The sequence below is a fragment of the Somniosus microcephalus genome, chromosome 4 (assembly GCF_052327205.1).
Source record: "Somniosus microcephalus isolate GS21.2 chromosome 4, FLI_Smic_1.0, whole genome shotgun sequence".
Classification (NCBI taxonomy): domain Eukaryota; kingdom Metazoa; phylum Chordata; class Chondrichthyes; order Squaliformes; family Somniosidae; genus Somniosus; species Somniosus microcephalus.
In genome coordinates this window covers 316,838,281-316,982,459 of record NC_140990.1, presented here as the reverse complement: position 1 = coordinate 316,982,459, position 144,179 = coordinate 316,838,281, and positions in this window count along the sequence as shown.

The following is a 144,179-nucleotide window of genomic DNA, read 5'->3' as shown; positions in this document are numbered from 1 at the left end:
CTCCCCTTTGTGTGAAGAAGTGCTTCGTGACATCACCCCTGAACGGCCTGGCTCGAATTTTAAGGTTATGCCCCCTTGTTCTGGACTCGCCCCCACCAGAGGAAATAGTTTCTCTCTATCCACCTTATTAAATCCTTTAATCAACTTAAACACCTCAATTAGATCACCCCTTAATCTTCTATACTTGAGAGAATACAAGCCTAGTCAATGCAACCTGTTCTTATAATTTAACCCTTTTCGCCCCGGTGTCATTCTGGGAATCTGCGCTGCTCCCCCGCCAAGGCCGATATATCCTTCCTGAGGAGCGGTGCCCAGGACCAATCGCAGTTACTCCACATGAGGTCTAACCAGTGCTCTGTACCGGTGTAACATAAAAAAAATACATTAAAAGATTCAAACAGTTTGAAGCTGGTGTGTTTCAGCCCAGGACAGCTCAGTTGTGAGCCCATTGGTTTCTAAGTTTGAAAGTTGTGGGTTCGAGCCTTCGAGCCTAACTCAAGGATTAGAGCATATAAAGTGAGCTGACACTCCAGTGGACCATTCGGCAAATGCTGCACTGTCGGAGGTGCCGTCTTTCGAATGAGACGTTAAACCGAGGTCCCGTCTGCCCTCTCGGGTGGACGTAAAAGATCCGATGGCACTATTCGAAGAAGAGCAGGGGAGTTCTCCCCGGTGTCCTGGCCAATATTGATCCCTCAACCTACATCACTAAAACAGATGATCTGGTCATTATCACATTGCTGTTTGTGGGAGCTTGCTGTGCGCAAATTGGCTGCACATTTCCTATATTACAACAGTGACTACACTTGAAAAAGTACTTCATTGGCTGTAAAACACTTTGAGCCGTCCGGTGGTCGTGAAAAGCGCTATAGAAATGCAAGTCTTTCTTTTTTTTCTTTATTACTAACACTTACTTCCTTACACAAGCACTTTACATATCAGAAGGCAAGCCGTGCTTTCTCCTTACAGCACTTCAAAGTCATCCTGTTTATATTGGAAAGCCTGTTGCTTCAAGACACTGACTGTTAACCCTTAACTCCCTGAGATATCCAACAGGATGTCTCTCCAGGATGTCCAACACACACATACACACAGGTAACATTCGCGCCACAGAAGTGCCAGGCAATGACTATCTCCAACAAGCGAGAGTCTAACCTCCGCCCCTTGACATTCAATGGCATTACCATCGCTGAATGCCCCACCATCAACATCCTGGGGGTCACCATTGACCAGAAACTTAACTGGACCAGCCACATAAATACTGTGGCAACAAGAGCAGGTCAGAGGCTGGGTATTCTGCGGCGAGTGTCTCACTTCCTCACTCCCCAAAGCCTTTCCACCATCTACAAGGCACAAGTCAGGAGTGTGATGGAATACTCTCCACTTGCCTGGATGAGTGCAGCTCCAACAACACTCAAGAAGCTCGACACCATCCAGGACAAAGCAGCCCGCTTGATTGGCACCCCACCCACCACCTTAAACATTCACTCCCTCCACCACCGGCGTACCGTGGCTGCAGTGTGTACCATCTACAAGATGCACTGCAGCAACTCGCCAAGGCTTCTTCGGCAGCACCTCCCAAACCCGCGACCTCTTCCACCTAGAAGGACAAGGGCAGCGGGTGCATGGGAACACCACTGCCTCCAAGTTCCCCTCCAAGTCACACACCATCCTGACTTGGAAGTATATCGACCGATCCTTCATCGTCGCTGGGTCAAAATCCTGGAACTCCCTCCCTAACAGCACTGTGGGAGTACCTTCACCACATGGACTGCAGCGGTTCGAGAAGGCGGCTCACCACCACCTTCTCAAGGGTGAACTAGGGATGGGCAATAAATGCTGGCCTTGCCTCATGCCCCACGCCCCATGAACGAATTAAAAAAAAATACAACCTTTCTATTAGTAGGGGATTTCAACCCTCAAGGAGGAAGAGATTACAAGGGGGAACATTTTTGCAGACAGATAGTTTTGAGCAAAAAATCCACCTGCCATTTTGTGTCATGTTATCAAAAACAAGGACTCAATAAATTTCACCAAATGATCAATACTTCTAACAGTTGAAAAATAAGACACCACAAACATAAATACGGGTGAAGGCAGCCATTGGGGCCATCATTATAAACCTGCGACCCCCCCCCCCCGTCCCTCGGTCGCCTCATCATCGAATCTAACTAACCCTTGAGTTTTTAGAATCATTCAAGATCTATTCCCTTCTCCCTCATATACTTGTCCAGCCGCCCCATTAAACGCCTCTATACTATTCGCTTCAACCACTCCCTGTGGTAGTGAGTTCCACATTCTCACCACTCTTTGGGTAAAGATGTTTCTTCTGAATTCCCTATTGGATTTCTTGGTGACTATCTTATATTGATGGCCTCTAGTTTTGCTCTTCCCCACAAGTGGAAACATTCTCTCTGTATCCACTCTATCAAAATTTTTCATAATTTTAAAGACCTCAAAATTCGCTGAAGAATAGTTAGATGACAAAACTCAAAAGCTTTATTCAGGTCCAGTTGATTTTGAGTGTTTTTTTAAAAGTAAGGAGGCTGTCTGTGTGTGCGTGTGTGTGTGAGAGAGAGAGAGCGAGAGAGCAAAAAACATGCCAGACCATGCTCATTATACACCTGTTGTACAAACTTCAGAAAGCATATTGAGCTAAAGGAGACAGACACAGGGAAACAATGAGTTGAAATTTAAAAGCAAACAGAAAAGTTCTAATTATCACCTGTAACTCACTCCCGGGTATTCATTATTCTACATATCAACCACCCGAACCCCTCAATTAGATTCCAGCCTGCAAACTCGCTCACTCTAATCGTTGGATTCAGGTGGTTTATATATAGAATAACAGATACCCGGGAGTGAGTTACAGGCTGGAATCTAATCGAGGGGTTCGGGTGGTTTATATATAGAATAATGGATACCCGGGAGTGAGTTACAGGCTGGAATCTAATCAAGGGGTTCAGGTGGTTTATATATAGAATAACAGATACCCGGGAGTGAGTTACAGGCTGGAACCTAATCGAGGGTTCGGGGTGTTTATATATAGAATAATGGATACCTGGGAGTGAGTTACAGACTGGAATCTAATCGAGGGGTTCAGGTGGTTTATATATAGAATAATGGATACCCGGGAGTGAGTTACAGGCTGGAACCTTTGATCTCACAAAGGCCTTCGACACTGTCAACCGTGAGGGATTATGGAGTGTCCTCCTCAAATTCGGCTGCCCTCAAAAGTTTGTCACTATCCTCCGCCTGCTTCACGACGACATGAAAGCCGTGATCCTGACCAACGGTCCCACCACAGACCCAATTCACGTACGAACCGGGGTCAAGCAAGGCTGTGTCATCGCACCAACGCCCTTCTCAATCTTCCTTGTTGCAATGCTCCATCTCACCCTCAGTAAGCTCCCCACTGGAGTGGAGCTAATTTACAGAACAAACGGGAAACTGTTCAACCTCCGTCGCCTCCAGTCCAGATCCAAGGTCGTCCCATCCTCTGTCATCGAATTACAGTATGCAGACGATGCTTGCGTCTGCGCTCACTCGGAGGTCGAACTCCAAACCATCGTAAACTCCTTCACCGAAGCATACGAGAGCATGGGCCTTACACTAAACATCCGTAAGACAAAGGTTCTCTACCAACCTGCCCCCGCCACACAGTGCTGCCCCCCGATTATCAAAATCCATGACAAGGCCTTGGACAACGTGGACCACTTTCCATACCTCGGGAGCCTACTGTCAACAAGGGCAGACGTCGACGACGAAGTCCAACACCGCCTTCAGTGTGCCAGTGCAGCCTTCGGTCGCCTGAGGAAGAGAGTGTTTGAAGACCAGGACCTCAAACCCGGCACTAAGCTCATGGTCTACAGGGCTGCAGTGATACCTGCCCTGCTGTATGCCTCAGAGACATGGACCATGTACAGCAGGCACCTCAAAGCACTGGAGAGGTACCACCAACGCTGCCTCTGCAAGATCCTGCAAATCCATTGGCAGGATAGGCGCAACAACGTCAGTGTTCTTGCTAAGACCAACATCCCCAGCATCGAAGCTCTGACCACGCTCAATCAGCTCCGATGGACGGGTCACATTGTCCACATGCCCGATACGAGACTCCCAAAACAAGCGCTCTACTCGGAGCTCCGGCATGGCAAGAGAGCCCCAGGTGGGCAGAGGAAACGCTTCAAGGACACCCTCAAAGCCTCCTTGAAAAAGTCCAACATCCCCACCGACACCTGGGAATCCCTGGCCCAAGACCGCAGAAAGTGAAGGAGAAGCATCCGGGAAGGCGCCGAACACCTCGAGTCTCTTCGCCGGGAGCAAGCGGAAGCCAAGCGCAGGCAGCGCAAAGAGCGCACGTCAACCCAAGCACCCCACCCACCCGCCCCTTCAACCACTGTCTGCCCCAGCTGTGACAGACTGTAGGTCCCGCATTGGACTCATCAGTCACCTGCGAACTCATTCTTAATGTGGAAGCAAGTCATCCTCGGTTCCGAGAGACTGCCTAAGAAGGGAAGAAGGAATCTAATCGAGGGGATCAGGTGGTTTATATATAGAATAATGGATACCCGGGAGTGAGTTACAGGCTGGAATCTAATCGAGGGGTTCGGTGGTTTATATATAGCATAATAATGGATACCAGGGAGTGAGTTACTGGCTGGACTCATCAAGGGATTCGGGGGGTTTAATTGAGGGGTTTGGGGGTTTTAATTGAGGGGTTCTGGGGGGTTTAATCACGGGGTTCGGGGGGGTTAATTGAGGGGTTCGGGGGTTTAATCGAGGGGTTTAAGGGGTTTAATCGAGGGGTTCGGGGAGTTTAATCGAGGGATTCGAGGGGTTTAATCGAGGGGTTCGGGGAGTTTAATCGAGGGGTTCGGGGGGTTTAATCGAGGAGTTCGGGTGGTTTAATCGAGGGGTTCAGGGGGTTTAATCGCGGGGTTTGGGGAGTTTAATCGAGGGGTTCGGGGGGTTTAATCGAGGGGTTCATAGGGTTTAATTGAGGGGTTCGGGGGGTTTAATTGAGGGGTTCGGGGGGTTTAATCGAGGGGTTCGGGGAGTTTAATCGAGGGGTTCGGGGAGTTTAATCGAGGAGTTCGGGTGGTTTAATCGATGGGTTCGGGGAGTTTAATCGAGGAGTTCGGGGAGTTTAATCGAGGGGTTTGGGGGTTAATCGAGGGGTTCGGAGGGTTTAATCGAGGGGTTCGGGGGTTTAATCGAGGGGTTCGGGGGGGTTTAATCGATGGGTTCGGGGGGTTTAATCGAGGGGTTCGGGGGGTTTAATTGAGGGGTTCGGGGGGTTTAATTGAGGAGTTTGGGTGGTTTAATCGAGGGGTTCGGGGGGTTTAATCGAGGGGTTCGGGGGGTTTAATCGAGGGGTTCGGGGGGTTTAATTGAGGTGTTCGGGGGGTTTAATCGAGGGGTTCGGGGAGTTTAATCGAGGGATTCGGGGGGTTTAATCGAGGGGTTCGGGGGGTTTAATCGAGGGGTTCGGGGGGTTTAATTGAGGGGTTCAGGGGGTTTAATCGAGGGGTTCGGGGAGTTTAATCGAGGGGTTCGGGGAGTTTAATCGAGGAGTTCGGGTGGTTTAATCGAGGGGTTCTGGGAGTTTAATCGAGGGGTTCGGGGGGTTTAATCGAGGGGTTCGGGGGGTTTAATCGAGGGGTTCGGGGAGTTTAATCGAGGGGTTCGGGGGGTTTAATCGAGGGTTTCAGGGGGTTTAATCGGGGGGTTCGGGGGTTTTAATTGAGGGGTTTGGGGGGTTTAATCGCAGGATTCGGGGGGTTTAATCGAGGGGTTCGGGGAGTTTAATCGAGGAGTTCGGGTGGTTTAATCGAGGGGTTCGGGGGGTTTAATCGAGGGGTTCGGGGGGTTTAATTGAGGGGTTCGGGGGGTTTAATCGAGGGGTTCGGGGAGTTTAATCGAGGGATTCGGGGGGTTTAATCGAGGGGTTCGGGGGGTTTAATCGAGGGGTTCGGGGGGTTTAATTGAGGGGTTCAGGGGGTTTAATCGAGGGGTTCGGGGAGTTTAATCGAGGGGTTCGGGGAGTTTAATCGAGGAGTTCGGGTGGTTTAATCGAGGGGTTCTGGGAGTTTAATCGAGGGGTTCGGGGGGTTTAATCGAGGGGTTCAGGGGGTTTAATCGAGGGGTTCGGGGAGTTTAATCGAGGGGTTCGGGGGGTTTAATCGAGGGTTTCAGGGGGTTTAATCGGGGGGTTCGGGGGTTTTAATTGAGGGGTTTGGGGGGTTTAATCGCAGGATTCGGGGGGTTTAATCGAGGGGTTCAATTGAGGGGTTCAGGGGGTTTAATCGGGGGGTTCGGGGGGTTTAATCGAGGGGTTCAGGGGGTTTAATTGTGGGGTTCGGGGAATTTAATCGAGGTGTTCGGGGGGTTTAATCGAGGGTTTCGGGGGGTTTAATTGAGGGGTTCGGGGGTTTAATCGAGGGGTTCGGTGGGTTTAATCGAGGGGTTCGGGTGGTTTAATCGAGGAGTTCGGGTGGTTTAATCGAGGGGTTCTGGGGGTTTAATCGAGGGGTTCGGGCGGTTTAATCGAGGGGTTCGGGGGGTTTAATCGAGGGGTTAGGGTGGTTTAATCGAGGGGTTCAGGGGGTTTAATCGAGGGGTTCAGGTGGGTTAATTGAGGGGTTCAGGGGGTTAATCGAGCGGTTTGGGGGTTTATTTATAGATTAGTGGATATCCTGTGGTGTTACTCATGGCCAGCTAGGAAAATGCTCCTTTTACCTCCGTCTGTCGTCTTTGCCTTGATGCCTCTCCTTGTCTGTTGTAATTTGCTGATCTGTTTCATTCCCTCCCTAAACCTCTCCACCTCTCCACCTTTCCTTCCTCCTTTAAGACGCTCCTTAAAACCTACTTGTTTGACCAAGCTTTTGGTCACCTGTCCTAATATCTCCTTATGTGGCTCGGTGTCAAGTTTTGTTTGGTAACGCTCCTGTAAAGTGCCTCGGGATGTTTTACTCTGTTGAAGGCGCTGTATAAATACAAGTTATTGTTTATGTCTGTTATCAAGTACTTCTATTGGCCACATATCATCTTCTGTTGTTCTGGGTGGTAGGTGGAGGGTGATGGATGGTGGGCGATGTTCCCTCTTTTGCCATGTGCGGTCTTTTTTAATTTGTTGCACAGCCTCCAATGTTCTCCCTAAGGTGCGCTGCTGTGCGGCCGCACTCCAATCGGGAGTTCCCGTGGGGGCCTCTCACCAGCTTCTGCCACTTGAAGATACCACGCATGCGCAGCAAATTTAAAGGGACCATGCGCAAAAAATTAAAGGGAACATTGGTGGCTGCGCATGCACGATATCTTCCAGCAGCAACAGCTTGTGAGCGGCCCGCGTGGGACCTCCCGATTGATGCGTGACCGCCCACCTTAGGGGCAACATTGATGGTGAGTTGTGGTTGAAGGGAGTTAAAGTGCTGAAAAACCTTCGAATGTATTAGGAATTCTTGCATCCGGTCCGCTACACACTATCTCGCCTGTCCAGCCCACGATCGCTGCTATTCCGTGCATACTTGAGCCCTACTCTCTTCTCCCAGTGTGCCAATTCACACTTACACCTTTGTCCTTTCAGTCCATGCTTTGGGACCACCACCACCCATATGGACGACTGTTGTCAACCCTATCTAACCGTTCCTTGTTCCGACTTTTTTTTGTTACACTGTTGTAACGTAGTAATCGCGGCTGCCAATTTGAGCACGGCAAGGTCCCACAAACGGCAATGAAATAAATGACCAGATCATCTGTTTTCTGTGTTAGTTGAGGGATAAATGTTGGCCAGAACTCCCCTGCTCTTCTTCAAATAGTGTCTTGCATCCACCTGAGAGGGCAGACGGGGGCCTCGGTTTAACGTCTCATCCGAAAGACAGCTCCTCCAACAGTTCAGCACTCCCTCAGCATTGCACCAGGAGCGTCAGCCTAGATTTTTGTGCTCAAGTCTCCGCAGTGCGACTTGAACCCACGACCTTTCTGACTCAGAGGCGACAGTGCTCCCCACTGAGCCACGGCTGACGTAGACGTAAACAAGATTTTGTGTGGGCTCACAGACTTCCCTAGAAGACTCCTTCTCCATTTGATAAGCAACCCTAGATTGAGTAGTTGATGTAATTACTTCCTGACTTGTGCGACTGTACAGTTTTAATCCTCGGAGTTGACTGTCCAGCTTAACATGCTGTGTTGAAGCATTTCTTCAACACAGCGTGAGCACAAACATCCAGGCTGACACGCCCAGTGCCAGTACTGAGGGAGTGCTGCACTGTCGGAGATGCCGTCTTTCAGATGAGATGTTAAGCCGAGGGCCCCGTCTGCCCTCTCAGGTGGACGTAAAAGATCCCACAGCCACTATTTCGAAGAAGAGCAGGGGGGTTCTCCCCGGTGTCCTGGGGCCAATTTATCCCACAATCAACATAGAAACATAGAAGATAGGAGCAGGAATAGGCCATTCAGCCCTTCGAGCCTGCTCCGCCATTCAATGAGATCATGGCTGATCATCCAAATTCAGTACCCTGTCCCTGCCTTCTCCCCATATCCCCTGATCCCTTTAGCCTTAAGAAATATATCCAACTCTTTCTTGAATATATTTAATGAACTGGCCTCCACCGCCCTCTGTGGCAGAGAATTCCACAGGTTCACCACTCTGGGTGAAGAAATTCCTCCTGATTTCAGTCCTAAATGTCCTACCCCTTATCCTTAGACTATGACCCCTGGTTCTGGACTCCCCGACCATCGGGAACATCCTTCCAGCATCTAGTCTGTCCAGTCCTGACAGAACTTTATAGGTTTCGATGAGATCCCCTCTCAATCTTCTAAACTCCAGTGAGTATAAGCCCAATCGACACAATCTCTCCTCATACGTCATTCCTGCCATCCCAGGTATCAGCCTGGTGAATCTTCGTTGCACTCCTTCCATGGCAAGAACGTCCTTCCTCAGATAAGGCGACCAAAACTGCACACAATACTCAAGGTGCGGTCTCACCAAGGCCCTGTACAACTGTAGCAAGACGTCCTTGTTCCTGTACTCGAATCCTCTTGCTACGAAGTCCAACATACCATTTGCCTTCTTAACCGCCTGCTGCACCTGCATGCTTACCTTCAGCGACTGGTGCACAAGAACACCCAGGTCTCTTTGCACTTCCCCTTCTCCCAATCTATTGCCGTTCAGATAATAATCTGCCTTCCTGTTTTTGCCACCAAAGTGGATAACCTCACATTTATCCACATTATCGTGCATTTGCCATGTTTCTGTCCAATCATCTAACCTGTCCAAATCGTACTGGAGTTTCATGACATCCTCACAGCATACCCTCCCACCCAGCTTTGTGTCGTCTGCAAATTTGGAGATATTACATCCAATTCCCTCGTCCAGATCATTAATATATATTGTGAACAGCTGGGGTCCTAGGACCAATCCTTGCGGTACCCCACTAGTCACTGCCTGCCACTCGGAAAACGACCCGTTTATTCCAACTCTTTGCTTTCTGTCCGCCAACCAGTTCTCTATCCAAGTCAATACCTTGCCCCCAATCCCATGTGCCTTAATTTTGCACGCTAATCTCTTATGCGGGACCTTATCGAAAGCCTTCTGAAAGTCCAAATACACCACATCCACTGGTTCTCCCTTATCTATTTTACCAGTTACATCCTCAAAAAATTCCAGTAGATTAGTCAAGCATGATTTACCTTTTGTAAATCCATGTTGACTTTGTCCGATCCTGTCACTGCTTTCCAAGTGCTCTGCTATTACATCTTTTATAATGGACTCTAGCATTTTCCCCACTACCGATGTCAGGCTTACCGGTCTATAATTCCCCGCTTTTTCTCTGCCACCTTTTTTTGAATAGTGGGGTAACATTAGCTACCCTCCAATCCATGGGTACTGTTCCAGAGTCTATTGAGTTCTGGAAGATGACCAGCAATGCATCTACTATTTCTAGGGCCACTTCCTTAAGTACCCTGGGATGTAGATTATCAGGCCCTGGGGATTTATCGACTTTCAGTCCCATCAATTTTCCTAACACCATTTCCCTACAAATACTGATTTCTTTCAGTTCCACCCTTTCATCAGACCCTATGTTCCCCGGTCATCACTAAAACAGATGGTCTGGTCATTGTCACATTGCAGTTTGTGGGAGCTTGCTGTGCGCAAATTGGCTGCCACGTTTCCTACATTACAGCAGGAGCCATTGTAGGTCAGCGAGTAGAGGGGGGGTGATGGGTGAACGAGACTTGGTGCGAGTTAGGATACGGGCAGCAGAGTTTTGGATGATCTGAAGTTCATGAAGTGTGGAGTGTGGAGGATGGAAGCCAGGAGTGTGTTGGAATAGTCAAGTCTTGAGGTAACAAAGGCTGGATTGAGGCTTTCAGTAGCGGATGAGCTGAGGCAGGGGCGGAGATGGGCAATTCCTATTTTCCTATCCTACCCGGTGGTGGTGCCTACGGTTAACAGGAATAATTTTCGGAGTGCTGGTGGGGAGCTGATGGGACGGATGCTGGTATCAGGAAATATCAGGCAACACGCCCGCAAAATTCCGATCAACACCGCCGGCGAGCTTGGAACTTGGGCCCCGTCACCTTTTTAGGCGCGCAGTTCTGCAGGTCGGTGCACCATGGAAAAAGGGTGACTAATTTTACATTAATTTTCATGATCTGCTTTGAGTCTTCTTGCAAGTGAAAGTGTAATTGATGAAACCTGACAGAAACAAGCTAGTTAATCAGAGCGAGGAGGCTGATTGAGCCGCTGGATTAGATTAAACTGGGGCTGAAAGTTCCACAGCAATGAGACGATTGCAGAGAGATGGAGAGGAAGGGGGTGAGTCGATGATATATGTCGGTTTGCAGATGAATCCCAAGTCCAGCCGGGTCGTTAATCAGCCGGGTGATGAGTTCAGGTGTCTCCGGGCTGATTAGCTTCATCCTCTTCTCGTGAGAAGGGATTGAAAACGAAAGGAGAAATCACCCTCCATTCTTCACGAGCTTTGACAGGCCAGGACTTCGGCTAACAGGAGGACTGGGGCACCGGAATATGGCAGGATCCAAGGAATCACTGCAGTGTAGTATCGCTGCATGGCACAATGGGGTAAGAATGAAAGACTTGCATTTATATAGCCCCTTTCATGAACATCGGAAGTCTCAAAGCACTTTACAGCCAATGAAGTACATTTTGGAGTGTAGTCACTGTTGTAATGTGGAAAACGCGGCAGCCAATTTGCGCACAGCAAGCTCCCACAAACAGCAATGTGATAATGACCAGATAATCTGTTTTTGTTATGTTGGTTGAGGGATAAATATTGGCCACAGGACACCGGGGATAACTCCCCTGCTCTTCTTCGAAATAGCAGCCATGGGATCTTTTACGTCCACCTGAGAGAGCAGACCGTGCCTCGGTTTAATATCTCATCCGAAAGACGGCACCTCCGACAGTGCAGCACTCCCTCAGCACTGCCCTAGAGTGTCAGCCTAGCTTTATGTGCTCAAGTCTCTGGAGTGGGACTTGAACCCACAACCTTCTGACTCAGAGGCGAGTGTGCTACCAACAGAGATGAATGGTCGCACTATTGCACAAATCCTGCCACGCATTAATGCTGCAACCCCCATTACAGCCGCGAACTTGGTTGCATTAGCGCAACATAATGGTTGTCTCATGTTTCTGACAGTGGGCTAACAGGTCAGTGGTCATGGGGGGGGAAACTGGTCTTCGCTAGTAGTGTGGAACGAGGCTTACGGCGAATCGGCAATCCGCTTTACACCGCGCCAGATTTTATTTTCCATTGAAATCAACGGGAGTAATTTTGACTCTGCGCGATGGCATGATAAAATGGCCGATGGCGAATCGGCAGCCCCTCCTAGATCTCTCCCGATTATTACAAGCTCTGATGCTCCCCCATTGTTGAATAGTCTGCTCGACACTCATTGTCTGGGATCACGCGTAAAGAATGGCCACTATGGGGTGAGTCGCGGCACCAGTGAGACTGTGTCCCAACTTGGGCCAGTGCCCTTAGGAGAGGAGCGGAGAATCTTGGGGCCTTGCTGTACAGATGAAGGGGAGCCTTTGCAGATTCTTCAGAGAGACGAAGCTCATAAGCATTAAAACACTTTTGACGTGCAACTCTTGTCATATCCCAATTATATCTGACAAAGATCGCCTAATTCCGCGTCCGCAACACCGCCTGACTCCGCCTGAGGATTTGTTATCTCCAGACTTGGCGATTCCAACTCTCTCCAGGCCGGCCACCCACATTCCACCCTCCATAAAATTAAGCTCATCCAAACCTCTGCCACCCGTATCCTAACTTCTCCAATTATGGCCTCTTACGCATCCCCGAATTTAATCGCTCCACCATTGGCGGCCGTGCCTTCAGCTGCCTGGGCCCCTAAGCTCTGGAATTCCCTCCCTAAACCTCTGCACCTCTCACTCTCCTCCTTAAAACCCACCTCTTTAACCAAGCTTTTTGGTCAGCTGCCCTAATATCTCCTTATGTGGCTCGGCGTCAAATTGTTTCTGGTAACGCTCCTGTGAAGCGCCTTGGGACGTTTTACTATGTTAAAGGCGCTATATAAATACAAGTTGTTGTTGTTGTTACAAGACTGGAATTTTTTGACGATGTAACTGGTAGAATAGATAAGGGAGAACCAGTGGATGTGGTGTATTTGGACTTTCAGAAGGCTTCCGATAAGGTCCCGCATAAGAGATTGGCGTGCAAAGTTAAAGCACATGGGATTGGGGGTAAGGTACTCACTTGGATAGAGAACTGGTTGGCAGACAGGAAGCAAAGAGTTGGAATAAATGGGTCTTTTTCCGAATGGCAGGCAGTGACTAGTGGGGTACCGCAGGGATCGGTGCTGGGACCCCAGCAATTCACAATATATATTAATGATCAAGATGAGGGAACTAGATGTAATATCTTCAAGTTTGCAGACGACGCAATGCTGGGTGGGCGTGTGTGCTGTGAGGAAGATGCCGAGAAACCCCAGTATAATTTGGACAGGTTGGGTGATAGGGTAGATGCATGGCAGATGCGGTATAATGTGGATAAATGCAAGGTTATCTACTTTCGTGGCAAAAACAGGAAGGCAGATTATTATCTGACCAGCAATAGATTGGGAGAAGGGGAAGTGCAATGAGGCCTGGGTGTCCTTGTGCACCAGTCGCTGAAGGTAAGCATGCAGGTGCAGCAGGCGGTTAAGAAGGCAAATGGTATGTTGGCCTTCATATCGAGAGGATTCGAGTACAGGAGCAAGGATGTCTTGCTGCAGTTGTACAGGGCCTTGGTGAGACCACACCTTGAGTATTGTGTGCAGTTTTGGTCGCCTTATCTGAGGAAGGATGTTCTTGCCATGGAGGGAGTGCAGCGAAGATTCACCAGACTGATACCTGGGATGGCAGGAATGATGTATGAGGAGAGATTGGGTCGATTGGGCTTATATTCGCTGGAGTTTAGAAGAATGAGAGGGGATCTCATTGAAACTTATAAAATTCTAACAGGACTAGACAGACTAGATGCAGGAAGGATGTTCCCGATGGCGGGGAGTCCAGAACAAGGGGTCACAGTCTAAGGATAAGGGGTAAGCCATTTAGGACAGAGATGAGGAGGAATCTCTTCACCCAGAGAGTGGTGAACCTGTGGAATTCTCTACCACAGAAGGCAGTTGAGGCCAATTCACTAAATATATTCAAGAAGGAGTTAGATATATTTCTTAAAGCTAAAGGGATCAAGTGATATGGGGAGAAGGCAGGGACAGGGTACTGAATTTGGATGGTCAGCCATGATTTCATTAAATGGCGCAGCAGGCTTGAGGGGCCGAATGGCCTACTCCTGCTCCTATCTTCTATGTAAGACAGTCAGCGCTTGCTCGGGAGGAAAGAGGTTACTTTGGACTGATGGTTCCCAAAGCTCTCCACCACTGGGGGTTTTCCTCACCTCATCTCTGGGTCTGCTGTAGACTAATCGATAGAGACCGATTGCTATGTTTCGTCAACAACTGCATTATTCAGATCTTTAACATTATGATGGGGTTTCATAGGGCAGTCGTTAAGAAGCTGTTTCCACGTGCAGGCGACGCCAGAACTAGGGGCCATAAATATAAGATAGTCACTAATAAATCCAATAGGGAATTCAGGAGTGGTGAGAATGTGCAATTGGCTACCACAGGGAGCAGTTGAGGTGAATAGCGTAGATGCATTCAAGGGGAAGCTAGATAAACACGTGAGTAATGTAGGAAATGTGGCAGCCAATTTGCGCACGGCAAGCTCTCACAAACAGCAATGTGATAAAGACCAGATAATATTGGCCCAGAAATTCGGGTCGGAGGCTTCCTGTGGGTGCAAGCCCCCGACCTGCACTTACCTAGCGCACCTGCCGTTGTGCTGTGGGCCCGCATGGGATTCTGATCCTGGGCCTCCTCCAACTGCCGGCGCGCAGTGCTTGCGTATCCCAGGGGCGCAGTTAGTTCGAAGTGTCCCCTGGGATCACGTGGGCCATGGAGAGCCAATGGTAGCAGGGAATGCTTCATTCATAAGTTTGACAGGAAGAGCTGTCAAACCTGTCATGTCCGAGGATCAATAATACTCAGACTGCAGGTGAACAATAAAACAGGTATTTACTGAGCAGAGAGTAATTCAAGACTGAAATACAGAAGCCTGCTATGGCTTTATATACAGGGGTGGTCACTGCCGGTACTGCAGTATAGAATCAGTTCTTCTCTTAAAGGCACATACACAACAACTCCTCCCCTTTTAGATAAACAGTACATAACATTCATTTAACAACTAAATAATAACTAATTACAATTACAATTTTCTCTGTACTATATATATCAACTGAAATAATCATTTATAAGTTCAGTCTTTGAGGAGGCTTCCTGATCCTGACTGGATAGCGCCTTTCTCGAGTATCCTGTTCTTGCGGTGGAGTTGATTCTGGCTCATTGTCATTGGTTGGTTCGTCAGCTTCCAATACCATTGCTTCTGAGGTAGACGCAATCTGTACTTCGGGTTGATTACCAGGTGCACCTGCTCGTGGTATGGGTTTGGCTTGTTCCTGTGACTCTAGAATCTGGTCAGCATGGCGTCTCACGATGCTCTCTCCAACGTCCACTGTGTACATTAGTGGTCCCTGCTGTGTGCATATGGTTCCTGGCTGCCATTTTTCTGTTCGGTAGTCGCGGGCCAAGGCTGGTTGCCCTATCTTGAAGCTCCTGGTTGGCTTCTCATTTATGTGCTGGAATTGCTTATCCTCAACATCTCGTCTTATGTTTGGTTTGAGCAAATCCAGGCGACATCTTAGCCTTCGGTTGAAGAACATTATGGCTGGAGCTTGGTTGGTGACTGCATGTGTCACATTCCGGTAAGCAAACAAGAAATTATCCACCTTGTGTTGTCGTGGTATGTCGTCATGCATTGCCTTTTTGGCCTTTTTAAAGGTCTGAACAAACCTCTCAGCCAATCCATTTGTGGCTGGATGATATGGGGCAGATGTGTAATGCTTCACCCCATTATTCCTCAGAAACCTCCAGAAATCCTCTAACACAAACTGTGGCCCATTGTCGGAGCAAATCTGTTCTGGCAAGCCATTCCTGGCGAAGATGGTCCGTAAGACTGCAATAGTTTTCTCCGTGGTGGTGGAGGACATTTTGATGACCTCTGGCCATTTCGAATGGGCGTCCACAGCGATTAGGAACATTGAGTCCATAAATGGACCAGCAAAATCAATGTGTACCCATTGCCATGGAGATGAGGGCCACTCCCATGGATGTAGCGGGGCCTGTGGTGGAGCGTTTTGGACCTTCTGGCATCCTGTGCATCTCTTGGTCATATCCTCGATTTCTTTATCGATTCCCGGCCACCACACAAAAGCCCTGGCTAGGCTCTTCATTTTTACCCCTCCCAGATGACCCTCATGAAGCTCATTGAGCACTCTATCTCTCAACTTGGGTGGAATTACCACTCGGGATCCACACATCAAGGTCCCCCAGCACACTGACAGCTGTTCTCTCCTTGGCGAGAATGCTGGCAACAGTGAGTCGCCATGTGGTGGCCATCCCTTCACCGTCAAATCATAGACCCGAGAGAGTGTCGGGTCATTTCGGGTTTCCATCTCTATACTTGAGTTTGTAACAGGTAGACATTCGACTATGGTCGCATGGAATATCTCAACAGGGTCCACTGCAGGTGCTTCCTCTACCATAGGCAACGGTAGGCGCGACAGCCCATCAGCGTTTCCATGCTGTTTCGTACCCTTGTACTCTATGTCGTACTGATGTGCCCCTAGAAAAAATGACCATCTTTGCAGCCGTTGCGCCGTCATCACCGGAATGCCCTTCTTTGGGTTAAAAATGGAGACCAGGGGCTGATGATCAGTCAGTAGGGTGAACTTCTGCCCGTGCAAATTGTGATTGAACTTCTTCACCCCCCACACCAGGCAGAGGACCTCCCTGTCAATCTGGGCGTAGTTACGCTCGGCTGAGGTTAACGAGTGCGACGCAAAGGCTATTGGCCTCTCTGAACCATCAGGGAATTTGTGTGACAGCACCGCTCCAATGCCGTAGGGAGACGCATCACATGCTAACCGAATCGGTAGTGTTGGATTGTAGTGGGCCAATACTTCTTTTGAAGTGATTAGGCATTTACATTTCTGAAAGGCACGCTTACACTCATCACTCCATTTCCATGTTACTCCAGTTTGCAGTAGGGCATTCAGTGGGTGCAGAATTGTAGATACATTCGGCAAGAACTTATGGTAGTAGTTCACCAACCCGAGGAACGACCTCAGTTGCGACACATTTTCCGGTGCTGGAGCCTTGACTACAGCCTCAATCTTGTCTGGCGACTTATACAACCCTTCCTCATCAATCATGTGGCCACAATACGAGATTTGTCTCCTGAAGAACTCGCATTTGGGGCGGTTGGCTTGTAGCCCATATTCCTGTAATCTCGTGAGCACCTGCTCCAGGTTGGCAAGGTGTTCACTATCATTTTCGCCCGTAACCAGGATGTCGTCCAAATAACACTGGGTCCCCGGGATCCATCGCCCTCTGCCAAATAGCCGGGGCTGATGCTACCCTGAATACCAGTCGATTGTACTGGTAAAGGCCTTTGTGAGTGTTTATCGTGAGCTATTTCTTAGACGCTTCTTCCACCTCCATTTGTAGATACGCTTGGGCCAGATCAATCTTTGTAAAGCGTTTCCCTCCAGATAGTGAGGCAAAAATATCTTCTATCCGTGGAAGTGGATATTGTACTGTGTGCAGGACTGGGTTCACAGTTACCTTGAAGTCCCCATGGATGGGAACCTTCTTCGGTTCCCCAGGCGTGCTGCTCAATGATTTCTTCATTACAGGAACGATGGGTGTGGCCCACTCACTCCAGTCCACCTTGGACAGCACACCCGAACGCTCCAGACTCTCCAGCTCTGCTTCAACGGCTGGGCGGATCGTGTAAGGTCTGGCCTTAAAAATTTTTGGGTTTGCGTTATCTTCGATTTTTATCGTTGCCGTTACTCCTTTTAGAGTCCCAAGTCCTTGTTGGAACACCTCTTTCGCGTCAGTTAGAATTTTTTGACAGTCATCCAGGTGTGTCGTCATCATCCTTTTTATCAGTCACAGTTAGCGCCTGAATGGAATGCCAATCCAATTGTATTTTTTGGATCCATTCACGTCCCAATAATGGTGGCCCTCCATCTGGTAGTATATATAGATACAGTTTCTGTGTTTCCTTGCCGTTGTATTCAACTGGCACCCTTATTTTTCCTCTGGGGTAGACTTTTTGCCCCATGTATGTCTTCAATACAATGGACGTGTCCTTCAAGGGTATGTGAGAGGATAGCCGCTCATAGTCTCGTCGATTCATGACAGGGCTGATCCTGTGTCCAATTCCATCTTTACTGGGGACCCTGCTATCATGAGGGTGACCCAAATGGTTCGGTGATCCTCCTTTGCGATCACGTTGTGTAACTTTAGACAACTTAGTCTCCTGCTCCCGGAGTCCTTATCACTCTCCTGATCTTCCGAACTACCGTCTGTCAATTTCTTTACTTTCTTGTACTTTTCCTTAGTAGTTCTTGTAGTGTTGGTTTTCTTTCCCGACCTGCAGACTCTTGCTATGTGTCCCATTTTCCCACATTGCCTGCATACTTTGTCCTTAACCCAGCAGTCCTTCTGATCATGGGTTGTTCTGCCGCAGCGATAGCACTTTTTGGCTCCATATGCCATTTCGTTAGCGCTGTATTTCTGTGGTTTCTGTTGTATTTCCGCAGCTCCCCATGCTGCTGCTTCGTAGGATACTGCCACGCTGAAAGCCTGTTCTAGCGTCAGGTCCTTTTCCGAAAGTAGTCGTTTCTGGGTTCCTTCACTCTGGAGCCCGCAGACAAACTTATCCCGTAAGGTGTCTGCCAGTCCTGCTCCGAACTGGCAGTGCTTCAATAACTTGCGTAGTTCTGTAAGATAGTCAGCATTGCTCTCATCTTTGTGCTGGTTTCTTTTATGGACCGTGAATCTTTCTGCTATCAGCAGCGGTGTAGGGTTTAGGTGTTCCTGTAAGATATTAACAATCTCCTCAAAACTTTTCTCCATTGGTTTAGCTGGGGTAATTAAATTCTGCAATAGGCCGTACGTTCTCGTGCCCATCAAATTTAATAATACCGACGTTTCTTCTTTCCATCGGCCACCTCATTTGCCTCGCAGTACACTTCAATTCTTTCCACATACGTGGTCCAGTCTTCTACCTCATTGTCGAAAGCAATGATACTGCCACTTTTCGGCATCTTGGGTTATTTAAAATGGCGCCTCCCGTGCTTTTTCTTCTTCCCCAATGTAATAAAATGGTGCCTCCCACGCTTTTCCTTCTTCCCCAATGGAATAAAATGGTGCCTCTCACCCTTTTCCTTCTTCCCCAATGGAATAAAATGGCGCCTCCCGCGCTTTTCCTTCTTTCCCTTGCTGCCACGCTGCTCCTAGTGTTCTACAGGGTAATGGCGGTGACCCGCGGCTTCGGCGCGTCTCACTTTTCCTTCCCCGCGTTCTATCCTCTCCACGCTGCCCTGTTCTTGAGCACCGACCGCGTCCTGTGCGCTCCACCCTCTCTCTCTCTCTCTCTTCCTCCCGATGACGCTGCACGGCCCCTTTGCAGAGCCGCTCGATCGAGCCCGAGCCCGCCGCAGTCCGGAAGGGTCAGCGCACTACCTGCTACCAGCACGACTTGCTGGAACACCTCGACTGGGGAGCCAGGCCCAGCTTTCCACAGCTTCCCCTGCAACTCTCGGATGGATCCCTGGGTGGTTGCCCACGGTCGACGCCCGCCGTTCTGACTTCGACCTCCAAGAAGCTTCTCTTCAGGGAAAAGATCCCCGTAAGGTGATGCAGCACTGCAGGTGAGTTCAAACCTGCCCGTCGCCAGTGTAATGTCTGAGGATCAATAATACTCAGACTGCAGGAGAACAATAAAACAGGTATTTACTGAGCAGAGAGTAATTCAAGACTGAAATACAGAAGCCTGCTATGGCTTTATATACAGGGGTGGTCACTGCCGGTACTGCAGTATAGAATCAGTTCTTCTCTTAAAGGCACATACACAACAAAACCTATAAATGCTATAAGCCCCAAAACATCACTAAAAGCTCAAATAATTTTTTTTTTAAATCACATTTTAAAAATAAACTTAAATTACATGATATAACTATTTTAAATAATAATTAAAATTTTTGAAAAAATTAATTACATTTTCTAACTGGGCTAAAAATAAACTTACCTTTCTTTAAAGTATTTAAAAATAATAAACCTGTGGAAAAAATGTTTGAATTTTAATTAATTCACCACTTAGCTTGTTAAAAGCAGGCCTTGCGCCTGCTTTTTAAAAGTGTAACTGTTGGAGACTTACCCTCCTGGAGAACCCTTCAAAAAAAACGTAAGTTCAATGCGCACGCGCTGCCTCTCCGGCGCACACGTTTGACCTCTGAACCCCTTCTTTTAGGGGAACGGAAGTGCCGGTTTCCCACGCATGCGCAGTGCATGCATGAAACCGGCACTTTCGTTAGGCCTACGCGTGAGTACACAGTGCGTACTCACCCGTGGGGACCTGAATTTCTGGGCCAATCTATTTTTGTGATGTTGATTGAGGGATAAAGGTTGGTGAGGGTGCTGCCCCTTGAGTCATGGCTGACACCAATGTGTTGACAAGAAGGGTGCCGAAGGCATGAAAATAAAGAGTGGGGGGAGGAAGAAGCAAGTCGACGGATCAAATCAGAGGCCACAGAGTTCCCGACTTGAGCTGAGCATCAAACCTTGACCATGTTGCAAGCTTCTTGCTGCAGAGTGGCCAACTCCAGCCCGCAAAGCCTGCATATCTTAAAGACGTGACTTTGTTGGGAAATGCATTATCACAAGTCAGGTGTAAATGGCCAGGTCATCCAGTCAAGGTTTTCAGCTGTGGTTAAGGGTTCAGAGGTCAACCAGAGCCTGGATTACGTGAGGGAGATAAGGCACATTGTATACATGTCCTGCACACACCTGGGGAGGGGGCGATGGGGAGGTGGTGTTTATCACTGTCAGCTGTGTGACTGCATAAGTGTTTTACACTTTACAATGAGTCGATTGTCAATTAATATTTGAGGTGGCCAGTGTCCTTTTATTGTGGGTCCTTATCGTACACGTGACGTTCGTTTTGTAAACCTACTATATATGTGGCATAAAGTGATCAAAAGTGGACTCTAAATTGAAACCAGGAACAACAACAACAACAACTTACATTTATCCTTCTTCTTCTTAGGTAGTCCCTCGGAACCGAGGATGACTTGCTTCCGCATTAAAAATGAGTTCTCAGGTGACTGATGAGTCTAATGCGGGACCTACAGTCTCTGTCACAGGTGGGGCAGACGGTGGTTGAAGGGGCGGGTGGGTGGGGTGCTTGGGTTGACGTGCGCTCCTTCCGTTGTTTGCGCTTGGCTTCTGCTTGCTCCCGGCATAGAGACTCGAGGTGTTCGGCGCCTTCCCGGATGCTTCTCCTCCACTTTGTGCGGTCTTGGGCCAGGGATTCCCAGGTGTCGGTGGGGATGTTACACTTTACATTTATATAGCGCCTTTAACATAGAAAAACGTCCCAAGGCGCGGCACAGGAGTGTTATAAGGCAAAAAATTTGACACCGAGCCACATTAGGAGAAATTAGGGCAGGTGACCAAAAGCTTGGTCAAAGAGGTAGGTTTTAAGGAGTGTCTTAAAGGAGGAAAGAGAGGTAGCAAGGAGGAGAGGTTTAGGGAGGGAATTCCAGAGCTTAGGGCCTTGGCAACAGAAGGCACGGCCGCCAATGGTGCAGCGATTATAATCAGGGATCCTCAAGAGGGCAGAATTAGAGGAGTGCAGATATCTCAGGGGGGGTTGTGGGGCTGAAGGAGATTACAGAGATAGGGAGGGGCGAGGCCACAGAGGGATTTGAAAACAAGGATGAGAATTTTGAAATCGAGGTGTTGCTTAACTGGTCAGCAAGCCCAGGGGTGATGGGTGAACGGGACATGGTACGAGTTAGGACACGGGTAGCAGAGAAGTTTAAACTCAAGTGTTGCCCTCTTCACTAAGTTCCCGGAGCATCACTTAATTTATTGAAGCAATATGCCGGCTGTATTTCAATACTGATTTGATGGTTATTCTGTTGCAGTTAAGGTGCTGAGTCTCATTTGTTCCTCGGCTTAATTCTTGTCAGAAAGGTAGTCCTGTACACTCACAGGATTGGTGATACCAGAACAATTCCATCCCTTACACATCTGCAACAGTGGCCCAACGCCAGTACCCCACAGCTGTCTGATTAAAATGAATGCTGCAAGCTTAGTGCCCGTCCTTCATTCTCAGAGACATTCAGCCTCTTGTCACTCCAGAGAGTGTCGGCCCATTCTACTCAATCTCTCCTCATAGGACAGCCCTCTCACCCCGGGCCTTCTAAAACACTGACAGAGGCCACTGTAAGGTGCAGGAACCTGAATCCTGTTGGGTTTCACTGTGCTGGTGGGAAAATGGGAAGGTTCAAGCAGCTGATTCCCAGAGTACAAGTCACAACAATCGACCTGCGGTCAGACGTTGAAAAATGACAGAAGACAAGCCAAGGACACAGGGAGTAGTTTAACGCAACAGTATCCATTGTCTACTGTGATGCAATAACATCAATAAATTACTTCCCCCGTGACAGAATCCAGCCATATATCTAAACGCAAATTCTCTTTCCTGGAAAAAAACAACCCTTTAAATGCACAACATATAGGCTTGTCAGGACAGAAAAAGTCAATTGGCTGTCATGATCTGGGTGGTGTATATCCCTTGATGCTACCCATACATATCAAAATGTCACACATACCATAAGTTCTGCTGTATATAGAAACATAGAAACATAGAAGATAGGAGCAGGAGTAGGCCATTCAGCCCCTCGAGCCTGCTCTGCCATTCAATGAGATCATGGCTGATCATCCAAATTCAGTACCCTGTCCCTGCTTTCTCCCCATATCCCTTGATCCCCTTAGCCTTAAGAAATCTATCTAACTCCTTCTTGAATATATTTAATGAATTGGCCTCAACTGCCTTCTGTGGTAGAGAATTCCACAGGTTCACCACTCTCTGGGTGAAGAAATTCCTCCTCATCTCAGTCCTAAATGGCTTACCCTTTATCCTTAGACTGTGACCCCTGGTTCTGGACTCCCTGGCCATCGGGAACATCCTTCCTGCATCTAGTCTGTCTAGTCCTGTTAGAATTTTATAAGTTTCAATGAGATCCCCTCTCATTCTTCAAAACTCTAGCAAATATAAGCCTAATCGACCCAATCTCTCTTCATATGTCATTCCTGCCATCCCAGGTATCAGTCTGGTGAATCTTCGCTGCACCCCCTCCATGGCAAGAACATCCTTCCTCAGATAAGGCGACCAAAACTGCACACAATACTCAAGGTATGGTCGCACCAAGGCCCTGTACAACTGCAGCAAGACATCCTTGCTCCTGTACTCGAATCCTCTCGCTATGAAGGCCAACATACCATTTGCCTTCTTAACCGCCTGCTGCACCTGCATGCTTACCTTCAGCGACTGGTGCACAAGGACACCTAGGTCTCGTTGCACTTCCCCTTTTCCCAATCTATTGCCGTTCAGATAATAATCTGCCTTCCTGTTTTTGCCACCAAATTGGATAACCTCGCATTTATCCACATTATACTGCATCTGCCATGCATCTGCCCAATCACCCAACCTGTCCAAATCATACTGGAGTTTCTCGGCATCCTCCTTACAGCAAACACGCCCACCCAGCTTTTTGTCGCACCCACGAATGTCGCACCCACGAAAAATTAGTCCCAAACTTTGGAACTACAGGGAACATAGAAACAACAGGAAGAGCTCATTCAGCCCCTTGAGCCTGAGCTGCCTTTCAATTAGATCATGGCTGATGTGCAGATCAACTCCATTTACCCGCCTTGGTTCCATATCCCTTAATACCCTTGCCCAACACAAATAATCTATCAATCTCAGTTCTGAATTTTCCAATTGACCTCCAGCATCCACAGCCTTTTTCGGGGGGAGAGAGTTCCAGATTTCCACTACCCTTTGTGTGAAGAAGTGCTTCCTGACATCACCTTTGAAGGTCCCAGCTCTAATTTTAAGGTTACGCCCCCTTGTTCTGGACTCCCTCCACCCCACCAGAGGAAATAATTTATCCGTATCTACCCTATCGACTCCTTTAATCATCTTAAACGCCTTGATTAGATCGCCCCTTAATCTTCTATGCTCAAGGTAATACAAGCCTAGTCTGTGCAACTAGTCTGTGCAACCTGTCCTCACGCTTTGACCCTTGAAGCCATCATTTTGTAATAATATAGTGCCTTTCATGACCTCAGGACATCACAAAGCATTTTGCAGCCAATGAGGTACTTTTGAAGTGTCGTCACTATTGTAATGTAAGGAGAAGGTTCCTTGGCATTGAGGGAGATCAGTTTTTGGATGCAGCCACAGCAGGATTTGGGGGGACGGGTTATGTGAACATGGGGCTTGGTGGTGGTCAGTGCTCTGTGCTCTGTCGCTGGGTGCCTTCTACAGACAGAGCGGGAGCCCCTGTGGGTTATAGGGATGCCTCCCTGTGCTGGGTCCCTGTGTACAACAACAACAACAACAACTTGCATTTATATAGCACCTTTAACATAAGGTCCCGCATAAGAGATTAGCGTGTAAAGTTAAGGCACATGGGATTGGGGGTAAGGTACTGACTTGGATAGAGAACTGGTTGGCAGAGAGGAAGCAAAGAGTTGGAATAAACGGGTCTTTTTCCGAGTGGCAGGCAGTGACTAGTGGGATCGGTGCTAGGACCCCAGTTATTCACAATATATATTAATGATCTAGACAAGGGAACTAGATGTATTATCTCCAAGTTTGCAGACGACACAAAGCTGGGTGGGCGTGTGTGCTGTGAGGAGGATGCCGAGGAACTCCAGTATGATTTGGACAGGTTGGGTGATTGGGCAGATGCATGGCAGATGCAGTATAATGTGGATAAATGCGAGGTTATCCACTTTGGTGGCAAAAACAGGAAGGCAGATTATTATCTGAATGGCACTAGATTGGGAGAAGGGGAAGTGCAACGAGACCTGGGTGTCCTTGTGCACCAGTCGCTGCAGGTAAGCATGCAGGTGCAGCAGGCGATTAAGAAGGCAAATGGTATGTTGGCCTTCAAAACATTCCAAGGTGCTTCACACGAGCGTTTATGAAGCAAAATTTGTGCCGAGCCACATAAGGAGATATTAGGACAGGTGCTTGGACACAGAGGTAGGTTTTAAGGAGCGTCTTAAAGGAGGAAAGAGAGGTAGAGAGGTGGAGAGGTTTAGGGAGGGAATTCCACAGCTTCGGGCCCAGGCAGCTGAAGGCACGGTCGCCGATGGTGGAGCGATTAAAATCGGGGATGCGCAAGAGGCCAGAATTGGAGGAGCGCAGAGATCTTGGAGGGTTGTAGGGCTGGGGTAGGTTACAGAGGTAGGGAGGGGGTTTTGATAACAAGGATGACCATTTTAAAATCGAAGCGTTGCCGGACTGGGAGTCACTGTAGGTCAGCGAGGAGAGGGGTGATAGCTGAATGGGACTTGGTGCGAGTTAGGAAACGGGCAGCAGAGTTTTGGATGAGCTCAAGTTTATGGAGGGTGGAAGATGGGACCAGGAGAGCGTTGGAATAGTCAAGCCTGTTGAGGAGGTTGCCCATTCACTCCTTATCCTGTCGTGCCTTACCCGCCCCCCACCCCCGTTCTGCGCTTGTCACCTGTTGCAATGTGCGTTACAGTGTAAACCTTCCCACACATTTTCTTTCACCAGCTCAGCCAGGAAGCCTATTGCGTCACTCACATTAAGTTCCCCCACACAGATCGGGTTATCACTTAATCCAGTACTAATAAAGTCTGCAGTGTTCTTTTAACTGAATCAGTTAGAAAACATAAAAAATGATTGCCCATTAAGGACATAATCGAGGCAGCGCTGATCTTGTTAATTAGATTTTTTCAATAATTAGTCATTTTTAAGCACTTTAACTTGTCACTAATCATTTTCAATGTCACTTGCTTATTTATTCTACCTCCTGCCTGCTGGACATTCCCAGGCTTTACAGATAAGGGCTCTGTGTATTAGTCAGCCGAATTACTTCTAGACCAAAGGATGTGAGATATTTTAACCCCTTAGGGACTGATGTTCGGTCAGCTCCCAGCATTCTGCAGTCATGTTGGATGTTTTTAAATGTTTTACTTAAGGAGTGACCGCTCATTCTCAGCGGGTAAGTGCAGGTCGGAGATAGGAAAGAAAGACTTGCATTTATATGACTTGAGCACAAAAATCTCGGCTGACACTCCCAGTGCAGTGCTGTGGGAGCGCTGCACTGTCGGAGGTGCCGTCTTTCGGATGAGAAGTTAACCTCAGGCCCCGTTTGCCCTCTCAGGTGGATATAAAAGATCCCAAGGCCCTGGGCCAATATTTATCCCTCAACCAACATCACTTAAAAACAGATTATCTGGTCATTATCTCATTGCTGTTTGTGGGAGCTTGCTGTGCGCAAATTGGCTGCCGCGTTTCCTACATTACATCAGTGACCACACTTCAAAAGTACTTCATTGGCTGTAAAGCGCTTTGGGACGTCTGGTGTTCGTAAAAGGTGCTATATAAATGCAAGTCTTTCTTTTATTTAGAGCCTTTCATGCACTCAGAACATCCCAAGAGGTTGACTTGTAGGTAGTACAAGAAAGCACTTGCCTTTATACAGCACCTTTCACGACCGCACAGCAAGCTCCCACAAATAGCAATGAGATAATGACCAGATCATCTGTTTTTTAGTGATGTTGGTTGAGGGATAAATATTGGCCAGGACACCGGGGTAGAACTCCCCCAACTCTTCTTTGAAATAATGCCTTGGGATCTTTTATGTCGACTTGAGGAGGCAGACAAGACCTCGGTTTAACATCTCATCCAAATGACGGCACTTCCGACAGTGCAGTGCTCCCTCAGCACTGCACTGGGAGTGTCAGCTTAGATTATGTGTTCAGGTCCTTGGTATGGGACTTGAACCCACAACCTTCTGACTCAGAGGCGGCAGTGCTACCCACTGAGCCACAGCGCGATCAGTGGAAGGAGAATTGGACAGTCTGGATAGTCATAGAGTCAGGAAAAATTCAGTATCGCCCCATTTGGGGCGCCATTACTGGCGGTGCGCAAAGTTTAGCGCCCGTCGCTAATTAGCGCCTCCGACAGCAAACTTGGCTTTTATTGCCCCTGGAAGTGATTGGAGCGCTAAATCAGGCGCTTCACATCTGTCTTAAGGCGCAAATGCCGAGGAGCAAGGCGCTACCTCAGAGCGCTGGTGAAGCAAGGAAGGGCAAATCAAAATGAACCTGCAAAGTGCTGCTCAGTACTCAAAACTTCTTCACACAGCGTTGAATCTCTCCAGAAGTCTCTCTCTCTCTCTCCGAATGCATGGTGCAAAAATGTCACCGACAAAAAAAGGCAGGAAGCGGTCGCCTTTAAATAGCGCTCCCCCAGTCCCTTTCTGACAGCATAATGCTCCCCTCAACCTGTCGTTGCTAGCGGCAGGCGGTAAGGCAGGGGGCGCCACTCAATATCCGGTCCGGGGCGCTAACGGGGCGTTGCGCACTCAACTGACGTCACAATCTGCCGGCGCAGGAGATCGTGGTGGTAGTGTTTAGCACCGCCGCAAAATGTCTAGTTAATTTTGCGAGCGACGCAAAAATCGCCGCGCCCGGGCGCTAGTTGATTTGCGCCCCAATTGGCACTCTCTTTGTAGTGTATGTACCTTTTAAGAGAGAACTACTTTTACAGCTCCTGTATACTGTAGTACCGGCAGTGACCACACCTGTATATAAGCCTTGAGCCATGCCTCTGTACCCCCAGTCTTGAGACTACCCTACTCCAGTAAACACCTGTTGATTGTTAAGTTACAGCATCTGTGTAGTTATTGAAAAACATCATACTCTCAGAATCACGGATCTAACAGTGGCGACGAGTGTCGATTCGAATCTACCTGCAACTCTGCAATTCCCTTCGAGGATTCGCTCCGGGAGGGCGGTGGAAGAAAGTCGAGGCCAGAAGCACGGGCGTCGACCACGAGCAACCGCCCAGTCGTCCGGCAGAGAGTGAACATCGCAGGGGAGGCTGTGGCGAGCCGGGCTTGGTTCCCCAGCCACGACAATCAGCAACAGACTGACGACAGGTACAACGCAGACCCTTCCCGGACAGCGGCGGCTGGAGCCGACCGACGGCAGAGAAAAAGCCAAGCAGCGTCGACGGGGTAAGATAGAGGGTGAAGCGCACAGGGCGCAGCCGGGGGTTGAAAACCGAGCGGCGTCAAGGAAAAACAAAATGGAGAGAGAGAGGGTAAAGCAGCAGCCGGGTTCAGGACCGAGCAGCGGAAACGGGAAAGGCGCACAGAAAAAAAAAATGCGCAGAGCACAGCCAGGGCTCAAGGGCTGAACAGTGTCCGTGGGGAGAAGAAGGGAGAGCGCAGGAGACGCCATTGAGCCGTGGAGAAGAAGGAAGAGCACGGGAGACGCCATTTTTAGAAGCCGCAGCGGAGAAGAAGGGTGAGCGCGGGAAGAAAGGAAAGCGCGGGAGACGCCATTTTGTGCCAGCGGAGAAGAAGGGAGAGAGCGGGAGACGCCATTTTTGACAGTTAAATCACACCCAGGGATGCCGAAGAGTGGCAGTATCTCTACGTTCGACAATGAAGTCGAAGATTGGGCGACATATGTGGAATGTATTGAGGTGTACTGCAGGGCAAATGAAGTGCCAGATGCTAGGAAAGCACTGGTTTTGTTAAATTCCATGGGTGCAAAAACTTATGGGTTACTGCGAAACCTACTAACCCCAGAGAAGCCCGTGAATAAGAATTTCGAAAGCATAGTAGAAATCCTACAGGACCACTTAAGCCCCACACCGCTGCTGATAGCAGAACGATTTAAGTTCCATAAAAGGAACCAACATAAAGACGAAAGCAATGCTGAGTACTTAACAGAACAGCACAAGATATCGAAACACTGCCAGTTTGGAGTGGGACTAGCAGATACGTTAAGGGACAAGTTTGTGTGTGGGCTTCAAAGTGAAAGAACCCAGAAATGGCTTCTATCAGAAAAGGATCTTACGCTGGACAAGGCTTTCAGTATGGCAGTATCACACGAAGCAGCCGCAAGGGGTGCTGCAGAGATACAACGGAGACCGCAAGAATATGGCACCAATGAAATGTCCTATGGAACAGGGAAGTGTTATTGCTGCGGCAGAACAACACACGACCAGAAGGATTGTTGGTTCAAGGACCAAGTGTGCAGACAGTGTGGAAAAGCAGGACACATAGCAAGAGTCTGCAGGTCTGGGAAGAAAACCAACAGCAAGAAATCGCCACAGGAGAAGTACAAAAAGGTACATAAGGTGATGGACAGTAGTTCAGACGAACAGAAAAGTGATACAGACTCCGGAAGCAAGGAGCTGGGTTGTCTGAAACTACATAAGGTAACCAAAATGGAGGATCACCAGACTATCTGGGTTACACTCAAGATAGACGGAGTCCAAGTGAAAATGGAATTGGACACAGGATCCGCCCTAACAGTCATAAACCAAAGGGACTACAAGCGGCTATTTTCACATATACCCTTGAAAGCTACAGAGATTGTCTTGAAGACGTACACGGGGCAAAAAGTCTACCCCAAAGGAAAAATAAGGGTGAAAGTGATATACAAAGGCCAGGAAATACCTAAAATGGACTTATATGTATTGCCAGATGGAGGACCACCACTGCTAGGACGTGAATGGATCCGGAAGATACAATTAGATTGGCATTCCATACAGGCAGTGAAGGTTGAGGCCAAAAAGGATGACGACGTCACACCTGGACGACTGTCAAAAATGCTAACTGACGCAAAAGAAGTGTTCCAGGAGGGACTCGGAACACTAAAAGGCACAACAGCAACGATTAAAATAGAGGAAAATGCAAGCCCAAAGTTTCTGAAGGCCAGACCAGTGCCTTATGCGATCAGACCAGCCGTCGAAGCAGAGCTGGAAGGGTTGGAACATTCAGGAGTACTGTCCAAAGTAGACTGGAGCAAGTGGGCTACACCCATCGTTCCTGTAATGAAGAGGTTGTTGAGTAATACACCTGGGGAACCAAAGAAGGTCCGCATCTGTGGGGATTTTAAGGTGACAGTGAACCCAGTCCTTCACACGGTACAATATCCGCTTCCACGAATTGAGGATATTTTCGCCTCGCTATCTGGAGGTAAACGCTTCACCAAAATTGATCTAGCCCAGGCGTACTTGCAAATGGAGGTAGAAGAAGCCTTGAAACAATACCTCACGATCAACACTCATAAAGGTCTCTACCAATACAACCGGCCGGTGTTCGGGGTAGCATCGGCTCCGGCTATTTGGCAAAGGGCGATGGATCAAGTCCTGCAAGGGATTCCAGGGACCCAGTGTTATTTGGACGACATCCTGGTCACGGGCGAAAATGAAAGGGATCACCTCGCCAACTTGGAGAAGGCGCTCATCAGATTAAAGGAATATAGGCTACGAGCTAATCACCACAAGTGCGAGTTTTTCCAGAAGCAGATCTCGTATTGTGGCCACGTCATCGGTGAAGAGGGGTTACATAAGTCCCCTGAAAAGATTGAGGCAGTAGTCAAGGCTCCAGCACCGGAAAATGTGTCACAACTGAGGTCGTTCCTCGGGCAGGTAAACTACTACCATAAGTTCTTACCAAATTTGTCTACGGTATTACACCCACTGAACACCCTACTGCAAACAGGGGTACCATGGAAGTGGAATGACGAACGTAAACGAGCTTTCCAGAAGTGCAAAGAATTGATCACATCAAAAGAGGTGTTAGCCCATTTCAACCCAGCACTACCAATTCGTTTGGCATGTGATGCATCACCCTATAGTATTGGAGCGTTGCTGTCGCACAAATTCCCAGACGGGTTGGAGAGGCCAGTAGCCTTTGCGTCTCGGTCACTAACCTCAGCCGAGCGCAACTACACCCAGATTGACAGGGAGGCCCTCAGCCTAGTATGGGGAGTAATAAAATTCAACCACTATCTGCATGGGCAGAAGTTCACCTTGCTGACTGACCACCAACCACTTGTCTCCATCTTTAATCCTAAGAAGGGCATTCCAGTGATGACTGCACAACGGTTACAAAGATGGTCCCTGTTTCTAGGGGCGAATCAATATGAAATAGAATATAAAGGCACGAAACAGCATGGAAACGCTGATGGGCTATCACGCCTGCCATTGCCTACTGTGGAGGAAGCACCAGCAGTGGACCTGTGGTAAACCACTTTTATCGTTCACTATCGTTACACTATAGTTATCACTGTTGTACTGTTCTCACTGTTCTCACTGTTGTATCACTATACGAGGTCGCCTCTTGTCGCGCTGTTATACCTGGGCTGACCACCTCCGACTCCGCCCATGGCTCCACCTACCTGCCCAGGTATAAAGGTAGTCGACTGGCTGGTATTCCTCCTTGTTGGACCCGATCACCCACGAGGGTGGGCTCTGTTATTTAGTCAATAAAAACCTTTAGTTACGTTCCTAACTCGTCGCTTTTTATTGGACGAATTGATAGGTATATCAATTTTATTGACTAAATTTTAAAGATGTCTACTACTGGCCAGCCAGGAGCCCTCCCAGAAGCACAGCCACAGCAGCTTCCAGACACCGGGCTACACCAGCCACACCAGCCGGCTTGGCTGCAAGCCCTCAAACCACCGTACCTGGATCTAAACCCACAGGCAGCAAACTCAGCCCTCAACTTCAAACACTGGCTGGACTGCTTCGAATCCTACCTGGAAGAATCCGGCGTCCCTCAGAGATCCAAACTAAGAGTTCTGACCGCCCAAGCGAGCCCGAGAGTATACGCACTCATCCAGGACACGACTACATACGAGGCCGCTATCAACCTACTGAAACAGCAGTACCGGAGCCCGGTAAATTACATGTACACCAGGCACCTCCTAAGATCCCGCCCACAACAGCCAGGAGAGTCTGTAGCTGAATTTTTACGGGCGCTAAGAGCACTCGGCAGGAACTGTGACTTTAAAGCGGTGACGGCTGTTGAAAATACGGAAGATAATATCCGCGATGCCTTTGTGAAAGGCCTACGGTCCGACTACTCACGGCAAAGACTGCTTGAAGCTAAAGACCTCGACCTGGACAAAGCTGAAGCCCTCGCTCTCTCCCTAGAGGTGGCCCATCAGGACCAGGAGGCGTTTTCCAGGTACTGCTCGCGACCCTGGGACTCGGGCCCGACCCCTACCGCAATACCCTTCGCAGCGCCGCCCCCGGGACCTACCTCAGCGTTGGCGTCCCGGACCCGACCGGGACCGCCACCCCCGGTACCGGCTCCGACATCGGGCACCCGCGATCGGGCCGCCGGCTGCTTCTTTTGCGGCCAGGAGAAGCACCCGAGGTCGCGCTGCCCAGACCGGAACTCTACCTGCTCAACCTGCAGGAAGAAAGGCCACTTCTCTAAGGCCTGCAGGAGCGGATCTTCAGAGGCCAGCAGTGCCTCATGCGAACTGTGGGGGCGGCCATCTTCTTTCAAGGCAACTGAGGCCAGCAACCCCACACGTGAGTCATGGGGGCGGCCATCTTTGATCAAGGCAACCGACCCCAATAGTGCCTCATGTGAGTTATGGGGGCAGCCATCTTCTCCGCCATTTTGTCCTACCTCGTGGGAGACGCCATTTTACCCACCACGCCCGACTGCCACCGGGCCCCCGGACCCGACGACCGCCTCGCCCGCAGACGACAACGACTCGCTTACCTACACACTAGCCTCCGTCACTCTGGATCAAGCCCGCCCACACCACCTGTCCAAGTCGATGATGGACATCAAAGTAAACGGCCACGCCACGACCTGCCTGTTCGACAGCGGAAGCACGGAGAGCTTCATCCACCCAGACACGGTGAGCCACTACTCCCTCCCTGTCCTGCCAACGCGCAACCAAATCTCGATGGCATCGAGGTCCCACGCCACGGACATTAGCGGCTACTGTGTTGTGACCTTGTCGGTTAAGGGTACGGAGTATAAAAATTTTAAACTCCTCGTCCTCCCCCAGCTCTGCGCTGCCGTCCTACTAGGGCTGGACTTCCAATCCCACCTCCAAAGTGTAACCCTAGCATACGGTGGACCCCTCCCCCCACTCACAGTCGACAACCAGCGAATGTTAAACCGCCCACCGCGTAACACCTGCAGCCTATCCACCCTCAAGGTGCCGCCACCTTCCCTGTTCGCTAACCTCACCCCCGACTGCAAACCCGTCGCTACCAAGAGCAGGCGGTACAGCGCTGGGGACAGAGCCTTCATTAGCTCTGAGGTGCGGCGCCTCCTGAAAGAGGGCATTATTGAGGGGAGCAACAGCCCCTGGCGTGCCCAGGTCGTGGTCGTTAAGACCGGCGATAAAAATCGCCTGGTCATCGACTACAGCCAGACCATAAACAGATACACCCAGCTGGACGCATACCCTCTTCCCCGCATATCTGACATGGTCAATCAGATTGCACAATACCGCGTATTCTCGACCATCGACCTTAAGTCGGCCTACCACCAACTCCCTATCCACCCCGAGGACCGCCAGTACACCGCCTTCGAGGCGAATGGGCGCCTATACCACTTCCTTAGGGTCCCCTTCGGTGTCACCAACGGGGTCTCGGTCTTCCAAAGGGAGATGGACCGGATGGTTGACCAGAACGGACTGCAGGCCACATTCCCCTATCTAGATAACGTCACCATCTGCGGCCGCGACCGGCAGGACCATGACGTGAATCTGGAGAAATTCCTCCGTACGGCCCAACGGCTGAACCTCACCTACAATAAGGAGAAATGTGTGTTTAACACCTCGCGCCTTGCCATCCTTGGCTGTGTAGTAGAGAACGGACTCATCGGCCCCGACCCCGAAAGAATGCGCCCCCTCATGGAGCTACCCCTCCCCCACTGCCCTAAGGCACTTAAGAGAACCCTGGGGCTCTTCGCCTACTATGCCCAATGGGTGCCCAATTATGCGGACAAAGCCAGACCCCTCATGAAGTCCACATCCTTCCCCCTCACGGAGGAAGTGTGCGCGGCCTTCTCCCTCATCAAGGGAGACATAGCCAAGGCCACAATGCACGCAGTGGATGAGTCCATCCCCTTCCAAGTGGAGAGCGATGCATCCGACTTCGCCCTAGCCGCTACCCTTAACCAGGAGGGGAGGCCGGTGGCCTTCTTCTCAAGGACCCTACAGGGCCCCGAGATCCGACACTCGTCGGTCGAGAAGGAAGCCCAGGCAATTGTGGAGGCGGTACGGCGCTGGAGGCATTACCTGGCAGGCAAACGATTTACCCTCCTCACCGACCAACGTTCGGTTGCTTTCATGTTTAATAACAAGCTGAGGGGCAAAATCAAGAATGACAAAATCTTGAGGTGGAGAATCGAGCTATCCACCTACGATTATGATATCTTGTACCGGCCAGGTAAGCTGAACGAACCCCCTGATGCTCTTTCACGAATTACATGCGCCAGCGCGCATATTGATAGACTTCAGACCCTCCACAACGACCTCTGCCACCCCGGGGTCACCAGACTTTACCATTTCGTTAAGGCCCGCAACCTGACCTACTCCATCGAGGAGGTCAGGACCATGACCAGGAACTGCCAGACCTGCGCCGAGTGCAAACCGCACTTCTATAGGCCGGACAGAGCAAGCCTGATCAAGGCCACCCGCCCCTTCGAGCGCCTGAGCATCGACTTTAAGGGGCCTCTACCGTCATCTGACCGCAATGTGTACTTCCTCAACATCGTTGATGAGTACTCCCGTTTCCCTTTTGCCTTCCCCTGCCCAGACATGACCAGTACCACGGTCATCAAGTGCCTGAACGACCTCTTCGCCTTCCCGAACTATATACATAGTGACCGGGGTTCCTCCTTCATGAGCGAGGAACTCCGTCAGTTCCTACTAGCGAGAGGTATTGCAGCAAGTAGGACCACCAGCTACAACCCCCGAGGGAACGGCCAGGTGGAAAGAGAGAATGCGACGGTATGGAAGGCCGTCCTCTTAGCCTTAAAGTCTAAGGGCCTCCCAACCTCCCGCTGGCAGGAAGTCCTCCCGACAGCGCTGCACTCCATCCGGTCACTACTCTGCACTGCCGTTAACGCCACCCCCCATGAACGAATGTTTGTTTTCCCCAGGAAGTCGACTACGGGAACCACTCTACCAACCTGGCTGACCTCTCCGGGGCCCGTCTTGCTGCGAAAGCACGTGAGGGCCCATAAAACGGACCCCCTGGTCGAGAGGGTGAACCTCCTGCACGCCAACCCCCAGTACGCCTACGTGGCTTACCCAGACGGGCGGGAGGACACTGTCTCCTTACGAGACCTCGCACCCTCGGGCACTCCGGAGACACCAACTTTACCCCCCCCCACCACCCCCCCAATTCCAGCCCAGGTAGGCGGCATGCCGGAACCCCACGAGCCTTCGCCGACCACGCAGGCACCAGCATTAACACCGGATAATGCAGCACCGCCGCTGCGACGATCGGAGAGGCTTACGAGGCCTCCGGACAGACTGACATACCAGAACTGGTAGTACACCTCACCCCGCCGGACTCAAATCTAAACAAGGGGTGAATGTGGTAAACCACTTTTATCGTTCACTATCGTTACACTATAGTTATCACTGTTGTACTGTTATCACTGTTCTCACTGTTGTATCACTATACGAGGTCGCCTCTTGTCGCGCTGTTATACCTGGGCTGACCACCTCCGACTCCGCCCATGGCTCCACCTACCTGCCCAGGTATAAAGGTAGTCGACTGGCTGGTATTCCTCCTTGTTGGACCCGATCACCCACGAGGGTGGGCTCTGTTATTTAGTCAATAAAAACCTTTAGTTACGTTCCTAACTCGTCGCTTTTTATTGGACGAATTGATAGGTATATCAGGACCCTATCGAGATATTTTATTCGTCAATAATTGAAGGATTGCCAGTAACGAACGCGGATATAGAGAAGGAGACCCGCAATGATCCGACGCTGTCTCGGGTATATGATTTGACGGTGAGGAGATGGCCAACACATGGCGACTCACTGTTGCCAGCATTCTCATCCAGAAGAAAACAGCTGTCAGTATGCCAGGGGACAGTGATGTGTGGATCCACAGTGGTGATTCCACCCAAGTTAAGGGAGAGAGTGCTAAATGAGCTTCATGAAGGTCATTTGGGAGGAGTGAAAATGAAAAGCCTTGCTAGGGCTTATGTGTGGTGGCCAGGAATCGATCAACAAATCGAGGACCTAACCAAGAGCTGCTCAGGATGCCAGAAGGTCCAAAATGCACCACCACATGCCCCTCCATACCCATGGGAGTGGCCCTCCTCTCCATGGCAATGGGTGCATATTGATTTTGCTGGTCCATTCATGGACTCAATGTTCTTAATAGCAGTGGATGCTCATTCAAAATGGCCTGAGGTGATAAAAATGTCCTCAACCACTACAGAGAAAACGATTGCAGTCCTACAGACCATATTTGCCAGGAACGGCTTGCCAGAGCAGATTTGCTCTGATAATGGACCACAGTTTGTGTCCAAAGATTTTCGGAAATTTATGAGAAGGGATGGGGTAAGGCATTACACATCCGCCCCGTATCATCCAGCCACAAATGGACTGGCTGAGAGGTTCGTACAAACCTTTAAAAAGGCGATAAAGGCCATGTGCGATGATGAAATTCCACTACAGCATAAGGTGGACAATTTCTCATTAGCCTACAGAAATGCGACACATGCAGTTACCAACCAGACCCCGGCCGTGATGTTCTTTAACCGAAGGTTGAGGTCTCGTCTGGATTTGCTCAGACCAAATGTGCGAAGAAATGTTGAGGATAAACAATTCCAGCACATCAATGAGAAGCCGACAAGGAGCTTCAACGTAGGACAGCCAGTCTTGGCCCGTGACTACCAAACAGAGAAATGGCAACCCGGAACGATATGCACAAGGCAGGGACCATTAATGTACACAGTGGATGTTGGGGAGAACATTGTGAGATGCCACGTCGATCAGATCTTAGCGTCACAGGAACGAGTCAACCCCATGTCTCGCGTACCTGGGGATGAACCCGACATACCGGTAGCCTCTACCTCAGAACCAGTAGCAGTGGAAACCGATGAACTAACCGATGAAAAGGGGCCAGAATCGCCTCCGCACCAAGAACAAGAACCTCAGGAAAGGCGCTATCCCAAAAGGATCAGGAAGCCGCCCCAAAGACTGAATCTATAAATGAACTATTGTTGTTTAATGTACATGTTAAAGTGTTAATTGTTATTTGAATATTATGGTTACTGCTAATCTAAAAGGGGAGGAATTGTAGTGTATGTACCTTTAAGAGAGAACTACTTTTACAGCTCCTGTATACTGTAGTACCGGCAGTGACCACACCTGTATATAAGCCTTGAGCATGCCTCTGTACCCCCAGTCTTGAGACTACCCTACTCCAGTAAACACCTGTTGATTGTTAAGTTACAGCATCCGTGTAGTTATTGAAAAACATCATACTCTCAGAATCACGGATCTAACACTCTTAAGGCACTAACGGGAGGCGCAAACAACTGAATTTTTCCGCCATAGAGTTATACAGCACAGAAAGAGGCCCTTCGGCCCATCGTGTCCACACCGGCCATCAAGCCTTGTCTATTCTAATCCCATTTTCCAGCACATGGTCCGTAGCCTTGTATGCTATGGCATTTCAAGTGCTCATCTAAATGCTTCTTGAATGTTGTGAGGTTTCCTGCCTCTACCACCCTTTTAGGCAGTGAGTTCCAGATTCCAACCACCCTCTGGGTGAAAAAGTTTTTCCTCAAATCCCCTCTAAACCTCCGGCCCCTTTCCTTAAAACTATGCCCCCTGGTTACTGACCCCTCTACTAAGGGGAAAAGTTCCTTTCTATCTATCCTATCTATGCACCTCATAATTTTGTACACCTCAACCAGGTCCCCCCTCAGCCTTCTCTCCTCTAAGGAAAACAACCCCAGCCTGTCCAGTTTCTCTTCATAGCTGAAGCGCTCCAGCCCAGGTAACATCCTGGTGAATCTCCTCTGCACCCTCTCTAATGCAATCACATCCCTCCTATAGTGTGGCGACCAGAACTGCACACAGTATTCCAGCTGTGGCCTAACTAGCGTTTTGTACAGCTCCACCATAACCTCCCTGCTCTTATATTCTATGCCTCGGCTAATGAAGGCAAGTATCCCATATGCCTTTTTAACCACGTTATCTACCTGTCCTGCTGCCTTCAGGGATCTATGTACATGCACACCAAGGTCCCTCTGATCATCTGTCCTTCCTAGGGTCCTACCATTCATTATTTATTCCCTTGCCTTGTCAGTCCTCCCAAAATGCATCACCTCACACTTTTCAGGGTTAAATTCCATTTGCCACAGTTCTGCCCATCTGACCAACCCGTCTATATTGTCCTGTAGTCTGAGGCTTCCCTCATCGCTATTTACCACTCCACCAGTTTTCGTGTCATCTGCGAACTTACTGATCATATCTCCTACATTCATATCTAAATCATTAATGTACACTACAAACAGCAAAGGACCCAACACCGATTCCTGCGGTACACCACTGGACACAGACTTCCAGTCATAAAAACAACCTTCGACCATCACCCTCTGCCTCCTGCCTCTAAGCCAATTTTGGATCCAATGTGCCAATGGTTTTTCCTGTTCCATACTTTCCTACGTCTTGACCGTGAAAACAAACCGTCTGATGTAAGAAAACTACTAAGCACTTGGTTTGAGTATAAAACAAGGCTTTAATCAACTGTTTCACAACCATGAGCTCTAGTTACATCACTAGTTCCTGGTTACAGAAACGTCCTGAGCAAGCTGGGCCCACGCCTGAGTATTTATACTTTCCTGGGACGGTGCCACCAGCTGGCCGCCCAGTGTTCTCTCATGACTCATTTCTACATGAATGGTAAGATTCATGACATTCTTCCCACCTGAAAGATTTGGAAGTCCCGCGACTTCCTTCTAGCGGATATAACGGACCACGAAGAGCCGCAGTTGTTTCGATTTCTGTTTGTGGCCGGAAGGCATGTCTCCTCGGACCGTGTCTTGGTCCCTGGGTCGCATGGTTCGTACAGGTAGGTTGACAGGGCCCGTGTCGCCTTGATCGATCTGAGGGGGACTGGGGAGATCGTGACTCCGGGTGCGGGTCCCCACAGGTGCAGAGCTGGCTTCTTCTTGCTTGGTAGCTGGTGATTGTCCGGCGTCCTGGCTTCGGGTGGCCATCCTGTGGGGAGCGCTCTGCTCCCCGAGTTCATTCGGTGGAGTAGCCGGCAGGTCCCTTGATGTCCCGGGTACGGCGTCATCCTCAAAGGAGCGCAGAGTGTCGGCATCATTAATATGGATCCCTCTATCGGTGGGGTCCGTGGGACCGGTTGGACAGGGAGCCAGGTCTCAGAGTGAAACAGTGGACTCCTGGCCATCAGGGTACCACATGTGCACGTATGTGGGATTAACGTCTGTTAGTTCCACCTCGTCGACGAGGGGATCATTCTTGGAAGATTGAACGAATCTTCGGAGCAGCACGGGGCTGGGAGCTGCCAACCATGATGGCAGGGACGTCCCATGAGTGGAGCGATGCTGGACACCGAAGAATCATTCGTGAGGAGTAACGTTGGTGGACTTAGAAGGAAGAGACCTGATGGAATGCAATGCGTCAGGGAGCACAGTTTCCCACTGCTGGTCTGGTAGGTTGCGTGACCTCAGTGCAAGATGAACAGTGTTCCAAATGATAGCGTTGTATCTCTCAACCTGTCTGTTACCGATGGGATGATACGGTGTCGTTTTACTTGTGACGATTCCCTGTTGGGAAAGATAACTTTTGAGTTCGCTTGACATGAAGGAGGGACCCCGATCAGAGTGGATGAAATTGGCCGTACCGCAAAGGGAAAAGACCTGATCGAGGCATTTGATCACTGTGGAAGTAAGCATATTGGGACAGGGGAAAGCAAAGGGAAAGTGTGAATATTCGTCCACCATAGTAAGCAAGTACGTGTTTCGCGTTGAGGAAGGCAATGGCCCTTTAAAGTCAATGCTGAGTCACTGCATAGGCTGTATAGCGTGTATGAGCGAGCCATCCGACGGACGGAAGAATTGCGGTTTTAATTCCGCACAAATTCTACAAGTGGAACATGTTCTTTTCACGTCTTCTGTAGAAAATGGGAGATTTTTAGATCGCACAAAGTGCAACATACGGGTAACACCAGGATGGCATAAATCAGTATGAAGATCCGCAAGAGTCGAAGTTGACATAGAAGAGCAGAATGCATGCGTGAGGGTATCCGGGGCCACATTCTCTTTGCCGGGTCGATAATGTATGGCGTAGCCAAAGGCGGCCAATTCCATCCTCCAGAGCTGCATTTTGTTATTCTTGATCTTAGTGCGTTTCCGGTTATCCAGCATAAAGGCCACGGAGCGCTGATCGGTTATAGGCGTGAAATGGTGACGGGCGAGAAAATTACTCCATTTACGTACTGCTTCGATGATAGCCGTAGCCTCCATCTCGACAGGTGGATAATGGAGCTCGCTAACCTGCAAAGTTCTGGACAGAAATGCAACGGGTCGACCACCTTGATTCAAGATAGCCAAGATCGCCACCTCCGATGCATCGCACTCGACCACGAAAGGGAGATTTTCATCGATGGAACGAAGCGTGGCTTTTTCCAGTTGTCGCTTGAGGAGATTGAAAGCTGAAATAGCCATTGCCTCCAACAGAAATGACTTCGCGTGAAGCAGGGGCTGGATCTTGTTGGAGAAGTGGGGTATACACTTTGCATAATAGGCGAACATGCCGAGTGCCCGACGAAGAGAGCCGAGATTCGTAGGGGGAGGGAGCTCCTGAAGCGGACGAAGTCGCTCCGGATCTGATTTGATGACACCATTGCCCACCCAGTAGCCAAGGATGTTGACTGATGGTACTGATTTCACAGATTTGGACTAATTTAAGGTTAAGTTGCGATGACGGAGAATGTCAAAAAATTTCTGGAGGTTGGCATCATGCTCCTTCTGGTCATGACCAGCAATGGTGATATTATCCAGATGTGGAAAAGTGTCCGTTAAGTTCTCCTGTTTGACTAGGCTATCCATTGCCTGTTGAAAGACGGCCACCCCATTGGTGACCCCAAATGGAAGGCGACAAAACTGGTAAAGCCGACCATTGGCCTCAAAGGCCGTATACTTTTTGTCAGAGTCTTTTAACGGTACTTGATGGTACGCGCTCTTTAAGTCAAAAGTTGAAAATATCTTGTAGTTGGCAAGGTTATTGACCATGTCATTGATGCGTGGTAGTGGGTAGGCATCCAGGTAGGTATACTGGTTAATAGATTGCGAGTAATCGATGCAAAGATGTTTCTTGTGTTGCTTCAGAGGATTTTTAACAATGACAACTTGAGCCTGCCAGGGAGATGAACATGGCTCAATGATACCGTCATCTAGAAGGCGAGAGATCTCTGGCTTGATAAAGGATAGATCATCTTGGCTGAAACATCATGATTTAATGACTGTGGTCTTAAATCGGGGGGAAAGATTGGCAAACAAGGAGGGCTTGTCGAGCAAAGCCGTCGAAAGCGCACAAAATGGTACTTTGGAAATAGTAAGCTCCGGCTTTAACCCTCCAAACTCAAAAGTGAGTCTTTTGTGTTGTTTCTGGAAATCCTGTCCCAGGAGCACATCACCGCATAGGTTTTTGAGCACCCCGAGCCAGGTGGAAAAATAAGTGCGGCCATTGAGAATAAGGTCGACAAGACAAAAGCCAGAAGAATTGGTGGTCAGTGTCATCAGAGCCATTGCAATTTCCCTGTCCGAGGGGTAAATATGCAGTTTTAACTTACTGACAGCCCGCTCACTAATGAAGCTGTCAGAGCTGCATGAGTCGATTAGTGCACTCAAAATGTGTCCATTTACCGAAACCTTTGTGGCTGCATGGGACAGACTTTGGGGAAAAACAGCTGTGATGGGAGGAGGAGCAGTTTTACCCTCGACAGCTGTAACCTTAGTAGTGGTTCTTGGGGGAGGAGCAGTTTTATAGATAGTAGCTGCGAAACTAACAGGGGCTCTCGACTGGTATACCTTAGAAAAGTGGCCTTTCTTACTAACAGAGGCTCTTGACTGGCATACCTTAGAAAAGTGACCTTTCTTACTGCAATGATTGCAGGTTGCGTTACGAGCAGGAAAAATTTCCTATAGTGGAATGCAGCTCCACAGAAGAAACACTTCCTTCCAGATTGCCAAGATGCAGCTAGGGCAGGGTCGTCATCATTGAAGGCTTCTAGGGTAGGGTTGTCATCAGCTAGGTTAGAGTCATCATCAGTGAGGGCTTCCGCCCGAGGCCTATCGAAGGAGTCACTAAAAGTGATAGCAGCAGCCCATGCATGTGGTAAAAGGTAGGTATCTGCATTCCTCTTTGCTAAGTCCAGGGAACATGCCTGGTCATAGGCAGCCTGTAACTCGAGGGTTTTATTTTCCAACAGACGCTGGCATATGAAGGGAGACGCAATCCCATTAATAAAGGAATTACGAATTAACTCCTCCTGGTACTGCTCAGCTGTGACAGCTTTAAGATTACAATCCTTGCTGAGCCTGTGAAGCTTTTGAAGGAATTTGTCAAGTGATTCCCCCAGGTTGTTGTTGAGTTGTGGCCAGTAGATGCCGAGCAAAAAGTTCATTTGGGGCCTTAACATATAGTCGCTGTAATATTAGGATAGCAGAGTCATAGTCTACACAGCCTTCGATATAGTCAAACACATGAGTTACATAATTGGCAAGTATCTCTAATTTATCAGGAACATTTCACCACACACCCTGAGGAAGTTGCTGAAGGTACGATACCAGTGTTTCCATACCTTAGCAGTTGTAGGTGAATTCGGATCCAGGTCAAGACAGGCGGTTCTGAGTAGTTTGTCCATGATGGATTGATTACTACGTCAGAGTTCCCTTCTACAGTTGAAGTCGTAGCTGGCTGTTCCCGAAATCACTCGAGTGTGGAGTGATACACAGTTGATTAAATTGACGTAAGAAAACTACTAAGCACTTGGTTTGAGTATAAAACAAGGCTTTAATCAACTGTTTCACAACCATGAGTTATAGTTACATCACTAGTTCCTGTGGTGTATGTGCCTTTAAGAGCCCCAGGTGTGCTGTAATGCTGGTAATTGCCACTCGGGCTATATAAGCCTGTATATTGTGTATATCCGTTAGAACCCCCCCCAGACTTTGCTTAGTAAATACCTATGAAGGACGAGGATGGGATCACATACATGGAAAGAGCAGAGATATATTGCACTACAAATGGAATAGAAGATGAAAAAAAAAGCTTCAGTACTTCTGAACTTAATGGGCGCAAAGATATACGGGCTGTTACGAAATTTAATCGCTCCAGCCAAACCAAAGGACAAGAATTTTAAAGAAATTGTTGATACCCTGCAGGAGCACTTAAACCCAACACCGCTGCTGATAGCGGAACGATTCAAGTTCTTCAAGAGAAATCAACACAAGAATGAAAGTAACGCTGATTACCTAACTGAATTAAGAAAGCTATCAAAGTACTACCAATTCAGGGCAGGACTATCAGATTATCTTCGAGACAAATTCATTTGCGGTCTCTTAAGTGAAGGAACACAAAAAAGACTGCTTTCTGAAAAAGATTTAACATTGGACAAAGCTTTCAGTATGGCTGTATCATACGAAGCAGCAGCAAAAGGAGCTACAGAGATACAACAAAAGACACAGGACTTCGGCACCCATGAAATGACACAGGGTTTCGAAAGATGTTATCGCTGCGGCAGATCCACCCATAACCAGAGGGACTGCTGGTTCAAGGACAAAGCATGCAGGCAATGCGGAAAGATTGGACACATTGCACGGGTATGCCGATCTGGACAAAATAAATCCACTGACAGAAAAAAAAAAAATCAATAAAGAAAAGTACAGGAAGGTACAAATGATGACGGACAGTAGCTCCGAAGACCAGAAGAGCGATAGCGACTTCGAAAACAAGAGACTAAGCTGTCTCAAATTACATAATGTACTTGCCAAAGATGATTACCAAACCATTTGGGTTACCCTCACAATAGCAGGGTCCCCAGTTAAAATGGAGCTAGATACAGGATCAGCTCTAACCGTAATAAATCGACGGGATTACGAGAGGCTATTTTCGCATATACCTCTAAAAGACACATCCATTATCTTAAAAACATATACGGGGCAGAAAGTATACCCCAAAGGAAAAATAAGGGTGCCTGTTGTATACAACGGCAAAGAAATACAAAAGTTGTATTTATACATTCTACAAGATGGTGGTCCACCGTTGTTGGGACGTGAATGGATAAGGAAGATACGTTTAGACTGGCACTCCATTCAGGCACTGACGGTGACCAGTAAGGAAAAAAACAATGGTGACATCATACCTGAACGGTTAAAAGACATCTTGGCCAACGCCAAAGAAGTGTTTCAAGAGAAACTAGGAACCTTGAAAGGCATCACCGCCTCAATAAAAGTGGAAGATGCAGCAATTCCCAAATTTTTTAAGGCAAGACCGGTGCCATATGCAATACATCCAGCAGTCGAGGCAGAGCTGGAGAATTTAGAAAAAGCAGGCGTATTATCCAAAATAGATTGGAGCGAATGGGCAACACCCATCGTTCCAGTAATGAAAAAAAGCATTGAATAAAGATAAATCTGAAGAACAGAGAAAAATTCGCATCTGTGGTGACTTCAAGGTGACTGTAAACCCGGTCCTTCACACAGTACAGTATCCTCTTCTGAGGATAGAAGACATTTTCGCCTCACTATCCGGAGGGAAACGTTTCACCAAAATTGACTTGGCACAGGCATATCTACAGATGGAGGTTGAGGAGGCCTCTAAAAAGTATCTCACGATAAACGCACACAAAGGCCTGTACCAGTACAATCGACTGGTTTTTGGAGTAGCATCAGCTCCAGCTATCTGGCAAAGAGCTATGGAGCAAGTCCTGCAAGGGATTCCGGGGACTCAATGCTACCTAGACGACATCCTTATAACAGGAGAAAACGACAAAGAGCACCTTGCCAATTTGGAGCAGGTGCTCACTAGGCTGAAAGAACGGGGCCTACGAGCGAATCGCCCCAAGTGCGAATTTTTCCAAAATCAGATATCATATTGTGGCCACATAATTAATAATGAAGGGTTGCATAAGTCACCTGAAAAAATTGAAGCGGTTATAAAAGCCCCAGCACCTGAAAATGTTTCACAATTAAGGTCGTTCCTGGGATTAATAAATTACTATCATAAATTTTTACCGAACTTATCAACTCCTCTACACCCTCTTAATGAACTTCTACAAACAGGAGTGATTTGGAAATGGAACGAAGACTGTAAACGTGCCTTCCATAAATGCAAAGACTTAATCACATCCGAAGAAGTTTTGGCTCATTACAACCCATCACTGCCAATCAGACTGGCGTGCGATGCATCCCCTTACGGCATAGGAGCAGTATTATCCCATAAATTCCCTGATGGCTCAGAACGGCCGATAGCTTTTGCGTCACGCTCATTAAACTCAGCTGAGCGTAACTATGCCCAAATCGACAGGGAAGCACTCAGCCTGGTATGGGGAGTGAAGAAATTCAACCATTACCTACACGGACAAAAATTTACCTTGTTGACTGACCATCAACCCCTCATCTCCATATTCAACCCTAAAAAAGGTGTTCCCATTATGACAGCGTAAAGGCTACAGAGGTGGTCCCTTTTTCTAAGGGCACACCAATACAACATAGAATACAAAGGGTCAAAACAGCATGGGAATGCTGATGGTTTATCGCGCCTACCGTTGCCAACGGTAGAAGAGGCACCTACAATAGACCCAGTAGAGATGTTCCACTCTACCATAGTGGAATGTCTACCAGTGACAAATTCTGCCATTGAAAGGGAGACGAGAAATGACCCGACTCTCTCACGGGTCTACGATTTAACAGTGAAGGGATGGCCAGCACATGGCGAACCACTGTTGCCAGCATTCTCGCAAAGAAGAGAACAGCTGTCAGTGTGCCGAGGAACCTTGATGTGTGGATCCAGAGTGGTGATTCCACCCAAACTCCAGGATAAAGTGCTAAAGGAGCTTCACGAGGGGCATCTGGGTGGAGTGAAAATGAAGAACCTAGCTAGGGCGTTTGTGTGGTGGCCAGGTATCGATGGAGACATCGAAGAAATGACCAAGAGCTGCCTAGGATGCCAGAAGGTCCAAAACGCTCCACCACAAGCCCCTCTACATCCATGGGAGTGGCCCTCATCTCCCTGGCAAAGGGTGCACATCGACTTTGCTGGTCCATTTATGGACTCAATGTTCTTAATCGCAGCTGATGCACACTCCAAGTGGCCGGAGGTAATAAAGATGTCCTCCACCACCACGGAAAAAACCATCACAGTATTAAAGACCATATTTGCCAGGAATGGGCTGCCGGAACAGATATGTTCTGATAATGGACCGCAATTTGTGTCCGAAGAATTCAGAAAGTTCTTAAAAAACAATGGGGTTAAGCACTACACGTCCGCCCCATACCATCCCGCCACCAATGGATTGGCTGAAAGGTTTGTCCAGACGTTCAAGGAGGCCATAAAGGCCATGGGTAATGAAGACATAAAACTTCAGCACAAGGTGGATAACTTCTTATTCGCATACAGGAATGCAACACATATGGTTACCAACCAAACTCCCGCCATGATGTTCTTCAATAGAAACCTAAGATGCCGGCTGGATTTGGTCAAGCCCAACATCAGAAGGGATGTGGAGAACCGGCAGTTTCAAGGCATGAATGAAAGGCCAACTAGAACCTTCCAGATAGGTCAACAAGTTTTGGCCCGGGACTATCTGCACACGACTAGGACCACTGATGTATACCGTGGACATCGGAGAAAGCATAATAAGGCGCCATGCTGACCAAATCATAAAGTCATCCGAAAAGGGACAACCTACACCACAACTCTATACATCTAACGATGAAGTAGAGATACCCATATCTGCCTCCGATCCGGTGATACTGGAACCCGATGAACCCGACACTGGCATTCAAGCCGAATCAGCCTTGCCAGAAGAACCTACTACACCACCAGAAACTACTATACCCCCGAGGCGTTATCCGGACCGAGTCAGGAAGCCTCCTGAGAGACTAACTTATAATTAATTAACTACAGCAATGTATATTATTTTGCTTTTAACATGTAATTAATAATTATTTAAAATATGATGTACTGGTTAGCTAAAAGGGGAGGAATTGTGGTGTATGTGCCTTTAAGAGCCCCAGGTGTGCTGTAATGCCGGTAATTGCCACTCGGGATATATAAGCCTGTATATTGTGTATATCTGTTAGAACCCCCCCCAGACTTTGCTTAGTAAATACCTATGAACCAACTCCTGTCTTCAGTGTCTTTATCAACACACGGACACTACAGTACCTGGTTACAAAAACACCCTGAGCAAGCTGGGCCCACGCCCGAGTGTTTATACTTTCCTTGGACGGCACCACCAGCTGGCTGCCCAGTGTTATCTCATGAGTCATTTATACATGAATGGTAAGATTCATGACACCATCCATTGTGTAGACCGTTATGGCAGTAAAGAGATATGGAACCAAGGTGGATAAATGGAGTTGATATACAGGTCAGCCATGATCTAACTGAGTGGGGGAACAGACTCCAGGTTCAAAAAAGGTGGTAGAGAGAAAACGGGGAATTATAGACCGGTAAGCCTGACTTCGGTAGTGGGGAAAATGCTAGAGTCCATTATAAAAGATGTAATAGCAGAGCACTTGGAAAACAGTGACAGGATCGGACAAAGTCAACATGGATTTACAAAAGGTAAATCATGCTTGACTAATCTACTGGAATTTTTTGAGGATGTAACTGGTAGAATAGATAAGGGAGAACCAGTGGATGTGGTGTATTTGGACTTTCAGAAGGCTTTCAATAAGGTCCCGCATAAGAGATTAGCGTGTAAAGTTAAGGCACATGGGATTGGGGGCAAGGTACTGACTTGGATAGAGAACTGGTTGGCAGACAGGAAGCAAAGAGTTGGAATAAACGAGTCTTTTCCTGAGTGGCAGGCAGTGACTAGTGGGGTACCGCAGGGATCGGTCCTAGGACCCCAGCTATTCACAATATATATTAATGATCTAGACGAGGGAACTAGATGTAATATCTCCAAGTTTGCAGACGACACAAAACTGGGTGGGCATGTGTGTTATGAGGAGGATGCCGAGAAACTCCAGTGTGATTTGGACATGTTGGGTGATTGGGCAGATGCATGGCAGATGCAGTATAATGTGGATAAATGCGAGGTTATCCACTTTGGTGGCAAAAACAGGAAGGCAGATTATTATCTGAACGGCAATAGATTGGGAGAAGGGGAAGTGCAACGAGACCTGGGTGTCCTTGTGCACCAGTTGCTGAAGGTAAGCATGCAGGTGCAGCAGGCGGTTAAGAAGGCAAATGGTATGTTGGCCTTTGTAGCGAGAGGGTTTGAGTACAGGAACAAGGATGTCTTGCTGCAGTTGTACAAGGCCTTGGTGAGACCACACCTTGAGTATTGTGTGCAGTTTTGGTCGCCTTATCTGAGGAAGGATGTTCTTGCCATGGAGGGAGTGCAGCGAAGATTCACCAGACTGATACCTGGGATGACAGGAATGACATATGAGAAGAGATTGGGTCGATTGGGCTTATACTCGCTGGAGTTTAGAAGAATGAGAGGGGATCTCATTGAAACATAAAATTCTAACAGGACTAGACAGACTAGATGCAGGAAGGATGTTCTCGATGGTGGGGGTGTCCAGAACCAGGGGTCACAGTCTAAAGATAAGGGGTAAGCCATTTAGGACAGAGATGAGGAGGAATTTTTTCACCCAGAGAGTGGTGAACCTGTGGAATTCTCTACCACAGAAGGCAGTTGAGGCCAATTCATTAAATATATTAAAGAAGGAGTTAGATATCTCTTAAGGCTAAAGGGATCAAGGGATACGGGGAGGAGGCAGGGACAGGGTACTGAGTTTGGATGATCAGCCATGATCTCATTGAATGGCGGAGCAGGGCCGAATGGCCTACTCCTGCTCCTATCTTCTATAGCCAGAAGAGTGGCACACAGATCAGAGGAAGTCATCATCAAACTGTACAGGGCTCTGATCAAACTATACAGGGCTCCGGTCAAACTGTACAGGGCTCCGGTCAAACTGTACAGGGCTCCTGTCAAACTGTACAGGGCTCCGGTCAAACTGTACAGGGCTCCGGTCAAACTGTACAGGGCTCCGGTCAAACTGTACAGGGCTCCGGTCAAACTGTACAGGGCTCTGGTCAAACTGTACAGGGCTCCGGTCAAACTGTACAGGGCTCCAGTCAAACTGTACAGGGCTCCGGTCAAACTGTACAGGGCTCCGGTCAAACTGTACAGGGCTCTGGTCAAACTGTACAGGACTCTGGTCAAACCGCACCTCAAGTTCCGCATCCAGTTAGAACTATAGAATCATAGAACAGCGCAGCACAGAAGGAGGCCAGTCGGCCCATCGAGTCTGCGCCGGCTCTTTCGAAGAGCAATCCAGTTAGTCCCACTCTCCCGCTCTTTCCCCATAGCCCTGCAATTTTTTCTCCTTCAAGTACTTCTCCAATTCCCTTTTGAAGGCTACTATTGAATCTGTTTCCACCGCCCCATCAGGCAGTGCGTTCCAAATCCTAACCACTCGTTGCTTAAACAAGTTTTTCCTCATGCCGCCTCTGTTTTTTTTCGCCAATCTGTGCCCCCCTGGTTGTCGACCCTCCAGCCAGTGGAAACAGTGCCGCCCTCCCTCAGTTGATGAATCAGCACTCCTCCATGTTCAATAGTTCTGGTCACAGAGAGACACAGAAGAGACGTTCAAACATTGGAGGCAAAGGAAAGAAGAGCCACGAGGCTGACAGTCAATGGTATGGAAAAGGGAAATCTGGAAAATTACCTCAAAGTAAATTGCGTGGATAAAACAATCCGGCTTCAAGTGAAAACGAGTGAAAGGTAAATTTAGGAGTGATATATTAGGAAGTTCTTCACTCAAAGAGTGATCAATACATGGAACAGACTTCCAGATGGAGTAGTAGAGCTGTAAACCCTGCAATCATTTAAGACAGAAGAAGGAAAGACCTTTCACGACCTCAGGACGTCCCAAAGCGATTTACAGCCAATTAACCATTTTTGAAGTGTAGTCACTGTTGTAATGTAGGAAACACGGCAGCCATTTTGCACAGAGCAAGGTCCCATGAACAACAATGAGATAATGACCAGATCATCTGTTTTTCTTATGTTGATTGAGGGATAAATATTGAACAGAACACCTGGGAGAACTCCCCTACTCTTCTTCGAAATAGTGCCCAGGATATTTTTCCTCCACCTGAGAGGGAAATCGGGGGACCTCGGCTTAACGTCTCATCCGAAAGATGGCACCTCTGACAGTGCAGCAGCTCCCTCAGTGCTGCACCGGGAGCGTCCGCCTGGATTTTGAACTGAAGTCTCTGGAACGGGACTATGAATCCACGACCTTCTGACTCAGAGGCAAGAGTGCTACCCACTGAGCCACAGCTGACACTGAAGAGCAAATTGAGTGCTGCAGTGGATATTTCTGGATGCATGATCTAAGATGGGTCGAATGGCCTGGCTCATCCTCAATTATCTTGAGGTCTTGTGCTCCCTGTGGCTGAGATTGGGAACTCGCAAGAATGAGGGATTGAAGCTGTGCCCCTGAGCTCTGTACCGCCATCTGTTGGAACTCTAACACACTGCACCATCTTGCCAATGAGATAAGTGCTGTGTTTATAAGTGATTGGAACTCTTTCAACGATTCAGAGTTTAAGTTGCAAACCTGATTCATACGGTGACTTTTGAAATGCTTTTCAATTGTGAATTGTGCATGCATTGAGCTGAGGGATGTTAGTGCTGGAGAATAAACAGATTAGCATCAAGGACTCCCAGCTCAGACATATAGCAGAACTAGATACAGAACAAAGCTTCCTTCACTCTGCCCCAGATATATGCCTCCGTCCCAACCTCAGGAGAGTGGCCCGACTGTACCGATGGAATTTTTTTGTCTATAGCGGTCATCCTGTCGCCTCTCTGAGCAAGATCGACAACTTATTGTTGGTGGTGTTAGCCGTGGCTCAGTGGGTAGCACTTCTGATCCTGAATCGAAAGGTCATGGGTTTAAAGAGATTTGAGCATACAATCTAGGCTGACACTCCCAGTGCAGAGCTGAGGGAGCGCTGCACTGTCAGAGGTGCTGTCTTTCGGATGAGACGTTAAACCGAGGCCCCGTCTGCTCTCTCAGGTGGACATAAAAGATCCCACGGCACTATTTCGAAGAAGAGCCGGGGAGTTGTCCCCGGTGTGTTGGGGCCTCCGTCGCCTCCAGTCCAGATCCAAGGTCGTCCCATCCTCTGTCATCGAATTACAGTATGCAGACGATGCTTGCGTCTGCGCTCACTCGGAGGTCGAACTCCAAACCATCGTAAACACCTTCACCGAAGCGTACAAGAGCACGGGCCTTACACTAAACATCCGTAAGACAAAGATCCTCTACCAACCTGCCCCCGCCACACAGTGCTGCTCCCAATTATCAAAATCCACGACACGGCCTTGGACAACGTGGACCACTTTCCATACCTCGGGAGCCTACTGTCAACAAGGGCAGACGTCGACGACAAAGCCCAACACCGCCTTCAGTGTGCCAGTGCAGCCTTCGGTCGCCTGAGGAAGAGAGTGTTTGAAGACCAGGACCTCAAACCCAGCACTAAGCTCATGGTCTACAGGGCAGCAGTGATACCCGCCCTGCTGTATGCCTCAGAGACATGGACCATGTACAGCAGGCACCTCAAAGCACTGGAGAGGTACCATCAATGCTGCCTCCGCAAGATCCTGCAAATCCATTGGCAGGATAGGCGCACCAACGTCAGTGTTCTTGCTCAGGCCAACATCCCCAGCATCAAAGCTCTGACCATGCTCAATCAGCTCCGATGGACGGGTCACATTGTCCGCATGCCCGATACGAGACTCCCAAAACAAGCGCTCTACTCGGAGCTCCAGCACGGCAAGAGAGCCCCAGGTGGGCAGAGGAAACGCTTCAAGGACACCCTCAAAGCCTCCTTGAAAAAGTGCAATATCCCCACCGACACCTGGGAATCCCTGGCCCAAGACCGCACAAAGTGGAGGAGAAGCATCCGGGAAGGCGCCGAACACCTCGAGTCTCATCGCTGGGAGCAAGCGGAAGCCAAGCACAGGCAGCGCAAGGAACGCACATCAACCCAAGCACCCCACCCACCCGCCCCTTCAACCACCGTGTGCTCCACCTGTGACAAAGACTGTAGGTCCCGCATTGGACTCATCAGTCACCTGCGAACTCATTTTTAATGTGGATTCAAGTCATCCTCGGTTCTGAGGGACTGCCTAAGAAGAAGAAGATTTATCCCTCAATCAACATCACTAATTACAGATTATCTGGTCATTTATCTCATTACTGATTGTGGGAGCTTGCTGTACGCAAATTGGCTGCCACCTTTCCTACATTACAACAGTGACCAATGTTCCTGTAATTTTTTTTGGGGGTGCGGCTCCTTTAAGGGACTGCGCGGCCCATTCAAAATAACGCGCATGCACGGTTTTTCCTATTTACAAGCCGGTGAGCCGGCTGCATGGGAGCTGCACGGGGGCTGCGCGGCCGTGCGATTTAAAAGGAACTTTGACAGTGACTACACTTCAAAAAAGGTACTTCATTGGCTATAAAGCGCTTTGGGACATCCTGAGGTCGTGAAAGGCGCTATAGAAATGCAAATCCTTTCGTATATTATAGATTCATACTCCCCGTGTTTAGTGTTGATGGAACGACAAAACCGCTTTGCCCCAACACTAATCCCGGACTGTGACTTGAGAGTCGAGGCCTGAATTGACTCGGAACGGAAGTGGAGCAAGGGTCACTACTCCAGGGGATGTGACCCCGCTTTGCTCCAGTGTTAGCTCAGGTCCTGACACCAGATTCAAAGCTGCATTTGAACTAAAAGCTGCAGCATTAATGCAAAAGAGGAACCACTTTACATGTATACTGTGGCTATAGGAGTCGACTTTGACATTTGGGATTGCACTGGCAGAGTGTGCTGGTCAGACGCCTGTTCTCGTGGCCCCTGTGATTTTGATTTTGAGACCCTAGGTCTCAATTAAATCTGGCAGGCGAGCTGCGGGGAGTCAAATAGGCAGCTTCCCGGATTGAGGCCTCAAGATCGGGCCTTGGCGACCAATAGCAAGGTAGGTTGCGGGTGAGGGGTGGGGGGGTCGCGATCACGGTGGGTGGGGTGTCCCGGGCGGCAGCAGCCCAGGTTATTTTTATGGGACCCGGACTCCTGCTCATCCGAGGCCCACAAAACTAATGCAAGCCCCATCCGTTGTCATAGAAACATAGAAATATAGAAGATAGGAGCAGGAGTAGGCCATTCGGCCCTTCGAGCCTGTTCCACCATTCAATGAGATCATGGCTGATCATCTAAATTCAGTACCCGGTCCCTGCCTTCTCTCCATATCCCTTGATCCCTTTAGCCTTAAGAAATATATCTAACTCCTTCTTGAATATATTTAATAAGTTGGCCTCAACTGCCTTCTGTGGTAAAGAATTCCACAGGTTCACCACTCTCTGGGTGAAGAAATTCCTCCTCATCTCAGTCCTAGTGGTTAGCACTGTTGCCTCACAGCGCCAGGGACCCGGGTTCGAATCTGGCCTCGGGCGACTGTCTGTGTGCAGTTTGCACATTCTCCCCGTGTTTGCGTGGGTTTCCTCCGGGTGCTCCGGTTTCCTCCCACAGTCCAAAGATGTGCAGGTTAGGTTGATTGGCTATGATAAATTGACCCTTAGTGTTAGGGGGATTAAATACGTGGGGATAGGGTGGGATATGTGTTGGTGTAGGGGTTACGGGGATCGGGTGGGATATGTGTCGGTGCAGGCTCGATGGGCCGAAATGGCCTCTATCTGCACTGTGGGGTTTCTGTGTTCTGTGTGTTTAAATGGCTTACCCCTTATCTTTAGACTGTGACCCCTGGTTCTGGACTCCCCCGCCATCGGGAACATCCTTCCTGCATCTAGTCTGTCTAGTCCTGTTAGAAGTTATAACCCAACATCTCTGGGAGGTTATTTGTGTCCTCCTTTGTGAAGACAGAACCAAAGTATGTATTTAATTGGTCTGCCATGTCTTTGTTCCCCATTATAAATTCCCCTGATTCTGACTGCAAGGGACCTATGCTTGACTTCACCAATCTTTTTCTCTTCACATATCTATAGAAGCTTTTACAGTCAGTTTTTATGTTCCCTGAAAGCTTACTCTCATACTCTATTTTCCCCCTCTTAATTAATCTCTTTGTCCTCCTTTGCTGAATCCTAAACTGCTCCCAATCCTCAGGTTTGTTGCTTTTTCTGGCCAATTTATATGTCCCCTCCTTGGATCTTATGCTATAAGGGCCTCTTCAGTTCCAGAGCCCGTGAGCACGGTGCATACTCCGACCAGCTCCGACCTAAAATGGCGATCGAAGCACCAGTACGTCAGAGGACCCTGGTTTCCTATTAAAAATAAGGACCTATCGTCTGAAAAATAGACGGGAATGCTTATGAAACCTGCCTCTTTCAAAATGGCGCCGGTCGCATTGCGTGCATGGTGTGAACACAAACATTGGCGGGTCATTTCAATACTCAAGCGATGGTGTAAAATAGTCGATGTCGTAATCAGTCGGCCGTGATACACCCTGCTCGATTTTATTGGAGTCTATAACCAGGGGTCACAGTCTCAGGATAAGGGGTCGGCCATTTAGGACTGAGCTGAGGAGAAATGTCTTCACACGGAGAGTGGTGAATCTTTGGAATTCTCTACCCCAGAGGGCTGTGGATGCTCAGTCATTGAGTATATTCAAGACAGAGATCGATAGATTTTTGGACTCCAGGGGAATCGAGGGATACGGGGATCGGGCAGGAAAGTGCAGTTGAGGTAAAAGTTCGGCCATGACCTTGTCGAATGGCGGAGCAGGCTCGCGGGTCCGTATGGCCGACTCTTGCTCCTAATTCTTATGTTCTTATGTACTTTCCGCAATAGAGAGGGAAAATCAGGCGGGATGTTTAATGGGTGGCCGAGCCCGATGTCCCCCTTTTTTGCACCTTCGCTGAAAGTTAAAATGACCTCCTTAGAGCCAAAGTGAGAGACCGTATCCAGTAAACTAGGACATCCCACCCACCGTGATCGCGACCCCCACCACTAGTATTCAGGACTAGACAGACTAGATGCAGGAAGGATGTTCCCGATGGCGGGGGAGTCCAGAACCAGGGGTCACAGTCTAAGGATAAGGGGTAAGCCATTGAGGACTGAGATGAGGAGGAATTTCTTCACCCAGAGCGCGGTGAACCTGTGGAATTCTCTGCCACACAGAAGGCAGTTGAGGCCAATTCATTAAATATATTCAAGAAGGAGTTGGATATATTTCTTGAGGCTAAAGGGATCAAGGGATATGGGGAGAAAGCAGGGACAGGGTACTGAATTTGGATGATCAGCCATGATCTCATTAAATGGCGGAGCGGGCTCGAGGTGCCGAATGGCCTACTCCTATGTTTCTATGTTTCTATTTAAAATCTGAAACCACTCCCGAATCTTAGCAAGAGCACACAGTATCGGGTGAGAAGGGTAGGGTCACAGTAATGACAGTGAGTCATCTCATTTTAGTAATTCAGAAGATATTAGTGCACTGTAATCTAGGTAATAAACACATAAAAGAATCATTGTTTGTTCATTTGATGGTAGTTTTGTTCAACACCGATGAACTTTAACTGGAGTGGCATTTAATTTTTTTCCCCAACGATTCTTTTCTTTTCCTAGTTTTCTCCCTGAAACTTTTAAGGAGCTGCCTCGCTGGACGATGGCCAAAGGACAATGTTCCCTGTAATCTTGTTTCTTTGGCCACGCGGCCCATTGAAATTTTTGCGCGTGCGCGGTTTCTCCCATGTAAAAGCCGGTGAGGGGCTCGCGGGGGACCTCCAGACCGCAGTGTGGCGCACGACCGCACTGCTTAACGGCAACGTTGCTACAGACCCCCTAATTGGGGGAGGGAAATGGAAAAGGAAATGTGCAGACAAATCAGGGAGATGAGCAGGAATAAGTAGGCTGGGGCCCTTTTCTCTAGAAAAGAGAAGGCTGAGGATGTCCTGATCGAGGTCTTTAAGATTATGAAAGGGTTCGATAGGGTAGACGTAGAGAAGATGTTTCCACTTGCGGGCGAGATCAGAACCAGGGGCCATCAATATAAGTTGGTCACCAATAAAGGGAATTCAGGAGAAACATGCTTTACCCAGAGAGTGATGAGAATGTGGAACTTGCTAAGACAGGGAGTGGTTGAAGTGAATAGTATAGTTGTATTCAATTGGAAGCTAGATAAACACGAGAGAGAAAGGAATAGAAGGATATGTTGATGGAGTGAGATGAAGTAGGGTGGGAGGAGGCTCACAAGAATAAGAACATAAGAATTAGGAGCAGGCCCCTTGAGCCTGCTCCGCCATTCCTTCTTCTTCTTAGGCAGTCCCTTGGAACTGAGGATGACTTGCTTCCACACTAAAAATGAGTTCTCAGGTGACTGATGAGTCCAATGCGGGACCTACAGTCTCTGTCACAGGTGGGGCAGACAGTGGTTGAAGGGGCAGGTGGGTGGGGTGCTTGGGTTGACGTGCGCTCCTTCCGCTGTTTGCGCTTGGCTTCCACTTGCTCCAGGCAAAGAGACTCGAGGTGTTCGGCGCCTTCCCGGATGCTTCTCCTCCACTTTGTGCGGTCCAGGGATTCCCAGGTGTCGGTGGGGATATTGCACTTTTTCAAGGAGGCTTTGAGGGTGTCCTTGAAGCATTTCCTCTGCCCACCTGGGGCTCTCTTGCCGTGTCGGAGCTCCGAGTAAAGCGCTTGTTTTGGGAGTCTCGTATCGGGCATGCGGACGATGTGGCCCGTCCATCGGAGCTGATCGAGTGTGGTCAAAGCTTCGATGCTGGGGATGTTGGCCCGAGCGAGAACACTGACGTTGGATTTGCAGGACCTTGCGGAGGCAGCATTGGTGGTACCTCTCCAGTGTTTTGGGGAGAGAGAGAGCGGGAGTCAGGGAGAAAGAGTGGGAGTCGGGGAGAGAGAGCAGGAGTCAGGGAGAGAGAGCAGGAGTCAGGGAGAGAGAGAGAGCGGGAGTCAGAGAGAGAGAGCAGGAGTCGGGGAGAGAGAGCAGGAGTCGGGGAGAGAGAGCAGGAGTCGGGGAGAGAGAGCAGGAGTCGGGGAGAGAGAGCAGGAGTCGGGGAGAGAGAGCAGGAGTCGGGGAGAGAGAGCAGGAGTCGGGGAGAGAGAGAGAGCGGGAGTCAGAGAGAGAGAGCAGGAGTCGGGGAGAGAGAGCAGGAGTCGGAGAGAGAGCAGGAGTCGGGGAGAGAGAGCAGGAGTCGGGGAGAGAGAGCAGGAGTCGGGGAGAGAGAGCAGGAGTCGGGGAGAGAGAGCAGGAGTCGGGGAGAGAGAGAGAGCGGGAGTCAGAGAGAGAGAGCAGGAGTCGGGGAGAGGGAGAGTGGGAGTCATTCAATAAGATCATGGCTGATCTACGACCTCAACTCCACTTTCCCGCCCGATCTCCATATGCCTTGATTCCCTAGAGTCCAAAAGTCTATTGATCTCAGTCTTGAATATACTCAAAGACTCAGCATTCACAGCCCTCTGGGGCAGAGAATTCCAAAGATTCACAACCCTCTGAGTGAAGAAATTCCTCCTCATCTCAGTCTTATATGGCTGACCCCTAACCCTGAGACTGTGCCCCCTAGTTCTAGACACTCCAACCAGGAGAAACATCCTCTCAGCATCTACCCTGTCAATCCCCCTCAGAATCTTATATGTTTCAATGAGATCACCTTTCATTCTTCTAAACTCCAGAGAGTATAGGCCCAATCTACTCAATCTCTCATCATAGGACAACCCTCTCATCCCAGGAATCAATCTAGTAAACTTTCATTACACCATGTCTAAGGCAAGTATATCCTTCCTCGGATGAGGAGACCAAAACTGTGCGCAGTACTCCAGGTGTGGTCTCACCAAGGCCCTGTACAATTGTAGCAAAACTTCCTCACTCTTATGGAGCATAGAACACCGGGATGGACCTGTTGGGCCGAATGGCCTGTTTCTGTGCTGTAAATAATTTGTAATTGTAACAGAATTATTGTTCCAGGAGAGTTTAATCACCCGCTAATTGATTAGGACAGGGAAGGAGTAAATGGGCAACATGGGAATGGAATTCCTAAAATATGTGCTGGAGTCCATCCTCAAGCAGTATGGTCATAAGCCTACAAGAGGAGAGACATTGCTAGATCTAGTTGTGAGCAATAGAAACATAGAAACATAGAAGATAGGAGCAGGATTAGGCCATTCGGCCCCTCGAGCCTGCTCCACCATTCAATGAGATCATGGCTGATCATCCAAATTCAGTACCCTGTCCCTGCTTTCTCCCCATATCCCTTGATCCCTTTAGCCTTAAGAAATATATCTAACTCTTTCTTGAATATATTTAATGAATTGGCCTCAACTGTCTTGAATCTGTACCTCACACGACAGTCCTGCCATCCCAGGAATCAGTCTGGTGAACCTTTGCTGCACTCCCTCTATGGCAAGTATATCCTTTCTTAGGTAAGGAGACCAAAACTGCACACAGTACTCCAGGTGTGGTCTCACCAAGGCCCTGTACAACTGTAGTAAGACATCCTTGCTCCTATACTCAAATCCTCATGTGAATCCTGTACATTAACAGCCATTCAACTATGGTAGGCACATCTGCCAAACACATAGCTGCACACTCACTCACACGCTTTCCTTTTTCTTGCAGGCCAAGCTTGCTCACAACAGGAGGGAGCAGGTACGAACGGGAGGAGGTGAGGTGGACCTGCACCCCCTTACAGACCTGGAGGAGCGAGTGGGACGCATCATTGCCACCGAGGTCATGGGTGCTGCGGCCGTCGGAGACATCGACCCCCTTGGGGACAACAACGGTATGTTCATCACCTCTCCCTTTACACTCATACCACTTCCCCCTCACACCACAAGCCTTTCCCACTTTCCATCTAAGTATACTGTCTCCATTCCTTGCTCCCTTCCTGCCCCCTCCCCTGACCTTAACCCCACTCTTGTGCCTTTATGCTTTAAATAATCAGCCTCCACATGTCCAGCCTGTCCCTCAGCCTGCCAGTGGCAGCGACGCATAGAAATATAGAAACATAGAAGATAGGAGCAGGAGTAGACCATTCGGCCGCTCGAGCCTGCTCCGCCATTCAATGCGATCATGGCTGATCATCCAAATTCAGTACCCTAACCCTGCCTTCTCTCCATATCCCTTGATCCCCTTCCCCTTAGCCTTAAGAAATATATCCAACTCCTTCTTGAACATATTTAATGAATTGGCCTCAACTGTCTTGAATCTGTACCTCAGTGGAGCTGACTCGTGGGGCTGATTGGCCTACTCCTGCTCCTATTAAAAGGGAACTACTTCAAGCTTCACATGTAGTGGACAGATGAAGAGGTTAGAAACAAAGTAAAATCGAGTAAGAGGGTATATCGTGCCTGTTAGGATACAAATAAAAGAGAATGCAAGAAAATAAGGAAAGAGGTTAGGAAAAGAAGAAGGAAAACATGGAGTATGAGGAGGGAATCTAACACATATTAAAAGAATATTATTCTATAAATAAATCAGTGTAAAGAGAATTGTTAAACACGAAATGGGGTCCCTAAGAAGGAAAGAAACAAGAAAGACTTGCATTTATATAGCGTCTTTCACGACCACAGGACGTCCTAAAGCGCTTTACAGCCAATGAAGTACTTTTTGAAGTGTAGTCACTGTTGTAATGTAGGAAACGCGGCAGCCAATTTGTGCACAGCAAGCTCCCACAAACAGCAATGTGATAATGAGCAGATCATCTGTTTTAAGGATGTTGTTTGAGGGATAAATATTGTCCCAGGACACCGGGGAGAACTCCCCCCTGCTCGTCTTCAAAATAGTGGCCATGGGATCTTTTACGTCCACCTGAGAGAAGGCAGACGGGGCCTCGGTTTAATTTCTTACCCAGAAAGTGGATCTTTGTGCATGCTTGGCTGTAATGACAGCCCCATCCCCTTTCCCAAGCTCCACCCCATCACCACCACCACCACCGGTGACCAAGTCAAGGCCACACCTTGTCATCCCAGGTTTAAATATTACACAGTCCGTCTGGAATTTTGGGATTGGGGGGGTGGGGGGGGGGTAGCGGTGCGCGGAAAGAACGGGAATAATAAATTACTATTATCACATTAATGAGGTGACATTAATTTGGGTGGCAAGGTCGCTCTGCTCGCAGTTTGATTTATCTCCCTGCTCTAAATGCAGGAGAATTAGTCTAATTAAAGGGGTCTGAGCCAGTTCGCGAAAAAGCAATCGTGTGGGGAAAAAAAGGCTTGCATGCAGGCTGAGAAATCTGGGGCCCATCCTCACTTTCAATGTGTTTTCACACTTAGAATAGAATCGTAGTATGACAAAGCACAGAAAGAGGCCATTCGGCCCATCGTGCCTCAACGGCTCTTTAGCAGGGCTATCCAATTAGGCCCACTCCCCCCCCATATATTTTCCTATAGCTCTGCAAATTTTTCCTTTTTCAAGCATTTATCCAATTCCCCTTTTGAAAGTCACTATTGAATCTGCTTCCACCGCGTGTTCCGGATCACATCAACTGGCTGCGTTATGAACATTTCTCCTCATCTCCTCCCCCTCTGGTTCTTTTGCCAATCACAATTAAAATCCGTGTCCTCTGGTTACCGACCCTCCTGCCGCTGGAAAACAGTTTCTCCCTCCTCACTCGCTCAAAAACCCCTCCTAAAGTTTGAACACCTTCATTGGAAACTTGGATGCAGCACCCGGCCCTGCCCACTGCCCTCAGAAACAGCCTTGGCAGGAGCTTAATGAGTTGATGCTGAGCCAACTCTCGTAACTTGAGAACAATGAGGCACCATTGTTGTCGAAGAGCCCCGAGAGAGGGGTTAAACAGGTGACGTGTCAGAAGAATAAGGAAACTGTCGGTGCCAGCAGAGGTGGAGAGATGGGTGGGGGGGGGGGGCGGAGTGGAGGCAAGTTCAAAATGTTGTCGGTCTCCCTCTTCCAAAGAAGCAGCTTCTGACACAGCAAGGTTACCCAGGGTAATTTATTTACTTTCAACCATAAAAGATTCCATGTTTAACAGGAGCCGTCCCTTAGTGAAAATACTTCATGCGACGATGGCTTTGATGGAGTGGGGGTGGGGGGGCGGGTAGGGTCGTTTTCCGACTTTGTGTTTCCGGTGGGGAGCCTCGCCTGTAGGGAGCACGGATCGGAAGTTCGGGCGCGTGATATTCCAACTGGGAAAAGATTGGGAAAGTTACTCGCTGACATAAATCGTGCCATTTATGTAGAAAGGACTTATGAAATATACTGGGCGGCCTGCTGGTGGCACTGTCCAGGGAGAGTATAAATACACGGGCATGGGTCCAGCTTGCTGAGGGACATTTTGTAAACAGGAACTAGTGAAGGATAACTAGACTTCCATGTTGTGAAACAGTCGATTAAAGCCTTGTTTAATACTCTGACCAAGTACCTAGTAGTTTTCTTATGTTACTCGCTACTTCCAACTCCAATAGCGTGGGATGGCCGTCCGCTTCTGCAATTGTAATAATGATTAAAAAAAAGAACTTGCATTTGTATAGCGCCTTTCACCACCTTAGGACGTCACAAAATGCTCGACAGACGGTGAAGTACTTTTGAAGTGGAGTCACTGTTGTAATGTAGGAAACACGGCAGCTAGTTTGCACACAGCAAGGTCCCACAAACAGCAATGAGGTAATGACCAGATCATCTGTTTTATTGAGGTTGGTTGAGGATTAAATATTGGCCAGGACTCCAGGACTCCCCTGCTCTACTTAGAAATAATGGCCATGGGATCTTGTATCACCTGAGAAAACTGACGGGGCCTCGGTTTAACGTCTCATCCGAAAGACGCCACCTCCGACAGTGCAGCACTCCCCCAGTACTACACGGGGAGTGTCGGCCTAGATTATGTGCTCAAGTCTCTGGACTGGAGTGCAACCCACTGAGCCACGGCTGACACCTATACGTTTCACTCCCCTGCCCGCTGGAGCTCTCTCCTGAAACTGTACCGTCTTGTGACCTATCTCCCTTCGCAAACCTCTTAAAAAATCTAAAGGGCTGAAATCCCGACCCTGAGCTGGAGATCACAGACCTAGTGCCCACTACTTTTCCGTCGGTTCATTTTAACAGGTTGGGAATATAAAAGGCCTTGCGCGCCCGCTATTTCCCAACACACGCAGTCGGCGGTGCGGAGAATCGTGCCTTGTATCTTCGACTGACCGTGTTCCCATGAACTGTCCGGACTCCTACCAGATGTCTTCCTCTTCCCCTTTTGTGAAACTTCTCTGAGATGCTCTGTCAGGTAAGGGGCACTTTCTCAAATTAATGTGGTTGCTCTCTCTGCTATCTGTAAACCAGGGCGATCAACAACTCCTGATGGGCACCTGGTTAATAGGAACATAGGAACAGGAGGAGGCCATTCAGCTCCTCGAGCCTCTTCCGCCATTCAATGAGATCATGGCTGATCTGCAACCTAACTCCATATACCGATCTCAGTTCCATATCCCTTAATAACCTTACCCAACAAAAATCTATCAATCTCAGTTTTGAAATGTTCAATTGACCCCCCACAGCCTCAGCAGCTTTTTGGGGAGAGAGTTCCAGATTTCCACTACCCTTTGTGTGACATCACCTTGAACGGCCTGGCTCTAATTTTAAGGCCATGCCCCCTTGTTCAGGACTCGCCCACCAGAGGCAGTAGTTTCTCTCTCTCTACCCTATCAACTCCTTTAATCATCTTAAACAACAACACCAACTTATGCTTTGACCACGCTCGATCAGCTCCGATGGACGGGCCACATCGTCCGCATGCCCGATACGAGACTCCCAAAACAAGCGCTCTACTCAGAGCTCCAACACGGCAAGAGAGCCCCAGGTGGGCAGAGGAAACGCTTCAAGGACACCCTCAAAGCCTCCTTGAAAAAGTGCAACATCCCCACCGACACCTGGGAATCCCTGGCCCAAGACCGCACAAAGTGAAGGAGAAGGATCCGGGAAGGCGCCGAACACCTCGAGTCTCTTCGCCGGGAGCAAGCGGAAGCCAAGCGCAAACAGCGGAAGGAGCGCACGTCAACCCAAGCACCCCACCCACCCGCCCCTTCAACCACCATCTGCCCCACCTGTGACAGAGACTGTAGGTCCCGCATTGGACTCATCAGTCACCTGAGAACTCATTTTTAGTGTGGAAGCAAGTCATCCTCGGTTCCGAGGTACTGCCTAAGAAGAAGAAGATATAGTACTTTTAATGTAGTTAAACGTCTCAAGGCGTTTCACAGGAACATAAACAGACAGAATTTGACACCGAGCCACATAAACAGATATTAGGACAGGTGACCAAAAGCAAAGTAGATTTTAAGGAACATCTTAGGAGAGGCAGAGAGGTTTAGGGAGGGAATTCCAGAGCTGAGGGGCTAGGCAGCGGAAAGCTGAAAGCATGGTGAAGCCATGAAAACCGGAGATTCGCAGGAGGCCAGAATTGGAGGAGCGCAGAGATCTCTGAGGGTTGTAGGGCTGGAGGAGGTCACGGAGATGGGGAGGGGCGAGGCCATGGAGGGATTTGAACAGAAGGATGAGAATCTTGAAATCGAAGCGCCTTAATTAGATGACTCTTAAAAATTCCATACTCAAGGCAATACAGCAGCTTCAATATTGTGCAAAAAAAAACAGGTCCCTAACACTATGAAGCAAAAGCTTTTCCCACACGCTGAATGTTTACAGAGGTGGGGACTACAATGAGATCTCTGTATCAATTGAACAGCACAGCCTTATCTTTACGAGCAGTAATATACTGTAATATTGGATTGACTCTGTTAGTAGCTCTCTCGCCATCTGAATCAGGAGGCTCCAGGACCTGAGCACATAATCTAGGGTGAAACTTGAGGATAATTTTTTAAGATGAATTCTCGGGATGTGGGCATCGCTGGCAAGGCCAGTATTTATTGCCCATCCCTAGTAGCCCCTGAGAAGGTGGCGGGGCATTCTTTGTCACGGTTTGACTACAACTGAGTGGCTCGCTAGGTCACTTCAGAGGACAGTTTAAGAGTCAACTACATTGACTAGTGGATCGCGAGTGGAGCACGGGATCAGGGATCGTGAGAATATCAGTGCTAATTTGATCCTGTGAGAGACAACATCATTCATGTCCGAGGCCGGGACCCAGGAACGAGGGCGAGCCCAGCAGCAAGGTCAAGGCCCAGGAGTGGCGCAGCGAGGACCAGCAGCGGGGTCGGGGCCCAGGGAAGGTACGGCACAGGCCAACAGCGAGGTCGGGAGGACCACAATGCATTCTACGAAACCCAAGTAGAGAGGACCTGCGGGAAGGAGGGAGGAGGACAGTAGCAGATTGTTTGTGTGTGTGTGTGCTAGGCCATTGTAGCAGAGCCTGGTCTCCAATCGTCTTGGATCCCCTTGCCATTGGACCAAGACCTCGCTCTGTCAAGCCCGTGTGGTAGCTGGTGTGCAACGGCCACCCCAGGTTAAAAGAATTCACGCACAGGCATCTTCCACCCTTTAAAATGAAGTTCGGGGCCTGGAATATCAGGACCCTCATGGACAACCCCAACAGTGATAGACCGGAACGCCGGACTGCTACTAATCAGTCACCTGTGAACTCATTTTTAATGTGGAAGCAAATCATCCTCGGTTCCGAGGGACTGCCTAAGAAGAAGAGACATTGGTGTGTGTGACTGGAGTCACGTGTATGCCCAGACCGGGTAAAGATGGCAGGTTTCCTTCCCTAACGGGACATGAGTGAACCAGTTGGGATTTTACAACAATCCGACAGCTTCACGGTCACTTTTGCTGACGCCGGATTTTTATTTCCAAATTTAAAAAAAAAACTGAAATCAGATTCTCAAACTGGCCACGGTGGGATTAAAACTCACGTTCGCTGGATTATAAATCCAGGCCTCTCAATTATTGGTCCGGTAACAAAACCACGACACCACCGTATCTACTGTTGCGTTGTGGGAGGTGCTGTCTGACCTAAGAAAACTCACTAAGCACTTGGTTGAGTCTAAAATGAGGCTTTAATCAACTGTTTCACAACCATGAGATTCTAGTTACGTCACTAGTTCCTGGTTACAAAAACGTCCTGGGCAAGCTGGGCCCACGCCCGAGTATTTATACTCCTTGGACTGCGCCACCAGCTGGCCGCCCAGTGTTATTTCATGAGTCAATTCTTCATGAATGATAAGATTCACGACACCGTCTTTTAGATGAGACGCTGAACTAAGGCTGCCTGTCGAGCCGTCACGGGTACGTTGAGTGTCAGCCGTGGCTCAGTGGGCAGCGCTCTCGCCTCTGAGTCAGAAGGTTCAAGCCCCCACTCCGGAGACTAGAGCACATAATCCAGGATTGACACTTCCCAGTGCCAGTACCGAGGGAGTGCTGCACTGTCGGAGCTGCTGTCTTTTGGATGAGATGTTAATCTGATGGCCCCGTCTGCCCCTCTCAGGTGGACGTGAAAGATCCCACGGCATTATTTCAAAGAAGAGCAAGGGGGGAGTTTTAACCGGTGTCCTGGGGCCAATATCAACCCCTCAATCAACATCACTAATCTGGTCATTATCACATTGCTGTTTGTGGGAGCTTGCTGTGCACAAATTGCCTGCCGTGCTTCCTACATTACAACAGTGACTACAAGAGATACAGGGGGGATGTGAGGAAAAACCTTTTTACACAGCGAGTGGTGAGGACCTGGAATTCGCTGCCGACGGAAGTGGTGGAAGCGGAGACACTCCATGTTTTCAAGGGGAGACTGGATAGGCACTTGAGCGAAATAAACTTGCAGGGCTACGGGGATAGAGCGGGGGAATGGGACTGACTGGATTGCTCTACAGAGAGCCAGCACGGACTCGATGGGCCAACTGGCCTCCTTCTGTGCTGTTATGGCTCTATGACTCTGTGGGCTAAAAATTGAGTAGCACCCCTTTTGGGGCGCTAACTTCGCTGGGGCACGACTTTTAGTGCCCCAGAAAAATTAGCGCCCCCGCAACGGAAATTGAGTGGTAGTGCCCCAAGAGGGAAGCGGGACGCTGCTGGAAGCGCTGCGGTATTGCAGGCCTTCTGTTGTGTCCGTGTATAATAAGACACAGACTGCAGGAGAAACGGTACAACAGGTGTTTACTCAACGTGGCTCACACGGGAACTGATTTGTACAGATTACTACTCAGGGCTATATACAGGTGTGGTCACTGCCGGTACTACAGTATACATGAGCTGTAAAAGATAGTTCCCCCCTTAAAGGTATATACATTACAATTCCTCCCCTTTTAGATTAACAGTACCATAACACTCATTTAACAATTAAATATCAAATTAATTACAATTAACACTTTTAACATGCAACATTAGCTGAAAATAGTCTATTTATATATTCAGTCTTTGGGGAGGCTTCCTGATCCTTTCTGGATAGCGCCTTTCCCGAGTGTCTTGCTCTTGGTGCGGAGGCGATTCTGGCCCCCTGTTGTCGGTTGGTTCATCAGCTTCCGATGCTACTGTTTCTGGGGTAGATGCGACCTGTACGTCGGGTTCATCACCAGGTACATATGGGCGAGGCATGGGGTTGACTTGTTCCTGTGACTCTAGGATCTGGTCAGCATGGCGTCTCACGATGCTCTCCCCAATGTCCACTGTGTACATTAGTGGGCCCTGCCGTGTGCATATCGTTCCTGGCTGCCATTTTTCTGTTCGGTAGTCGCGGGCCAAGACTGGTTGCCCTACATTGAAGCTCCTTGTTGGCTTCTCATGGATGTGCTGGAATTGCTTACTCGCAACATCTCTTCGTACGTTTGGTCTGAGCAAATCCAGGCGAGATCTTAACCTTCGGTTAAAGAACATCATGGCTGGGGCCTGGTTGGTGACTGCATGTGTCGCATTCCGGTAGGCGAACAGGAAATTGTCCACCTTGTGCTGCAGTGGAATGTTGTCATTGTACATAGCCTTTATTGCCTTCTTAAAGGTTTGTACGAACGTCTCAGCCAATCCATTTGTGGCTGGATGATACGGGGCGAATGTGTAATGCCTTACCCCATTCTTTTTCAAGAACCTCCGGAACTCTTCGGACACAAACTGTGGTCCGTTGTCGGAGCAAATCTGTTCTGGCCAGCCATTCCTGGCAAAAATGGTCCGTAGGACTGCAATAGTTTTCTCCATGGTGGTGGAGGACATTTTGATCACCTCAGGCCATTTCGAGTGCGCATCCACGGCTATTAAAAACATTGAGTCCATGAATGGACCAGCAAAATCAATATGCACCCGTTGCCATGGAGATGAGGGCCACTCCCATGGGTGTAGAGGGGCCTGTGGTGGTGCATTTTGGACTTTCTGGCATCCTGAGCAACTCTTGGTCAGGTCCTCGATTTGTTTATCGATTCCCGGCCACCACACATAAGCCCTGGCTAGGCTTTTCATTTTTACCCCTCCCAGATGACCCTCATGAAGCTCATTGAGCACTCTATCCCTTAACTTGGGTGGAATTACCACTCGGGGTCCACACATCAAGGTCCCCCGGCACACTGACAGCTGTTTTCTCCTTGTCGAGAATGCTGGCAACAGTGAGTCGCCATGTGCTGGCCATCCCTTCACTGTCAAATCATATACCCGAGACAGTGTCGGGTCATTTCGGGTTTCCTTTTCGATACAAGCGTTAGTTACCGGTAGGTATTCAACTATAGTCGAATGGAATATTTCGACAGGATCCACTGCTGGTGCTTCCTCCGCAGTAGGCCGTGGCAGGTGTGATAGCCCATCAGCATTTCCATGCTGTTTCGTGCCCTTATATTCAATCTCATAGTGGTGCACCCCTAGAAAAAGTGACCATCTTTGTAGTTGTTGCGCAGTCATCACCAGAACGCACTTCTTCGGATTAAAAATGGAGACAAGAGGCTGGTGATCCGTCAGCAAGGTGAATTTCTGCCCGTGCAGATAGTGATTGAACTTTTTCACTCCCCACACTAGGCTGAGGGCCTCCCTGTCAATCTGGGCGTAGTTACGCTCGGCTGAGGTTAGTGATCGTGACGCAAAGGCTATTGCCCTCTCTGAGCCATCCGAGAATTTGTGCGACAGCACCGCTCCAATGTCGTAGGGTGACGCATCACATGCCAACCGAATTGGTAATGCTGGGTTGTAATGGGCCAATACCTCTTTCGATGTGATTAGTGTTTTGCTCTTCTGGAAAGCTCGTCTACATTCGTCACTCCACTTCCATGGCACCCCAGTTTGCAGTAGGGTGTTCAGTGGGTGTAGTATTGTAGATAAATTTGGCAAGAACTTATGGTAGTAGTTTACCAGCCCGAGGAACGACCTCAGTTGTGACACATTTTCCGGTGCTGGAGCCTTGACTACTGCCTCAATCTTCTCTGGGGACTTATGTAACCCCTCTTTATCGATAACGTGGCCACAATACGAGATCTGTTTTCTAAAAAACTCGCATTTGGGGTGGTTAGCTCGGAGCCCATATTCCTTCAATCTAGTGAGCACCTGCTCCAGGTTGGCAAGGTGATCACTGTCATTTTCGCCCGTGACCAGGATGTCGTCCAAATAACACTGGGTCCCTGGGATCCCTTGCAGGACTTGTTCCATTGCCCTCTGCCAAATAGCCGGAGCTGATGCTACCCCGAATACCAGCCGGTTGTATTGGTAGAGACCTTTATGGGTGTTGATTGTGAGGTATTTTTTTGATGCTTCTTCTACCTCCATTTGCAGATACGTCTGGGCCAGATCAATCTTAGTGAAGCATTTCCCTCCAGATAGCGAGGCGAAAATATCTTCAATCCGCGGAAGTGAATATTGAACGGTGTGAAGGACCGGGTTCACTGTAACCTTAAAGTCCCCACAGATGCGAACCTTCCTTGGTTCCCCAGGCGTGCTGCTCAATGACTTTTTCATCACAGGGACGATGGGTGTAGCCCACTCGCTCCAGTCTACCTTGAACAGTACACCTGAACGTTCCAGACTCTCCAGTTCTGCTTCGACGGCTGGGCGGATCGCATAAGGTATTGGTCTGGCCGTAAAAAATTTTGGACTTGCATTTTCTTCAATTTTAATCGTCGCTGTCATGCCTTTTAGTGTTCCGAGTCCTTGCTGGAACACTTCTTTCGCGTCAGTTAGGATCTTTGACAGTCGCCCAGGTGTGACGTCGTCATCCTTTTTGTCAGCCACAGTCAGTGCCTGTATGGAATGCCAATCCAGTTGTATTTTCCGGATCCATTGACGTCCCAGTAATGGTGGCCCTCCATCTTGTAATACATACAGGTCTAGTTTTGGTGTTTCCTTACCGTTATATATAACGGTCACCCTTATTTTTCCTTTGGGGTAGACTTTTTGCCCCATGTACGTCTTCAAAATAATTTTTGTGTCTCTCAAGGGTATGTGTGAGAATAGCCGCTCGTAGTCCCGTCGGTTTATGACTGTTAGGGCTGATCCTGTGTCCAATTCCATCTTTACCTGGACTCCTGCTATCTTGAGAGTGACCCAAATGGTTCGGTGATCCTCCGTTGTGATCACATTATGTAGTTTCAGACAACTCAGTTCCCTGCTTTCGGAGTCGTTATCACTCTTTTGTTCGTCTAAACTATTCTCCGTCATCTTATGTACCTTCTTGTACTTTTCTTTGGTAGGTTTCTTATTGCTGGTTTTCTTTCCCGACCTGCAGACTCGTGCTATGTGTCCTACTTTTCCACACTGTCTGCACACTTTGTCTTTGAACCAGCAATCATTCTGGTCGTGTGTTGTTCTGCCGCAGCGATAGCACTTCTCTGTTCCATATGACATTTCGTTTGTGCCATATTCTTGCGGTCTCTGTTGTATCTCTGCAGCGCCCCGTGCTGCTGCTTCATATGATACCACAATGCTGAAAGCCTTTTCCAGCGTAAGGTCCTTTTCAGATAAAAGCCGTTTCTGGGTTCCTTCACTTTGAAGCCCACACACAAACTTGTCCCTTAAGGTATCTGCCAGTCCCGCTCCAAACTGGCAGTGTTTCGATAGTTTGCGCAGTTCTGTTAAATAATCAGCATTGCTTTCATCCTTATGCTGATTCCGTTTGTGAAACTTGAATCTTTCTGCTATGAGCAGCGGTGTGGGGTTTAAATGTTCCTGTAGTATCGTTACTATGTCTTCAAAACTCTTTTCCATTGGCTTCGTTGGGGTTACTAGATTTCGTAATAACCCATACGTCTTTGCACCCATTAAATTTAACAATACCGACGCTTTCTTGTCATCTGACACCTCATTTGCCTTGCAGTATACCTCTATTCGTTCGACATATGTAGTCCAATCTTCGACTTCATTGTCAAATGCGGTGATACTGCCACTCTTCGGCATTTTGGGTGTGGTTTAAAATGGCGTCTCCCAATGGCTTAAAATGGCGTCTCCTGCGCTTTCCTTCCTCCTCCGCTGCTGCCAACACCGCTCCTGGCGGTTCTCGTGGCAATGGCGGCGCCCTGTAGGTTTTGCGCGCTTCTCCTGCGCTACTGCCAACGCCGCTCTCGGCGGTCCTCGTGGCAATGGCGGCGCCTTGCGGGTTTCTGCGTGTCTCTCTCACCCTCTCTTCGATGCTGCTCAGCCCCTGAACACCGGCTGCGCCCTGTGCGCTCTGCCCTCTCTCTCTCTCTCCCCCATCGACGCTGCTTGGCCCTTTGCTGTGCCGCTCGGTCGGGCTCCAGCCCGCCGCTGTGCGGGAAGGGTCTGCGCACTACCTGTTGCCAGCCCGTTTCGCTGGACCACCTCGACTGGAAAGCCAAGCCTGGCTCTCGACAGCCTCCCCCGCAATTCTCGAGTCTCTGCTGGATGACTAGGCGGTTGCCCGTGGCCGACGCCCGAGTCTCTGGCCTTGACCTCCAATCCACTGAGCTCCAGGAACGAATCCCCGGGAGGTGATGCAGAGTTGCAGGTAGGTTCGAACTTGCCTTGTCGCCAATGTTGTGTCTGTGTATAATAAGACACAGACTGCAGGAGAACGGTACAACAGGTGTTTACTCAACGTGGCTCACACGGGAACTGATCTGTACAGATTACTACTCAGGGCTATATACAGGTGTGGTCACTGCCAGTACTGCAGTATACATGAGCTGTAAAAGATAGTTCCCCCCTTAAAGGTATATACATTACACCTTCCTCCCCTTCTTAAAGGGGAGGGGCCTTGCACAGCATGACCTGGGGCCCAGCTGGGCCCCCTGGGATCGGGAGTGCTGGCAAAAGAGCCCGGCACTCAAGAGAAGCTCTTGGAGCGCAGTTGACACTCTGCGGTGGGGGGGGTGGGGGCGTTTCAGGAGGTCTGGGACTAGAGCGCAGGCAGGTGCTGGCAGGCTCCAGCAACAAAAATGGCCACCCCACATCACATCTCACTTTAAATAGCGCCCAGATTACAGCATTATTATTAATGGGCGTGATAGCTTTTCTGCTTACAAACTATTAATAATATGCTGCTTGATATTGTCTCTGAGCCAAATATTGTTCACACGGGCGAGGGGTCTACCTCTGGAGCTGGGAGGTGTTAGGCCGTCAGCCACCTCAGAGGCTAAACTTGACCAAGGTGTTAGGCCGTAGCCACCTCGGGGAAACCTTCACCCCTAACTGCTTGATTTCCTCTCTCGGTCGCCTATATTTATAGTTATAGTTCAATCATTTGATCCCCCATCCTGTTGTCCAATTGTAAAGCGGGAAGGCATCCCTCGCCGTCCCTTTCTGCATGGCTGACGAGGCCTCCCTCTTATCTTTCTGAGGAATGTTTTGTTATGTTTCTTTAAGGACATTTTATGACTTTTTGGCTCCATTTTTGTCTTTTATCCCACCACCCTGTGATGTTTTCCATTTTACGATTCCCTTATCACTTCTATTTGTCTTTTGATGCTTGATATTCGACCTTGTTGGCATTTCTGCTCTCTGTTCCCGGCTGCATGCTGTCAGTCTCTGTTCTAACAATTAAAACCCATCTTTGCATCTGACAGCTATTTCTTACACCCCTAGGACCTCAAAAGTACTTCACTGGCTGTACAGTGCATGGGACGTCCTGAGGTGGTTAAATGCGCTATATAAATGCAAGTCATCCTTTACTGCAGCTGGTGTGACGAGTGGTGTACGATGCCCTCCCCTTCCTTGGTACGAGCCCCACACCGCTGGGGTTTGGCGCGCTGTGGCGGGGGGTGGGGGGGGGGACAGGTCGGGGAGTGGTGCCGTTGGTAACCAGTGCAAGCCACACCGCGTCGACACGAAAGCGGCGAGGAAACGGCGCCCCCCACCACCCCCCCTCGAAACCCATGGGGATCTGGCTACATCCTGTCTGCACGAATAACAAGGTTGTAACTGCCATCTGGCTCAAGTTACAAGAAGGGAATCGATCAAACAAGCAAAGAAGCAGCGGCACTTTCTGCCAGAACGCCCTAGGAGTGGTTCATTCCACATCAGGCTGGAGACGTCTTATCGCTTGGCGTTGACCGGTTTTGCTCTAAGCCAGCAACCTGCAGGCAGGCCTGTGTTTATCTCTATTGACAGCGGCCGTGCTTGATGTGACCAGAAGGAGAAATCAATTAGCACCACACCCCGCCCTTCCCTCGATACTGTTTACAAAACCAACCGTTAATGAGGAGTCGCACCCAGATTACAGCATTATTATTAATGGGCGTGATAGCTTTTCTGCTTATAAACTATTAACAATATGCTGCTTGATATTGTCCCTGGGTCAAATATTGTTCACGCAGGCAAGGGGTCTACCTCTGGAGCCGGGAGTTGGGAAACTTTTACCCTGCAACGCCGTTCTACTTTGCACCCAACGACCTATCTGTCCTGAAGAGAAAGCTCATTCTAAAACGGAGGTGCCTCGAAAACTACAACTGGCCGAAGGCAGAGCAGGCGATAAGACGTCTGCTGGCTCAATGCGGGCTGAACCACTCCCAGGTTGTTCTGACACAAAAAACGCTGTTATTCTGCTTGTTCAATCGAGTGTGGACCAGATGGTAAGTACGACTGGAACATTCGGGCGACCAGGATGTAGCAGTGTGGAACATTAGGAACAGGAGGCTGGGGGGGGGAGGCCATTCAGCCCCTTGAGCCTGTTCCGCCATTCAATTAGATCACGGTTGATCTGTATCCATCTACCTGCCTTGATTCCGTAACCCTTTATACCCTTACCCAACAAAAAATCTATGGAGGAATAATTGGGTCGCGCTCCCTTTGGGTTGCTAACTTCGCCGGGGCGCTACTTTTAGTTAGTGCCCCCCCCGTGCCCGAAATTGAGTGGTAGCACCCCAAGCAGGAGGCGGGGCACTACTGGAAGCGCCCCCCTCCCTCTTGGAATGCTCCCATTGAATATGGCGGCGCTACGTGCGGCAGCGCCACGTGTGTCGGCCCATAGCGCCGCGATATTGCAGGCCTCCCTCCCCTGGTTAAAGCGGGGGGACGGGAAAAGAGCCCGGTGCTCAAGAGGAGCCCGATCGCGGCCGGCACCCCGCAGGAGCAGGTGAGAGGGGGGCAGGTGCTGGCAGGCAGTCCACAAACAAAAATGGCCGCCCGGCACTTGCTGTTTAATTTGCGGCGCCCCCCGGCCACAAACACGGCACCCTGACCCTGTCGGACATAGCGTACCGGCGGTAGGTCAGGAGGGGGCGCGAGCCAAGTTTGCGGCCGGGGCGCTGCGCACAGCGATACCGTCATCGTTACCGGCTACCGCCACCGCTAACCTCCCCCTGAATTTCACGGGAGGCGTTAGCGGCGCTGTATCTGGGCGCTAGGTCATTTGCGTCCCGCTAGCACCCTCTTCTAGGTACAAAGCAACTGAATTTTTCCCCCTATCAATCTCAGTTTTGAAATGTTCAATTGACCCCCCCAGCCTCAACAGCTTTTTGGGGGAGAGAGTTCCAGATTTCCGCTACCCGTTGTGTGAAGAAGTGCTTCCTGACATCACCCCTGAACGGCCGAGCTCTAATTTTATGATTTAGTCCCCTTGTTCAGGACTCCCCCCCCTCACCAGAGGAAATAGTTTCTCTCTATCGACCCTCTCAACTCCTTTAATCAACTTAAACAACAACTTGTATTTATAGAGCACCTTTAATACTTTAAAACGTCCCAAGGTGCTTCACAGGAGCGATTATCAAACAAAATTTGACACCGAGCCGCATACGAAGATATTAGGACAGGTGACCAAAAGCTTGGTCAAAGAGGTATGTTTTCAGGAGTGTCTCGAAGGAGGAGAGAGAGGCGGAGAGGTTTAGGGAGGGAATTCCAGAGCTCAGGGCCTAGACAGCTGAGGCATGGCCGCCGATGGTGGGGCGATGAAAATCAGCAATCTGCAAGAGGCCAGAACTGGAGGAGCGCAGAGATCTCTGAGAGTTGTCGGGCTGGAGGAGGTGACATAAGTAGGGAGATCGGGATAGGTTTCATCATCTTAAAACACCTCAGCTAGATCACCCCTTAATCTTCGATACTCAAGGGAGTGCAAGCCTAGTCCATGCAACCTGTCCTCATAATTCAACCCTTGTGATTGAGAAACATAGAAAGATAGAAACATAGAACATAGGAGCAGGAGTAGGCCATTCAGCGCCCCGAGCCTGCTCCACCATTCAATGACATCATGGCTGATCATCCAAACTCAGTACCCTGTCCCTGCTTTCTCCGAATATCCCGTGATCCCTTTAGCCTTAAGAAATATATCTAACTCCTTCTTGAATATATTTAATGAATTGGCCTCAACTGCCTTCTGTGGTAGAGAATTCCACAGGTTCACCACTCTCTGGGTGAAGAAATTCCTCCTCATCTCTGTCCTAAATGGCTTACCTCTTATCCTGTGACCCTTGGTTCTGGACTCCCCCGCCATCGGGAACATCCTTCCTGCATCTAGTCTGTCTAGTCCTGTTAGAATTTTATAAGTTTCAATGAGATCCCCTCTCATTCTTCTAAATTCCAGCAGGTATAAGCCCAATCGACCCAATCTCTCCTCATACGTCATTCCTGCCATCCCAGGTATCAGTCTGGTGAATCTTCGCTGCACTCCCTCCATGGCAAGAACATCCTTCCTCAGATAAGGCGACCAAAACTGCACACAATACTCAAGGTGTGGTCTCACCAAGGCCCTGTACAATTGCAGCAAGATATCCTTGTTCTTGTACTCGAACCCTCTCGCTACGAAGGCCAACATTCCAACAACCGTCTGCTGCACCTGCATGCTTACCTTCAGTGACTGGTGCACAAGGACACCCAGGTCTCGTTGCACTTCCCCTTCTCCCAATCTATTGCCGTTCAAATAATCTGCCTTCCTGTTTTTGCCACCAAAGTGGATAACTTCGCATTTATCCACATTATACTGCATCTGCCATGCTTCTGCCCAATCACCCAACCTGTCCAAATCATACTGGAGTTTCTCGGCATCCTCCTCACAGCACACGCGCCCACCCAGCTTTGTGTCATCTGCAATCATGGAGATATTACATCTAGTTCCCTCGTCTAGATCATTTATATATATTGTGAATAGCTGGGGTCCTAGCACCGATCCCTGCGGTACCCCACTAGTCACTGCCTGCCACTCGGAAAAAGAGCCGTTTTTCCAACTCTTTGCTTCCTGCCTGCCAACCAGTTCTTTATCCAAGTCAGTACCTTGCCCCCAATCCCATGTGCCTTAACTTTACACGCGAATCTCTTATGCGGGACCTTATCGAAAGCCTTCTGAAAGTCCAAATACACCACATCCACTGGTTCTCCCTTATCTATTCTACCAGTTACATCCTCAAAAAGTTCCAGTAGATTAGTCAAGCACGATTTACCTTTTGTAAATCCATGTTGACTTTGTCCAATCCTGTCACTGTTTTCCAAGTGCTCTGCTATTACATCTTTTATAATGGACTCTAGCATTTTCCCCACTACCAATGTCAGGCTTACCGGTCTATAATTCCCCGTTTTCTCTCTATCACCTTTTTTGAATAGTGGGGTAAAATTAGCTACCCTCCAATCCATGGGAACTGTTCCAGAGTCTATAGAATTTTGGAAGATGACCAGCAATGCATCTACTATTTCTAGGGCCACTTCCTTAAGTACCCTAGGATGTACCCTGGAATGGCCGGAGGAGCGGAGCAGGCGGTGGACACAGCTGGTGAATGGAAGGAGAAAAAAGCACAGGAAGAGGCAGGAAATTGCGGAGCAGAGAACAGGATGGAGATGGTGGAAAACACACCAAGTACGGTGGAAAAGGACAAAGACAGCAACGGGCAGCACAGGTCGAGGGCAGAGTCGAGCCATAATACGGCTCAGCTCTCCCTAAAGAATCTGGTGTCCGCGGGGGGAGAGGAGATAGGAGCGGGGTATGGGGTAAGTGTAAGTACTCCAAAGAAAGACAGAGAGTCGGGCATCTCGAGGAGCAGGAGGGGGAAAGACAAGGAGAGGGTGGAAGAGGCAGGAGCATTAAAGGGGCAGCAGGACAGGAGCGGGGAGACAAAGATGCCAGAAGGGAGCAAGATAGGTGCAGATGTGCCATTGTCCCAGAGAGAGAAGAAACGGGGAGCGAGGGTCAGTGGTGGCGATGAGGCCGAAGGGAGTGGCACTGTTGGAGAAACCATGATAGCAGGAGATTATGTATCTGACAAGGAGCAGGGATGGCAGGTTACATAAGAGCTCGAGAGTGAGGAGTCAGAGGGGGACAGAGACATGGAAGTGGGGGGTGGGGTGGCACCGTGTGGAAAGGGGAAGGTTAGTGAGGGGCAGATGGAGGGAGAAGGGGCAGCTCCTCGGCCCAAACCTAATAAGAACATAAGAAATAGGAGCAGGAGTAGGCCATACGGCCCCTCGAGCCTGCTCCGCCATTCAATAAGATCATGGCTGATCATCGACCTCAACTCCACTTTCCTGCCCGATCTCCATATCCCTTGATTCCCCTAGAGTCCAAAAATCTATTTATCTGAGCCTTTGAATATACTCAAAGACTGAGCATTCACAGCCCTCTGGGGTAGAGAATTCCAAAGATTCATAACACTCTGAGTGAAGAAATTCCTCCTAATCTCAGCCTTAAATGGCCTACCTCTTATCCTGAGACTCTGCCGCCCCCCCCCCCCCCCAGTTCTAGACACTGCAGCCAGGGGAAACAACCTCTCAGCATCTACCCTGTCAATCCCCTTCAGAATCTTGTATGTTTCAATGAGATCACCTCTCATTCTTCTAAACTCCAGAGAGTATAGGCCCATTCTACACAATCTCTCATCATAGGACAGCCCTCTCATCCCAGGAATCAATCTAGTGAACCTTTGTTGCACCACCTCCAGGGCAAGTATATCCTTCCTTAGATAAGGAGACCAAAACTGTGCACAGTACTCCAGGTGTGGTCTCACCAAGGACCTGTACAATTGTAGCAAGACTTCCTTACTCTTATACTCCAACCCCCTTGCAATAAAGGCCAACATGCCATTTGCCTTCCTTATTGCTTGCTGTGTTTCTTGCACGAGGAAACCCAAATCTCTCAACACCAACATTTGAAAGTTTCTCACCATTTAAAAAATATTCTGTTTTTCTATTCTTCCTACCAAAGTGAATAACCTCACATTTCCCTACATTATACTCCATCTGCCACCTTACTGCCCACTCACTTAGTCTATCTCTATCCCTTTGCAGACTCTTTGGGGGAGAAATTCGGTATCGCCCCGTTTGGGGCGCAATTATTGGCCGGGCACAAAGTTAAGCGCCTGGCGCTAATTATCGCCGCCGACTGCAAACTTGGCTTCTATCGCCCCTGGAGGTGCTAACGCCGAGGAGCGAGGCGCTACCTGTAGTGCATGTACCTTTAAGGGGAGAACTACTTTTTACAGCTCCTGTATACTGTAGTACCGGCAGTGACCACACCTCTATATAACCCTGAGTAGGGATCTGTCAAGTTAGTTTTAAAGTAACCCTCATCCAGTAAACACCACTTGATTGTTCCCTGCAGTCTCTTGTCTAATTATTGAAGGACACACAACATCAAGATACACGGATCTAACATTGGCGACAAGAAGATTCAAACCTACCTGCAACTCTGCATCACCTCCCAGGGATTCGCTCCTGGAGAACAGTGAAAGAAGAAGGCTGAGTCCAGAAGCACGGGCGTCGACCATCCAGCGGAGACTTGAGCATCGCAGGGGAGGCTGTTGAGAGCTGGGCTTGGTTCTCCAGTCACGGTGGTCCAGCGAAACGGGCTGGCAACAGGTACGGCGCAGACCCTTCCTGGACAGCGGTGGCTAGAGCCAACCGACGGCACAGAAAAAGGCCGAGCAGCGTCGACGGGAGAAGAGAGAGGGTAGAGCGCACAGGGCGCAGCCGGTGTTCAGGACCGAGCGGCGTCGACGGGAGAAGAGAGAGGGTAGAGCGCACAGGGTGCAGCCGGTGTTCAAGGGCCGAGCAGCGTCAGCGGGGAAGAAAGGAAAGCGCGGGAGACGCCATTTTGAGCCGCAGCGGAGAAGAAGGGAGAGCGCGGGAGATGCCATTTTGGGCCAGTCTAACCACACCCAGGGATGCCGAAGAGTGGCAGTGTCACAGCGTTCGACAATGAAGTCAAAGATTGGACGACATATGTCGAACGTATAGAAGTGTACGGCAAGGCGAATGAAGTGCCAGGTGACAGGAAAGCGCTGGTATTGTTGAATTCCATGGGTGCAAAAACATATGGCTTACTACGAAACCTAGTAACCCCAGAGAAGCCAGTGGAAAAGGATTTTGAAAACATAGTGTCAATCCTACAGGACCACTTAGACCCCACACCGCTTCTGATAGCGGAAAGATTTAAGTTTCACAAATGGAACCAGCATAAAGATGAAAGTAATGCTGAGTTTTTAACGGAACTGCGCAAGCTATCGAAACACTGCCAGTTTGGAACGGGACTAGCAGATACTTTAAGGGACAAGTTTGTGTGTGGACTTCAAAGTGAAGGAACCCAGAAACGGCTTCTATCAGAAAAGGATCTTACGCTGGACAAGGCTTTCAGAATGGCAGTATCACACGAAGCAGCAGCACGGGGCGCGGCAGAGATACAACGGAGACTGCAAGAATATGGCACAAATGAAATGTCATACGGAACAGTGAAGTGCTATCGCTGCGGCAGAACAACACACGACCATAATGATTGCTGGTTCAAGGACCAAGTGTGCAGACAGTGTGGAAAAGTAGGACACATAGCAAGAGTCTGCAGGTCGGAAAAGAAAACCAGCAGCAAGAAATCCCCACAGGAGAAGTACAAGAAGGTACATAAGGTGACGGCGAGTAGTGCAGACGAACAGAAAAGTGATACAGACTCTGGAAGCAAGGAGCTGGGTTGTCTGAAACTACATAATGTGATCAAAACAGAGGATCACCAAACTATCTGGGTCACGCTCAAGATAGCCGGAGTCCAAGTGAAAATGGAATTGGACACAGGATCAGCCCTAACAGTCATAAACCGAAGGGACTACAAGCGGCTATTCTCACATATACCCTTGAGAGATACAGAGATTATCTTGGAGACGTACACGGGGCAAAAAGTCTACCCCAAAGGAAAAATAAGGGTGAACGTTATATATAACGGCGAGGAAACACCAAAAATGGACCTATATGTATTGCCAGATGGAGGACCACCACTACTAGGACGTGAATGGATCCGGAAGATACAGCTAGATTGGCATTCCATACAAGCACTGACTGTAGATGCCAAAAAGGATGACGACTGTCAAAAATGCTAACTGATGCACAAGAAGTGTTCCAGGAGGGACTTGGAACACTAAAAGGCATAACAGCGACGATCAAAATAGAGGAAAATGCAAGCCCAAAGTTTTTTAAGGCCAGACCGGTACCTTATGCGATCCGCCCAGCCGTCGAAGCAGAGCTGGAAGGTTTGGAACGTTCAGGGGTACTGTCCAAAGTGGACTGGAGCGAGTGGGCTACACCCATCATTCCTGTAATGAAGAGGTCGTTGAGTAATACGCCTGGGGAACCAAAGAAGGTTCGCATCTGTGGGGACTTTAAGGTGAAAGTGAACCCAGTCCTTCACACTGTACAATATCCGCTTCCGCGGATTGAAGATATTTTCGCCTCGCTATCTGGAGGAAAACGCTTCAATACAATACTGGAAAGTGTGAGGTTATGCACTTTGGCAGGAAAAATCGTAGAGCAAGTTATTATCTTAATGGCAAGAAACTGGAAAGTACTGAAGTACAAAGGGACCTGGGGGTCCTGGTGCACGAAACTCAAAAGGTTAGTATGCAGGTGCAGCAAGTGATTAAGAAGGCCAATGGAATGTTGGCTTTCATTGCTAGGGGGATAGAATATAAAAATAGGGAGGTCTTGCTTCAGTTGTACAAGGTATTGGTGAGACCGCACCTGGAATACTGCATACAGTTTTGGTGTCCATACTTAAGAAAAGACATACTTGCTCTCGAGTCAGTACAAAGAAGGTTCACTCGGTTAATCCCAGGGATGAGGGGATGGACATATGAGGAGAGGTTGAGTAGGTTGGGACTCTACTCATTGGAGTTCAGAAGAATGAGAGGCGATCTTATTGAAACATATAAGATTGTGAAGGGTTTGGATCGGGTGGATGCGGGGAAGATGTTCCCGATGATGGGTGAAACTAGAACTAGGGGGCATAGTCTTAGAATAAGGGGCTGCTCTTTCAAAACTGAGATAAGGAGGAACTACTTCACTCAGAGGGTGGTAGGTCCATGGAATATGCTGCCCCAAAAAGCTGTAGAAGCTACATCATTACATAAATTTAAAACAGAAATAGACAGTTTCCTAGAAGTAAAGGAAATAAAGGGTTACGGGGAGCGGGCAGGAATTTGGACATGAGTCTAGGTTCGGATCGGTCATGGCCCTGTGGGTAGCGGAGCGGGCCCAGGGGCCATGTAGCCTGATCCTGCTCCTATTTCGTGTGTCTAATTCTGTTAGATTCAGGAGATGGTTCTGTGATAGTAGATTGGCGGTTAGGATCAGATCAGCCATGATCTTATTGAATGGCGGAGCAGGCTCGAGGGGCCGATTGGCCTACTCCTGCTCCTATTTCTTATGTTCTTATGTTCTTAAGATTGATCTGGCCCAGGCGTACCTGCAAATGGAGGTAGAAGAAGCCTCGAAACAGTACCTCACGATCAACACTCATAAAGGTCTCTACCAATACAACTGGCTGGTGTTTGGGGTAGCATCAGCTCCGGCTATTTGGCAAAGGGCAATGGATCAAGTCCTGCAAGGGATTCCAGGGACCCAGTGTTATTTGTACGACATCCTGGTCACGGGCGAAAATGACAGTGATCACCTCGCCAACCTGGAGCAGGTGCTCACTAGATTGAAGGAATATGGGCTCCGAGCTAATCGCCACAAATGTGAGTTTTTCCAGAAGCAGATCTCGTATTGTGGCCACGTTATTGATGAAGAGGGGTTACATAAGTCCCCTGAAAAGATTGAGGCAGTAGTCAAGGCTCCAGCACCGGAAAATGTGTCACAACTGAGGTCGTTCCTCGGGCTGGTGAACTACTACCATAAGTTCTAGCCGAATTTGTCTACAGTAGTACACCCACTGAACACCCTACTGCAAACGGGGGTACCATGGAAGTGGAATGACGAATGTAAACGAGCTTTCCAGAAGTGCAAAGAATTGATCACATCAAAAGAGGTGTTGGCTCATTTCAACCCAGCATTACCAATTCGGTTGGCGTGTGATGCATCACCCTATGGCATTGGAGCGGCGCTGTCGCACAAATTCCCGGACGGCTCGGAGAGGCCAGTAGCCTTTGCGTCTCGGTCACTAACCTCAGCCGAGCGTAACTACGCCCAGATTGACAGGGAGGCCCTCCGCCTAGTGTGGGGAGTGAAAAAGTTCAATCACTATCTGCACGGGCAGAAGTTCACCTTGCTGACTGACCACCAACCACTTGTCTCCATCTTTAATCCAAAGAAGGGCGTTCCGGTGATGACTGCACAACGGCTACAAAGATGGTCCCTTTTTCTAGGGGCGAACCAATATGAAATCGAGTATAAGGGCACGAAACAGCATGGAAACGCTGATGGGCTATCACGCCTGCCACTGCCTACTGCGGAGGAGGGACCAGAACTGTGGACCCTGTCGAAATATTTTATTCGACTATAATTGAACGCTTGCCAGTAACTAACGCTGATATAGAGAAGGAGACCCGAAATGACCCGACACTGTCTCAGGTATATGACTTGACGGTGAAGGGATGGCCAACACATGGCGACTCACTGTTGCCAGCATTCTCATCCAGAAGAGAACAGCTGTCAGTATGCCAGGGAACCTTGATGTGTGGATCCCGAGTGGTAATTCCACCCAAGTTAAGGGAGAGAGTGCTCAATGAGCTTCACGAAGGCCATCTGGGAGGGGTGAAAATGAAAAGCCTTGCTAGGGCTTATGTGTGGTGGCCGGGGATCGATCAGCAAATCGAGGACCTGACAAAGAGCTGCTCAGGATGCCAGAAGGTCCAAAATGCACCACCACATGCCCCTCTACACCCATGGGAGTGGCCCTCATCTCCATGGCAACGGGTGCATATTGATTTTGCTGGTCCATTCATGGACTCATAATAGCCGTGGATGCGCACTCGAAATGGCCTGAGGTGATCAAAATGTCCTCCACCACCACGGAGAAAACTATTGCAGTTCTACGGACCATATTTGCCAGGAACGGCTTGCCAGAGCAGATTTGCTCTGATAACGGACCACAGTTTGTGTCCGAAGAGTTTCGAAGATTTATGAAAAGGAATGGGGTAAAGCATTACACATCCGCCCCGTATCATCCAGCCACAAATGGATTGGCTGAGAGGTTCGTACAAACCTTTAAAAAAGCAGTAAGGGCCATGTGCGATGACGACATTCCACTGCAGCATAAGGTGGGCAATTTCCTGTTAGCCTACAGAAATACGACACATGCAGTCACCAACCAGACCCCGGCCATGATGTTCTTTAACCGAAGGTTGAGATCTCGTCTGGATTTGCTCAGACCAAATGTACGAAGAGATGTTGAGAGTAAGCAATTCCAGCACATCAATGAGAAGCCGACAAGGAGCTTCAATGTAGGGCAACCAGTCTTGGCCCGCGACTACCGAACAGAGAAATGGCAACCAGGAACGATATGCACACGGCAGGGGCCACTAATGTACACAGTGGATGTTGGGGAGAACATTGTGAGACGCCATGCTGACCAGATCCTAGAGTCACAGGAACGAGTCAACCCCATGTCTCGCGTACCTGGTGATGAACCCGACATACAGGTAGCATCTACCCCAGAAACAGTAGCATTGGAAGCTGATAACCAACCGACGACAGGGGGCCAGAATCGCCTCCGCACCAAGAGCAAGACACTCAGGAAAGGCGCTATCCAGAAAGGATCAGGAAGCCTCCCCAAAGACTGAATTTATAAATAGACTATTTTCAGTTAATGTTGCATGTTAAAAGTGTTAATTGTAATTAGTTGATATTTAATTGTTAAATGAATGTTATGGTACTGTTAATCTAAAAGGGGAGGAATTGTAGTGTATGTACCTTTAAGGGGAGAACTACTTTTTACAGCTCCTGTATACTGTAGTACCAGCAGTGACCACACCTGTATATAACCCTGAGTAGGGATCTGTACAGTTAGTTTTAGAGTAACCCTCATCCAGTAAACACCAGTTGATTGTTCCCTGCAGTCTCTTGTCTAATTATTGAAGGACACACAACATCAAGATACACGGATCTAACACTACCTCAGAGCGCTGGCGAAGCTCAGGTGATGTCAGTTAGCAATGGAACACAGACAGACTGGTGCTCGTCAGTTCTTAAAGGGGAAGGTCGATCTTGCTCTCCAGCCACACCCTGCTCATTGCAACCTTGAATCTCGACCTGGACAGACCTGTACTTCAATTCTGCTGGAAAGGTACGTTGGAGAGGCCCAGGGAACGAGCTCAGTGCTTCAGCGATTGGGCCTTGGTGGCTCTGGTTGGCGCAGTGGAGCGGCGAAGGGTAGTACTCTACCCACAGAGTGGCAGGAGGCCATTGCCCCGCGAATACAGAAGAGTGTGGAGGGAAGTGACTCAGCACGTCTCCTCCAGGAGCCTGGTGCCCAGGACCCACACCCAATGTCGGAAGAAGTTCAATGACCTCACTCGGGTGGTCAGGGTGAGTGGTTGCTTTTCAATACCTCTACATCCCTCCATCTCAACCTCACTCTGTGGCCAGAGGGTGTAAAAACCCCAAATGCCCAACACTCATCCAAGACCTATGGCCATCTCATAAAAAACACACGCACGTTCCACACCTTGCATACCTTAAGGGCTATTCAACTATGGGAGGCACATCAGGCAAGCACATGGCTGCAAACATTAAGGGCTATTCAACTATGGGAGGCACATCAGGCCAGCACATGGCTGCACATTCACTCAGACGCCGTCCTTTTTCTTGCAGGCCAAGCTATCTCACAACAGGCGGCAGCAGCAGCAACGAACGGGTGGAGGGCCGGCTGAGCTGCAGACCCTCAGTGATTTGGAGGCAAGCGTCCACAGGATTGTTGCCAGCCAGGTGATAGTTGCCATGGTCGCTGGAGGGGTCGACCCCCTTGGGGACAGCAATGGTAAGTTCATCAGCTTTCTCTCCTCTCTCATTCCACTTGCCCCTCACGACACCAGCCTTTTACACTTTCAATCCACCTTACTAAATGTCTCCAGTCCTTGTTCCCTTACTGCCCCCTGACCTGACGCTAAAGCCACTCTTGTACCTCCCTGCTTTCAGATAGTGAACCACCAGCTGACCAGCCTGTCCCTCAAACTGCCAGTGGGAGCGACGCCGCAGGCGAGGAGGAAGAGGAAGCCGGAGCCTCAGCGCCTGCGTCTCCCGAGGGAGTCCATTCCCACACTGGGACCACGCCTTCCCTGGAGGGGAGCAGGGGGGAAGGGTCTGATGAGGATGAAGCTCCGGGACCCAGCGAGCTGCTGCCACGCCATGGGGGTAGGGAAGCTTGGGGGCCTTCTCCCCGGAGGGCGAGTAGGAAAGCGAGTCCTGCTGCACTGCACTCAGAGGAGGAGTGCATTATCGCGGAAATTAATAGCCAGGTCTTCAGTTATCATGGGTGACTTTAATCTACATATAGATTGGGCTAACTAAATTAGTAACAATACTGTGGAGGAGGAATTCCTAGAGTGTAGACGGGATGGTTTCCTGGACCAATATGTCGAGGAACCAACTAGAGATCAGGCCATCTTAGACTGGTATTATGTAATGAGAAAGGATTAATTAGCAATCTTGTTGTGCGAGGCCCTTTGGGGAGGAGCGATCATAATATGATAGAATTCTTCATTAAAATGGAGAGTGAAGTAGTTGACTCAGAGACTAGGGTCCTGAATTTAAATAAAGGAAACTACAATGGTATGAGGCACGAGTTGGCGAGGATTGATTGGGGAACATTACTTAAAGGGTTGGCGGTGGATAGGCAATGGTAAACATTTAAAGATCGCATGGATGAACTACAGAATTTGTTCATCCCTGTTTTGCATAAAAATAAAACAAAAAAAGGTGACTCAACCGTGGCTAACAAGGGAAATTAGGAACAGCATAAGATCCAAGGAGAGGACATATAATTTGGGCAGAAAAATCAGCAAACCTGAGGATTGGGAGCAGTTTAGGATTCAGCAAAGGAGGACAAAGGGATTAATTAAGAGGGGGAAAATAAATTATGAGAGTAAGCTTGCAGGGAACATAAAAACTGACTGTAAAAGCTTTTATAGATATGTGAAGAGAAAAAGATTGGTGAAGTCAAGCGTAGGTCCCTTGCAGTCAGATTCAGGGGAATTTATAATGAGGAGCAAAGAAATGGCAGACCAATTAGATACATACTTTGGTTCTGTCTTCACAAAGGAGGACACAAATAACCTCCCAGAGATGTTGGGGAACATAGGGTCCAATGAGAGGGAGGAATTGAATGAAATCAGTATTTGTAGGGAAATGGTGTTAGGGAAATTGACGGGATTGAAGGCCGATAAATCTCCAGGGCCTGATAATCTACATCCTAGAGTACTTAAGGAAATGGCCCTAGAAATAGTAGATGCACTGCTGGTCATCTTCCAAAATTCTATAGACTCTGGAACAGTTCCCATGGATTGGAGGATAGGTAATGTAACCCCACTATTTAAAAAGGGTGGTAGAGAAAAAACGGGGAATTATAGACCGGTAAGCCTGACATCGGTAGTGAGGAAAATGCTAGAGTCCATTATAAAAGATGTAATAGCAGAGCACTTGAAAAACAGTGACAGGATCGGACAAAGTCAACATGGATTTACAAAAGGTAAATCGTGCTTGACTAATCTACTGGAATTTTTTGAAGATGTAACTGGTAGAATAGATAAGGGAGAACCAGTGGATGTGGTGTATTTGGACTTTCAAAAGGCTTTTGATAAGGTCCCGCATAAGAGATTAGCGTGTAAAGTTAAAGCACATGGGATTGGCGGTAAGGTACTGTCTTGGAGAGAGAACTGGTTGACAGACAGGAAGCAAAGAGTTGGAATAAATGGGTCTTTTTCCGAATGGCAGGCAGTGACTAGTAGGGTACCGCAGGGATCGGTGCTAGGACCCCAGCTATTCACAATATATATAAATGATCTAGACAAGGGAACTAGATGTAATATCTCCAAGATTGCAGACGACACAAAGTTGGGTGGGCATGTGTGCTGTGAGGAGAATGCAGAGAAACTCCAGTACGAGCTGGACAGGTTGGGTGATTGGGCAGATGCATGGCAAATGCAGTATAATGTGAATAAATGCGAGGTTATCCACTTCGGTGGCCAAAACAGGAAGACAGATTATTATCTGAATGGCAATAGATTGGGAAAAGGGGAAGTGCAACAAGACCTTGTGCAGCAGGCGGTTAAGAAGGCAAATGGTATGTTGGCCTTCATAGCGAGAGGATTTGAGTACAGGAGCAAGGATGTCTTGCTGCAGTTGTACAGGGCCTTGGTGAGACCACACCTTGAGTATTGTGTGCAGTATTGGTCACCTTATCTGAGGAAGGCTGTTCTTGCCATGGAGGGAGTGCAGCGAAGATTCACCAGACTGATACCTGGGATGGCAGGAATGACGTATGAGGTGTAGGGGGTGGCGTGTGCGTCAGTCAGCTTCACCTCTGACTGTCTCTGAGCGGTTCGAGTCGTTCCCACACCCCTGGGTTCTAGACACCGGACTTAGATACAGGCGGCGATACAGAAAATCGAGTAGACAAGTGGTTTGGTGCAAGAAAACCAAAATTTTATTAAAGGCAGAATAAAACACAATCTTACTGAGAATTACTGGTATAATTACAGGCATACACAATTAATACACTTATTTTGGGAATGGGGAACACACGGCACATCGAGGGAAACAAATGCATAAAAATCCCCTTATCCTTATCCCACCCCCTATACCTAACTAGATTAAGCTATGAGGGGCCAGGAATTCATGCTCACCAATTCGAAACCTGTTGCTTTAACTGGTTGGGTTTTTGAGGTTCACTCTTGCTGTCCTTTGGGGTGTGCCGTTGCCACGTGGCCACAGGGCACGGCGCTGAAGTTGTTTATGCGAATCACCCTCCTTTTCCTCAGCTAACGTCATCGTCGAGTTGCGATGGGTCTTCTTCTTCCTCGGGCGGTCGCCGACGGTATTGTTGCAGTTGGGGGTCGGTTGGCGGTCTTTACCGTTAATGATTTTCCTACCCAAGCTTCAAACACCAGCTTATTCTTAAACTGGGCTATTACTGTCCATGTAACAAACGCCAGCTGAAAACTAGGCGTTTATCCCCCAATGCGTCTTTCCACTGCCCTTCTCTGCCTTTACCGGTTTACCATTTTTTTCGTCTCGTCTGCCTGTTTGTGGCCTGTGTGTCCTGTGTGTTTTTGAAATCGGGTCTCATTCTCCTCCCGCGTTCGGCCCTCGGTGTAGTAATGGGTGTCCTTGGTGTTGAGCGGCGCGGGGAGCGAGAAGAGAGCCTGCCATGAGGCCAGGGCATGAGAACGAGAGACAGCAGGCCAAGGCCAAGAGACAAGAGCAAGAGCAAGAGTCAAGAGAGTGATCACTACTGATGGGCTTACAATTATACCCGGTTCTTCCTTATCTGCGCGCCAAATCAGGTCAGTCCTTTGTCTAACTTTTGGCGGGCTCATTTAAAATGATTACAGCCATTTACTTTAACGACTTCTGGAGTGGTTGTTTCTGTGCTTAATGGTTTCGATGTCCTGGCTGTTTGTCATTTATGAAAGTTAATTGTCCTCATCCTGGCTTGATGGCTACTGTGAGCTGTTACTGATTAAATATGCAGAAACGTAATGGCCTCGATTTAGGCCCATTCTAACCTGATCTGTTCCAAGGTGAATGAATGCATATTCTGTGTTTGCTTTAGCTGTCTGACTCCACAAAATCTCTTCACAGATTCATGCATTTTAGGCTTCGTTTCAGATTTTGAAAAGTGCCTGCCTTTTCTGCAGGGCCTTGCTTTTAAAATCCTGTGCTTTTGGTCACGAGGTTGCAGAAGCCATTTTGGGTACCCTTTTTACCAACTTGTCCATACAGGGTCCCTTTATCCATAACTTTTGGGGAATGTGGGAATTTTGAGAACCCTACAGAGGAGAGATTGGATCGATTGGACTTATACTTGCTGGAGTTTAGAAGAATGAGAGGGGATCTCATTGAATCTTATAAAATTCTAACAGGACTAGACAGACTAGATGCAGGAAGGATGTTCCCAATGGCGGGGGAGTCCAGAACCAGGGGTCACAGTCAAAGGATAAGGAGTAAGTCATTTAGGACTGAGATGAGGAGGAATTTCTTCACCCAGAGAGTGGTGAACCTGTGGAATTCTCTGCCACACAGGGCAGTTGAGGCCAATTCATTAAATATATTCAAGAAGGAGTTAGATATATTTCTTGAGGTTAAAGAGATCAAGGGATATGGGGAGAAAGCAGGGACAGGGTACTGAATTTGGATGATCAGCCATGAGCTCATTAAATGGCGGAGCAGGCTCGAGGGGCCGAATAGCCTACTCCTGCTCCTATCTTCTATGTTTTCTATGTTTCTATGTTGAGCATGCACACTGAGCTCATGAGTGCAATGGCAAGGGTGCCCGAAAGCATTGATGGACTGGCAAGGAGTGTGGAGCACTCTGCTGCAGCACAGGTCGACACAACGCAACGGCTTAGTGCTGCAATTCGGTCATTGGCTGGTGCCATCCAGTCTCAGACTGCTCTCATGCAGCCTCAGATTGAGGCCACGCAAGCACTGACTGCTGCCCTCGTCGCTGGTTCGGACACATTTCCCCGGGGCTCTCACCATGCTGCAGCAGGCCAGCAATCTGTGCTCGAGCAGATTGCTCCGGATGCTAAGGTACTGCCCCATGGGAGTGCCAGTGTGTCGGTCGAGCAGGAAGGTGCTGTCCTCTCTCAGGATGACAGCATTCCTGCTCCCACCACTGGCACTTCCCCATTGCACTTGCCACCGCCTGCAACACAGCCAGCCCAGACTGCTGCCGCCCATGCAGAGTTGGTGCAGTCTGCAGCCGGGTCGAGGGCGTCCTTTAAATTCATCTGTAGTCTCTGCATCTGACATTCAGCAGCCTTCCACCAGCTTTGCTGCAGCCAGTGGGGCCCCATTAGCGAGGAGCAGTAGGGTGGGAAGGGGTGAAGTGCGCAGGGGATGGAGATCACCCTCGAAGGGCAAACAGTAATAGGTCTAAATAAATGGTGGAATGTTTGTCGTAAAGGTCGAGGTTCGTCTGATTACATTTGTTTACTGTTTTGGCTTTTTTCTCCAGCTTGTGAGAACCAGTTCTGTTAATTCATGATTTGTTGTATTTGTTTCTAATTGTTTGTCCTGAATAAATGAGACACACAGGGTTTGTTAAATAAAAAAGTTGTTGTATTCAAAATTTACATTTTTGGCCTTTGTATCATTGCTGCTTTGGCCGGCTACAGGGGTTGTGGGTTGCTTTCCATGATGTTGTTCTCCATGCCAGAAGCCATCTTCTGAGTAGGGGCCTAGAAGCGGCTTGTTATCAGCCATTGCCGGATGGCCCTTGCAGTGGCAACATTGTGCGCCTCCCTCCCACGTTGGTGCTGTTGCTGATCATCCTCCTCTTCCTCTTCCTCTTCCTCCTCCTCCTCCTCAGGTGGTGCACCAATCCCTGGTGGCATTGGCTGGGTCCTCAGAATTGCCAGGTTGTGAAGCATGCAGCACACAACTATGAAGAGGGAGACTCGCTCAGGAGAGTACAGCAGGGCTCCTCCTGAGTGGTCCAGACAGCGGAACCGTTGCTTGAGCACGCCGATCGTCTACTCAATTATGTTCCTGGTGGCGATATGGCTTTCATTATACCACAGCTCGGCAGGGTGTCGGGGTTACGGAGTGGTGTCATCAGCCAGGTGCAGAGTGAATAACCCTTGTCCCCGAGGAGCCATCCACTTGGGTGATGCGGTGCCTGGAAAAGGTCTGGCACACCAGTCTGGCGCAGGATGAAAGCATTGTGGCTGCTGCCAGGATAGCGGGCATTGATGGCGACTATGAGCTGTCTGTGGTCACAGACCAACTGCACATTTAAGGAGTGGAATCCCTTGCGGTTTCAGAAAACCTCTGCATTTTCATGCGGTGCCCGTAATGCCACATGCGTGCAGTCAATGGCGCCCTGCACCATGGGGAAGCCCCCTATCCTAGCAAAGCCACATGCGCATTCATGCTGTTTGGCCCGGGTCATGGGGAAAGAGATGTACTGGCATCTCCTTTTATACAGAGCATTTGTCACCTCCCGGATACAACAATGGACAGCGAACTGGGAGATATTGGTGATGTCCCCAGTAGTTGCTTGAAAGGAGCCGCTGGCATAAAAATTCAGAGCCACTGTCACCTTCACTGCCACCGACAGAGACGTCCTGGTCCTCAGTTGAGGCTGCAGATCTGGTTGCAGCAGGTGGCAGACCTCAGTGACCACCTCTTTGCTGAAGCGCAGCCTGCGCAAACACTGCTCCTCAGACAAATGAAGGTATGAGAACTGCTCCCTGAATACCCTGTGCAGAGGCCTGTTGGCCCTCCTCCCTCTGGCCATGTTTGCCACTCTCTCTCTGCGTCTCTGATGCCTCTGATTCTGCAGGTGCAGGATGATGCCCCGAATCAGTGCAGCCCCCACAATCTCTTCTAAATCGATGCAAGGAAGGTCAAATCAAAAAGAACCTGCAACGTGCTGCTCAGTACCCAAAACTCCTTCACACGGTGTTGAATCTCTCCAGAAGTCTCTCTCTCTCTCTCTCTCTCTCAGAATGCGTGGTGCAAAAATGTCGCCAACAAAAAAAGGCAGGAAGAGGGCGCCATTAAATAGCGCTCCCCCAGCCCCTTCCCAACTGCAAAACATTCCCCTCTACCTGTCATTGCTAGCGGCAGGCAGAAAGACAGGGGGCGCCACTCAATATCCGGTCCGGGGCGTTGCACGCTCAACTGATGTCGCGATCTGTGGGCGCAGAAGATCATGGCGGTAGTGTATAGCGCCACCGCAAAATGTCGTTAATCTCGCGAGCGGCGCAAACTTCACCGAGCCCAGGTGCTAGTTGCTTTGCGCCCCGTTATAACGGGAGGCGCTAATCAATTGAATTTTTCCCCCTTTGTGTTCTCCTCACAGGTTACTGTCCCAACTAGCTTTGTATCATCATCAAACTTGTATACATTACACTCGATCCCTTCATCTAGCTCATTAATATAGATTGTAAATAGCTGAGGCCCCAACACTGATCCTTGCGGCATCCCACTAGTTACAGCCTGCCAACCTGAAAAAGATCCGTTTATCCCTACTCTCTGTTTTCTGCCCGTTAACCAATCCTATATCCATGCTACTATATTACCTCCAACCCTGTGAGCCCTAATCTTGTGTAATAACCTTTTATGTGGCACCTTATTGCATGCCTTTTGGAAATCCAAATATACTACATCCACTGGTTCCCCTTTATCTACCCTGCTAGTTACATCCTCAAAAAACTCTAATAAATTTGTCAAACACGATTTCCCTTTCATAAAACCATGTTGACTCTGCCTAATCATGTTATGATTTTCTAAGTGACTTGATGCCACTTCATTAACAATGGATTCCAGCATTTTCCCAACGAGGGAGTTGCTGTGCACAATTTTGGCTGTCGCGTTTCCTACATTACAAAGTGGAGGAGAAGCATCCGGGAAGGTGCCGAACGCCTCGAGTCTCTCCGCCGGGAGCAGGCGGAAGCCAAGCGCAGGCAGCGCAAGGAGCGCACGTCGGCCCAAGCATCCCACCCACCCGCCCCTTCAACCACCGTCTGCCCCACCCTGTGACAGAGACTGTAGGTCCCGCATTGGACTCATCAGTCACCTGAGAACTCATTTTTAATGTGGAAGCAAGTCATCCTCGGTTCCGAGGGACTGCCTAAGAAGAAGAAGTAGAAGACAACAGTGACTACACTTCATTGGCTGTAAAGCGCTTTGGGACGTCCGGTGGTTGTGAAAGGCGCCAAATAAATGCAAATCTCTTTTTCTTTTTTTTAACCAGAAAATGCAATTAGCCACACCTGGATTCCCAATTAGCCAGCTGGTAACTAACCTATCAACACTGCCCGATGAGTTCTTCCAGCTTCGTTGCTCAGTAGCAGCCTCTTCAAAGGGGGGATCGTCAGCAATTAGGCAGAAGCTGATTGTCTCTTGTGATCAAATAGACGTTTCCACAAGTGGCTGCTCTACAGGGGGCCCCCCGGGCCGGAGATTTATTCAGCCGACTTTGCCTGACCTGAGGCCACTGGTTGGCTTGTTATTCAGTGTCCTGCTCCTCCTCCTCCTCCTCCCATCCCACATCTGCTTCGCTGCGCCATGTTAGCAGTGACCTCTGTGCACACACACACACACACACACACACACACACACAGTGCGGACCACCCAGGAGACTTGTGTCTCCTTCCACAGTACGCACACACCCCACAGGCTGGCCCAGGAGGGGCATTCGCGTCAATCGCTGAGCTGAATGAAAAGCTCGAGATCAGGATAGGGGCAAGTGTGGGGGGAGCAGGCGGGGGCGAACTGAATGATGGCCTAAATTTTCCAAATGCACGAAGGCGATAAGGAACCTTGCTTGGACCTTGCGATTGGCCTCCATGTGGTGGCAGTGAGCGAGGGGGGAGATTCCTCATGTACTCTGGAATTTGTAGCCCGTGTTTTATTTTGGGGTTGGGGGCGGTGGTGGGTGGAGAGAAGGAGATAAGAATCCTGAAATCCCTGCTATTCAAATTATCTTTAAAAATGAAGGGGCCCAGAATTACACCCTCATTCTGGGCACACTTCGAACCTTGCTGCTGGAGATGTTGCAAAATGGGGTAGCACCCAGTCCCGCTCGGATTCCCCTCTACATGACATGATGGGCCGAATGTCCTCTATGGGTCACTGGCCCACTTGACCTCTCTCTTCCAGAATACCAAACCCCACCCCCCTCCCCTGTCGACACATTGCAACGCCCAGCTGTGTCTTAAACGAGCCCAGTGTCCTGGTTTCAATCACCCTTCCTGCATAAAGCAATACTTACAGAGGGCTCTGTCCTAAAAGTTGCCCTTCACACCCCGATCCCTGTCACCTCTTGTCTTACTGCCCTAGTGTACAACAACAACAACCTGCATTTATATAGCGCCTTTAATGCAGTAAAACGCCCCAAGATGCTCCCCAAGGCGAAGGAAATCGGACAAAAATTTGACATTGAGCAACACAAGCTTAGGGGCCAGAACTTCGGGTCCCCATGAGTGAGTATGCGCTGGGTACTCATGCGTAGGCCCAACGAAAGTGCTGGTTTCGTGCATGCACTGCGCATACGCAGGAAACCGGAACTTCCGTTCCCTTGAAAGAAGGGGTTCACAGGTCGAACGCATGCGCCGGAGAGGCAGCGCGTACGCCTGGAACTTCCGTTTTTTTTGCAGGTTTCTCCGGGCGGGTAAGTCTCCAGGAGCTACGCTTCTAAAAAGCAGGCGCAAGGCCTGCTTTTAACAAGGTAAGTGGTGAATTAAGTGAAATTAAAACATTTTTTCCACAAGTTTATTATTTTTAATTACTTTAAAGAAAGGTAAGTTTATTTTTAGCCCCGTACTGTAATTATTGTTTAAAATAGTTATCTTATGTCATTTATAGTTATTTTAAAAATGTGATTTAAAAAAAAAATTATTTGAAGTTTTAGTTATGTTTTGGAGCTGAATTGTATTCATAGATTTGACAGGTCTTCCTGTTAAATCTATGAATACAGATTCCCTGCTACCATTGGCTCTCCATGGCCCACGTGATCCCAGGGGATGCTTCGAACTAACTGCACCCCTGGGATACGCAAGCACTGCGCGCCGGCAGCTGGAGCAGGCCCAGGATCAGAATCCCATGCGGGCCCACAGCTCAACGGCCGGCGCGCTAGGTAAGTGCAGGTCGGAGGCTTGCACCCGCGGGAAGCCCCTGACCCGAATTTCTGGGCCATTAAGATATTAGGATAGGTGGCCAAAAGCTTAGTCAAAGAGGTCGGTTTTAAGGAGCGTCTTACAGGAGGAGAGAGAGGCGGAGAGGTTTAATGAGGGAATTCCAGGGCTTAGGGCCCAGGCAGCTGAAGGCATGGCCGCCAATAGTGGAACGATTAAAATCGGGGATGCGCAAGTGGCCAGAATTGGAGGAGCGCAGAGATCTCGGAGGGTTGTAGGCAGTGTTCCTGTTTATCTGCGCGGCCGCGCAGGCCACTTGCCGGTTTCTCAATGGAAAGGCTGCGCATGCGCGGAAGTTTGAATGGGCCGTACAGCCCCTTAAAGGGGCCGCGCACCCAAAAAAATGGATAGGGAACACTGGTTGTGTGGCTGGAGGAGGTTACAGAGATAAGGAGGGGCGAGGCCATGGAGGGAGTCGAAAACAAGGATGAGAATTTTAAAATCTTGCTGTTGCCAGACTGGGAAACAATGTAGGTCAGCGAGCACAGGGGTGATGGACGAGCAGGACTTGGTGCGAGTTAGGACACGGGCAGCAGAGCTTTGGATGAGCTCAAGTTTACAGAGGGTGGAATGTGGGAGGCCGGCCAGGGAGAGCCTTGGAATGGCCAAGTCTAGAGGTAAGAAAGATATGGATGAGGGTTTCAGCAGCGGATGAGCTGAGGCAGGGTCGGAGACGGGCGATGTTACGGAGGTAGAAATGGTGATGGAGAGGATATGTATCTGAAGGTATTTATATCTTGTGTAACTCTCTTAAGATCCCCTTCTGCGAAATCCCTTCTCCAGGAAAAGAGTTGCTCCTTTAACCAGTCTCTTTGGTCCCCTTGACACCTTCCCCAGCAGCTGCAGTCGAGCGTTGCCCCCCCCCCCCGCGAACCTATCACCAGTGTCAACTGCCTTTCGACAACAACAACAACCTGCATTTATATAGCAGCTTTAACACAGTAACACCTCCCAAGGTGCTTCACAGGAGTGTAATCGGACAAAATTTTGACATTGAGCAACACAAGGAGATATTAGGACAGGTCGCCAAAAGCTTGCTCAAAGACGTAGGTTTTAAGGAGCATCTTAAAGGAGGAGATAGAGAGGAGGAGAAGTTCAGATTCACTCTCTAGCATTGGGATCGGACTTCAGAACCAGATTAATTTTACTCAGTTTCAAAGTAAGAATTAAGAACAGCCAATCCTGACGGGAGTCTCTGACGGGTTTTTTTTGTGGGGGGGTTGGGGGGGGGGGGGCGGCTGGGTGGCGGCACAGACCAGCCTGGATTGGAAAAAAGGAGCGTCTTAAAGGAGGAGTCGGTAAGCAGAGGACACAGATTTAAGATAATTGGCAAAAGAACCAGAGGCGATATGAGGAGAATTTTATTTTACGCAGCGAGTTGTTGTGATCTGGGATGTGCTGTCTGAAAGGGCGGTGGAAGCAGATACAACAGTAACTTTGAAACAGGAATTGGATAAATGCTTGAAGGGAACATTTTTTTGCAGGGCTACGGGGAAAGAGCAAGGGGGGAGTGGGACTAATTGGATCGCTCTTTCGGAGAGCCGGCACAGACACGATGGGCCGAATGGCCTCCTCCTGTGCTGCATCATTCTGTAAGAGTACTGGAAATCCGAAACAAAAAAAATATAGAAAATGCTGGATAAACACACCAGAGGAGCCAACATGAGCGTCGGAAAAGATGGGTTCATGTTTCAGGACACGCAACACTTTAACCTGCACAGATGGTTCTGTCGGTCCGTTCTTTCCAGCATTTTCCCCTCTTGTTTCAGAATAAAGGGCTCTTGTGGCTTTGAAGTGTTGTCAAGGAGGACTAAAGAGGAGGTAACAGCCCCCACAGGACTTTCAGGGAGTGTTGCAATGACAAAGTTGTTGGATACAATGAGAGCAGAAACCAACCCCAAACACGACAGAACACTCCCTAACATTAATCCAACACTGATGCTCCCATTGTAGTGAACTGACCTGCTCAGCTGGGAGTCTTTCAGAGGCCCCCTGTTGCCCTCTTTGTGCTAATGTCTCCATTTCATCAGTTTAATTAAACAGGCACTTCCATATGTCGTCACCCTTAGCTGTTTAGGAAGCATTCAATTCAGCAAATTCATTCAACAGAAGCAATTCATTGGCGGCCCTTATCGACCTCTCGACTGTCCGATCCCCCCTCCCCCACCCCCCGGTTCCCTGAGGAGACACAATAGCCGAGCTGTCATCGGGTGTTGTGCCTCTATTCAGGTTTGACAAGGCCGCCCCCACCCCACACCCCCCAACCCCAACTCGCTACCCCCGCACAGCTCGCCCAAATGTCCTCTGAGGATCAAACTGAAGCCAAATTTGATTAGGATGAAGGGAGATCGAACTTGTCCCAAGGAAAAATAACATCATCAGGGGTGTCAGCTGTGGCGCAGTGGGTAGCACTTGTCATAAATCTCATCATCGAGAAACTACCTATGAAATAACGCTGGACGGCCAGCTGGTGGCGCCGTCCAAGGAGTATAAATACTTGGGCGTTGGCCCCAGCTTGCCAGGGACATTTTGTAAAGACAAGGAACTAGTGAAGTACAACTAGTCATCCATGTTCTGAAACAAGTTGATTAAAGCCTTGCTTTATACTCAAACCAAGTGCGTAGTGAGTTTTATTATGTCAGCACTCTCACCTCTGAGTCAAAAGGTCATGAGTTCAAGCCCCACTCCAGAGATTTGTAGCGCAAAATCTGGGCTGACACTCCCAGTGCAGTGCTGAGGGAGTGCTGCACTGTCGGAGGTGCCGTCTTTCGGATAAGATGTTAAACTGAGACCCCGTCTGCTTTCTCAGGTGGATGTAAAAAATCCCATGGCACTATTTCGAAGACGCGCAGGAGAGTTATCCCCGGTGTCCTGTGCCAATATTTATCCCTCAACCAACGTCACTTAAAAAACAGATGATCTGGCCACTGGTTGTTTGTGGGAGCTTGCTGTGCGCAAATTGTTTGCCGCGTTTCCTACATTACAACACTTCAAAAGTACTTCATTGGCTGTAAAGTGCTTTGACTATTCCAATGCACTCCTGGCTGGCCACCCACATTCTACCCGACGTAAACTTGAGGTAATCCAAAACTCGGCTGCCTGTGTCCTAACTCGCATCAAGTCCCGTTCATCCATCACCCCTGTGCTTGCTGACCTACATTGGCTCCCGGTTAAGCAACGCCTCGATTTAAAAATTCTCATCCTTGTTTTCAAATCCCTCCGTGGCCTCGCCCCTTCCTATCTCTGTAATCTCCTTCAGCCCTACAACCCCCCCGAGATATCTGCCCTCTTGAGCATCCCTGATTGCAATCGCTCAACCTTCGGCGGCTGTGCCTTCTGTTGCCTCGGCCCTAAGCTCTGGAATTCTCCGCCTCGCTACCTCTCTTTCCTCCTTTAAGACGCTTCTTAAAACCTACCTCTTTGACCAAGCTTTTGGTCACCTGTCCCTAATTTCTCCTTATGTGGCTCGGTGTCAAATTTTTTGTCTTAAAATACTCCTGTGCAGCACCTTGGAACATTTTACTACGTTAAAGGCGCTATATAAATACAAGTTGTCATTGTTGTTATTGTTGTTGCTTTGGGACGTCCTGAGGTGGCGAAAGGCACTTATTTCTTTCCTTGTTTAAATTCTGTGCACAGCAGAAAAGCTTACTTGGATCCAGTTTGTCCAGACCTTTCATACTGAAAGTCTCCTCTGTCTCTGGGACCTTGCTAACATGAATCTGGGCGAAGTTCATGCACAAGTCCACTTGTTGCTGCCGGTGCTTTGAACCTGAACCCATATGTGTAAACGGGAGCGAATTCAGAACAAACAGTGCTTTATAACCAGTGAAGTACTTTTTGAAGTGTAGCCACTGTTGTAATGTAGGAAACGCAGCAGCCAATTTGTGCACAGCAAGCTCCCACAAACTGCAATGTGATAATTTTTGTTTTATTTGTTCACGGGATCTGGGCATCGCTGGTAAGGCCAGCATTTATTGCCCATCCCTAATTGCCCTTGATAAGGTGGTGGTGAGCCGCCTTCTTCAACCGCTGCAGTCCGTGTGGTGAAGGTACTCCCACAGTGCTGTTAGGGAGGGAGTTCCAGGATTTTGACCCAGCGACGATGAAGATCAAATAATAGTCTGTTCTGGTGATGTTGATTGAGATATAAATACTGGCCCGGGTACCGGGGATAACTCCCCTGCTCTTCTTCGAAATATGCCACGTCCACCTGAGAGAGTAGACGGGGCCTCGGCTTAACATCTCATCCGAAAGATGGCACCTCCAACAGTGCAGCACTCCCTCAGTACTGCACTGGGAGTGTCAGCCTAGATTTTTTGTGCTCCCGCTTTGCTAAAGCACTTCTCCGAGACAACGCCAAAAGGATTAAAACTGTATGGTCACACAGGTCAGGATGTAATTACATCAACAACTCAAACTAGGATTGATTATCAAATGAAGAAGGAGTCCTCTAGGGATGGCTGTGAGCCCACACAAAATCTTGTTTACGTCTACGACAACCAGTGGCTCAGTGGGAAGACCTGTCGCCTCTGAGTCAGAAAGGTCGTGGGTTCAAGTCGCACTCCAGGGACTTGAGCACATAATCCAGGCTCCGGTGCAGTGCTGAGGGAGCGCTGCACTGTCGGCCGAGTCGTCTTTCGAATGAGACGTTAAACCGAGGCCCCCCGTCTGTCCTCTCAGGTGGATGCAAGACACTATTTGAAGAAGAGCAGGGGAGTTCTGGCCAACATTTATCCCTCAACTAACACTGAAAACAGATGATCTGGTCATTTATTTCATTGCCATTTGTGGGACCTTATTGTGCTCAAATTGGCAGCCGCGATTACTACGTTACAACAGTGTAACAAAAAAAGTCAGAGGCAAGGGTGGGAGGCGGGGGCACAGGGAACAAGGAAATGTTAGATAGGGTTGACAACAGTCGTCCATATGGGTGGTGGTGGTGCCAAAGCATGGACTGAAAGGACAAAGGTGTAAGTGTGAATTGGCACACTGAGAGAAGGGAGTAGGGCTCAAGTATGCACGGAATAGCAGCGATCGTGGGCTGGACAGGCGAGATAGTGTGTAGCGGACCGGATGTAAGAATTCCTAATACAGGTTGAGCGTCCAAAATCCGGAGTTCCGGAATCTGGACTCCGGGACGATTGGTGGCAGGGTCGCCCGGAATCCGTAAAATGTTTCGGAATCCGGACACCCTGTCAAACCGCAACCTGGGCCCAGGCATTTCCGGACTCGGAATGATGTCCGAAGTCCGGAAACGCCCGAGCCCAGGTTGCGATATTTCCGGAACCTCGGACATCAGAAACATGTTCCGAAGTCCGGAAAATACCACGAAAAGTGGCTCAGCCTCGGTCCCGAGGTGGCCGGATTCAGGACGCTCAACCTGTGCATTCGAAGGCCTTTTCAGCACTTTAACTCCCTTCAGCCACAACCCACCATCAACGCACCCCCTAAGGTGCGCGGACGCATGGCTGCGCATCAATCAGGAGGTGCCGCACACAAGCTGTTGCCGCTGGAAGATATCGCGCACAAGTGCATGGCCGCTTAGCAAGCGGCCATGCAGCACATTTAAAGGGACTGCGCACAAAAAAAAACCGAGGAAACATCGTCCACCATCCATCACCCATCACCTACCACGCAGAACGACAGGAGATGATATGGGACCAATGGAAGTACTTGATAACATAAACAAACAATAACTTGCATTTATATAGGCACTTTACAGGACCGATTATGAAACAAAAATTGACACCGAGCCACATAAGGAGATATTAGGGCAGGTGACCAAAAGATCGATTCAAGAGGTAGGTTTTAAAGAGCATCTTAAACATAGAAACATAGAAGATAGGAGCAGGAGTAGGCCATTCGGCACCTCGAGCCTGCTCCGCCATTCAATAATATCATGGCTGATCATCCAAACTCAGTACCCTGTCCCTGCTTTCTCCCCATATCCCTTGATCCCTTTAGTTTTAAGAAATACATCTAACTCTTTCTTGAATATATTTAATGAATTGGCCTCAACTGCCTTCTGTGGTAGAGAATTCCACAGGTTCACCACTCTCTGGGTGAAGAAATTCCTCCTCATCTCTGTCCTAAATAGCTTACCCCTTATCCTTAGACTGTGACCCCTGGTTCTGGGCTCCCCGACCATCGGGAACATTCTTCCTGCATCTAATCTGTCTAGTTCTGTTAGAATTTTATGAGTTTCAATGAGATGCCCTCTCATTCTTCTAAACTCTAGCGAATACAAGCTTAATCGACCCAATCTCTCTTCATACATCATTCCTGCCATCCCAGGTATCAGTCTGGTGAATCTTTGCTGCACTCTCTACATGGCAAGAACATCCTTCCTCAGATAAGGCGACAAAACTGCACACAATACTCAAGGTGTGGTCTCACCAAGGCCCTGTACAACTGCAGCAAGACATCCTTGTTCCTGTACTCGAATCCTCTCGCTATGAAGGCCAACATACCATTTGCCTTCTTTAAACCGTCTGCTGCACCTGCATGCTTACCTTCAGCGACTGGTGCACAAGAACACCCAGGTCTCGTTGAACTTCCCCTTTTCCCAATCTATTGCTGTTCAGATAATAATCTGTCTTCCTTTTTTTGCCACTGAAGTGGATAACCTCGCATTTATCCACATTATACTGCATTTGCCATTCATCTGATCAATCACCCAACATGTCCAAATCATACTGGAGTTTCTCTGCCATCCTCCTCACAGCACACACGCCCACCCAGCTTTGTGTCGTCTGCAAACTTGGAGATATTACATCTAGTTCCCTCGTCTAGATCATTTATATATTGTGAATAGCTGGGGTCCTAGCACCGATCCCTGCGGTACCCCAGTAGTCACTGCCTGCCACTCGGAAAAAGACCCATTTATTCCAACTCTTTGCTTCCTGTCTGCCAACCAGTTCTCTATCCAAGACAATACCTTACCCCCAATCCCATGTGCTTTTACTTTGCACGCTAATCTCTTATGTGGGACCTTATCGAAAGGCTTCTGAAAGTCCATATACACCACATCCACTGGTTCTCCCTTATCTATTCTACCAGTTGCATCCTCAAAAAATTCCAGTAGATTAGTCAAACATGATTTACTTAAAGGAGGCGAGAGAGGTGGAGAGGCGGAGAGATTTAGGGAGGGAATGAAACAGATCAGCAAATTACAACAGACAAGGAGAGGCATCAAGGCAAAGAGGACAGACGGAGGTAAAAAGGAGCATTTTCCTGGCTGGCCATGAGTAGTGCCACAGGATATCCTCTAATCTATAAATAAACCCCATAACCCCTCGATTAAACCCCGCAAACCCCTCGATTAAAGCCCCCGAACCCCTCGATTAACCCCCCGAACCCCTCGATTAACTCCCCCGACTCCCTCGATTAAACCCCCGACCCCCTCAATTAAACCCCTGAACACCTCGATTAAACCCCCCGAAACCCTCGATTAAACCCCCCGAACCCCTCGATTAAACACCCCCAAACCATCGATAAAAACCCCCGCACCCCTCGATTAAACCAACCCCTCGATAATACCCCCGAACCCCTCGATTAAACACCCCGAACGCCTCAATTAAACCCCCCGAATCCCTCGATTAAACCCCCCGAACCCCTCGATTAAACCCCCCGAACCCCTCGATTAAACCCCTGAACCCCTCGATTAAAACCCCGAACCCCTCGATTAAAACCCCGAACCCCTCGATTAAACCCCCCGAACCCCTCGATTAAACCCCCAAACCCCTCGATTAAAACCCTGAACCCCTCGATTAAACCCCTGAACCCCTCGATTAAACCCCCTGAACCCCTCAATTAACCCCCCCGAACCCCTCAATTAAATCCCCAAACCCCTCGATTAAACCCCCTCGATTAAACACCCCGAACCCCTCGATTAAACCCCAGAACCCCTTGATTAAACCCCCCGAACCCCTCGATTAAACCCCCCGAACCCCTCGATTAAATCCCCGAACACCTCGATTAAACCCCCCGAACCCCTCAATTAAACCCCCTGAACTCCTCGATTAACCCCCCGAACCCCTCGATTAAACCCCCGAACACCTCGATTAAACCCCCTGAACCCCTCGATTAAACCCCCGAACCCCTCGATAAAACCCCCGAACACCTCAATTAAAACTCTGATCCCCTCGATTAAACCCCCCTGAACCCCGCGGTTAAACCCCCCAAACCCCTCGATTAAACTTCCCGAACAACTCGATTAAACCCCTGAACACCTCGATTAAACCCCCGAACACCTCGATTAAACCCCCGAACACCTCGATTAAACCCCCGAACCCCTCGATTAAACCCCCCGAACCCCTCGATTAAACCCCCCGAACCCCTCGATTAAACCCCCCGAACCCCCCAATTAAACCCCCGAACACCTCGATTAAACCCCCGAACCCCTCGATTAACCCCCCCGAACCTCTCGATTAAACTCCGAACCATTCGATTAACCCCCCGAACCGCTCGATTAAACCACCTGAACCCCTCGATTAACCCCCGAACTCCTCAATTACCCCCCCGAACCCTCAATTAAACCACCTGAACCCCTCGATTAACCCCCCCAACCCCTCGATTAACCCCCCCCAAACCCCTCGATTAAACCCCCCGAACCCCTCGATTAGATTCCAGCCTATAACTCACTCCCAGGTATCCGTTATTCTATACGTAAACCCCCCGAACCCCTCAATCAGATTCCAGCCTGTAACTCACTCCCGTGTATCTATTATTCTATATATAATCCTCCCGAACTGCTCGATTGGATTCCAGCCTGTAACTCACTCCCGGGTATCCATTATTCTATATATAAACCACCCGAACCCCTCGATTAGATTCCAGTCTGTAACTCACTCCCGGGTATCTGTTTTTCTATATATAAACCACCCGAACCCCTCGATTAGATTCCAGCCTGTAACTCACTCCCGGGTATCCATTATTATTCTATATATAAACCACCTGAACCCCTCGATTAGATTCCAGCCTGTAACTCACTCCCGGGTATCTGTTATTCTATATATAAAACCACCCGAACCCCTTGATTAGATTCCAGCCTGTAACTCACTCCCGGGTATCCATTATTCTATATATAAACCACCCGAACCCCTCGATTAGATTCCAGTCTGTAACTCACTCCCGGGTATCTGTTATTCTATATATAAACCACCCGAACCCCTCGATTAGATCCCAGCCTGTAACTCACTCCTGGGTATCTGTTATTCTATATATAAACCACCCGAACCCCTCGATTAGATTCCAGCCTGTAACTCACTCCCGGGTATCCATTATTTTCTATATATAAACCCCCCGCACCCCTCAATTAGATTCCAGCCTGTATCTCACTGCTGGGTATCTGTTATTCTGTATATAAACCACCCGAACCCCTCGATTAGATTCCAGCCTGTATCTCACTCCCGGGTATCCATTATTCCATATATAAACCACCCGAACCCCTCGATTAGATTACAGCCTCTATCTCACTCCTGGGTATCTGTTATTCTATATATAAACCACCCAAACCTCTCGATTAGATTCCAGCCTGTAACTCACTCCTGGGTATCTATTATATCTTTCAATCAGATGCACATCCCAAAATCACTTCCAGGTAGCCATTACTATTCTTGATGTATAAGCCATACGGAGCTCTTTGACGCTTCCAGACTGATCTCTTCCGTGGCCAGGTAAATAAGCACAAATGTTGGCCAACACGTTGGCTCCTCGAATGGAACGTAGCTTTCATTTTCCCAAGTGAGCCATCTTATGTGTACAATTAAGGCTTGTGTTACAATTAAAGATTCATCAGCTTGAGATGTTGAATTTCCAATGGCTGACTGGTACATTAAAAATGACCTTGTCTGTGATGAAGGCTACTGCGCGATATCTTCTAAATAAACATTACATTGTACAGTTTACATTACATTAATACCCCAATGATGTGCTTGTCTCTCACAGGCTTGCTCCAGTGCTTTCTGCCAAACCAATCTACTGATTAATCTTTTCAATTTAGGTGCTTGATCAGGGCGACCCATAGCTCATCTTCAGCCCTTGTCTACGAGCGTAAACTTACTAATCAGCCTGGATTACCTCTGCAAGGACAGCTCTCTGCAGCCTCTCTTCCACCCCCCCCCGCCCCCCCCCCCCATCCAGCCCCCCCACCCCACCCCAACAGGCTCCTCATTCCTCAAAGGCAATTAACAATTTGTTTCTTTCCTTTAGAAATTGCTAACATTTTGGCTTCCCCCACACCCTCTGGTCTGGCAACACCTCAGATTTAAAATCGCAATCCTCGTGTTCAAATCCCTTCATGGCCTCGCCCGTCCTTATCTCGGTAACCTTCTCCAGCCCTACAACCCTCTGAGATCTCGGCGCTCCTCCAATTCTGGCCTCTTGCTTATCCCCGATTTCCTTCGCTCCACCATTGGCGGCCGTGCCTTCAGCTGCCTGGGCCCTAAGCTCTGAAACTCCTTCCCTCCGCCTCTCTCCGTCTCTCTTTCCTCTTTTAAGAGGCTCCTTAAAACCTACCTCTTTGACCAAGGTTTTGGTCACTTGTCCTAATATCTCCTTATGTGGCTCGGTGTTAAATTTTGTTTGATAATCGCTCCTGTGAAGCGCCTTGGGAGGTTTTACTGCATTACAGGTGCTATCTAAGTGCAAGTTGTTGTTGCTGTTGGCATGTTGACGCACAAGCTATGATGCTCGTGGTATTATGGAACGGTACTATTTTATCACAAAAGCAAAATGCTGCGGACGCTGGAAATCTGAAATAAAAACAAAATGCTGGCAATACTCAGCAGGTCGGGCAGCATCTGTGGAGAGAGAAACAGAGTTAGCGTTTCAGGTCGATGGCCCTTCGTCAGAACAAGTACTATTTTATGTTGGCTTTTAATCCGGCATTCTCTATGGAAATACTTCTTAAACACTTTACTTTTGAAGGAATACTCAGGCAGACAGCAACACGGTGGGACCCAATTTACCAACAATATCGCTCCGTGTACTAAGAGGCTCTCTTTAATATAGGCACAAGGGAGTCATTACAAAGCGGTAATCTAATCAAGGGCTTGTGTGGTTTCCTTGTGGGGCAACCTAGGCCCTTGAAACCCATGAGCAGACACGTCCATAATTTTCTTACAAGTCAATGGTTAATCAGCTGTTCCGCTCACGGTATTTACATATTGATGCGATGTCCCCACTTCAGAACGTTTGGTTTCTGACGCATTTCTGCATTCAACAATGATGTGACATTTTTTATCTGCAATCTAAACACAAGACTGATATTGCTCTTTCTCCGGTACAGTTTAGTTGACATTTGCTTATTTTGATATTAACAACCAATGATGTACTCCCTGAAGTCTGGTCATTGTTGGACTTTGGGAAAGGCGGCAGCCAGTGTGCGCACAGCAAGCTCCCACAAACAGCAATGTGATAATGACCAGATCATCTGTTTTAGTGATGTGTTGAGGGATAAATATTGGCCCCAGGACACCGAGGATAACTCCCCCTGCTCTTCTTCGAAATAGTGGCCGTGGGATCTTTTATGTCTGCCTGACATAAAGGACTTTAGTGAATCATTTGGCTTTTTATGACAATTTGACAAATTTTCTGGTCATTGATTCCTGGTGTCAGTCCATAAATGACCGGATTTCTTGAACTGAATTTCTCAATTAGCCTTGGTAGGATTTGAACTCACGTCCTCTGTATTGCTAGTCCAGGACTATGGGGGAGAAATTCATTATTGCCCAGGAATGGGTGCTAACTTTGGAAAAGTTTGAGATTTAGCGCCAGGCACTAATGAATTTCGCTGCACGCAAAATTCAGTGTCATCACTCACAGAAAGGATGGGAGCGCTAAATCAAACGCTCATGACCTAGCTCAGTGGCGTTAGACTCAAAGCGCTAAGCAATTTCAGGTGCAGTCTAATCGCTAGTCATCATTGTCACAGGCTCTTTCCAGTTCTTAAAGGGGAGGTTCATTGATGCTGCAGAACCTCATTCTCAGCAGTGCTGGTTCTGCAGCTGTCTCAACAAGCAGCAGAAGGAGAAGGAACCGGACCACTGAAGGGGGTGTCATTATGGCAGATCAACGGCCCAGGGAGAGAGCTGGCAGATTCTGCGACCAGGCATTGGAGGCGTTGCTCTTCGCTGTGGAGAGATGGAGGGCGGTGCTCTACCTGACGAGTGGCAGGAGGCCCTCACCGCAAGTCTTCCGCACCATGTGGAGGGAGGTAGCCCAGCAGGTCTCGGGCAGCACTGGGGTCCCCAGGACTCACACACAGTGCAGGAAGAAATTTAACGACCTCACTTGGGTGGTCAGGGTGAGTCAATGCTTCAACAAATGCGACATACCACCATCAAAACCACAGGCTTCACACACTGCCCAAAGCACCACACTCCCAGCACTCACCCACCAACAATCGCTACCTACCAACACTCACACCCCCATCTCACACCTTGCACACAATGACAGCTATTCAACTATGGCAGGCACATATCCAAAAACACATTGCTCCACACTCACTCACACACTTTCCTTTCTCTTGCAGGCCAAGGTCGCTCACAACAGCAGGGAGCAGGAGCACACAGGCAGGGGACAACCTGACACCCAACCACTGTTTGCGCTGGAGGAAAGAGTGCTGCAAATTATTGGGCACCAGGTGGTGGGTGCCGTGGCCACCAGCGACGTTGACCCCCTTGGGGACAACAACGGTATGTTCATCTCTACTCCTTCTTCTCTCATCCCACTTCCCCTTCACCCCACAAGCCTTTCCCAATTACCAGCTAATCATGCTGTATGCATGCATTTCTCCCTTCTTACCCTCCCTCCCCTCACCTTGTGCTTTCAGACAATGAGCAAGCACCCAGCGGCCTGTCCCTGAGGGCACAGTTGAGAGCGAGGCGGGAGAAGAGGAGGAGGAAGAACACACCGCGTCACTGCATGACTCGCCCGCAGGCACCAGCTCAGATACTGGCACTATGTGTGCTTTAGAGGCTAGTATAGTAGCAGGATCTACAGAGGGTGATGCACCGGGGACGAGTGGGTTGCAGCAAGGCCGGGGGGAAAGGGTATCTCGAGAATCAGCGCCCCAGAGGGCAAGTTCGTGCGCAAGATCTGCTGCACAGGACTCAGATGGGGACTTCGATGGGGAGGCCTTTAGAAGAAGGGTAATGGGCATAGACACGGAGATGGTTGCATCCAATCTCAGACTGTTCTCATGCAGTCTCACCTTGATGCCACGCAAGCTCTGACTGCTGCCATCATGGCTGGATCGACCACCGTCCACCGGGGCTTTCATGGTGTCGCAGCAGGCCAGCAATCTGTGCTGTAACAGATTGCTAGGGATGCTGAGGTGCTGCCCCGGGGGAGTGGCAGTGGGTCAATGGAGCAGGAAGCTGCTGTCCTCTCTCAGGACGACAGCATTCCTGCTCCCACCACTGGCACTCTGCCATTGCCCTTGTTGCTGCCTGTCATCCAGCCAGCCCAGACTGCTGCCGCCCATGCTGAGGTGGTGCAGTCTATAGCCAGGCCTTCCAGGCCCAGAGCTGGTTGAGGGCGTCCTGCAAGGCCATCTGAAGTCTCCCGCATGGACACTCAACAACCTTCCATCCGCTGTGCTGCAGCCACTGGGCCAACACTTCATAGGAGCACTAGAGTAGGCAAAGGCACTGTAACGAGAGGCACTAAGGGATTGCTCAAGGGTGAATAGCTAATATTGTTGTTGTAAATATGTGTTCACTGATTATTGATAAATTTATTAATTCAGTTTGGATTATTTTGTGGTGTCTCTCATTTCAGCTTTGCGCTGTGATATGGCCTATGACAGGGATGGAATGATGGGTCTGTGGTGAGCAACAGGGATTTGGGGTTTAACTTATTGGAACCGCTGTCTGATGAGGTGGTCATGAAACGTCCTTCTGGAAGGCCGATTGTGTGGCTGCCTCCTCCCTCGCTCCTGTTCCTCCTCCTCCTCCTCGTCTTCCCCTTCCTCCTCCTGCTCTCCCTCTTCATCCTCCTGAGGTGGTCCTGCAATCCCGGGTGACAAGGGCTGGGCCCTCATGATGGCCAAGTTGTGGAGCATGCAGCAGACCACAATGGAATGGGACACCCGCTCAGCCGAGTATTGGAGGGCTGCTCTCGAGTGGGCAAGGCAGCGGAACCATTGCTTGAGCACTCTGATGGTCTGCTCGATGATGTTCCTGGTGGCAGTATGGCTTTCATTATATGAGTGCTGAGCAGGAGTGTTGGGGTTGCGGAGGGGAGTCATGAGCTAGGTGGAGAGCGGATAGCCCTTGTCTCCGACCAGCCAGCCATGAGCTTGATGTGGTGGCTGGAAGAGTGCTGGCACACCGGTCTGACGGCATCGTGGCTGCTGCCAGGATAGTGGGCATTGACATTGAGGATTCGCTGTTTGTGGTCACACACCAACTGCACATTAAGTGAGTGGTAGCCTTTGCAGTTACGGAAGATGTCAGGACTGTTATGCAGTGCCTACAAAGCCATGTGGGTGCAGTCAATGGCGCCCTGTACCATGGGGAAGCCCACTATCCTGGCAAAGCCACATGCACGTTTGTCCTGCTTCTATCTGGTGATGGGGAAGGAAAAGTAGTCCCTTCTCCTACTGTAGAGAGCCTCTGTGACCTCCCGGATATCTCCTGTTGCAGACTGGAAGGAACCACTGGCAAAGAAATTGAGGGCGACGGTGACCTTGACTGCCACTGAGAGAGCCGTGGTCGACCTGATCTGAGGCTCGAGGTCTGGTTGCAGGAGGTGGCAGAGTTTGGTGACCACCTCCTTGGTGAAGCGGAGCCTTCTAATGCACTGCTCTTCGCTTAATTGGAGGTAGGAGAAGTGCTCTTGAAATACCCTCGGAGGGTAAGGCCTCCTGTTGAGAGCCCTGATGGCCCTCCTCCTCCCTCTAGCCACATCTTGCAATCTTTCTCCACTTCCTCTGCAGTAGATCCTGTAGGGCGAGGTCGACTGTCAGTACAGCCCCCATTAATGTAACGATGTGTAGCACTTTGAAATTTTGTCAGAATAAATGTAACCAATTTTTAGTAGCCACAACACTCCTGATACTAAAGAACCTTTAAATGACTGACTTATACTCTTGCACAATCGCAAACTGACTAGGAAGCCGTGAAACAGCACTAACCTGACAGCTGCGACTGATTTCTTTAAATATCGCCACTGGAGCCACTGGCGCCACCATCCGCCTGCTTCACACCTCCTCTTCCTGTTGTTGTCGGGGCGAGGTGCTAAGGCAGGGGGCGATAATCAATTTGGTAGATCGGGCGCTCAGTGAGCATTGCACACTCACTGACGTCACGATCTGCCTGACGTTAAAGCCCCAGGCGCTAACTGTTAGCGACGGCGCTAAGGGGTGATTGTACTTGGCGTGAGGTGCTGGATTCTCCTCGCCCTGGTGCCCCATTAGCACCCCCGCAAGGCGCTAACAGGAGGCACTAACCAACTGAATTTCTCCCCCTATAACTACTATAATGTCAAGGTGTTGGGAAAAGGTCCAAGTATAACAGATCCATCATATGAATGTAGATCAGCTTTGCTCCTTTCTAGCTCCCATAGCACTCAAGTACTCTTTTGCCTTTGAATATTAGCATTTGAACATTTAACATGTTTCTATCAAATTCCTTTGTCTGCTTCTAATGCAGGTCTACCATGTATTTAAATGTATTAACGCCTCTGTTAAGATAACAAGAGTAAGGAATTTGAAACCAAACATGTTAAAGGGTCACGTGCCAATACTCAAAGGGCTTAATTTCAAGGCATTCGACAGGGAATAGATCGCATGTGGCTCCACAATCTAACTGAAGAAAGGTTGCCTTACCACTGACCCTCATTATTACAGTGAACCGGTTTTGGAATAGTTTCTTCCATCTCCTCCAATGCTCCAAGTGTGTATGTGCACTCGGAACCTTATTCATCTGTCCCTACATGGGAACACAGGGATGTGCATGAGTAGAAAGGAATCTAGCGATCAGAGTAAACAACAACAACAATAACGTGCATTTATATAGCGCCCTTAATGTTGGAAAATGTCCCAAAGTGTGTCACAGAAGCATAATCAGGCAAAAATTGCCATCAAGCCAAATAAGGAGATATTAGGATGGGTGACACAAACATTGGTTGAAGAGGTAGGTTTTAAGGAGGGTCTTAAAAGATGAGAGGTGGAGAGTTTGGCGAGATGGGGTGGGGGGGGTGGAATTCCAGAGCTTAGGGCCTAGACAGCTGAAGGCACGGCCACCAATGGTGGGGCGAAGGGAGAGTGGGATGTGTAAAGAGGCTAGAATTGGAGGAACGCAGAGTTCACAGAAGGCTGAAGGGCTGGAGGAGGTCGTAGAGATTGGGACTGACGCCCATTGGCTGCTCCGCCCTCAAATATCTCGCCCATTCTCCCTTTAACCTTTTCTGCCAACACTCCCTCCCCGGACACTCGGTTCCAAACATTCCCCACCCTCTGTGTAAAGTGCTTCAATCTAAACTCTCGGTGCCCCTTCCCTCTTCTACGCTTCGGACCATGGTTCTAGCGTTTGTGACAATCTCAAACATATTATACAAAAGCAAAATACTGCGGATGCTGGAAATCTGAAAAATAAACAGAAAATGCCGCAAATACTCAGCCGGTCAGGCAGCATCTATGGAGAGAGAAACAGAGTTAACGTTTCAGTTCGATGACCTTTCATCAGAATATACTAACATGGTGCAATTTATCTATTCCCTCTAGAGTCTTGAACCCTTTTATAATCTCTTCCCCTGAGCCTTCTCTTCTCCAGTAAACAATATTTCCCCTTTGCTGGAGGGGTCTAGAACCAGGGGTCACTGTCTCAGGATAAGGGGTCGGCCATTTAGGACTGAGATGAGGAGAAATTTCTTCACTCAGAGGGTGGTGAGTGACATGAATCAGTCATTCATGAAAGAAAGACTTATGAAATAATATTGAGCGGCCTACGGGTGGCGCTGTCCAGGGAGAGTATAAATACTCGGGCATGGGCCCAGCTTGCGCAGGACATTCTTAACAGGAACTAGTGAAGGACATGACTAGACATCCATGTTGTAAAACAGTTGATTAAAGCTTTGTTTAACGCTTAGACCAAGTGCCGAGTAGTTTTCTTACGTCAGTGAGTCTTTGGAATTCTCTGCCCCAGAGCGCTGTGTGTGCTCAGTCGTTGAGTATATTCAAGGCCGAGAGCGATAGATTTTTGAACTTTAGGGGAATCGAGGGATATGGGGATCAGGCGGGAAAGTAGAGTTGAGGTCGATGATCAACCATGATCTTATTGAATGGCGGAGCAGGCTTGAAGGGCCAAATGGCCGACTCCTGCTCCTATTTCTTATGTTCTTACGTTTTTATAACCCTGGGTTCTTCCACCTCTCCTCAGAGCTCAGATCCCCTAAACCCTGTATACGTTTGGTTGCCCATTTCTGTGTTGCCTCCAATGCCTGGATATCCCTGCTGCAGTCGGGTGACCAGAATTATACCCAGTACTCCAGGTGTGGACTTACCAGTGCCTTGTGCAGACTCAATGTCCCAGATTTTACGGTGGGTAATAACAGTGAAACTTTCAACGTTCGCCATCATTACCCCTCTGAAATTGACAGTAACTTCAGGATTTAGCGCATGCATGACGAAACGCAAAAATCCTGAAGTTGCGGTCATTCACTGCTCCGATACAGACTGCACTGTGGACCAAACCCCCCCGGCCCCACCCTCCCAACCCCGCCATAGTTGGCAATCAGTGAAATCAGTGGAACTGATGAAAACTTAAGCTTTTCTGCACTAATATCGCTGTTAAACACGCCATTAAATGCTAAGCCTTGGTGGAATAGGTATAACTGGGGTTTAACAGTGTATTGACTGCTCAACAACCATTCTCGCCCTGAAAAACTAATTTTTATATTTGTGGAATGTCAAATTTATCCATTATGATAAAAATTACTAGATGTTTTAAAAAATATATATATTTTAAGTTTGTTCATGATATTTCAGCTTCTACCGTAACCCCATGTGTATGTCCCAATCTTTATTTTGCTCTCTGTAACATTTTTTTTAAAGTGCAGAGCATCAGTGCTTTTTATTTCTTGGTTTGCAGTCTGTGAGAATTCTTCACTGGGATTGGCTGCTCAGACAGCTTGATGACATCCCTGCTGCATAGCGCTTTATGACAGCGCTACAATCGATTTCACATCGTGGAAGCTAAAGTTCTTGTCACAGAGATTGCGAGATCACTGTGGGCAGCTTTCTTTGAGGTCAGCAGCGGTCGCCGTCACTTCGCCGCTGTCCGCAAAATACGGGCCAATGTCCCTTTCTGGGATTTGCACTCAATCCCTCTGACTATACATCCCAAGATCCGTTTAGTTTACTTACTACTGTCGCACACTGTGCAATGTTAAAGTTCATGCATACACGGGCCTGTGAATGGGCCGCGCAGCCCCTTAAAGGGGCCATGCATTAAAAAAAAACTACAGGGAACATTGCATGTATTGTAAATATAAACCCGCTGAACCCCTCAATTAGATTGCAGCCAGTAACTCACTCCCGGGTATCCATTATTCTATATATAAACTATCTGAACCCCTCGATTAGATTCCAGCCTGTAACTCACTCCCAGGTATCAATTATTCTATACTAGCTGAAGTGCCCGGCGGTGCCGAGGCTTTTTCGAGGGCATGTTGTTGTTGGAAGAGAGAGAGAGAGAGCGACTGGGGGGGGGGGGGAGAGAGAGAGAGAGAGCGCGACTGGGGGGGAAGAGAGGGCGGGTGGGGGGAAGAGAGGGCGGGGGGGAGGGGAAGGGGGGAAGGGGGGGGAGGGAACGGAGGGGGGGAAAGGAGGGGGGAGGGCGGGGGGGAGGGAACAGAGGGGGGGAGGGAAGGGAGGGGGGGAAGGGAGGGAGGGAAAGGGGCGGGGGAAGGGGGGGAAGGGGCGGGGGGAAGGGAGGGGGGGAAGGGGGGGCGAGGGGGACAAGGGGGGGCAGGGGGAAGGGAAGGGGAAGGGGGCGGGGGGGAAGGGGGGGCGGGAAGGGGAAGGGGGGAGAAGGGAGGGGGTGCGGGGGGGGCCCAGGCCGAGAGCCCCGCTCTCCGAGCCCCACACCCCCCGGCTGAGAGCCCCGCTCTCCGAGCCCCGCCCCCCCCCCGGCCGAGCCCGATTGCGGCTCTGAGAGAGGGCCGGTGGCCGAGCCCCGCCCCCCCCCCCGGCCGAGCCCGATTGCGGCTCTGAGAGATGGCCGGCGGCCGAGCCACGCCCCCCCCCGGCCGAGGCCGATTGCGGCTCTGAGAGACGGCCGGCGGCCGAGCCCCGCCCCCCCCCCCCCCCCGCCGAGCCCGATTGCGGCTCTGAGAGACGGCCGGCGGCCGAGTCCCGCCCCCCCCCCGCCGAGCGCGGAACAGAGACGCCGCGTCTCACCTGCTCCTGCTGCGCGTGCACCCTGACCCTCGTGGCTGGCGCCGTTGCCCTGGGTAACGTGACACGGCGGGCGGGGGGGTGGTGAGGAGCTTAGCAGAAGCGCAGTCACCTAGCTCGGGCCTGGCTGGGCAAGAAAGGCGCAGGCTTTCAGGCCTAAGAAAAAAAACGGGCAAAGGTAGGAAAAAGAATGTTCAGGTTAGGTTTACAAATGAGTGATTTTTTTAAAAACAATTTAATAAATTCAATTTTATTTTGGTGGAAATGTATATTTTGAAAAGAAAGACGCAGAAAGCAGGAAAAAGAATGGAAGCAAGATGGCGGCGACTCACCTCGGTTCAGAACGATAAGGCCCGGCCACACGCACCGATTGGCCCGGCGGCACACGCCAGCAACCCGGCGTACGATTGGTCGAGCTCGAGGTCACTCTGTCGCTAATGAGCAGATAATGAGATGCTAATGAGCGGAATGTTGATGGTTTTTGGGATACCGCGGGCGCGATTTTAGACCGGCCGAAACGTAAATACGCTTAAAACCATCTCGGAAGCGTAAGCTTTCTTTGGAGGTAACGCGCGCGTAAGTGCGCCCTGTAACTTTCGAGCGCATAGCCCGCCAGACGCACAGGCGATGACAGACAGAATGACAGACAGAATGACAGAATGACAGACAGAATGACAGATGTACCGATTTATATATATAGACTAGCTGAAGTTCCCGGCGGTGCCGAGGCTTTTTCGAAGGCATGTTGTTGTTGAAAGAGAGAGAGAGAGCGACTGGGGGGAAGAGAGAGAGCGACTGGGGGGAAGAGAGAGAGCGACTGGGGGAAGAGAGAGAGCGACTGGGGGGAAGAGAGAGCGACTGGGGGGAAGAGAGGGAGGGGAGGGAGGGGGAGGGGAGGGGGGGGAGGGGAGGGGAGGTGGGGAGGGGAGGGGGAAGGGGGGGAGGGAGGGCGGGGAAGGGAGGGGGGGGAAGGGAGGTGGGGAGGGCGGGGGGCCCCCCCCCCCGAGGGTCGCGGCCCCCCCAAGGGTCGCGCCCCCCCCCCCAGGGTCGCGGCCCCCCCCAGGGTCGCGGCCCCCCCCCCCAGGGGTCGCGGCCCCCCCCCGCCCCCCGAGGTGAAGACCGCCGTATTGCGCGTGGAGCAGGAGCTGAGACGCGGCGTCTCTCTCTGGCGGCCGGCGGGCCCAGTTGCCAGGGTAACCGTGACGCTAACCAAGCCCCGCCCCCGGGCCGAGCCAGAGAGAGAGAGACGCCGCGTCTCAGCTGCTCCTGCTGCGCGCGCGCGCCCCCCCCGCCCGAGGGTCGCGGCGCCCCCCCCGAGGGTCGCGGCCCCCCCCCCCCCCCCGAGGTGAAGACCGCCGATTGCGGCTGTGCGAGAGGGCCGGCCGGGTTGCCAGGGTAACGCTTGACGCTCAGCAAGCCCCGGCTGGCCAGAGAGAGACAGCGCGTCTCAGCTTCTCAGCTCCTGCTGCGCGCGCACCCTAGCGGCGCTGGGCTGAGGCTCGGCCCTCCAGCCTTCGAGTGGGGCTGGGAGGTGCCTAGCTCGGGCGTGGGTGCGGAGGAGACGCCGAGGCTTCTAGGCCTACCTGGAAAAACGGGGAAAGGTAGGAAAATTAATGAGATTAGATAAGTTAATTACTTTCTAAATCATTTTTTTTTAAAACAATATGTGTTTTAAAAGCAACGTTTTTTTTTAAGACGCAGAAAGCGGGAAAAGGAAAGGAAAAGTTTGGAATCAAGATGGCGGCGACTCACCTCGGTTCAGAACGATAAAGCCCGGCCACAACACGCACCGATTGGCCCCGGTGGCACACGCCAGCAACCCGGCGTACGATTGGTCGAGCTCGAGGTCACTCTGTCGCTAATGAGCGGATAATGAGATGCTAATGAGCGGAATGTTGAAGGTTTTTGGGATACCGCGGGCGCAATTTTAGCCCGGCCGAAACGTAAATACGCTTAAAACCGTCTCGGAAGCGTAAGCTTTCTTTGGAGGTAACGCGCGCGTAGGTACGCCCTGTAACTTTCGAGCGCATACCCGCAAGACACACACGCGATGACAGACAGAATGACAGACAGAATGACAGACAGAATGACAGACAGACAGACAGAAGTACCGATTTATATATATAGATAAACCTGCTGAACCCCTCGATTAGATTGCAGCCAGTAACTCACTCCCGGGTATCCATTATTCTATATATAAACTATCCGAACTCCTCGATTAGATTCCAGCCTGTAACTCACTCCCAGGTATCAATTATTCTATATATAAACCATCTGAACCCCTCGATTAGATTCTAGCCTGTATCTCACTCCTGGGTATCCATTATTCTATATATAAACCATCTGAACCCCTCGATTAGATTCTAGCCTGTATCTCACTCCTGGGTATCCATTATTCTATATATAAACCATCTGAACCCCTCGATTAGATTCCAGCCTGTAACTCACTCCCGGGTATCTGTTATTCTATATATAAACCACCCGAACTCCTCGATTAGATTCCAGCCTGTAACTCACTCCCGAGTATCCATTATTCTATATATAAACCATCCGAATTGCTCGATTAGATTCTAGCCTGTAACTCACTCCCGAGTATCTGTTATTCTATATATAAACCATCCGAACCGCTCGATTAGCTTCTAGCCTGTAACTCACTCCCGGGTATCCATTATTCTATATACAAACCACCTGAACCCCTTGATTAGATTCCAGTCTGTAACTCACTCCCAGGTACCCATTATTCTATATATAAACCACTGAACCTGCAAGAGCACTTCAGCTAGTCCCACTTCCCCGCCCTTTCCCCGTAGCCCTGCAAATTTTTTTCCTTCAGGTACTTATCCAATTCCCTTTTGAAAGCTGTGATTGAGTCTGCCTCCACCACCCTCTCAGGCAGTGCATTCCAGATCCTAACCACTCGCTGCGTAAAAAACGTTTTCCTCATGTCGCCTTTGGTTATTTTGCCAATCACCTTAAATCTGTGTCCTCTGGTTCTCGACCCTTTTGCCAATCGGAACAGTTTTCCTCCATCTACTCTGTCTAGACACCTCATGATTTTGAACACCTCTATCAAATCTCCTCTCAACTGTCTCTGCTCTAAGGAGAACAACCCCAGCTTCTCTAGTCTATCCACATAACTGAAGTCCCTCATCCCTGGAACAATTCTTGTAAATCTTTTCTGCACCCTCTCTAAGGCCTTCACATCCTTCCTAAAGTGCGGTGCCCAGAATTGGACATAATACTCCAGTTGAGGCTGAACCAGTGTTTTATTAGGTTCATCATAACTTCTTTGCTTTTGTACTTTATGCCTCTATTTATGAAGCCCAGGATCCCGTATTTAAGAAAATTGGCTAAAGAACCAGAGGGGAGATGAGGTGAATTTTTTTTCCACAGCGAGTTGTTGTGATCTGGAACGCGCTGCCTGAAAGGGCGGTGGAAGCAGATTCAATAGTAACTTTCAAAAGGGAATTGAATAATTACTTGAAAAGGAAAAATTTGCAAGGCTATGGGGAAAGAGCAGGAGAGTGGGATTTATTTGGAGAGCTTTCAAAGAGCCGGCACATGCACGATGGGCTGAATGGCCTCCTTCTGCGCTGTAAGGTTCTATGGTTCTAAGTATCTATTCTCTGATGTTTGAGCAGTCTGTGCGGCACGGATTGTGAGCACAGAGTAAAAGGCCCTTCCCTCCGTACAGTGAGCCTACTGCTTTCTGCAGCTTGCGCCCTCTCTCGAACGTGTCGCGTGTACGATTTTTACTGGTAGGCATTAACAGAACGGGTGGTCATGGCCGGCGAAGGATCAGCGAATGGCCCCTGCGCCTCTGTCCTGCTGCTTTCAGCCCAGCTCGCGCCGTGTTCTGCAATGCCGCCTGTATTGAGTACAGATGGGATCATTAAGGATTGGGATGACATCATTTGTGTTTAGACAAAAGCCACAGAGCCCTTTGACAAGCAATAGTTTACACAAATGAATCAGGAATGCTTAGCACAAGGGAAAGAAAAGAGGAAAGGTTTGGAGAGGAGGGGAGTGGAAGTTTTATGATACTTTAACGATACATTTACCAATGGCTTTACCCACAGTTGTATGAAGGGATCATCCTCTCTCTCTCTTGCTCAAGTTGCCCATTAAAGAATAAGAAAATATTAAAAATCACCACATAAGATGGGATGACAGGCACCTTTATTGCGGGTTGTAAAGCATCAGATGGAGCAGGGGCTGGGGGGGGTGTGGTGGGGGTGCTAATAAAAGTCAAGGCAGTAATCAGCATTCTTCCGCTCGAACAGGCACTTTGGAGACTGTCACACGAGATTAAATAAAGCCAGACCCTCAGATAACCTTCGGTTGGAATCTGTACGAAACCGCAAACAGGCGGTGAAAGTAATATTCGCTGTGAGCTCAGTGCGAACTCTGGTTCTGGTTAAAATGGTATTCCTCCCTCCTGCTCCTCCCTGCCCCCTTCCCACCCCGCCGTGCGCATTTGTGGTTAAAATCGAGCTGTTAATAACTTTTTTTCCCAATTTCTTTGCACCGTCCTCCTCCTTGTTGGTTGCGCATCAGGTCTCTGCATCACTCCAGCCTCCAGTAAGAAAGAACTTGCATTTATATAGCATCTGTCACCACCTCAGGACGTCCCAAAGCGCTTTACAGCCAATGAAGTATTACTGCAATGAAGTGTTGTAATGTAGGAGACGTGGTGGCCAATTTGCGCTGTGCAAGGGCCTACAAACAGCAATATAATAATGACCAGATCATCTGTTTTTAGTGATGTTGGTTGAGGGATAAATACTGGCCCAGGACACCGGGGAGGACTCCCCTGCTCTTCTTCCAATAGTGCCGTGGGATCGTTTACATCCACCTGAGAGAGCAGATAGGACTTTGGTTTAAGGTCTCATCCAATAGGCGGCACCTCCGACAGTGCAGTCCGGCACTGGGAGTGTCGAACTGTGGAAAGAGGGGAGAATAAATGGAGGAGAGAAGACGACAAAAAATGGAGGAGATGGCAAGCAATGAAAATGAAACCCCAGGTTAGAATCATAGAATGGTTACAGCTCAGAAGGAGGCCATTCGGCCCGTCGAGCCCGTGCCGGCTCGCGAGAGCCCTTCAGCTAGACCCAATCCCCCGTCCTTTCCCTGTAGCCCTGCAAATTTTTTCCCTTCAGGTACTTATCCAATTCCCTTTTGAAAGCCATGATTGAGGTCTGGCTCCACCCTCCTTTCAGGCAGTGCATTCCAGATCCTAACCACTCGCTGCGTAAAAAAGGTTTTCCTCATGTCACCTTTGGTTCTTCTGCCAATCACCTGAAATCTGTGTCTTCTGACTCGCGACCCTTCCGCCAATGGGAACAGTCTCTCTCTATCTACTCTGTCTAGACCCCTCATGATTTTGAACACCTCTATCAAATCTCCTCTCAACCTTCTCTGCTCCAAGGAAAACAATTCCAGCTTCTCCAGTCTATCCACGTAACTGAAGTCCCTCATCCCTGGAACCATTCTCGTAAATCCTTTATGCACCCTTTCTAAGGCCTTCACATCCTTTTAAAGTGCGGCGCCAAGAATTGGACACAATACTCCAGTTAAGGCCAAACCAGTGTTTTATACAGGTTCATCATAATTTCCACGCTTTTGTACTCTATACCTCTATTTATGAAGCCCAGGATCCCGTAAGCTTTTTTAACCGCTTTCTCAACCTGCCCTGCCACCTTCAATGATTTGTGCACATATACCCCCAGGTCTCTCTGTTCAAGTACCCCTTTTAGAATTGTACCTTTTTGTTTATATTGCCTCTCCTCGTTCTTCCTACCAAAGTGTATCACTTCGCACTTTTCTGTGTTAAATTTCATCTGCCACGTGTCCGTCCAGTTGGGAGGGTGGGGAGTTGCTGAGAATCAATCCAAGTCAGTCTCAGCCAAACCAATACTGTGAGGTATAAATTAAGGCATTGGAGATACCAACCAGGCTGTTAAGTTCAATTTAACTTAAGAGTGAATTAGGCCCCATCATTTATGCAGCACATATGTTTTGCAAAGCAACCATAAGAATCAAATTCACTCCAAACTTACTGCTGGTGTGGCAGTGGGACCCCTATATCTGAACAATCACACAATCATTTTGTAAGTGTAGCGTAAATAAACAATTCTAAATTCTCCGCTTCATTATCGAGTGGAAGGACGGGCGATTTTGAGAGCTGCTTGGGGAATTAAATTGATTGCAAGCCAGAACCAATCTGACTGGGGCGAGCCAGAGGAAGAGTTATCAGAAGGTAAAAGAGTAGAGGAATCTATATTGATGCCTCTTCATTTATAAATTACAAGGACAGAATTGTTGAATTGCAACGAGTGGACATAAAGTAATGAGCATAAACAGAGGCTGTCAGCGGGGATTGAAGCGAGCGATTTTTGGTTGATGTCCTATTGCTTATCATCGAAGAAGATCATTGTGGCAAGAGAAGGCATGGTAACTGTCATGAATCTTACCATTCATTGAGAAATGACTCATGAGATAACACTGGGTGGCCAAGGAAAGTATAAATACTCTGGCGTGGGCCCAGCTTGCTCAGGATGTTTCTGTAACCAGGAACTAGTGATGTAACTAGAACTCATGGTTGTGAAACAGTTGATTAAAGCCTTGTTTTATACTCAAACCAAGTGCTTAGTAGTTTTCTTACACCAGCAACAATATATATGGTTGTACCATTAGTCCTGTTCGTCAGACTCCATCTGAAGCACTTAGTGCAGCTTTGGGGCCAGGTGTCAGCCTTGGCTCAGTGGGTAGCGCTCTCGCCTCTGCGTGAGGCACGAAGATCATGGGTTGAAGCCCCCTACTCCAGAGGCTTGAGCACATAATCCAGGCTGACCCCCTCCCAGTCCGTGCCAGTACCAAGGGAGTGCTGCACTGTCAGAGGTGCCGTCTTTCGGATGAGACGTTAAACCGAGGCCCCGTCTGCCCTCTCAGGTGGACGTTAAAAGATCCCATGCTATTGTTTCGAAGAAGATCAGCAGGAATTCTCCCCAGTGTCCTGGGGCCAATACTTATCCCTCAACCAACATCACTAACACAGATTATCTGGTCATTGTCACATTGCTGTTTGTGGGAGCTTGCTGTGCACAAATTGGCTGCAGTGTTTCCCACACTACAACAGTGACTACACTGCAATAAGTACTTCATTGGCTGTAAAGCACTTTGGGATGTCCTGCGGTTGTGAAAGGCGCTTTATAATTAAAAGAAAGACTTGCATTGATATAGCGCCTTTCTCGACCACCGGACGTCCCAAAGCTCTTTGCAGCCAATTAAGTACTTTTTGATAATGACCAGATAATCTGTTTTAGTGAATGATGATTGAGGGATAAATATTGGGAAGGACACCAGGGAGAACCCCCCTGCTTTTCTTTGAAATAGTGGCCATGGGATCTTTTACATCCAACCTGAGAGGGCAGACGGGGCCTCAGTTTAACTTCTCATCCGAAAGACGGCACCTCCAACAGCGCAGCACTGGAGTGTCAACCTAAATTGTTGTTAGATTCAAGTGCCTGGAGTGGAACTTGACCCCACAACCATTAACCAACTCAGAGGCGAAGAGTGCTACCCACTGAGCCACAGCTAACACTAGCTCTTTCTTTATAATTGTGCAGAGGATCTTATTACCCCTGAAATCTGACTTGTGCCGAGCAAAGAACATGGATTTGGGGTGTCAGCAGACCAAGTTAATAGAAAGAAAGTTACAAAAAGTTTCATCTTTGGAGAGGAGATAGTTGAACTAATCTAACAGAAGCTTTCCAGGTCATGAAAGGAACTAGCAAAGCTGATCCAGGTAAATTGTTCGCCGCGGGTTGAAACCAGGTGGTGACGGTGCTCTCACAATGGCATTAAGTAGGGAATTCCAGGATTAACCCAGATGGAGGAACGGCCGATATATGTCCCAAGTCAGGATGGTGTGTGACTTGGAGGGGAACGTGAAGGCGATGGTGCGTCCACTGTGTTGAAGGTGACATGGCAGGTAGATGGGTTTGAGGTCTTTCTGGGCTGGATTTTGTCAATGGAGGTGTGTAGGAGGCGGGACTCCCACTTTTGGGGTTGTAGTCCCGCCTCCATCGAGTTGTGGCCAACCCACTCGATTTTCCCCTGATTGACCTTGTTGAGCCCGCCCAGCGGGCTCAGCAGGCCAGTTAAGGGCCACCCAGCAACAGGTGACGTCACAGATTGACATTTCATCTGTCAAGAGCTTTTGACAGATGAAATATCAGCGTTTGACAGCTCTTTGAAGCTGTCAAACACTGACAATCCTCTCAGGTTGATTTAGAGATCTCTCCAGAACAGAAAGCAGAGGCTGCAGATTGTGACAGCTCACGGCCATTCTGCTTTCTGTGCCGGTGAGATGAGGGACTCCCGAGACCTGAAGGAAGGAAGGCTGCATTATTAAGTAAAGGTAAGTAAAACTTATTTAAACACTTTACACACACCAAACACACTTATCTCTGCACTCATGCACCCATTACTCACCTGAACACCGGACATCTCGAACCCTCCAAGCCCTTCAGCCAGACGGTCCACCTCGCAAACTTGGCGTGGTTTGGAGCCGTCAGGAATCCCACACTTCAGGGATAAAAATAGGGATTAGGCTAAAAACTGTCTGTTAACTACCTGTTAACAGGCAGTTAATTGGCACTAATCCCCTTCCCGCCTCGGGGAGGCGGCTCCCAGCACAGGTTGGGTATCTGCCTCCTGGGAAACGGGCATGGAGGCGGGCTGGGGGTGAGATGGGTTTGTGCCCCCAGATTTCATAATTTTAACCCCTCACACGCCTCCAATCCCACCTCAACAGCCCGATGAAATTCGAGCCCTCTGGATCTAACAGTCTTTTGTCATTAAACATTATTATGGCCTTAAGATATCTATGCTCGAATTTAACTAAAGTTCGCACCAATCTCCAATCGCTCCTCCAGCTGCCCGAATGGGGGTTTTCACTCATGACTCACTCTCTCCCGCCGCCCCTCCCGAACACTGAGTGAGCTCCTGATCTTGGTGAGGCCATCAGGGAGATAGGGTAGACGTAGAGAAGATACTTCCACTTGTGAGGGAATCCAAAACTAGGGGCCATAAGTATAACAAAGTCACTCAGACATCCAATAGGGGAATTCAGGAGAAACTTCTTTCCTCATGAAGGTGGTGAGAATGTGGAACTGGCCACCACAGGGAGTAGTTGAGGCGAATAGCATCGATGCATTTAAGGAGAAGCTAGATAAGTACATGAGGGAAACATAGAAACATAGAAACAGAGAAGATAGGAGCAGGAGTAGGCCATTCGGCCCCTCGAGCCTGCTCCGCCGTTCAATGTGATCATGGCTGATCATCCAAATTCAGTACCCTGTCCCTGCCTTCTCCCCATATCCCTTGATCCTTTTAGCCTTAAGAAATTTATCCAACTCCTTCTTGAATATATTTAATGAATTGGCCTCTACTGCCTTCTGTGGTAGAGAATTCCACAGGTTCACCACTCTCTGGGTGAAAAAATTCCTCCTCATCTCTGTCCTAAATGGCTTACCCCTTATCCTTAGACTGTGACCCCTGGTTCTGGACTCCCCCACCATCGGGAACATCCTTCCTGCATCTAGTCTGTCTAGTCCTGTTAGAATTTTATAAGTTTCAATGAGATCCCCTCTCATTCTTCTAAACTCCAGCGAGTATAAGCCCAATCGACCCAATCTCTCCTCAAAGGGATTGAAGGGAATGCTGATGGGGTGAGATGAAGAGGGTGGGAGGAGGCTCGTGTGGAGCATAAACACCGGCCTAGACCAGTTGGGCCGAATGGCCCTTTTCTGTGCTGTAACTTCTATGTAATTCAATATCTGAAAAAGTACCTACATCAGCCAGAGCCTAGGGTAACAAGACTCCAAGGCCATGAATTTCCACGGGGGATGGTGGAGGGGAGGCTACTTAACACCATTATGTGGCTCGGAGTCAAATTTTGTTTGATAACGGTCCTGTGAATCGCCTTGGGGACGTTTTACTACGTTAAAGGCGCTATATAAATGCAAGTTGTTGTTGTTGTTGTTGTGAGAGCACCATCACCACACGGACTGCAGCGGTACAAGGAGAAGGCCCACCACCACCACCACCTTCTCAGGACAGCTAGGGATGGGCAATAAATGCAGCTTATAAATATTATATAATAACACACTCTGTGTTACTGGGTACAATAATTCTCCGTATATATTTCTAAACAGGTGCCTGAGTCAGAAGGTCGTGGGTTCAAGTCCCACTCCAGAGATTTGAGCGCAAAATCCAGGCTGATACTCCCAGTGCGGTACCGAGGGAGTGCTGCTCTGTCAGAGGAGCCGTCTTTCGGATGAGATGTTAAATCGAGGCCACGTCTGCTCTCTCAGGTGGATGTAAAAGATCCCATAGCCACTATTCAAAGAAGAGCAGCGGAGTTCTCCCCGGTGTCCTGGTCATTATGATAAAGCACTGCATAAACTACACTTTGTGAATACACTTCACAAAGTACTTCATTGGCTGTGAAACACTTTGTGATGTCCTGATGTCATTAAAAGTGACTCAAATCAGTCATTCATGAAAGAAAGACTTATGAAATAATACTGAGCGGCCTATGGGTGGCGCTGTCCAGGGAGAGTATAAATACTCGGGCATGGGCCCAGCTTGCGCAGGACATTCTTAACAGGAACTAGTGAAGGACACAACTAGACCTCCATGTTGTAAAACAGTTGATTAAAGCTTTGTTTAACACTTAGACCAAGTGCCGAGTAGTTTTCTTACGTCAAAAGGAGCTACAGAAATGCAAGTCTTTCTCTATCTTATTAAGAAAAAGAAAAAGGAAAAAAAGAAAGACTTTCACGACCTCAGGACGTCCCAAAGCGCTTTATAGCCAACCATGTACTTTTCAACTGTTGCAATGTAGGAAACGCAGCAGCCAATTGGCCCACAGCAAGTAATGTGATAATGAGCAGATCATTTGTTTTTAGCGATGTTGATTGAGGGATAAATATTGGCCGGGACACCAGGGATAACCCCCCTGCTCTTCTTCTAAAATAGTGCCGTGTGATCTCTTACATCCACCTGAGAGAGCAGATGGGGCCTCACTTTAAGGCCTCATCCAGACGATGGAACCTCCGACAGTGCAGCGCTCACTCGGTACCGCAGCAGAGTGCCAACCGGGATTATGCGCTCAAGTCTCCGGAGTGGAACCTGCTGACTCAGGAGGCGAGAGTGCTGCCCACTGAGCCACGGCTGACTCCTGACACCAAAGCCCAGGCCTGACCCTCGGAAGTCCGTCAGGGTCAGCTGCACTTGTGACGTGATGGAACCTTGGCGGGTTTTCGGCCCCCCTCATTACCGACATATTGTGAAGACGCTGTACATTGCAACAACAACAACTTGCATTTAGACAGCGCCTTTAATGCAGTAAAACGTCCCAAGCCATTTCACAAGAGCAATTATCAAACAAAATTTGACACCGAGCCACATAAGGAGGTGCTAGGACAGTTGGTCAAAGAGGTAGGTTTTAAGGAGCAAATTAAAGGAGGAGAGAGAGGCGGAGAGGTTTAGGGAGGGAATGCCAGAGCTTAGGGCCCAGGCAGCTGAAGGCACGGCCGCCAATGGTGGAGTGAAGAAAATCGGGGATGCGCAAGAGGCCAGAATTGGAGGAGCGCAGAGATCTCTGAGGGTTGCCAGGCTGCAGGAGATAGGTAGCGGCCGAGGCCATGGAGGGATTTGAAAACAAGGTTAAGAATTTCAAAATCGAAGCATTACCGGACCGAGAGCCAGCGAGCACGCCAACAACAATACAAGGCATCCTCGGCGATTTGGTAAAGTCAAACCCACCGTGAATACAAGGTACCTTCCTTGTTTCGTAAGGGGTGGCGGGGGGCGGGGGTGGGGGCTGGTAATGAATAAGGATCAGAGTGACCTTCGGAAAGACACTGTCTCAGAGGAAGGATCCAATCAGGCCCATTTGTTAATAAATCATCCATCTTAATCATTGGTTGGCCGTCCTCCATTAATAACTCACTGGTTCAAACTGACTGCGGCCACAATGTCCCTAATGGAAGTATTTATTTAGATAATGTTTTTTCATTCCCCGCCAAGGAAATTTCTAATTAGGGAATGAATTTCCGTGTAAGGCCCTGATCGGAAGACGAATGCATTTCCCTGACAGAGCCACTTAGGGCTCATCAGCTCCCACTGACAGCGAGGCAAATTAAACCACTTCTAATCATTCACTAAGCTCCCGTCAGCCACACCTCGCCGAGTGCGGGCGTCCAATCTCTTAAACCACCAAGCGTTTTAGCTCTACGCATATTTTTCTTCTGCTCTCCCCCCTGCCTAAAATGGGGACAGAAATCCAACCCGTTAAAACACGCTCGCCAAGAATAACTTTTGCACCATAAGTCACTGCTGTGCTGGTTTCTGTACCATAAATAACCCGCTTGTCAGAACCTTTTACTTACCTTTCGAGCTTTAGAATTGCAGGAGTGATATGCGTCCATTGTTTTTACACATACAAATCCACCGCAGGTCTTTGCTGAGACAGAAGTAAGTAGACCAGTCTTTGCATCGAACCTTGCTCAGTAGCTGCTGTTACGTTAGGCAGGCGTTGGCCTTCGTAGCGAGAGGGTTTGAGTACAGGAACAAGGATGTCTTGCTGCAGTTGTACAGGGCCTTGGTGAGACCACACCTTGAGTATTGTGTGCAGTTTTGGTCGCCTTATCTGAGGAAGGATGTTCTTGCCATGGAGGGAGTGCAGCAAAGATTCACCAGGCTGATACCTGGGATGGCAGGAATGACGTATGAGGAGAGATTGGGTCGATTGGGCTTATACTCGCTGGAGTTTAGAAGAATGAGAGGGGATCTCATTGAAACTTATAAAATTCTAACAGGACTAGACAGACTAGATGCAGGAAGGATGTTTCCGATGGTCGGGGAGTCCAGAACCAGGGGTCACAGTCTAAGGATAAGGGGTAAGCCATTTAGGACAGAAATGAGGAGGAATTTCTTCATCCAGAGAGTGGTGAACCTGCGGAATTCTCTACCACAGAAGGCCGTAGAGGCCAATTCATTAAATATATTCAAGAAGGAGTTTGATATATTTCTTAAGGCTAAAGGGATCAAGGTATATGGGGAGAAAGCAGGGACAGGGTACTGAATTTGGATGAACAACCATGATCACATTGAATGGCGGAGCAGGCTCGAGGGGCCGAATGGCCTACTCCTGCTCCTATCTTCTATGTTTCTATGTGATAGCCACGTTATGCACAGCAAGATCCAACAATCTACCAGCGAGATGACTGACTAGTTAACAAGAACTTGGGATTTATATAGCCCCTTTAACGTAGTCAGATGTCCCAAGGCACTTTACAGGAGCAGAATCAACCAAAATTTGACACCAAGCCGCATAAGGGGATATTAGGGCAGGTGACCAAACGCTTGGTCAAACAGGTAGGTTTTAAGGAGCAACTTAAAGGGGGAGAGAGAGGTAGAGAGGCGGTGAGGTTTAGGGAGGGAATTCCAGAGCTTCGGGCCCAGGCAGCTGAAGGCACGGCTGCCAATAAGAGGCCGGAATTGGAGGAGCGCAGAGATCTCGGAGGGTTGTAGGGCTGTCTGATGACGCTCCTGCGAAGTGCCTTGGGACGTTTCTCTATGTTAAAGGCGCCAAATAAATGCAACATGTTGTTTTTTGTTGTTGTAATATGCGCAAGGGTGCGGATCATCCCACCGACGCCTCCATCTGGATTCTCAATGATGATGGTGAAAAGCTGCAGCCCTGACATCGATCCCAGCAGGACTCAACACTAACAACAGCTTGCATTTATGTAGCGCCTCTAATACGAACATACAAAACTGACGGGCAAGAAAAGACCAGCTGGTCCATCAAGCCTGCCCCCACACCATGATGGCCGGAGCAGCGCGACTAAACACTTGCTCCACGCCCCAACCCTTCCCTCCGTAGCCACGTAACCTCTTGGGAGAGGCAAAACATTTAGAAAAACATCCCAAAGCGCTTCACAGGAGCGTAATCATAAAATGTTTTTAAAATGAGCCAAAGAAGGAGATACTAGGAAAGGGTGACCAAGAGTTTGGTCAAAGAGGATCTTGAAGGCGGAGAGCGAGGCGGAGAGGTTATTCCCTCTGCGGAGGGTTGTTGGGTTGGAGGAAGTTGAGAGTGGGAGGGGCAAGGCAGTAAAGGGATGTAAACACGAGGATGAGAATTTTACCTTGTCAGACTCCACTAGTGACCTACCTACTCCCACTCAGAGCTGCTGCCGTTAGTAACTACCTTCTGTCTGCGCAAGTGCAGTAGTTTCATTGAAGGCTTGTTGAGGAATGACTATTGGCCAGGACACCGTGGAGAACTCCCCCCTCGGCTCTTCTTCAAATAGTGTCACGGCACCTTTTCTGTCCACCTGAAAGAGAAGGCAGGGCATCTCATCTGAAAGGCGGCGCCTCCAACAGTGCAGCACTCCCTCAGTACTGCATTGGGAGTGTCAGCCTAAATTCTGCCCTCAGTTCTCTGGAGTTGGGACTATGAACCCACAACCTTCTGATCCAGGCGGCAAGTGTTCTCCCCACTGAGCCACAGCTGCTGCCGCACCTGCCAGGGCCTCATTCCAGAGTCCTGAGACTAATGATCCCACCAATTGCCCTCTCAGCTGCAGATGGTCTAGAGCAGACAATGCACCGCCTATTGAAAGAAAGGACTCAGATCCAGAGTGCCTCAGGATATCGTGAAACCCTTCACAGCCAATAAAGTTACTTTTAAATTGTGGTCACTGTTGTAATGGGGGCAAGCGTGATTATAGTATTCTAAATAATGTTAGTATTATAATGTGCAACATTGCCGTCAAATGATTTTTTGTTTAATTGGTCCAAGTTTAACTGGGGGGAGTGTTCAGTGATCTATGCCATGAATTGGACAAGAAAGGGCAGTGCGGAACAATGAAGAGAAGCACAAAGGGTATTTCAGCATTGTCCTATAGTTACTGAGCTGTGCAGAGATCAATAGCCAAGTGTTGGGTTTCTGTAACACACGCACGTGCACAAACAGGCACTCGTGCACACATGCACACACACACACAGGCACTCATACACACACAGGCGCTCATGCACACATGCATGCGCACACACAGGCACCAACGTTCCCCTTAATTTTATTTTGGGTGCACGGTCCCTTTAAGGGGCTGCGCGGCCCATTCAAAATACTGCCCATTCGCGGTTTTTCCTATTTAAAAGCCGGCGAGCCGGCTGCGCAGGAGCTGCGGAGGGCTGCACGGTTGCGCAGCCACACAGCTTAAAGCGAACGTTGACAGGCACGCCCATGCATGCATGCACGCATGCCCACACACACACGTACACACACCCCATCCATCCACCATACTTAATGCTGAGAGAGTGGGAGAGTGAGCGAGGCCGACCAATCTACAATAATGACTAAGACAGTTCATTAATTGGACGTGTTGAACAGGAGCTGTGCGGCAGGGGTCGATGGATAAAGTAGAATCTGTAATACCGTTATAATTGCACCCCATGATGAATATCACCCTTAACCCCCGAAGCACTGCGCCGTGATATTTACAAGGCGGAATTGGCAAGACGCAGTCAGATTGCTGATAAAGAGTGCCTATCCCTTAGGTGACCCGAACCAGGGAGTGCAGTCAATTCCAGTTGAGAAAATAACCTACTCAATGCGATTTTATTGTTAATTTGTCAGCGATGCGCACTTAACTGGACTGCTCACGAGCACATTAATTCTGCTTGCTGAGTTCCTGACCGTATGGGGATACTTATCATTGAGAATCCAGTTTTGTCAGTGGAATCTCACCCAGCCATGCCCCTGAAACTCACAAGGCAGATATTAAAAAGAATACAAATCTTCACCAGTTGGATGTGGGCACGATCCTAGAGCTAAGAGGGCGGAGGAACACCACCGATTACTCCCTGGACGATGGTCGTATCTAATTGAGAAAAAGCAGAGTAGATAGCCAGAAACTCTGGTGTCCTCTGGTCCAAAACGAGGGGGACATAATCTTAAACGTAGAGCTAGTCCATTTAGGAGGGAAATCAGGAAGCACTTTTCCACACAGGTGCAGCAGGCGGTTAAGAAGGCAAATGGTATGTTGGCCTTCGTAGCGAGAGGGTTTGAGTACAGGAACAAGGATGTCTTGCTGCAGTTGTACAGGGCCTTGGTGAGACCACATCTTGAGTATTGTGTGCAGTTTTGGTCGCCTTATCTGAGGAAGGATGTTCTTGCCATGGAGGGAGTGCAGCAAAGATTCACCAGACTGATACCTGGGATGGCAGGAATGACGTATGAGGAGAGATTGGGTCGATTAGGCTTATATTCGCTAGAGTTTAGAAGAATGAGAGGGGATCTCATTGAAACTTATAAAATTCTAACAGGACTAGACAGACTAGATGCAGGAAGAATGTTCCCTATGGCAGGGGAGTCCAGAACCAGGGGTCACAGTCTAAGGATAAGGGGTAAGCCATTTAGGACAGAGATGAGGAGGAATTTCTTCACCCAGAGAGTGGTGAACCTGTGGAATTCTCTACCACAGAAGGCAGTAGAGGCCAATTCATTCAATATATTCAAGAAGGAGTTAGATATATTTCTTGAGGCTAAAGGGATCAAGGGGTATGGGGAGAAGGCAGGGACAGGGTACTGAGTTTGGATGATCAGCCATGATCTCATTGAATGGTGGAACAGGCTCGAGGGGCCGAATGGCCTACTCCTGCTCCTATCTTCTATGTTTCTATGTTTCTATGTTTCAAAGCGGTGGTGGAAATCTGAAACTCGCTGTCCCAAAAGTGTGTGGATGCTGGGGGCACAAACTGAAGCTTTCAAGACTGAGTGCGATCGATTTTTGTTGGATAAGGGCCTCAAAGGGATATGGAGCCAAAACAAAAAGCAAAACACTGCGGATGCTGGCAATCTGAAATAAAAACAGAAAATGCTGGAAACACTCAGCAGGTCGGGCAGCATCTGTGCAGAGAGAGAGACAGAGTTAACGTTTCAGGTCGATGACCTTTCGTCAGAACTGGAAAAAGTTGGGGATGTAACAGGTTTTTAAGCGAATGCAGGGGCTGGGAAAGGAGGGAGGGGAGGAAAGAACAAAAGGGAAGGTCTGTGATAGGCCGGAAGGCAGGAGAGATTAAATGCCAAAAGGTATGATTGTACAAGGCAATAGGAGATGGTAATGGGACAAGTAAAGAAACAAAAGATGGATCTAGAAGAGGTGTAAATGGGAATGGCAGAATCATCAACAGTTGTCGTCTGAAAAAATAGGGGCAGAGGTTACATTCTGAAATTGTTGAACTCGATGTTGAGCCCAGAAGGCTGTACAGTGCCTAGTCGAAAGATGAGGTGTTGTTCCTCGAGCTTACATTGAGCTTCGTTGGAACAGTGTAATAGGCCGAGGACGGAGAGGTCAAAGTGTGCGTGCAGTGGAAAATTAAAGTGACAGGCGACCGGAAGCTTGGGGTTACTCTTACGGACTCAACAGTGGTGTTCCGCAAAGCGGTCACTCAATCTACATTTGGTCTCCCCAATGTACAGGACACCGCACTGTTACGTCCGTGTGTAATTGAGACACGGACTGCAGGAGTTGGTTATAACAGGTGTTTACTGAGTGGAGACAAAACTGGAACTACTATGCAAAGTTACTTCACAGGCTTATATACAGGGGTGGTCACTACTGGTACTGCAGTATACAGGGGCTGCAGAATATAGTTCCTTCTTCAAAGTACATACACTACAATTCCTCCCCTTTTAGCTAAACAGTACATAACATTCGATTAATAATTAAATAACATATTTACAATTACAGTTGCTATATACATTAGCTGAAGTTAAGCAATTATAAATTCAGTCTTTGAGGAGGCTTCCTGATTCTGTCTGGATAACGCCTCTTTGGGGTATCAGGTTCTTCTGGCAAAGTTGATTCGGGATCAACGTCGTTGTTTGGTTCGTCTGCTTCCAATATCACCGATTCTGAGGTAGATGCAATTGGTACTTCGGTTTCATCACCAGGTGTATAGGATCGTGGTGTGGATTTGATGTTTTCCAGTGACTCTAGAATCTGGTCAGCATGGCGTCTTACAATGCTCTCTCCAACGTCCACAGTATACATTAGAGGTCCTTGCCGTGTACAGATCGTTCCTGGCTGCCATTTCTATGTGCGGTAGTCCCGGGCCAAAACTGGTTGACCTATCTTAAAACTCCTGGTCGGCCTTTCATTCATATTCTGAAACTGCCTGTTCTCCACATCTCTTCTGATGTTTGGCTTAACCAAATCCAAGCGGCATCGTAGTCTTCGATTGAAGAACATCATGGCTGGAGTTTGGTCGGTAACCGCATGTGTCGCATTCCGGTAGGCAAACAAGAAGTTATCCACCTTGTGTTGTAGGGGTATGTCTTCATTACACATTGCCTTGATAGCCTTCTTGAATGTTTGAACGAACCTCTCAGCCAATCCATTGGTGGCTGGATGATATGGGGCGGATGTGTAATGCTTAACACCATTGTTCTTTAAGAACCTCCGGAACTCTTCAGACACAAACTGTGGTCCACTGCCGGAGCAAATCTGTTCAGGCAGTCCATTTCTGGCGAATATGGTTCGTAAGACTGTGATCATTTTTTCTGTGGTGGTTGAGGACATTTTTATTACCTCTGGCCACTTTGAATGTGCATCTACCGCAATTAAAAACATCGAGTCCATAAATGGACCAGCTAAATCAATGTGCACCCTTTGCCATGGAGATGAGGGCCACTCCCATGGATGTAGAGGGGCTTGTGGTGGGGCGTTTTGGACCTTCTGGCATCCTGTACAGGTCTTGGTCAGCTCTTCGATTTCTCTATCGATTCCCGGCCACCACACAAACGCTCTGGCTAAATTCTTCATTTTTACCCCTCCCAGATGACCCTCATGAAGCTCATTGAGCACTCTATCCTTCAATTTGGGTGGAATTACTACTCTGGATCCACACATCAAGGTTTCTCTGCACACTGACAGCTGTTTTCTTCTCGGCAAGAATGCTGGCAACAGTGGTTCGCCATGTGCTGGCCATCCCTTCACCATTAAATCATAGACCCTGGAGAGTGTCGGGTCATTTTGTGTTTCCTTTTCTATGTTTGCATTCGTCACAGGTAGACATTCAACTATGGTCGAGTGGAATATCTCCACAGGATCCACTGCAGGTGCTTCTTCCACCGTCGGCAACGGTAGGCGCGACAATCCATCAGCATTCCCATGCTGTTTAGTTCCTTTGTACTCGATGTCATATTGGTGTGCCCCTAGGAAAAGGGACCACCTCTGTAGCCGTTGTGCTGTCATTATCGGGACGCCCTTCTGAGGGTTGAAAATGGAGACAAGAGGTTGATGATCAGTTAGTAGAGTAAATTTCTGACCGTGCAGGTAGTGATTGAACTTCTTCACCCCCCACACCAGGCTGAGGGCTTCTCTGTCAATCTGGGCGTAGTTACGCTCGGCTGAAGTTAACGAGCGTGACGCAAAAGCTATCGGCCTCTCTGAACCATCAAGGAATTTATGTGACAGTACCGCTCCAATGCCGTAGGGAGATGCATCACACGCCAGTCTTATCGGTAGTGATGGGTTGTAGTGAGCCAATACTTCTCTTGAAGTGTTTAGGTGTTTACTCTTCTGAAAGGCCCGCTTACATTCATCGCTCCATTTCCATGCTACTCCAGTTTGTAGTAGGGCGTTCAGTGGGTGCAGAATTGTGGACAAATTCAGCAAAAACTTATGGTAGTAATTCACCAATCCGAGGAATGACCTCAGTTGCGACACATTTTCAGGCGCTGGAGACTTAACTACCGCTTCAATTTTGTCAGGGGACTTATGTAACCCCTTTTCATCAATCACGTGGCCACAATACGATATCTGTTTCTTAAAAAACTCGCACTTGGGGCGATTGGCTTGTAGCCCATGTTCTCTTAGTCTAGTGAGCACCTGCTCTAGGTTGGCAAGGTGTTCACTGTCATTTTCACCTGTCACTAGGATGTCGTCCAAGTAACACTGAGTCCCCGGAATCCCTTGCAGGACTTGTTCCATCGCTCTTTGCCATATCGCCGGAGCTGATGCTACTCCGAATACCAGTCGATTATACTGGTAAAGACCTTTGTGAGTGTTTATCGTGACTTACTTCCTAGAGGATTCTTCAACCTCCACCTGCAAATATGCTTGTGCTAGGTCAATTTTTGTAAAACGCTTCCCTCCAGATAGTGGGGCGAAAATATCTTCTATCCTCAGGAGAGGATACTGTACTGTGTGAAGGACTGGGTTCACCGTCACCTTGAAGTCCCCACAGATGCGAACCTTCCTTGGCTCCTCAGACTTATTGTTTAACGTTTTCTTCATGACAGGAACGATGGGTGTCGCCCACTCGCTCCAGTCTACCTTAGATAACACGCCTGCATTCTCCAGATTCCCCAGCTCTGCCTCGACGGCTGGGCGAATTGCATATCGTACCGGTCTTGCTTTGAAAAACTTGGGAATTGCATTCTCTTCTATTTTTATCGAGGCGGTTACGCCTTTAAGAGTGCCCAGTTCTTGTTGAAATACCTCTTTAGCGTTGGCTAAGATTTTTGACAATCGTCCAGGTGTGACGTCGTCATCCTTTTTACCAGCCACAGTCAGTGCCTGAATGGAGTGCCAGTCTAAACTTATCTTTCTGATCCATTCACGTCCCAATAACGGTGGTCCACCATCTTGCAGTATGTACAGATACAATTTCTGTGTTCCCTTGCCGTTGTATTCGACAGGCACCCTTATTTTCCCTCTGGGGTATACTTTCTGCCCCGTATACGTCTTCAAGACAATAGATGTGTCTTTCAAGGGTATGTGTGAGAATAGCCGCTCGTAGTCTCGTCGATTCATGACGGTCAGGGCTGATCCTGTATCCAATTCCATTTTGACTTGGGACCCTGCTATCGTGAGGGTGACCCAAATGGTTCGGTGACCCTCTTTTGCAATTACGTTGTGAAGTTTGAGACAGCTTAGTCTCTTGTTCCCGGATTCACTATCGCTCTTCTGGTCTTCGGAACTACTGGCCGTCATCTTTTGTACTTTCCTCTACTGTTCCTTAGTAGCCTTTTTGTTGTCATTAGTCTTCTTCCCGGACCTGCAAACTCGTGCAATGTGTCCCATCTTTCCGCATTGCCTGCATATTTTGCCCTTGGACCAGCAGTCCTTCTGGTCATGGGTTGTTCTGCCGCAGCGATAACATTTTTCAAATCCCCGTGTCATTTCATGGGTGCCATATTCCTGTGGCTTTTGCTGTATTTCCGCAGCTCCCCTTGCTGCTGCTTCGTATGATACTGCCACGCTGAAAGCCTTATCTAGCGTCAGCTCTTTCTCTGAGAGTAACCTCTTCTGGGTTCCTTCACTCAGGAGTCCACAGACAAATTTGTCCCGTAGGGTATCTGCCAGTCCTGCTCCGAACTGGCAGTGCTTTGATAGCTTGCGTAGTTCTGTAAGGTAATCAGCATTGCTCTCATCTTTATGCTGATTTCTCTTGTGGAATTTAAATCTTTCTGCTATCAGCAGTGGTGTAGGATTTAGGTGTTCCGGTGGGATATCAACAATTTCGTTAAAACTCTTCGCCTTCGGTTTGGCTGGAGTGATCAGGTTCCGCAATAGGCCGTACGTTCTTGCGCCCATTAAGTTTAGTAGTACTGATGCCTTTTTCTCATCGGCTACTTCATTTGCCTTGCAATATACTTCGACTCTTTCCACATACGTGGTCCAGTCTTCTATTGCATTATCGAAGGCAGTGATATTGCCAGTCTTCGGCATCTTGGAAATCTAAGATGGCGCCTCCCGCGCTTTGCCTTCTTCCCTGATTGAACAAAATGGCGCCTCCTGCGCTTTGCCTTCTTCCCCGCTGGATTAAGATGGCGCCTCCCGCGCTTTCTGTTTTCTCCGCTGCTGCTAGCGCTGTTACTGGCGTTTTTATGCCTTGATGGCGATGCCCTATGGTCTTCGCGCACTCCCCCCCCGCGCTGCTGCTAACGCCGCTTTCCGCGGTCCCCGTGGCAAACTGCAGCTCCTCGCGGCTTTCTGCGCTTCTAATTTCTTTTATTTTAATTACTGTTCCCGTCGTCAGAGCAACCCTATGGGACACTTTCCTCCCTCTTCTCGGGTCCGTACGCTGCCCGGCTTCGTAGCACCGGCCGCGCCCTGTGTGCTCCACCCTCTCTCTCTCTCTCCTCTTCCCGACAACGCTGCTCGGCCCCGTTGAAAAGCCACCCGATCGAGCTCTAGCCCGCCGCAGCCCAGGAAGGATCAGTGTACTACCTGCCACCAGCCCGATTAGCTGGAACACCATAGACAGGATAACCAAGCCCCGCTCTCGACAGCCTCTCCTGCAAATCTTCAAATCCGATGAATCAGAGGCGGTTGCCCCCGGTCGACGCCCGTTTCTTCTGTTTGTTTGTTTTTTTCTTTTCTTCCTTCTGGCCTCGACCCCTAACAACTTCGCTTCAGGGATGGATCCCCATGAGGTGGTGCAGAACTGTAGGTAAGTTCGGATCTGTTCGTCGCCAGTGTTACGTCCGTGTGTAATTGAGACACGGACTGCAGGAGTTGGTTATAACAGGTGTTTACTGAGTGGAGACAAAACTGGAACTACTATACAAAGTTACTATACAGGCTTATATACAGGGGTGGTCACTACTGGTACTGCAGTATACAGGGGCTGCAGAATATAGTTCCTTCTTCAAAGTACATACACTACACGCACCGTGAGCAGAGAATACAGTATACTAAATTAAAAGAAGTACAAGTAAGTCGCTGCTTTGAAGCTATTGAGATGTGGAGCTAAGACGGACAAATGGAGTTTGAGGTAAAGATCAGCCATGATCTAAACGGAGGGCGGAATAGGCTTGAAGGGCTGAATGGCTAACTCCTGTCCCTGTGCTCCTAACACAGAGCACAGGGCCCAAGTCCAAATTCTAGGCAAGAAAGAAAGACATGGGGCTAGAATTTCGGTGCATTTGCGCCTCTCGTTAGCGCCCCCGGGGCTTTTCGGCTTTTCGCCCAGGCGATGTTAGTGACCCAAAATGGCCGTTACGAATTTTCCCCCTTATATTTATACATCTTTTACGACCACAGGATGACCCAAAGCGCTTTACAGCCAATGATGTACTTCTTGAAGTGCAGTCACTGGTTTAACGTAAGAAACGCGGCAGCCAATATGCGCACAGCAAGCTCCCACAAACAGCAATGAGATTAAAAAAAAACAGATAATCTGTTTTAGCGATATTGGTTGAGGGATAAATATTGGCCCCAGGACAATGGGGAGAACTGCCCCTGCTCTTCTTCGAAATAATGTCACCGTGGGATCTTTTACATCCACCAGAGAGAGCAGACGGCGGCTTCGGTTTAGCGTCTCATCCGAAGGACAGCACCTCTGACAGTGCAGCACTCCCTGAGTACTGGCACTGGGAGTATGCACTCAAGTCTCTGGAGTGGGACTTGACTCCACAACCTTCCTGTCTTACAGAGCAAGAGTGCTACCCACTGAGTCACAGCTGACGACCCTCCAGCGCCAAACTGAGGGGGTGCAGCTTTGTTGCAGGTGCCCTTTAGGTGAGATATTAAACCCCTTCAATGCTGCAGGTGGATTTAAAGCTCCTCAGTACGAATACCACCACGCAGCGGTTTGGACGTAAGATGGTGCTACTACCTGTGGCAGCCTATAACGGAAATGCCGCATAAAAGTTAACTTCTGTAGCTGTACTTTATTTTTTAAAAGACATATCCGTTGACATACTTCCCACGACACTGTGCTCTGAGCATGCTAAATGATCAGCAGGATTGGTGAACAGTGAGAGTGGGAACACACAGTAAAATTGAGCCCCTCACTGGAATTCTAAAGCCTATTACATAGGATTACATCGGATATACGGCACAGAAACAGGCCATTCGGCCCAACCAGTCCATGCCGGCATTTATGCTCCACACGAGCCTCCTCCCATCCGTCCTCATCTCACCCGATCAGCCTAACCCTCTATTCCCTTCTCCCTCATGTGTTTATCTAGCCGCCCCTTAAATGCATCTACACTATTCGCCTCAATCACTCCCTGTGGTAGCGAGTTCCACATTCTCACCACTAATGCAGGCAGACACTCTATTGCAGGACTAAGGGAAGGCTGAGGGTCCGGCATTCAGGTGAGGCGTTGAACTGAGGTCCTGTTTACATGTTCAGGTGGACTCACACACGCACGCACACACATGCACGCACTCACACACTAACACACACTTCCACACTCACGCTTTCGGCCCGCACCCCCTCACTTTTCTATTTCTCTTTTCTCACTCCAGTTAGTTCTGCTCGGTAAAGTCTTCTGGAAAAAAGCCTTGGAGAGGGTGCAGAGGGGATTCACCAGAATGGTACTGTACCAAGAGTGAGGGACTTCAGTTCTGTGGAGAGACTGGAGAAGCTGGGGTTGTTCTCCTTAGGACAGAGAAGGGTAAGGGGAGATTTGATAGAGGTGTTCAAAATTATGAAGGGTTTTGATAGAGCAAATAAGGAGAAACTGTTTCCACTGGAAGGGGGATCAATAACCAGAGGACACAGATTTAAGATAATTGGCAAAAAAAGACTGGGGAGATGAGGAGATTTATTTAATGCAACGAGTTGTTGTGATCTGGAATGCGCTGCCTGGAAGGGCGATGGAAGCAGATTCAATAGTAACTTTCAAAAAGGAATTGGATAAATGCTTGAAGGGGAAAAATTTGCAGAGCTATAGGGGGAAAGAGCAGGGGGGAGTGGGACTAATTGAAGAGCTCTAGCAAAGAGCCGGCACAGGCAAGAAGGGCCGAATGGCCTCCTACTATGCAGTAAGATTCTGTGGGGGAAAAATTGAGTCGCGCCCCCTTTGGGGCACTAAATTCGCCGTGAAAATTAGCGCCCCCGCAGCCGAAATTCATCAGTAGCTACTGGAAGCGCTCCACCTCCCTCTTGGGGTACTGCGAGGGAATATCGCGGCGCTACGTGTCACAGCGCGCTCCGCAGTACTGCAGGGCTTCCTCCCCTTCTTAAAGGGGAGGAGCCTTGTTCAGCATGACCCGGGGCCCAGCTGGGCCACCAGGGATCGGAGTGCTGGCAAAAGAGCCCGGCACTCAAGAGAAGTGCCGGGCTCACGGAGCGCAGCCGGCACTCCGCGGGGGATGGGGTTGGTCAGGAGGCCGGGGACGGCAACGGGGGCAGGTGCTGGCAGGCGGCCAGCAACAAAAATGGGGGCCCGGCACCTCGCCATTAATTAGCGCCGCCCCAGCTGCAGGTAGGCCCCCCTGACCCCGTCGGACACAGCGTCCGGCAGTAAGTCAGGGGGCGCTACCGAAGATCACGGCCGGGGCGCGAGCGGGGCGTTGTGCACGGCAATGATGTCATCACTGGTGGCGCAGCGCCGTGGGGCGCTAACAGTTACCGCCGCCGCTAACCTTTGGCCGCTAACGGGAGGCGCAAAGCAACCGAATTTTTAGGCCTTAGTCTTTTGATATGTGAGGAGCAGGACAGAAATGCAAATTGTTGCATGTGAGTGTCAAATCGCAACTCATAATAACTCTCGACACTCGACTGAAGAAAGGAGAGTATGGCAAAGAGGTTTCACGTTTGAATCAGGGTTTTTATTGAGATAGAACTGTGGATAAAAATAGCAGGTTCGCTAATCTTTGTCTCACGCTCCGTGTAATCAGTCATGCAGCAATTCAGTCGCACACAATTATAATCACAGGAAACACTTAACCCAGGCATCCATTTCACACAAAAAGTGATTGGATTTCTACAACGTCTATCAAGGAATGTTTGACAATGAGTTGACAGCGCTCTGTATACTGAGCGAAATAGACAGATACTCGAGCAAAATATTACGTCTGAATTAAAATGTTGGACACTAAAGCAAAGACAGGATTTTGTATCGCACCTTATGGTATCTCAAGGTAATGCAGAGGCTTTTTAAAATTCGGTCACGAGATGTGGGCGTCGCTGGCAAGGCCAGCATTTATTGCCCATCCCTAATTGCCCTTGAGAAGGTGGTGGTGAGCTGCCTTCTTGAATCGCTGTAGTCCGTGTGGTGAAGGTACTCCCACAGTGCTGTTAGGGAGGGAGTTCCAGGACTTTGCCCCAGCGACGATGAAGGAATGGCCGATATATTTCCAAGTCAGGATTGTGGTGTGCCGTGGAGGGGAACTTGGAGGTGGTAGAGTTCCCATGCACCTGCTGCCCTTGCCCTTCTAGGTGGTAGAGGTCGCGGGTTTGGGAAGTGCTGCCGAAGAAGCCTTGGTGAGTTGCTGCAGTGCATCTTGTAGATGGTACACACTGCAGTCACGGTACGCCGGTGGGGGAGGGAGTGAATGTTTAAGGTGGTAGACGAGGTGCCAATCAAGCGGGCTGCTTTATCCTGGATGGTGTTGAGTTTCTTGAGTGTTGTTGGAGCTGCACTCATCCAGGCAAGTGGAGAGTATTCCATCACACTCCTTACTTGTGCCTTGTAGATGGTGGAAAGGCTTTGGGGAGTCAGGAGGTGAGACACTCACCTTCTGCTGCTACGCATTACATTACAACAGTGACTACACTTGAAAACATACGTCATTGGCTGTAAAGTGCTTTGGGATGTCATAGAGTCATGGGGGGGATTTTAACTCGGGTGCGGGATGGTGTCGTGTTATCCGAATTTCATTTTTCCCACACGAATCTAAATGGATGTGGGAGATTGATGCAATTTTAACTGAATTGGCCAATTGATTTCCAACGTGTGGGAAGCCTTTGCAAATGGGTTTTTCATGACTGAAAGTCCCCTCCGATGACATCATCATTACTGCTGCATTTAAGGTCCACAGCAAGCTTTGCTTCTTCTGCAGACTGCCAAGCTTCTTGACTGTGCAGTATGAGGGAGCTGCAGCAAATATGACAAGCGGGAGGGCCAGATCAGCTCCTTGCTTTGACGAGGTGGCACTGCAGGCATTAATGGATGGGGCTAGGGCCAACAGGGAGGTGCTCTTCCCTGCATCAGAGAGGAAGAGGCCTCCCACTCTGATGTGCCAAATAACTGCCTGAATCCATGAGGTTAAAGCTTAAAACTAAAGGCTTTTATTAAGTAAGAACATGGCATCAAGTTAACACAGGGCAACCATCATTCATCACCGACCCAGCCCTTGGTAGAACATTCCAGAAGAGGGGCGGGGCTAGGAAGGAGCATTAGTGGTTACACCGGTGGAACATTCCAGACATTAACAAGTACAACAACAACAACAACAACAACAATACAAATGCCAGAACACAGAGTTATTTCATCACATTCACCCCCTGCTATAGATTCAGTCTGTCAGGAGGTCTGATAATCCTCTGGGAACGATGTAACTCTTGCTGAGGCTCCTCCCGGAGTACTAACTCCGGTTCATTCGAATTCCCAGAATCATCAGTATTTTCCACACTGACGGTTTGTGTCTCTGAAGGTCCAATACCACGATTGAAAACTCTACTCTCAGAGTCGAACTCTTTTCGAGCTCCAGCAGGTGCAAGATCTTTAATAGAGACCGTATCCTCTCACCCATCCGGATATTGAATATACGCATACTGAGGATTAGCATGGAGGAGTTGTACTTCCTCCACCAGTGGATCAGTCTTGTGGCCTCTCACATGTCTGCGCAACAACACAGGGCCCGTGGTCGTCAACCATGTGGGTAACATTACTCCATTAGTAGCTTTTCTTGGAAAACTAAACATCCTTTCATGAGGGGTGGCATTCGTCGCTGTACACAAAAGAGACCTTATGGAATGCAGCACGTCTGGCAGGACATCCTGCCAGCGAGAGGTCGGCAGGCCTCGTGACTTCAGAGACAGTACGATAGCCTTCCACACTGTTGCATTTTCTTTCTCGACCTGCCCATTACCACGAGGGTTATAGCTGGTAGTTCTACTCATTGCAATCCCTTTCGATAGCAAAAACTGTCGCAATTCTTCGCTCATAAAGGAAGAACCCCTATCACTATGTATATAGTTAGGCATGCCAAACAAGGAAAACAGTTGGCAGAGGCATTTAATTACAACAGCACTAGTCACATCCGGATAGGGGATAACAAAAGGGAACCGAGAGTACTCGTCTATAATATTAAGAAAATAGACATTACGGTCGCTCGATGGAAGGGGACCTTTAAAATCGAGACTCAAATGCTCAAATGGTCGAGTTGCTTTAATAAGATGAGCTGGCTCGGACAGCTTATAGAAGCGGGGTTTGCATTCAGCACAAACACGACAGGTTCTGGTCATTGTCCGGACCTCCTCAATAGAGTAGGGTAGATTGTGGGACTTAATGAAGTGGTTCATTCTGGTAACCCCAGGGTGGCAGAGTGCATCATGGAGACTTTGAAGCTTATCTATACCTAGACTAGCACATGCTCCTTGTGACAAAGCATCCGATGGCTCATTAAATACTCCAGGCCTGTACTGAATATCATAGTCATATGTTGACAGTTCTATTCGCCATCTTAAAATCTTATCATTTTTGATCTTGCCTCTCTGCTTAGTGTTGAACATAAAGGCCACGGATCGCTGGTCAGTAATGAGCGTAAAACGTTGGCCAGCGAGATAATGTCTCCAATACCTGACTGCTTCGATAATCGCCTGTGCCTTCTTTTCCACTGAAGAATGTCGAACTTCTGGTCCTTGCAATGTATGAGAGAAGAAAGCTACTGGTCTACCAGCTTGGTTAAGAGTTGCTGCCAACGCAAAATCAGATGCATCACTTTCCACTTGAAAAGGGATCTTCTCATCCACGGCACATACCACTGCCTTCTCAATGTCCCGTTTGATATTAAGGAAAGCCTCCTGAGCTTCCGCCGATAGCGGAAAAGACATCGACTTAATAAGAGGTCGGACTTTATCTGAGTAGTTAGCCACCCACTGGGCATAGTACGAGAAGAATCCCAGACACCTTCTTAAAGTTTTTACAGTGTGAGGTAAAGGTAATTCCTTAAGTGGGCGTAATCTTTCAGGATCTGGCCCGATTACCCCATTCTCCACAACACAACCAAGAATACACAAACATGTAGTATTGAAGGTACACTTGTTTTCGTTGTAGGTCAGGTTTAACCTCTTTGCAGTCTCTAGGAACTTCGCAAGATTTTGATCATGCTCCCGTTGGTCGTGCCCACAGATAGTAACATTGTCCAGGTACGGGAATGTTGCTTCCAACGCATATTCATCCACCATACGATCCATCTCCCGTTGGAAGACGAATACCCAATTCGTCACTCCAAAGGGCACCCTAAGGAATTGGTATAGGCGCCCATTAGCTTTGAAGGCCGTATAAGGTCGGTCTTTTATTTTAATGGGGAGTTGATGGTAGGCAGACTTTAAATCAATGGTGGAGAACATGCGGTACTGAGCTATCTGGTTCACCATCTCAGAAATACGAGGCAAAGGATAGGCGTCTAATTGGGTATACAAGTTTATAGTCTGGTTATAATCGACCACAAGTCTTTTCTTTTCATTAGTTTTAACCACCACCACCTGGGCACGCCACGGGCTATTACTGTGTTCAATGATTCCCTCCCGTTGAAGCCTTTCCACTTCCTCTTTTATAAATGTTTTATGTTCTGAACTATATCGTCGACTCTTAGTCGCTATAGATCTACAATTAGGAGCAAGGTTCACGAACAAAGAAGACGGACTTACTTTTAAAGTAGAAAGGCCGCAGACTGTGAGTGGAGGCTGAGATCTACCATACTTAAGGGTAATGCTCTCATGCTGACACTGGAAGTCCAAGCCTAAAATTAAGTTCACACACAACTGAGGTAATATGAGGAGTTTAAAGTCCTTATACTCCATATCCTTAACGGTCAATGTGACTTTACAATATCCAGTTACCTCCGAAGTAAGGGACTTGGACGCCATCACAATTTCACTTCGAGTAGGATACACCTTCAATGAACAGGAGTTAACAAGGTTGGGGTGTATAAAACTTTCAGTACTGCCACAGTCTATCAAACACCCAGTAGGACGACCATTAATCTTGATGTCCATCATAGATTTCGACAAGGAACACGGTATGGTCTGGTCAACCGTAGCCGAGGCTAGGGTAAAACGATAGGCGGCAGCAGAGAAGACATCGGGTACAGGATTACCCTTACACACTTTACTAAAATGTCCCCGTTTCTTACATTTAAAACAGGTAGCCTCTCTGGCTGGGCATCTTTGCCTGGGGTGTTTAGATTGGCCACAAAAGTAACACTTAGACCCATGGGGTACAGCCGCAACAATAGGATTAAGTGGAGGCTCCATTGGTGTTATGGATGCCTCCATACTCGGAACACACGAGGCTGAGAGAGACGCATGGGCTGATGCATACACTTCTAAATTCTTCTGGGCTACATCTAACGATCGAGCAGTAGCGACGACCATTTTTAAAACTAACGAGTCGTTCTCGAGGAGTCTCTGTCTAATATAATTAGATCGGAGGCCAGATATGAAAGAATCGCGGATGGCTTCTTCCTGATACACTATGGCAGAGACAGCCTTGTAGTTGCAATCC